This window comes from Molothrus ater, chromosome 7 (genome assembly GCF_012460135.2).
Source record: "Molothrus ater isolate BHLD 08-10-18 breed brown headed cowbird chromosome 7, BPBGC_Mater_1.1, whole genome shotgun sequence".
Taxonomy (NCBI): domain Eukaryota; kingdom Metazoa; phylum Chordata; class Aves; order Passeriformes; family Icteridae; genus Molothrus; species Molothrus ater.
The window spans coordinates 184,267-318,843 of NC_050484.2; the positions used below are offsets into that span (position 1 = coordinate 184,267).

At 48.6% G+C, this 134,577-nt stretch overlaps 7 protein-coding genes and 19 non-coding genes across 33 annotated transcripts; 16 read left to right on the forward strand and 10 right to left on the reverse strand.

Annotated features, from left to right (window-relative positions):
* The first annotated feature begins 15,806 nt into the window (after positions 1–15,806).
* Positions 15,807–41,079, forward strand: COL6A2 (collagen type VI alpha 2 chain). 3 transcript variants are annotated; one of them, XM_036387076.1, is made up of 28 exons: positions 15,807–15,973; positions 20,020–20,157; positions 20,836–21,434; positions 21,909–21,929; positions 22,571–22,636; positions 23,057–23,110; positions 23,192–23,236; positions 23,411–23,437; positions 23,759–23,785; positions 23,898–23,942; positions 25,260–25,313; positions 25,719–25,781; positions 26,037–26,099; positions 26,543–26,632; positions 27,449–27,511; positions 27,890–27,952; positions 28,077–28,139; positions 28,626–28,688; positions 29,099–29,149; positions 30,103–30,138; positions 30,547–30,609; positions 30,850–30,912; positions 31,115–31,150; positions 31,372–31,417; positions 31,543–31,695; positions 31,865–32,317; positions 32,595–32,633; positions 39,673–41,079. In XM_036387076.1, the coding sequence occupies exons 2-28, from the start codon at positions 20,049–20,051 to the stop codon at positions 40,278–40,280; spliced, it is 3,063 nt and encodes a 1,020-aa protein (XP_036242969.1). In that variant the 5' UTR covers positions 15,807–15,973; positions 20,020–20,048; the 3' UTR covers positions 40,281–41,079. The 3 variants fall into 3 exon arrangements, with proteins under 3 accessions (XP_036242969.1, XP_054371457.1, XP_054371456.1); XM_054515482.1 differs by lacking the exon at positions 39,673–41,079 and adding an exon at positions 35,338–35,931; XM_054515481.1 differs by lacking the exon at positions 27,449–27,511.
* Positions 41,080–41,863: 784 nt separating this feature from the next.
* LOC118688868 (nematocyst expressed protein 4-like) lies at positions 41,864–45,271 on the reverse strand. The gene is made up of 4 exons (XM_036386796.1): positions 45,220–45,271; positions 43,551–43,586; positions 43,004–43,317; positions 41,864–42,160 (listed from the first exon to the last, which is right to left on the reverse strand). Exons 1-4 carry the CDS (start codon positions 45,233–45,235, stop codon positions 42,101–42,103), a joined length of 426 nt encoding a protein of 141 aa, XP_036242689.1. The 5' UTR covers positions 45,236–45,271; the 3' UTR covers positions 41,864–42,100.
* Positions 45,272–45,386: 115 nt separating this feature from the next.
* FTCD (formimidoyltransferase cyclodeaminase) lies at positions 45,387–51,518 on the reverse strand. Of its 2 annotated transcripts, none has more exons than XM_036386794.1 (14): positions 51,371–51,518; positions 50,432–50,615; positions 49,951–50,079; positions 49,751–49,839; positions 49,355–49,534; positions 49,129–49,266; positions 48,705–48,836; positions 47,999–48,060; positions 47,210–47,339; positions 46,938–47,099; positions 46,513–46,556; positions 46,294–46,432; positions 45,919–46,014; positions 45,387–45,759 (listed from the first exon to the last, which is right to left on the reverse strand). In XM_036386794.1, exons 1-14 carry the CDS (start codon positions 51,422–51,424, stop codon positions 45,673–45,675), a joined length of 1,626 nt encoding a protein of 541 aa, XP_036242687.1. In that variant the 5' UTR covers positions 51,425–51,518; the 3' UTR covers positions 45,387–45,672. The 2 variants fall into 2 exon arrangements, with proteins under 2 accessions (XP_036242687.1, XP_036242688.1); XM_036386795.1 differs by having other exon boundaries at positions 45,387–45,750; positions 45,910–46,014.
* A 336-nt stretch (positions 51,519–51,854) lies between these two features.
* Positions 51,855–51,936, reverse strand: TRNAS-CGA (transfer RNA serine (anticodon CGA)). The gene has a single exon. It is a non-coding gene; the product is annotated as a tRNA-Ser (tRNA).
* A 126-nt stretch (positions 51,937–52,062) lies between these two features.
* Positions 52,063–52,134, forward strand: TRNAP-AGG (transfer RNA proline (anticodon AGG)). Its single transcript has one exon. It is a non-coding gene; the product is annotated as a tRNA-Pro (tRNA).
* Positions 52,135–52,469: 335 nt separating this feature from the next.
* TRNAA-UGC (transfer RNA alanine (anticodon UGC)) lies at positions 52,470–52,541 on the forward strand. The gene has a single exon. It is a non-coding gene; the product is annotated as a tRNA-Ala (tRNA).
* A 1,247-nt stretch (positions 52,542–53,788) lies between these two features.
* On the forward strand, positions 53,789–53,870 carry TRNAS-GCU (transfer RNA serine (anticodon GCU)). Its single transcript has one exon. It is a non-coding gene; the product is annotated as a tRNA-Ser (tRNA).
* A 4,924-nt stretch (positions 53,871–58,794) lies between these two features.
* Positions 58,795–59,082, forward strand: LOC118689172 (beta-keratin-related protein-like). The gene has a single exon (XM_036387291.1). It carries the CDS (start codon positions 58,795–58,797, stop codon positions 59,080–59,082), a length of 288 nt encoding a protein of 95 aa, XP_036243184.1.
* Positions 59,083–64,016: 4,934 nt separating this feature from the next.
* TRNAA-CGC (transfer RNA alanine (anticodon CGC)) lies at positions 64,017–64,088 on the forward strand. Its single transcript has one exon. It is a non-coding gene; the product is annotated as a tRNA-Ala (tRNA).
* A 303-nt stretch (positions 64,089–64,391) lies between these two features.
* On the reverse strand, positions 64,392–64,463 carry TRNAP-AGG (transfer RNA proline (anticodon AGG)). The gene has a single exon. It is a non-coding gene; the product is annotated as a tRNA-Pro (tRNA).
* A 1,690-nt stretch (positions 64,464–66,153) lies between these two features.
* TRNAP-AGG (transfer RNA proline (anticodon AGG)) lies at positions 66,154–66,225 on the forward strand. Its single transcript has one exon. It is a non-coding gene; the product is annotated as a tRNA-Pro (tRNA).
* A 294-nt stretch (positions 66,226–66,519) lies between these two features.
* On the reverse strand, positions 66,520–66,591 carry TRNAA-UGC (transfer RNA alanine (anticodon UGC)). Its single transcript has one exon. It is a non-coding gene; the product is annotated as a tRNA-Ala (tRNA).
* Positions 66,592–66,926: 335 nt separating this feature from the next.
* Positions 66,927–66,998, reverse strand: TRNAP-AGG (transfer RNA proline (anticodon AGG)). Its single transcript has one exon. It is a non-coding gene; the product is annotated as a tRNA-Pro (tRNA).
* Positions 66,999–68,229: 1,231 nt separating this feature from the next.
* On the forward strand, positions 68,230–68,301 carry TRNAA-UGC (transfer RNA alanine (anticodon UGC)). Its single transcript has one exon. It is a non-coding gene; the product is annotated as a tRNA-Ala (tRNA).
* A 254-nt stretch (positions 68,302–68,555) lies between these two features.
* TRNAS-UGA (transfer RNA serine (anticodon UGA)) lies at positions 68,556–68,637 on the forward strand. The gene has a single exon. It is a non-coding gene; the product is annotated as a tRNA-Ser (tRNA).
* A 525-nt stretch (positions 68,638–69,162) lies between these two features.
* TRNAA-CGC (transfer RNA alanine (anticodon CGC)) lies at positions 69,163–69,234 on the reverse strand. The gene has a single exon. It is a non-coding gene; the product is annotated as a tRNA-Ala (tRNA).
* Positions 69,235–70,371: 1,137 nt separating this feature from the next.
* TRNAP-CGG (transfer RNA proline (anticodon CGG)) lies at positions 70,372–70,443 on the forward strand. Its single transcript has one exon. It is a non-coding gene; the product is annotated as a tRNA-Pro (tRNA).
* Positions 70,444–70,676: 233 nt separating this feature from the next.
* Positions 70,677–70,748, forward strand: TRNAA-UGC (transfer RNA alanine (anticodon UGC)). The gene has a single exon. It is a non-coding gene; the product is annotated as a tRNA-Ala (tRNA).
* Positions 70,749–71,042: 294 nt separating this feature from the next.
* On the reverse strand, positions 71,043–71,114 carry TRNAP-AGG (transfer RNA proline (anticodon AGG)). Its single transcript has one exon. It is a non-coding gene; the product is annotated as a tRNA-Pro (tRNA).
* Positions 71,115–72,840: 1,726 nt separating this feature from the next.
* Positions 72,841–72,913, forward strand: TRNAP-AGG (transfer RNA proline (anticodon AGG)). The gene has a single exon. It is a non-coding gene; the product is annotated as a tRNA-Pro (tRNA).
* Positions 72,914–74,915: 2,002 nt separating this feature from the next.
* TRNAS-GCU (transfer RNA serine (anticodon GCU)) lies at positions 74,916–74,997 on the reverse strand. The gene has a single exon. It is a non-coding gene; the product is annotated as a tRNA-Ser (tRNA).
* Positions 74,998–75,131: 134 nt separating this feature from the next.
* TRNAM-CAU (transfer RNA methionine (anticodon CAU)) lies at positions 75,132–75,204 on the forward strand. The gene has a single exon. It is a non-coding gene; the product is annotated as a tRNA-Met (tRNA).
* A 219-nt stretch (positions 75,205–75,423) lies between these two features.
* TRNAS-GCU (transfer RNA serine (anticodon GCU)) lies at positions 75,424–75,505 on the forward strand. The gene has a single exon. It is a non-coding gene; the product is annotated as a tRNA-Ser (tRNA).
* A 202-nt stretch (positions 75,506–75,707) lies between these two features.
* Positions 75,708–97,476, reverse strand: MCM3AP (minichromosome maintenance complex component 3 associated protein). The gene is made up of 28 exons (XM_036386667.1): positions 96,621–97,476; positions 96,312–96,535; positions 95,601–95,679; positions 94,192–94,339; positions 92,983–93,179; positions 91,866–92,005; positions 91,273–91,470; positions 90,790–91,058; positions 90,456–90,618; positions 89,733–89,893; positions 89,024–89,268; positions 88,056–88,246; positions 87,305–87,405; positions 86,361–86,492; positions 85,637–85,750; positions 85,336–85,488; positions 84,722–84,919; positions 84,335–84,403; positions 83,461–83,595; positions 82,901–83,054; positions 81,520–81,778; positions 81,098–81,195; positions 79,926–80,316; positions 79,545–79,802; positions 78,930–79,059; positions 78,090–78,284; positions 77,303–77,453; positions 75,708–77,184 (listed from the first exon to the last, which is right to left on the reverse strand). Exons 1-28 carry the CDS (start codon positions 97,459–97,461, stop codon positions 77,026–77,028), a joined length of 5,553 nt encoding a protein of 1,850 aa, XP_036242560.1. The 5' UTR covers positions 97,462–97,476; the 3' UTR covers positions 75,708–77,025.
* Positions 97,477–97,689: 213 nt separating this feature from the next.
* Positions 97,690–98,427, forward strand: YBEY (ybeY metalloendoribonuclease). Its single transcript, XM_036386649.2, has 3 exons — positions 97,690–98,062; positions 98,148–98,216; positions 98,331–98,427. The coding sequence occupies exons 1-3, from the start codon at positions 97,724–97,726 to the stop codon at positions 98,415–98,417; spliced, it is 495 nt and encodes a 164-aa protein (XP_036242542.1). The 5' UTR covers positions 97,690–97,723; the 3' UTR covers positions 98,418–98,427.
* A 43-nt stretch (positions 98,428–98,470) lies between these two features.
* On the forward strand, positions 98,471–114,940 carry POFUT2 (protein O-fucosyltransferase 2). Of its 5 annotated transcripts, XM_036386645.2 has the most exons (12): positions 98,471–98,646; positions 99,274–99,524; positions 100,570–100,714; positions 101,010–101,120; positions 103,284–103,350; positions 104,784–104,909; positions 105,466–105,646; positions 105,898–106,021; positions 106,301–106,419; positions 111,666–111,752; positions 111,930–112,074; positions 113,745–114,940. In XM_036386645.2, the coding sequence occupies exons 1-11, from the start codon at positions 98,471–98,473 to the stop codon at positions 111,938–111,940; spliced, it is 1,398 nt and encodes a 465-aa protein (XP_036242538.1). In that variant the 3' UTR covers positions 111,941–112,074; positions 113,745–114,940. The 5 variants fall into 5 exon arrangements, with proteins under 5 accessions (XP_036242538.1, XP_036242539.1, XP_036242540.1 ...); XM_036386646.2 differs by lacking the exon at positions 111,666–111,752 and having other exon boundaries at positions 106,301–109,643; XM_036386647.2 differs by lacking the exon at positions 111,666–111,752 and having other exon boundaries at positions 106,301–106,587.
* Positions 114,941–134,577: the final 19,637 nt, after the last annotated feature.

Genomic DNA, 134,577 nt, shown 5'->3' on the forward strand with positions numbered 1-134,577 from the left:
TGGTCATCAAGCTCTATCTGGGAATAGTGGAGGAGTAGCAGGGAACATCTGCATGGTTTTTGTCTGTGTGAAAGAGCAGCAGTTACAGAAAGTGCAGGATCTTGTGCCGGCTTTGCTGCTTAGTCATCCTGCAGTAACTGGCAGCTGGTCTGACCCCGTCCCTTACAAACGTTTCCATTTATGGTTGGGATTTTTTATTCCCCTTTGCCTCTAATGGCTACACAACTGGAAAGCCTCCAAAGGGAGAAGCTGTGGGTTTACATCAGGAGAAACCAGCTGTGTATATTCATACCTTAAATTTGAAGCCTCTCTCACAGAAACACACCACCTAGGATGCTCCAGGCATTCCTTAAGGCATCGTTTTGGCCAGAAGCGGGTGCTGTGCCTGTCTGGTGGCAAGAGTAGAGATGTCATTGTGATTGTCAATATTTTCCTTGCCCAGGGCTCAGATGAGCTGGGAAGGAAAAGCTGCAACCATGTGACCTGGTTGTCCCTGTGAACATCTGGGTGTTGTGCCTGGTCCTGCCCGGGGCCCAGGAGAAGGGGTGGCTGTGAGAGCAGATGCTGGAGACCCTCGGGGCTGTGCCCATCCTGAATAGCTCCTGAGTGCTCCTTGCTGGCTTCTGGGAAGGGAGGATGTGGTCACAGAGACTCAACATGTGGGATCCAGGTTCCCCCCAGGCGTTACAGATGTGCAGGTTTATGCTGCACTCTGCTCCAGTAAGCCTATGGAAAAAAGCATTCCTGGCTTATGAAGAGCTTTAGGGCAGACGAAGCAGAGTCATGACCTGAGCTGGAAAAGGGATGTGCCTGCTGTGATCTTATTGCCATGTCTAGAGCTGAAGTCTCTGGGGGAACAGCGCTGGGATGCTGCACCTCATCTTGTGACTTGTTTTGGTGCCAATTCCCCACTTTGGCCCACATGGAGAACATGGATGCCTCATAACAACTGAGAAAAAAAACCCAAATAATTTTCCTCACCCATGGCACCAGATTGGAAAAATAACTTATTTTTCATTTAAGGCCAGATTCCACCTAGACACTGAAAATCCTGTACTTTTTGCTCCTGCTCCATGTATTTTTGTGGAAATTTAGTGTGTGAAAGAGATGGCTGCAGGTGCGGGGGATTCCCCTCCCAGCCCTTCTTTCTTAACAGAAAGAGTGCTAAGATGGGAGAACTGACCTGACAGCCTCCTCAGGTTACAGTTAACATCACCATGTCTGAATTGGTTCCTTTCAAACCTTTGGCTGGGTTTGGGATATTCTGCAGAAACACGGGAATTCTGGAGAAATCTGCAGAGCATCAATTTTTGCAGCCAAAAAGGCCTAATCTCCGCCAGAGCTGATTCCTCCACAATCAAAGCATTCAGCTCTTCTGAACAGGGAGTTGTGAGAAATAGTAACGGTAAGATGATTTTCAGAAAGCTGGAAATGTAGGCCTTAGAAACAGAAAGAGCAGAAAAAAATAGAACTAGCTGCAGCTGCAAAGTCTGAAGGTAGAAAAAGTAACAATATTATAGTAAGCAAGGACATGAAACAATAGCGAGGGAGAGGAAGGGTAAGCTTTCCAAAGGAGAGAAGCTCATTGTTGTTCGTCCAGAAAACCTTTTCTTCCTTGCAGTTTTAGGAAAAAGAAATTACAACTTTATGGTTTCATTTTTCAATGAGACCCTTCTAAAAGAGATCCTTTGTTAATAATGGAATAGGTTTTTCTTTCTTACAAGTCTCCAAAGACAATTTTTACAACTATGGAGATGACAACACAAATCGTAATTAAGCCCAGAACAAGACTGCTAACTTTAACAGGTCAAGACTTTACAGTTATCTATTTACCCCTGAAAAAAGACTATCTTGGTTGGGCATTACAAAATTCAGATGATTTACAAAATACATGGTTACATTTTTCAGGTGTTCTATTCATTATCCAGCCCACAAATTGCTACAAGTAAAATTGAGTTTAAAAAAAAAAAACATGCTAAGTGAAGAACCTTTGCATGCTATAACTCTCTTCACTAATGGGTCAGGGAAGACACATAAATCAGTAATAAAATGGTTAAATCAAACAACTAAAACATGGGAATCAGACATTCAAACAATAGAAGGCTCTCCTCAGATTGGCAAGTTAGCTACTGTGGTTAGGGCTTTTCAACTCTTTCCACAACCTTTTAATTTGATTACAGATTCTGCTTATGTTACTAATATAGTTAAAAGAATAGAGGGATCAGTTTTAAAGATGATAGTGATAATACCGTATATCATTGGCCTTCATGTTTTTATACAATTTTACAACACCAAACTCACCGATATATTGTTTCTTACATTAAGGCTCGTTCCTCGCTTCCAGGATTTATAGCAGAAGGAAATACAAGAACAGATAAACTGACAATAGTTGTTTCAAACACTTTACCATACATTTTTAAACAAACAAAACTGAGTTATATCTTTTTTCACCAAAATGCACAAGCACTTGTAGAGATGTTTCACATTTCCCAAAGTCAAACTAAAACTATCATTAGTACTTACCCTAATTGTCAACTTGCACAACTCCCTGTTTCTACAGGAGTGGTCAACCCACAAGGTTTACAAAACCTACAATTATACCAAACAGAAATCACTAAGTACCCTTCCTTTAAGAATTAAAAACATCCATATGTCAGTGGACACATTCTCAGATACAGTCTTTGCTTCTGTCCACACAAGAGAAATGAGTCGTCATACTTATCAACATTTTTTACAAACATTTGCTTCACTGGGTATGCCCCAAGAAGTAAAAACAGACAATAGCCCCCCATATATATATCCCAAAAAGTGGCCACATTTTTAATAGATTGGAGTGTTCGTCACACCTTTGGTATTCCTCACTCCCCCACAAGTCAAACAATTATTGAAAAGACACATCACATGATAAAGCACATTCTAAATCAACAGAAGGGGGGAGTAGAGGTGACACCACAGATGAGATTGAGCAAAGCTTTATATGTTTTTAGCTTTTTGAACAGCTCTTTTACAGAACCCCATCCACCAATTTTTAGGCATTTTTCAAGTAACACACAGGCAAAACTGAAAGAAAATCCCCCTGTTTTAATTAGAAACATTGAGACAGGGCAAATTGAAGGTCTTTTCCAACTACTAAGATGGGGCAAAGGGTATGCTTGTGTCTCTAAAGGTGCAGGACCTAAGTGGGTTCCAGTGAAGAATGTCAAACCATATCAGACACGAGAACACGCTGATGAGTCCGAAAGCAGAGAAACAATACAGAGACGTGAGCTGAACAGAGGGACTATGGGTCATGCCTGATGTACCTGTGGAACCTGCAAACCCTGATTTTATGTCAATGATAAAAGTGTGAATTGTTGGTTTCGTAAAGCACTTTCGGCAAAAATGTAGTTTCCATTGTGTTATGTTATAAAATCAGAGAAAGTGAATCCCCTCATTGGGTTTTTAAAGGTGAAATTACCCCATTTTTAACACAGTCATTTGCTCCATAGGCAACTTTGGGAAGGAACAAAAGTAGAATTTGTAAGTTGAAATATATGGGGAAGTCTTTTGTCAAAAAATAGCTCACGAAATATATGGAGCGAAATTGAGTGGTGGCTAGCTTTGCTTGCTTCTTGCAGTGCAGATTTGCCTGTGGAACAGCCAAAAACAAATGTTTGTGGGACCTTAGCCAAGGCAGCAGGCTCAGACACCATAAGTCTGTCCAATTCAAACACAGAAAAGCATTTTTCAACCTGTCTCATCAGAGTGCCAGTGAGATTGGCCAATACCTATATATTATGATCCCTTGACCAAAAAGCAACTTAATAGTAAATCAGGTGAGGTTGCAACAGGAGCAATCCTGTGGCTGACTGATACATTTGGACCAAGGAACTTCCTAAAGCATCTTCTGAGCCCCAAGAATTGGGAGATTCTTGGCTCCTTAACAATGGATTTCAGTCTTATGTTTTCAGATAGCAATTGGTAGAAATTAGAAAGAAATAGAAAGAAAATGATCCTCCAAAATACAATGTCACTCCCAATTACCCTGCTTACAGAAACTCAAGTGTTTGGTGTAATTACTCAGATAGCTGGAGTGGGCTTTCTGAGGTTGATCAATATCCACGACAATTACCAAAAGGATATTGGTTCATTTGTGGAGATAGAGCTTGGCAAGGCATTCCATCAAGCCTTGAAGGTGGTCCATGCAGTATTGGACAGCTTACTGTGCTAGCACCTAGTGCTAAGACAGTCATTAAGAAAAAACATAGAGGAAAAAGATTTGCCCGTCAATATGAAGAAATTTGTAACAGTGATTTTAGGCCCTGGAAAGCCGCAAAAAGAGTTTCAGCAGGTTTACTTCTTCCCCAACTTGCTTCTGCCATGATGACATTGAAACCGTTAGATCGAGTTAGATGTTGGCTAAGTAAACAAACCAATGCCCTATCCATTGCAATCAGTGATATGGTGACAGATATCAGCATATCACTGATATGAAGGGTAGTTAGACATGCTACCCTTCAAAATAGAGCAGCAATTGATTTTCTTTTACTGGCACATGGACATAGTTGTGAGAAATTTGAAGGATTGTGTTGCATGAATTTGTCTGACCATTCTGAATCCATCCACAGAAGTATACAGAAGCTGAAAGACTTAACAGCTCAAATCAAAGAAGACGGTTGATCATGGTTAGATGATTTGTTCAAAGGATGGTGCTTTACAACCTTGGTTGAGAGGACTTTGCAAAATAGGTTTATATGTGTTGGTTGTTTTAGTAGTGATACTAGTAGTACCTTGTATACTTCGATGTGTGTAACAAATGATGGACAAAACTACCCAAAGAAGTCTTTATCATACAAGAGAGAGATGTTGGAAATGGAATCACAGAAAGTTCTCAAGATCTTATTGAGATAGTGGATGCAAGTATAGACATAGATGAAGGCTTTGAATTAAGACCTTGGAACGGACGAGACTTATTAGAACAGTAAATAGTAACTACTACTGGATTTGACTTATATCCTTTGAACAGACCAGATATTTTACAGCATTAAAATTGCTGTGGTGAAAAAAAAAGCAACGCTTAAAGCAAGCAAGAGACATGATTCAAACAAGCAAAAAGAAATTATAATAGAGCTATGTAATGCAAGGTAGTTAATAAGCAACAAAGGTAAGAGGGTTTCTTTTTGGTTGTACCGAGAGGGGGAAATGTGAGAAATAGTAAAGGTAGGATGATTTTCAGAAAGCTGGAAATGCAGGCCTCAAAAACAGAAAGAGCAGAGAAAATTAGAACTAGCTGCGGTTGCAAAGTCTGAAGGTAGAAAAAGCTACAATAGTATAGCAAGCAAGGAAATGAAACAGCAGCTTCAGTTTTAGGCTTGGCCAAGATAGACCTTAAGACTGCAGGAAAATATACTTAGCAAAAATAGTAGAAGGTTTTAAGCTTAATAATGGTGCATTGTGTATCGTTAATAGAAAGCACACAAGCAAGCATTTTGTGAAACAGGTATATGTATACTTTTAGTGATTGGCAAGAACAATGGTCTGTAAGCCTTAGCAATATGCTATTGGCTAGAAAGTTTTTGAAATGTCCTGTTACAAAGAAACCTTTGGCTGCTGCTGGCTGTATGCAAGCTTTTGCCATCTATCTATTGTTTCAACCATGTAATGAGGCTGATGCTACAATAAGAGCTCAAGAAATGTACCCCAGCAGTCCTGTCCATGAAAAAACCTCCCCAACACAGGAGTCACCGTGGGAAGAACAAACACAGTGTTATTGCTGGAACCTGCTGAGGGAAGTCTTGTCTACAGCTCTTGTTATGACAAGGATTCAATAAAAGAAAATCAGAGCTACTTAAAACCATCTCGTCACAGTGTAGAATCCCTCACTCTCATCCCTAGTCACCAAGTTATCCCTTTTCCATGATCTTGAGTCTGACCCAGTCCTTTCTCCATCCAAACAGGGAGAAGAACAGGAGAGAATCACAGAAAGGAGTGAGACCCCAGAGCACTCCCCGCAGATCAGAAGCTGATCTGGCATGGGTCCTGTGCCAAGTGCTTTCCTGATGGCCTGGATCTAGGACCTTCACCTGACAGGGATGGAAAGTCCAACTGGAGATTTAGGGGGCCCAAGGAGCTGCTGATGGGGTAATAGTGAGGTTGGAAGGCAGCACTGAAACTGCCCCCAGAGAGAGAAGACTGACCACACCACCATCCAGAGGGGAACCCCAACACTTGGCACAGGGAAATGGGGAGCTACAATGGAGCTGAGACAAAGGAGTGGGTGGGATGCAGCCGATGGCTTGTGAAAACAAGCTGCTAGAATACAGAGTGTCCTGTGCAGGGCAAAAAATCCTTTTTAGGGACAAGTAGAGGGATATGTGGAGCAGTGGGTCAATTCTGCTGTTCTAATGGGCAGGCCCATGGAGTGACAGGGCATGGAGACTGCAGTAGGTGAATATTCAGGTGGTGGGTGTGTTTTGGGATGTCTGTTCTGCATGGGGAAAGCATGGAGGTAATTATAGGACCTCCACAGGCACACAGAATGGAGATTATCTCCTATGTGTATTTAAACTTGTAACGCCCTCTTAATTTTTGGTGTTTTGAAGGGTGAGGGTGTTACCATGCAGGTAGAGGGAGTTTGAGTCCCACTCAAACTGTCCATGAGGAAAGGTAACACCTGTGGCCTGTATCTGTTAGGGGTTTGATGATGATAAATGACTTTGTCATGTAGGAATGAAACAAACACATACCCAAATGGCAGCTCTTAAATACATATTCTCCTGAAAGCCGGACTCTGAGCTGCATGAAAGCAGCTTCCAGTTCTAGCAAAGGACCCTTAAGTCACACAGTGCTGTTGAAACTGTGGCTGGGGCTGCTCATGGGTGTCAGCAGCTCCAAGGCAGCAAACCCAGGCTGTAATCTTTGCTGAAACTTCTGGTGTGCTTCAGCCATGGATTTTCTTGGTGGCTGCAGCATCTACTCCCAAAGCTGCTGAGGGACAAAGATCACTTTGCATGTCCTGTGCTCCCACACCTCTTCCCAAAGATTTCAAGAGCAAAACCCTGGACTGAAGGCAAGCTTGCTGTTTGTTCCCAGAGGCAAATCAGGACAGAGGCTTTGCCAAACCCAGCTGCTGTGTCTTGCTGCCAGCCCTCGATCCTCCTCCAAGGAGGTGTCTGTCCACTGTGGTCTCTCAATGGGATCCATATGTTCTTGATGAGAGGCCTGGAGAGCCTAATCATCCCTGGTCTGGGGTTTTCTATCAAGCACTCCTACAGCCTTCAATTATCTGGATTCCCCAGAAGGGATGTGAGAGACTGATTTCCCCACAGGGCTTCCAATGGCTCCTGCAAGTCCATCCTTCCCACATACCTGCTCCAGCATCCTGCCTCACTGTGCTTGTCCTCGTGCCTTCCCGAGGGCGGGGTCTACTGGATATTATCTCAGTCACAGACTCACCTTTTCCCTCTTAGTATCTGACAGAGATGTGCTGAGCAGACATGTCACAGGCTTTGCCTTGGAGGCAGTGAGGTGTGCAAAGGCAAATGTGGGCTGCTCTTGGGGATACTCACATTGGCCTGAGCTCACACAAGTTCAGCTGTTAAACCTTGAAGCTTCTCCTGTGAGAAGGTGAACCTGCCACAACCACTACCACAGGTCTAGGAGAGGCACAAATTATTTACTTCATTACTTCATGGCAGAGCACATTTTTAATTCATTGACAGTAGTTTTGCTGCTGTCTGAAGAGGCACTCAGGCGGGTAATGCCAACCCTTTTGGGACTCCTTAGAGTGATGCAATGAAAATCTCAATGTAAAATGAAACACTGGCTTCTATGCCCAAGAAGGCAATTATTTTAAAAATGAGTAATGCATTATTTCTTCCTCATTTCTGTGTGTCTCTTTGCATTTTCATATTTGTAGACAGAGGCTGCCAGAGCCTGGATAGAGAAGGGACAGAAGGGAGGGTGAAGAATTGTAGGTAGAAGAACTCTAGGTAAAAAGAAGAACTGCAGATAAAAGAACAGTAGGTAAAAGAAGGACTGTTTGTAAAAAAAATGTGTGCAAAGGAAGTGTATGTAGAAGCCAGTGAGTACATGCCTGCACTTTCCCCTCCTCGCTCTTCATTCTGTTTATCACACACTGAAGCTGGAAAATCTCAAGCCTCTCTGGACTGCAGATAAGCATTCCAGTTCCACTGGCAGCCTTAAGTAAAACAAGTATAAACATAAGATGTTATTTATGGTGTGCGTGATCAAAATTATTTCATTTGATGTTGGAGATTGAGCTCACATTAATGCTCCAATTAAGTGCACAGAATTTCAGTTATCCTGGTAAGAGACAATGTTGCATTTCCAGCAAAAATATTTTAACTTCCTTGTGACCCTGATCTCTTGGCTTGATTTAAGGTACCATCAGAAAGGAATCCTAGGAAGGATGCAATATAGCTCTCCTAACTCACTCTGCAGAGTACTTGCTTTGTCTCAGGGGAATACCTATTTAATAATGAACCTTTTTTGTTTGTTTTGCTTTGGGGTTTTTGTTGGTGGATTTGTTTGTTTGTTTGTTGGTTTTATGCTGTTACTTTGAAATAACACCTTTGAAACGAGCTCAGATAGGAATCTTTGTCTTAACACTCATTATGTATCTAATTATATTACGTTTCTTACATGCCTGAAACTCCTGCTCAAACTTTTAAGACATTTGGTGCAAATACTGTTTTCCTTCCCAGTTCACGTGATAGTAGAGGGGAATTTTTTATTGCCATGTTGTATTTGGCCAGAGGAAAATTCATTACAGAATTCTAAATTTCTTTAGCATAAAGAAAGCCATAAATGGGAAGAGAGCCTTGTTTTGTGTAAGAGCAAGAATTCCAGCTTGTGTGTAAGGGAAGGGGAGGTGTTAAACGTTGTGCCAAAGGCACAAGCAACACCCTGCTGTACGTGACCCAGGAGCTGAGCAGAAGAGCTGCACAGGGTTCCCTGGATCAACATCAAATATGTGAGGAGCAGCAGCCATGGAGCAGTGGAAAAGCTCAGCAACCCCAGGAACAGCAGTTGGGAGGCTGCCCACCACCCTCCCCAAACAGGGATGTCTGCAGAGTGGGGCAGCTTCCCACAGCCTCCACCTTGGTGGAGAGAAGCAAGTCCTAAAGGGCTCAGCACATAAAGCCAGGCCAAGGAGGGCTTGAGACAAGTTAACATTTTGCTTCCTGAGTGGATGGTTGAGGTGGACACAGATTTCAGGGGTCTCACTACAGTTCTGTGGCACGTCTGTATGTGTGCCTGTGACATACACTGTTAGCAAGACTTGAATCAGCTGCAAAATTTTGGAGTTTCAAGTTATTTTGCAAATTATTATGATTGCAAATTTAACCTTGAAAACTTAGGTCCCATACTGAGGTCGTGAAAGGGGTAACAATGGAATCTGTTATTCCAGGATTGCACTGGTCTTCCAGAGAGTTTGGGGGAATGGAAGTGAGTAGCCAGGCACAGCTCCCTTCCACTGCAGGAGCTCATTCCTCAGCCTCGCAGAGGATTCTGGGTTTTCAAAACCCTCAGTTTAGTGCTTTCTCTTGATGAACACCTTTAGTAGCAAGTTGCAAGCTTGAAGTCACAGATTTTCTTTTAGGACCTAAATAACAGGTCCCTAAAGCCAACAAAACCTCTCTCATTGGTTTAAGTGATAGATTTTTTTTTTCACATTTCCTTTCTAATTCCTCTTTACAAGTCCCATTGAAATGGGAATTAGACATAATCTGCCTCAAGGATTCAGCTCATACAAAGGCTAATGTTGGAAACATTTTTTTGTTTAAGACCCGAGGGCAGAATATCCAGAATGTCGTGGTCGAAGAGACAAAGCTGAGATTAAAGACACGATTAGCATTTCAAATAAATCAGTTCAATTACCCCCCCTCTTGGATCCCCCCAAGAGGCCTTGCCAGGCCACTCGGCCTCCTGAGGGAAATCACTGAAACCAGGGCCAGCCCCCTTCCAGCCCAGCAGCCCACACTGATATAACCTCCAGATCCAGAAAAAAAAAAGCCTTTTTACCCCTATCTGCTCCATTTCAGCCCCCTCTTTTCCCAGGATAAGGCAATAATTAATTCCTTTCCTTTCTATTTATACCCATTAGTCATTGCAAAAGTGTCCCCCATAGATTTCTGGTTCAATATAATGAGTATGTCTTGGGGAATATTATTCATGCAATGAGCTGAAATCTAAAAGAGAAAATCTCTATTTTAGTTGTAACCTTAGCCGAGCAGTCATTTCATGGCAAAAGTGGGGGATGGGGGGTGGGGGGGGAGTGGGGGGGAGGGCTGTAGTCTGCACCTCCAGGCTCCAGCAAATGTTTAGATAGGAAGAAAAATGAAATTTCTTTCCTAGGTCTGTACATGGCATTAAGGACCGTGGGTGGAGTGACTAAGTTTTAAAAATGTACTTTTTTTGAAACATCACCAGTAAAAAGCTAGGGAGGGGGATGAGGTTTCCTCTATAAACTATGTGGGATTTTTTTCCCTTAATTTCATGGAAACACCACTGCAATTTTTCCTTCTCGTTTCTCTGGTGACAAGAAAACAAAACAAATGCAGCTGGATCCTTCTGCTCTTGCTGTATTGCACCATGAAGCCCCAAAGACACACACTGTGTGTTTTAACTCTTTTCCCTTCCTCATCCAGGGCTGCAAAACTACAGATGGCCTAAAATCTCCACAGAGCTATCTTGGGATTATCCAGCATGTGCTCCAGGCCACGGAGGCATCAGACATCACTCTAAGGTCCTGCCCTGCCAAGGAGCAGGAATGCAGTTGCTTCATTATGCAAAGGTTGTTCTCAGTGAGTCAACAAGTTTTGGGACTCAACCATCCAGACTGGCTGCCTGGAAAAAATGTGCTGCAAGAGGGGAAAGCATCAAAATGCACAGATTGGGAAACTGGTAAAAGGGGAAGTATTCTGGGAGAAAGGGTTTCAGTTTGTCCTTTTCCCCACTCTCTCTGTTCTCTGTCCATCCATTTTTCATAGAGTTGAAGAATCCCCTGAGCAGGAAGGGCCCCACCCAGTTCAGCTCCTGGCCCTGCCCAGACACCCCAACAGTCCCATCTTGTGCATCGCTGAGAGCGTTGTCTAAACACTCCTGGAGCTCTGGCACCCTTGGCACCACTTCCCTGGGGAGCCTAGGCAGTGCCCCATCACCCTCTGAGGGTGCTTTTCCTGATATCCAACCTAAACCTAAATAATTTGCTTGTTGTGTTCACATAATGATCTTGTGTTGCTGCTGCCTGGCACTTCTGGGAGAACCGTGGGCACCCTCTCGTTCCCTGGCATTGAAATGCCTGAAATGGCACTGCCACCCCCTCCATGATAGTGACTAGACACAGAAATGCTCTGGGACTTTGCCCTTCCAGAAGGGATCAGCTCCAGAAGATGCTGAGCCACCATGAAAAAGCTGGCTCTGGACAATAAGCTTGGACTGAGGAATTGAAGGTACAATATTTTATAAGTTCATAATTATGGCCTTAATTACTCCAAAGAGCAAAAGAAATTGTGCACCGTGGCAAAGGAGCATCCCTGCTGCTTCTTCAAGCTGGTGTCCTCCAATGCATTCTGAGAAGGGAAATCTTAAGCAGACAGGAGATAAATATTGGAGCAAGGGCCTCCACACTAGTGGCATGTAAACAACCATTTCAGGAAGATTATTAGAACTCATAGAGAATCAGGCTTTCTCACCACTATATCTACACAGTGCAGAGAGCCTGAGATATCTTCATCCCCCTAAGGATCTTGAGCTCTAGCTTAGTCTAGTCTAGAAAAAACACACATCTACAGATATCAACCTGTGCCTGGCAGAGCTTCAAAATTGCTGTAGGTTGGGAAAACCTTGGGGTTGTTTAAATAAAATTCTAGAAACTCCAAACAGTCCTTCCTTATGTCAAGCAACAATTTGCAAGCACACAAAGCTGTATATAAAAACTGGGTGCAAAGTAAATAAGAGCTGCAAGAGCACAGGGGACTGAAAAGTTAACACTGGGATATTAAAATAGGAAAAATTTTGCAAAGCCTCAGATTGTACTGGTGTGTTCATGAGCACTCTCTAAACATCCTGGGGCAGTTGGCTTTAATGGCCTAAATCCCAGGAAATGCTGCTAAAATATGGTTTAAAATGAATATTGGCTTTTTTCTTCAGAAATATTCTCCTTTGTGCCTTGTTTTACCACAGTTTGAGAATGTCAGGCTGAGTGGGAGCTGTTGCTCAAATGCATGAACTGGGTTAATCCATAAAAATAAGTTTCTTTTCTTTTCTTTTCTTTTCTTTTCTTTTCTTTTCTTTTCTTTTCTTTTCTTTTCTTTTCTTTTCTTTTCTTTTCTTTTCTTTTCTTTTCTTTTCTTTTCTTTTCTTTTCTTTTCTTTTCTTTTCTTTTCTTTATATATATATATAATATATATATATAAAATATATATTTTTAATAGATGTCTTCTCCTGGGCAAGATCTGCCAGAGATGCCTTGGAGTCAGCCAAGTCTGTTTTGGAAAGATGGTCCAGCAGGGATGTTGTAGTAGGATTCTGCTGGAGACCACCTGATGAAGAAGAGGAGGTGGATGAAGTGTACTTCAGGCTTTTGGAGAAATCCTTAGAGCCACAGGATGGGCATAAACACCACAAGAGGTTTCTGGAATGGTTTGAAGACAGGTTCCTGATGGAGCTGATGAATGAACCAACCAGGAGAGACGATCTTTTGGACCCACTACACAGACACAGGGAAGAACTGGCTAAAATTGACAGGGCTGGAGGTAGCCCTGTCTGAAGGGACTGGGGAACTTCAGGGGCTGAGAGAGGTCAGCAAGGCAAAGAGCAGAATTACAGCCCTGAACCTCAGAGGGGCAGGGATTTGCCTGTTGGGGTGAAGGAATACTAACACATTGCATGAATTGAGCTCAAAAGTCACAACCCTGGAAGCGTCCAAGGCCAGGCTGGACAAGACTTGGAGTGACCTTGTCTGATGGAAGGTGTTCCTGGCCAAGGCTGGGGGTGGAACTGGATGAGCTTTAAGATCCTTTCCAACCCAAAGCATTCCTTGGTTCTGTGAATAGGAAGCAAGAATTTCAGAAAGTGGCAACTACAAAAGAGCAAAAAGTCCATCCTTCTGTTTGTCATCAATGAAACTGCTGAGACTATCAGCTGCATACTTATGAAGAGTTGAAAACCAGCATGCATTGTTCTCAGTAAGCACTTAACAATTTTGGCCTAGTTTTCTGTTCTCTGCTCACAGTTAGAAAACAAGACCCTTGGAGACCACTGCATAACATCAGAATGGTGTGAGGAATGGTTGTAATTGCAGACAGACACAAAGGCACTACAGTAGCTGCTTTCCAGAGAACCACGTGTACACACATTTTTGAAATGGGGTGTTCACATGTTATTGGGGGCTAAAAGTCAGATAAAAAAGGGGAAAAAAAAGGAGCAGATACACAGTTTATAAAGGAACAACTAAACAAACCATAAAACACATTTCAGTCTGCAAGGGGATGTAAATTAAATAGTAGCCATCTGTGCCTTATTTCCAATTCTATAGAGTCAGTTGTAGACGAGAGTAGATAAGCAAGTTTTGTCTTTCTTTCTACCCTTCATCTTCCTCAATTTCCTCTCTCTCCATTTTAAATATAGTGGAATACTCAGTATCTGTTCAGTTCAGTGTGTTCTGTGAGGTGCAATAATAATTTGCAAGTCAGATAGAATCATAGAATCATTAAGACTGGAAAAGAATTCCAAGGTCACCAAGTCCAACATAGAAGGTAACTGATCCATATCCATGCACATTCTCTGCAAAATATCTTTCCATGAAATCTGCAGTTCCAGTAAAAGGAGGAAAAAAGAAGGGAAATTTATTTGAAGATTAGGAAAAGGAGCTAAAGAGACCACAACCATTTTCCTTCAGAGCTTCCTATGTCCTCAGCCCATTCTTAAGGAAAAAACCCTCAATTACAGAAAACTAGCTCAGGCCTTTAACATCAGTTCTAAAAGAACTAATGTTCTCTAAACTCTAAAAAAAACCCAAAAACCAACCAAACAAACAAAAAAAAACCACCCGACAAACAAAAAACCAAACCAACAAACAAACAAAAAAATCCCACAAAACCCACACACAAACCCCCCCCTCCCACGCACCAAAAAAGTCAGCAGGATGTTTTGAGGTTATTTTGTCCCATTTTCCACCACTTTAATGTGCCTGTGTGTCAGACTGCCCCAACTTAAGACAAGAACTTGACAGGTGTGCCCATCTATGACAGAGCTGTGAAGAAGACAATATTCCTACAAATGTCATGCAAATGAATATATAGGCAGGTGAAACATACCAAGATTGCCTTTTTATTGAGGGAAGGCGTACAGCAGGGAGCTGTTCTGTAAAATATACAGGAATCCTCTCAAGGACAAGGCATTTGGTCATATCAAGTTGCAAGGACAGGTATTGATTTGACATGAGAAAGTTCAAGACGCACACATAGAAAATTAAAGGTAGGTCCTTTGGTCAAGAAATTTCAGTAAAAAGACAACACTTGCCAGTCTGGGAGGAGGAAGAGAAGATGTGGAGGTGTGGGTCTGTGGTCTGCTCCTCTCCAAGCACTCACCAGCACTGCAAGGGACAGATGTGCTGTCCAGCTGTTTGTGATAAGGCTTCTTGCTGGAGAAACAGTTTCTGCAGGGGCAGGTTCACTTAGAAACAGCTGCATTGAATGGATTAGAAGCAGCATTGACAGGTACCCATGGACATAACAGAGCTTGGACACAGCAGCAAAGCAGGAAAAACAAATGGCCTGGAATGTGACATATGCACTGGATCACTGGCAGGTGGATGGTTTGCTCAGATATCTCAGGTGCTGTCTGGTAGATCACGGTCAGCAAAAGCTGGACCCCTCCTCTCCACTAAAGAAGCTCTATAAGAAAAGGGACCAACCCATTCAGAGCTTCAGGAAAGCCAAAGCCTCACAAAATCCTTCCTTTGCTCTTCAAAACAAAATTATAGGTCAAGGAACAACAGGCTGTGTTCCTGAAAGTCATTGCTGTTCTCCATATTTTTTGTTCAGACATTTGCCCTTATTTTTCATTTAGCAGAGCTAAAAATACATTGTGAATTTAAAAGTAATTTAAAAAATACTACAGCAACAAAGTCCTTGAGCTCAAGGAGTGTTTGGACAATGCTTTCAGGCACATGGTATGATTTTTGGTGCTGTTCTTGTGTAGGGCCAGGTTCTGGACTCAATGATCCTTGTGAGCCCCTTCCAACTCAGGGTACTCTCTGATTCCATGATTCTATGAACCCAAATCCAGAAATTAATTAATAGAAACTGGTAATACTCAGTCTTGGCTGGTTCTGAGGAAGACTTGCATATTTGCAAGGGCAATGATTCCACGATTCTGGGCAAGCTGCTCTTTTTTGAAATGTTCTTGTTTTCATTTGTTCCACTCAGGACACGTTACAAGGATGGAAAGAGGAGCATGACAGCAGGGGGGAAGAAAGAGAAAGGCTATTTGATGGTATAAATAAAGATGTGGGGCAGCAATGCCAACCCCGAAAAGGGGCCTCTCATCATGGAAAAATGAGACTTCCAGTTCGCGTCAAACAAAGATGCCTTCAGCTCCAGAAGGGACAACCAGCCCACCCCGAGCCGCGTGGGAGCGGAGGGGAGGGGACCCTGCCAGGTCTCGGTAGACCCACAGTGACTCTCCGTGGATGTCCGGAGCTACTGCAAACGAGAGTGCCGATTCTGGAGGAGGAGGAACTCAGAGGGCAGTTCCAGGCGGCGGGGAAATAGCGGGACTGGGCTGGAGACGCCTCCGCTGCTCCTCCCGGTCACTCATCCCGCACATCCCAGCGCCCAGAGCCCGGAGCCACCCTCCAGCCGGGGATGCGGGAGCCGTCCTGACACCGGCCACTCCACAGAGCCCTTTTTCCTTACGTTGCAGAGGGATTTGGGGGCGAAGTTTTGATGACCTAATTTTCCAGGTAGGCAGACTTTTTCACTCCGAGTACAGGGGTTCTGTGGCTACTTACTGGTGGAGCTCCAGCCGGGAATAACATAAATCCGTCTGAAATTTCAGCCTGTGCCTGCTGCTGCTTACTGGCTTTCCAGCAAGGTGCCTATTTCACATTTAGACAGTAACTGCTATAAGAAATATAATTTTTTCCTTTACTTTCAGGTATTGGCTAGTTTGGGTGTTTTCCCAAGGTTTTGGGGTTTTTTTCCAGGTGTAAGTAGTGTGGGCCACAAACTGCCAGGGCCACAGATCTAGAAAATCCCTCAGCTGAAGGGGGTGGATTAGTTCAGCAGTAACAGTGAAGTGATAGGAGCAGGGCAGAGAACTGCTCTGCTGGGTGATTTCCGCTTCAGTTTTGGGATTTCGGAAGATATATTTAGACTCACCTGTGGTCCCTGTCTCCTATTTTTGCTGAATTACATCAGCACAAGCTCGTCTGTTTTGGGAGGTGGCAGCACATTTAGGAATGCCTGGGAATTCATTGCACTTGGTGGCAGGGGTTTGCTCCCCTCAGCCTTCCTGTAGACCAGGCTTTCCCTGGCTGATATCCCTGGATAATTGTATGAAATACCTGAGAAGATCTGAAGTCTGTAGCTGAAACCTCTCCCATGGGTGCTCTGCCCAGGGATGAAAATTACAAGGCAAGTTTGTGTAGTGGCTGCGACCAGCACTGAAATTCCCTCCTTGTGCAGCATGTAAACCACAGGCACACAAACGGGAAGGAAGAAGAGATACATTTAAAAGAGTTTTGTTCCAAATGGGGCATATTTTTCTTTTCTAGTTTCATTTATCAAACATCTGAGTGGAGAAAATGCTGCATGCACAAGTGAGTGACACCACAGGCATTGCATGCTGGACATGGCCATGGAAAATGCTGGGACTGAGCAGCAGGGAGGCTTCAAACTTTATTCTGAATATTTTAGCACAGCCAGCATAACTCTCCTTTCTTGAGAGGAATGCAATTTGTGTGGCTTTAAATTTATGTGGCTTTAGATAAGTTCCTTGAAGGCAGTGTTAATTTAGACAGCAGAGCATCTTGATTTTTGGGAATTTGGGGAACAGTTTGGTCAGTTACAATGGGTGTTCTGGTGTTGGAGGAGACATACACAGTGCACCAGAGGGACCTTCTGGAATATCAATGTATAGGATAAAGCAGACCATGGGTCTGCCTGGCCAGGTGCATGAGGTGACATTTCCACTGCACTGGGATCTGCTCAAAGTATTACTTGGGATTTGCACTAAGATATGAGAGCAAAAATAACCAGATATAATTTGCACATTTGAGCCACTGCAAGTGATTTGTTTGCCGTAATATCACTTTTGGTTCAGTTGCTCATGTTGGAAGAGAAGCAAGCAGAGAACTTGGGTCCTCCTGCTAGGCCACTCTTTTGCAGGGCTCTGTCTAGATAAATCCATATATTTTCAGTTATGTGCGTAACAGCCAGGTCACCTGGGATCTCCATGTGGGACCAGCAAAGACTATACATTTCTCTGCACCTGAGGTAGGAGCACAGACCCTCATTCAGGGAGAATGGTGCAAGACAGTGCCCTCAAAAATTTTTCAGAGGATCCACTGCTTGAGATTCCCTATTGTTTTTCCCTAGTGTGCAGGGCGAAGGAGGTGATACACTCAAAAATACAAATACTGAGAGAAGGCCTCATAGGAACAAAGGTCCCGCTATGGCAGAGAGAAAAGTCAACGAAGAACAGGATGGGCAGACCCAAGTATTCAGGCATTTTGAGTCAGCTCCCAATTTGCTCTTTGCATTAGTTTTTTGAACTGTGTTCAAAAATTGCATTCAACATACAGAAAACAGTCTGAAATACTGGTGAAATCTGAGGTTTCCATCTCAGCATCTTTCAGTGGCAGGTGGGACTTTCAGTCAAATATCAAATGTTACGGGGTTTGCAAGAGCGTCACAACAGCTATTGGTGCTCTGAGGATGACAAAATGGGCAGCATTGCCCACCCCAGCCTTGGATGCCCCTGAGGTGGGTACTGGAGCTCCCAACAACCCCCCACTGTGTATCCAGGGGGGTTAATACCAGGTGGGAAGCTGGGAGAGCAGGAGACTAACAGAGCTCAAGCTGCAGAGTGGGACAGAGGAGACGGTGCAAGAGGACTCCAGGGAAGTGAGTTGAGTCTTGTGTTTTCAGGAGTCTCTTTCCTGCCTCGTTGTTCTGCCCATGGAGAGTCCAAGGCTGTGGTTCTTCACTGACCCAGTCCCAGGCCCCAGGGGCTCTGGGCAGGAGCTGTCCTGTGCCAGAGCTGGCCCTGGTTGCCTGTGCAGGCCAACTGCTCTGCTCTACAGTGCCTTCCCACCCACACACACAGAGGGAAAGAAGGAGGGAGAGAGGGAGGTGGTTAAACTCAGCATGCAGTGATGAGTCAGACGCTTAGCCAAAGCCCTCAGTGCTCCCAGCCTCTCCAAAAGCTGTCTCCATCTTCCTCAGCTAAAGGCTGGGTTTAAAATGGTGCTGTCTGAAGGCTCAAAGCTGTTGTGTCCTACAAAAGATCAGGATCTCCTGCAGCTCTGCTTTATGAAGGGCAAACAAAACAAGGAAAGCCTGCAGTAGGCTTAGAGAGGTGAAATCTTGATCTTAACTAAAACACCCGTTTAGCATGAAAGTGTTTTATCCCTGCCATACCACTTTTATTCTCTGCAGCACAATGGAAGTTTAGCCACACTGACTTATGTGGGACGTCATAGAATCATAGAATGGTTTGGGTTGGAAGGGACCTGAAATACCATCCCATCCCGTCCCATTCCCTGCCATGGGCAGGGGCACCTTCCACTAAACCAGGTTTCCCCAAGCCCCATCCAATCTGGCCTTGGACACTGTCAGGGATGGGACAGCCACAGCTTCTCTTGGCAACCTGTGCCAGGGCCTCCCCACCCTCACAGGGAACAATTTCTTCCCAATACACCACATAACCCTGCCCTCTGGCAATGGGAAGCCATTCCCCCTTGTCCCATCACTCCAGGCTCTTTTCCAAAGTCCCTCTCCAGCTCTCTTGTTGACCCTTTTGGTACCAGCCAGTGCTGTAAGGTCACCCCAGAGCCTTTCCTTTTCTAGACAGAAGAATCCAAATTCTTTCATAAGCACAGGCCCTAGTGTGGAGGAGGGCTGTCACTGTTGCAGGGTCTCAGCAGCACTGACACCTACCTTTCCAGCATAAACCAGTTTGCAGAAGCCTGTGGTGCACTGCAGCTGGCACTATAAACTGGAAGGGGACATGTCCCACCAGGCAAGAGCTAGGGCACCATGTGGAAAGAGGTCTCAAGGGAAGCCAGGGAGGGCTGAGTTGCCTGTATTCTTCAGTAATGCTGTTCCTCAGTCAGCTGTGGCAGAACTCAGCTGCATTGCTCACTTGCCCTCCCCCTGCAATTGCCATTGTCACGAAATGCATGCTCAGTGTCCCTTCAAGGCTTGGACTCTTCCAAAAGTTACCAAAAAAAACCCCAAAGCATTCAAGAAAGAAACCGTCTTTTTGGACTGGATTCAGGCCTTTTTTTCATAACAGACATCCCACATGCCCCTTACTGGTTAGTGTTGAGTTGGCTACCATGCAGAGAAGCATCTCTGGGCCACCACAGGGCCATGTTAGTTGGTTCTGGGGTCCTCTAGATGCAAAGGTGAGCATCTCCCCTTCCTCCATATTCCACGAATTGCTTGAATGTTGCCTGAGAATATCCTTTTGAATCCCATGTACCTTTCAACACTTCCATACATTCCTAAGAACTTTTCAGACCAGATCTCTAACTCTTCTGCTGCTTTAAGTTGTCATAACCCTACATGAAATAAACTCCCATATGCAGCTGGGCCTTGGAGGCATGGTGATGGGTTGAGCACTAAAGATGTGCATTTCTTCAAGAGATTTTTTTATTTGTCCTTTCACTCCGTGGGAAGTGAAAGGGAGCATTTACAGGGAGCATAGGCTGGCTTTGTGTCATGCCAGCAGAGTCAGGAGATTGTGCATCATGTTTAACATGTTACCTGTGTTTTTCCACAGGCATCTGAATATCCTGAAGGGCTGCTGAGATGTTTAGACAAGCCTTGTTTCCCACTATCCTTTGTGTGGCTCTAGTTCCTCTCCATGCCGCTCAGCTTGATGTGGATGGTGGAGATGTCAGTCCTACCTCCTGTGCAGGTATTAACCAAATAATTTGGGTCACCTTAGTGGGCAGCATTTTTAACAAAAACAATGCTCAGTTGTAGAACCTGCTTGCCAGGAACTGATACTGGGACATTCCACCTCCCCTGGCCCTTTGCACTCCTCTGGTAACAATCCATCTGTGGGGAACACTGTCCTTCACCCAAAATCACGTTTCCATGTTTGCTTTGGTGTGCAGAGAGCTAGAGATGGAAAGAGCTGGGGTCTGCCAGTGGTGTCTCTCCCAGCAGATGCAGTAACAATCACCAGTCCCCAGAAGTCAGCTCTCTATCTGATGCCAGAAAACTGTTCACTTTAAATCTGGTGATTTCCTCATTTTTCAGTTACACTGCAGAGGTGATTTACGGGTCCAGCAGGACTCTTACCAATAAAAGCAGGATTTTCAAGATTGATTTAGTACTGAACAGTGCTGGATTAATGATTGGACTTGATAATCTTAGATGTCTTTTCCAACCTTAATTATTCTGTGATTCTATAGCAGATCTTAGAAGTCCTGGTCAATGGGGAACCATCTGACCCAAACACAAGTGTCACTTCTAGAGCTAGGTGGGACTTGTGCATTTCCCGGCATCACACTTGGTCCAAGTGTCTGGGGCACAGCAAAGGGGGTGCATGAAGAGCTCTGACATGGTCTGAATAAATGTTCCCATGCAGAAAAGAGGAACTGCCCCATCAATGTCTACTTCATCATTGACACCTCGGAGAGCGTAGCTCTGCAGACTGTGCCCATCCAGAGCCTCGTGGACCAAATAAAGCGCTTCATCCCCATGTTCATTGATAAACTGGAGAGCGAGCTCTACCAGAATCAAGTCTACATCACCTGGCAGTTTGGTGGGCTCCATTACTCAGACATAGTAGAAATTTACAGCCCTTTGACAAGCAGCAAAGACATTTACCTGCCCAGGCTGTCTGCCATTAATTACCTGGGCCGGGGCACCTTCACGGACTGTGCAATCTCCAACATGACCCAGCAAATCCAGACCCAGATGGCCAATGGCGTGAACTTCGCGGTGGTCATCACCGATGGCCATGTAACGGGCAGCCCCTGTGGGGGGATGAAGATGCAGGCTGAGAGGGCACGAGACATGGGCATCAAACTGTTCGCGGTGGCCCCCAGCGAGAAGGTGTACGAGCAGGGTCTGCGGGAGATCGCAAACCTGCCACACGAGCTGTACCGCAACAACTACGCCATCACCCAGAGGGACACCCTGGAGATAGATGTCAACACCATCGACAGGATCATCCAGGCTATGGTAGGTGCAAGGAGGGGAACAGGGGGCACAAGAGGAGCAGTTCACAGATGAGGGATGCTTTCCCTTCTGTAGGCTTTTGGAGATAACCTTTTGTAGGGAAAGTGCAGCTTTTTTTCTGGTAGTTAGCCAGGATGCCTTGGTTTGTGTCTCCGTTTCCCAGCATGTCTGGGCAGGCTGCCACCCTAGTCCTGGCTCTTACTGAAGACCAGGCCATACCCCAGCCTGCTCCCCATCCAGAGGCATGTGGAAGAGTGTGCCACACTGAGACACGTGCTTACCATCAGCATGGTCCTCGAGACTCCAGCTGTGAGGCACTATTAATCAGGGGCTCTCCAGAGGGCATCTTTACAGCCAGGGGATCTTTACCACCTCCTCTCCCTTACTACCACACTCCCCTCCAAGGGTGAGCTGCTGTCTCCCCCGTGGGACTGAGCACCTTAACTGATCTTCTTCCTCCTGTTCTCTCTTTTGCAGAAACATGAAGCCTACGGCGAGGTGAGTGAGCAGCCTCTCTGTGTCTTTGCCACATGACAGGTTTAATTTGCCCCAGTTAGAGCAGACCAGCTCACACCCCAGAACAGCATGGACCTGCATGGGATGGGTCCCTGCCCACCTGCAAAGTCTAGAGACACATTCCCTTATCCAGGTGTTGTAATGGCACACTGGACTCACTCCCTGCCTCCCCCTCACCTGCAGTGGGTTCTGGTCTATGGAATAGACTAATTTCTTCACTTTGGAGACACATTACATAAATGGTGCCCCTGCTGAAGCTCCTGCCCTGCTGGTACCACAGGGGCAGGGTTTGGCTCACAGAGGTTGTGCAGGGGATGGTCCAAAGAACATGCCAGTCCCATGATGACTGCAGATGAGCAAGCCCCCACCACCTCTAACACTTGGCAGTCTTGTTCTTCCAGTCTGGGCCCAGAGCCAAGCTATAATGAACATGCTCATGGTAACTTTCCACTCTTAATTTACACGCAGCTCTTCTTTGTGTGCTTGTTGCTGCTTCAGCCCTGATCCAATAGATTTTACCCCTGAGTTGATGGGGAGAGGAATGTGGAGAGCTGTGGGTGCAGAGTTGAGCTGAGTTTGGGATGCACATTATCAGTACCTCAGTTTAATTTCTTGTATTTCAGTGCTACAAGATGAGCTGCCTGGAGATTGCAGGGCCACCTGGTCCCAAGGGATACCGAGGGCAGAAGGTAAGTGGGAAAGGCACCTAGCTGTGGGAAAGGTAATAATGCCCCTGCCTGCTGCAACCACTGCAGGATGCCCTAGACCTCACCTCACATGACCTCAGCTGCCTTCTCAGGTAGCACCCAGCTGGGAAATATCCCCCAGCATCTATCTTGGCCCTTGGAGACACAGCCAACACTGGTGTGACCATGTCTGTGCCAAGGCTGATGCACTGCCAGCCTTGCAGAGAGACACTGGAGCACCTGAGGACACCAGGACTGAGGCAGCAGTTGTCACTGAGTTCCCCACTCTCAGAGCAGAGCTCTCACATGCACAAGGGTGTCCCGCTCTCCTGCTCCAGCTTTATATGCTCTGATCTCCTAGAAACTGCCATTTTCTCAGTCAGCACCAAGCCTGGACTTACACTGGGTTTTTCCTTTCCTTAGGGTGCAAAGGGGAACATGGGTGAGCCAGGTTCCCCGGGTCTGAAGGGACGACAGGTGAGTTGTGGAAAATCCTCCCCTCAGTTTGCTACATCTCTGATGATCTCAAACTAACTCTCTGCGCCTTCCTCCCCGAAGGGCGACCCAGGTATTGAAGGTCCAATCGGATACCCTGGTCCCAAGGTAAGAATCACATAGCTGATGGCTGAGCTCTTTGCATTCCCTGATTTTTAGTAAAGCAAGGGAAACTTTGCTTCTCCCTCACACCTGCCCATTTCCCACCCCAGACCTCTGTGCTCAGCTCTGCTGACTGCCCAGGCACTAACACAGGGTTTTGGTGTTTTTTCCTTTGTCCAGGGTGTCCCAGGGCTGAAAGGAGAGAAGGTGAGAAAGACGAGATGGAATGGCTGTCTGGCATTTGGTGGGGACCATGCTCCTTTCTGATGCACAGAGGAGAGATTAGCTGTGAAGGGGGAAGGATAGCAACTCTATTAACGTGTAATTGTGGGCCTGGGGAGGAATTTCCAAGGGCATCAAAAAGCCTGTCTCCTCCTTCAGGCTTTGATCACAGTCTGGTGGAGTGGGAATGGGTTTAGGATGTAAATGGAGGGCGAGAGGCAGGTGGTAGAGATGGGGACTGAAGGGGGAGTCAGGGTGGTGGGGGATGCAGGCAGTATCTGACTTCCTGTCGTCTTCTTCTCCCAGGGAGAAATTGGATCTGACGGACGGAGGGTAAGAAAGAACATTTTCTAACTTGCACTTATTTCCAGCTCCCAAACCCTTGGACTGTGTGTTAACAGATCCCTCTTCTTCTTTTTTTTTTTTTTTTTTTCCATGATCCAAGGGTGCCCCTGGCTTGGCAGGAAGGAATGGCACAGATGGACAGAAGGTAACTGGGAGCACTGGGAGCACCCTGTAATGTTGCTGCCACTGTTCCATTTCTTTACCCTCTCTCATCCCCACAGGCTGTTTAGTTTCTTCTCTCCTACATGCTGGCATTCTGTTCCAGCTGAGGTTCCTGTGAACTTATCTGTACATTATTCTGCATGTCCTGTAGAAATGCATGAAGTAATTCAGGTCACAGGAATGAATGTCAGAATAGGCTGAGTTGGAAGGGACCCACAAAGATCATGTCCAATTGAACAGGACACCCCAACAATCCCACCCTGTGCCTGAGAGGGTTGTCCAAACTCTCCTTGAGCTGTGGCAGGACTGGGGATGTGATCACTTCCCTGGGGAGCCTGTCCAGTGCCCCTTCACCCTCTGGGGGAAGAACCTTTTCCTAATATCCAGCTAAATCCCCCCCTACATCTCGATGCCATTAAGTGTTGTCCCTTGGTCAGCAAGCTCTCTGCAGGACATGGATGTGGGACCCAGTCTGTGCTCCTGCTGAGAAGGTGATAAGGCCAGATAATTTGGGTATAGATACCTTATCCCGATTGTTAGTGAGCCCTACAGGACACGGACACAGAAAACTTCAAAGAAATTTGGTTTTCAGGGCAGTTTGTCACTTCATCTCTAAACCACAGCTTGTATTTAGTATTAAAGCCCTAAAGACAAATTCAAAGGTCTCACAGCAAAGTCTCTGGCTTTGTCCACTGGCCAGCGCACCCTGGCTTTGCACAGTTTCCTATACCCAGCCCCCAGTGCATCTGTGGGTAATAACAGTTCTTCCCACTCCTCAAGCACTGCTGAAGCTCTAAAACATCCTTCACTCTTCCCCACTCTAAAACATTAAAGCCCTTCAGCTACCCCCAGTCTCTGTCCCAGCGCTGTCTCAGCACTGCACTGTCTCAGTGACAGAGCTGTTTTGGGACACAGGGCAAGGCAGTGCTTTCTCTCCGGGTGTCTGTCAGGCAGAGTGGTTGCTACACACCTAAGCTGCTCTGACGGGAGAGGTATGAGAGAGGAGCAGCACAATCCTGAACATGAGTGACCGCCAAATCCAGCCTCAAGGGACATTCTCATCTCTCAGGGTACACTCATGGGATGAGCCTGCCTGATTTCCTTTAGTCTGCTTTCTTCTTCTCCACTTTTCTCTGTGTTCAAGGAATACACTTGCTATTTATTCTATAACTGTTGACAGATAAGGTCAGTGGATGATGCTAATATTATTAACATTATTAATGTCAGCAAGAAAAGCTGTGTTTTCCCTTCAGCCACCTATAACTTCTCAGTCTTTTCCTTTTGAATGTAATCTCTCCAGGGCAGGCTGGGGAGAATTGGACCACCAGGATGCAAGGGTGACCCTGGTGACAAGGTAGGAATGCTTTACTCTTTCACCAGCACATCAGTTATGTAGCTGCTGAGTGGTACATAGGTAGAAGGGTGGCCAACAAGAGGTTACTGGCCCATTTTCCTACTGGCTGTATAATCTGATACCAGACCTGGGATCCCTGAATGGGGACCATGGTTTGATTTTTCTGTGCCTCTTTTCCGTGGACAAGCAAGCTGGGAGCCCCCAGTGTCCCTTCCCTCCACATCGGGAGGAGGAATTGCCCTTTTCATGAACATTAGCAACAAGCAAAAATGACTTTAGCCTCTAGAGCAACTTTCTAAGCACTGGCTTAGAAATGTTATTTGATTAGAAAGTTTTATTTGGTTTATTCTGCATGGAAGTGTTCCCAATGTGAAGTGCGTGGTTCTTTGTCATTTCCCTCCCCAGGGCCCTGATGGCTACCCAGGAGATGCAGGAGACCAAGGAGAAAGAGGAGATGCAGGCATAAAGGTACAAGTGCTCTGCACAGACAGCAGGGTGTGGGCAGAGGCAGCCAGTGGGGACAGCTAAACACCATTCCCCGTATTTTTATATATATATCCTAAATCCTTTACTGCTTATGGAGTTCATAGGCTTTGGGGTCTGGATTTCATCACCAGGCACAGGCACTGAGGGAAGGGCCTTGCTGGCCTTGCTCCTTGGGCTACTTGTGGTACAGTGTGCTGGTGAGGCAGGCAATGACCACTGGCTCTCTGGCTCTTTCAGGGGGATCCTGGCCGGCCTGGTCGCAGTGGACCCCTGGGGCCCCCAGGAGAAAAAGGAAGCCCGGTAGGTTCATGCTGCATTCAAATGTCTCCAGGGTTTTACTGTGGTCTGTTCATAAAATCACAGAATGATTTGGGCTGCAAGGGACATTAAAGCTCATCCAGTCCCACCCCCTGCCATGGGCAGGGACACCTTCCACTAGCCCAGGTTGCTCCAAGACCTGTCCAGCCTGGCGTTGGACACTTCCATGGATGGGGCAGCCACAGCCCCTCTGGCTTTGGGCAGGACTGGATAGATGCTGTAAGGAACAGTTGACAAGCCTGACTCTGCTCCAAGGCTGGACCCCCTGCTCACGTCATGTGGGTATGCTGGGTGTGTGGATGCAGAACCGGGTGCTCATACACATTTCTGCTTGAGGAGGACTGCTTGACACGGGATAAAAATGGGAGGTGTGTGCACACCTTGACCTCTCTTCCAACAAACTGTATTTCTTTTTCTTCTGCAAGGGACTTCCAGGCAACCCTGGAGCTCAAGGGCCTGCTGGAATCAAGGGAAGGAAAGGTGAAGTGGGACCTCCTGGACCCAAAGGAGAGGCTGTAAGTAGCTGAATAGATCCCTGGACATTGGGCACACTGCAGGAACCTGAGGCAGTTTAATGGATGAGTGCTGAGAAACTCCCCTGTCCTACTTTGTGCATCCCAAAAGATGTGCAGATGCTGATCTCCTTGTCTCTCCCATCCTCACAGAGCAGAACTCCCATAATCCCAATCCTCCCATAATCCTAAATTTGATGTCAACCATTCACCTCAACAGAGAAGCATCCTGTGTTCCCACATAACCACACAGCCCTGGCCTCTGTGGATGCTCAGGGACACTTTGGTTGTACTTTGGCAAGTTCCCCAAACCTCTGGCTCCTTGAAGGATCTCAAAGAGTCAGGATCTGGTGGTCATTATGGCAGAGCTCTGTGAAAAGGGCAATGTCACATATCAGTGGTGTCACACAGACCCAAGTTAATATGATGGGGCACAGCAAATTTTGGGGAGTGGGTTGGAGAGGATGATCCCTGGCACAGCTCCACCAGCACCAAGGGGCCAGAACCCAGCCAGCCTGTCCCCTTGTGCAAGATTCAGTGGGGAAAGCAACACTGGATGAGCTGGAAATAAATAATTGTCTTTAACCCTGAGGGAATGAACCAGGTATGTTTGTGGTCACTGTGGTGAAACACACCTGGGTGTTGCTTTCCAAAAGGAAGCATGGACATCCCTGCTCCCCTGCTGCTGGGAGCCCACTTGCTTAGCAGGCAGGTGTAAATCTCAGAGGGAGGAGGAGGGCAGCCAGGGGTCACTGCCCAGGTGACATCCATCCTTTCACCCCATTTCACCCCATTCATGTGACTTCTGTGTCTGCCAAGGGGCGACGTGGAGATCCAGGGACAAAAGGCAGCAAAGGCACTCCCGGAGGCATAGGAGAAAGGGTGAGTGAAGCAACTGCCCAATTATTGCAAATAAGCCCCAAATGTATAGGACTGGGGAGTGTGTGATGTGCTACGGCCCAGCCATGCAGTGTCCATTCAGCATCCGTGCAGCACCAGAGCTGGGAATGCAGATCCCACTGTGCTGTGCTCCCACTGTGCTACTGGCACCAGGTACAGCCTCCTCCTCCAGGGTTTGGTCCAGAGAGGGGATGAGGGGCAGCAAACCTCAAGGTTGAGAGACACATTCAGAGGTCATACTGCCCTGACATTGTTTCAAACCAAGAAACACCGGGTTTGAGAAGGGCATCATGAAGCACTGGCATGCACACAGATAGCATTGGAGACATCCCTGACCAGGAATATCTTTCCCTTGCACAGGGAGATCCTGGTCCAGAGGGTAATCGTGGTCTGCCTGGTGAGGTTGGAAACAAAGGAGCCAGGGTAAGCATGGAGCAAGACTTGGTGACAGCCAGGAGGAAGGGGGAGCAGTGGTGCCATCCAGGGCAGCTTGCCTGGCTTTCCTCCTCATGCACTGTGTGTTCTTCTGTCTTTCTTTGCTGTTCAGGGAGAACAAGGACTACCAGGACCTCGAGGCCCTTCAGGTGCTGTGGGAGAGCCAGGCAGGATAGTAAGTTGCACTTGGGCATGTGTGTGACCATGCCCTCCTTCTGTGGTGAGAATTTGCCCTGCTGACACAAGCTGCCTGCACTGTCCCTCCCAAGGAGAACCTGCACGACCTTCTCTCAGGGAGGCTCCAAAATCGAGTGTTCCCATGACAATGTGGAAGGGATCTCTGGAACGGGTGGGTCACTGGGGAGAAAGAGGATGGGACTCCACAAGCACCTATTTGTCCCAGGTCTGTGCTTAGTCCATCATGCCACTGTGGCAGTAGTGCTGTGACATCCAGGTGGCTCTATAGGACATGGGACCCCATGACAGAGACATGACTGTCTCTGCTGAGACAGTCACTGCCACAGTAAACTCACCAGCAAGAGAGATGGTCCTGCAGCATCATCTTGAGAGCTGGTTTCTCCAGTACGGTCCCTTGTGTGCTGGGGGGGCAGCAGGGAACATCCTCACTCACTTCCTGCCTTCTCCTAAATCTGTCCTGCAGGGATCACGTGGGGACCCTGGTGACTTGGGCCCAAGAGGTGATGCTGGACCACCAGGACCAAAGGTAAAGCTCATGAATAAACCTCTACATTTGGAAAGGCTCATTTACTTATTTATTATTAAAAAAAAAAGAGAAGTAGGCAGTTTTCACAGCAGAAACTTGTGTGCCTCATAAACAGAATCAGACCTGAGCCTCCCTATGGGGCAGAGATGTAGGTCTTTCTCTGACCAAGGAGCTCTGATTACTCCTCACTCAGAGCAAACTCAGGGGCATCCCTGGCATGTGACATCCCCAAGACCCTCCAAATCCTTGTTCTGCAAAGCTATTCCAAAGCTATTCCCAGCTGCAGAAGCCTTGGCTCCTGATGGTATCTCACACCCAGAGAAGATGAAAATGGCTGTAACTGTCACAGACAGAAGCAGGTCAGAAGGGCCAGGTTTGGTACCTCACAAGTCTTTTTTTTTTTACCAAAGGGTGACAGAGGCAGGCCTGGCTTTAGCTACCCTGGACCCAGAGGACCTCAGGTACATATTCTTCATCCAGCATGTGAGGATATCTGTTTGAGTGGACGTTGCTGTTGGATCTGAACCGACTGAGAAAACAGGGAAGGAGGAAGAGAAATGCTCAGGGTCACAGATGTGTGGAGCCTGTAAAGGAGAAAGGGGGTTCAATACCCGGACTGAACCTGGTCACAGTGCATCAGGTGCTGGGGACCCCAGTTCCAATCATGGTGATGGCGTCTCAAGCGTCAGCCTGAAGCTACAACTGCTCTTCAGCTTTTTGCCCCTCACTGCAATCTTTGGGTGTACTGGTGTATTGGAATTAAATACCAATATAGCTGGATGGAATGTGCCTTGGCTCGTCTGGCCCTTGCTGCTTGACCAAGGGCGGCAGCTGTGGTGGTTTCACCTCAGAGACACCTTTGGCTAGCTGGATGTTGCAGCTGACACTTGGGACAAGTCCAGGCAAGCAGGAACTCAGGTTTACCTCTGGTGGAGAGGCTTTAGGCGAGGTGAAGGAAAAGGAGTTGGGTTCTGCTGGAGGCTTTCGATCCAGAGCTTTATTCCTAGCACACAGACCTCTGAATACAGCAACAGCTCCAACAGAACAGAAGAACCGCGTGGTTGCAGTGTCTTTTAACCCCAGGGAGAGGGGGAGGGAAGGGGTAGGGGTCCCACCAACCAGGTAAGGGGGGGGAAGTCTCAGGGTACAAATGACACTTGGATGACCCAATGTCCCCAGGGCTGAGAGGCATCTTTTGAACTTCGCCAATCATATGACACCCTTTCTGGAATGCCAAGATTGACGGACAGCACTCAGCAGGGTGCAAGGGAGGGGAAAAGGGAGACGTTATTGGCATACCTGGGGCAAGAACAGGGATGACTGAGACAGGCTATTTCATCTCACCGCAACACTGGTGCACGGTGTGGGGCCAGTCCTGGACAGCTGCTAACCTCTTCCTCCTCTCCTTTTGCAGGGTGACAAGGGTGAGAAGGGGCAGCCAGGACCCAAGGTGAGTGTGCTTGTCTCCATCATCTGTTTTTTTTTTTACTGACTGGAATGCCACAGAGTTGTCTCCCAGCACCCTGGGTTAATGGCTAAGGAGCCAGACCTGCCAGCAGCTGCCCTGGATGTTCTCTGCAGCTGGAGCCTGATTATATCTCCCAAGTCCATCTCCTTTTGAAATCATATGAAAAATGTGTTGCAGAGCTTCTATTTTTGGGAGGTTTTTTGGTGTTTTGTTTTGTTGGGGTTTTTTTGGTTAATGCCTGTATAAACACTGTTTGCTGTGCTCTGAGCTGCTATTTTAGAGGATGCTCTCCCAGGCCAGGCAGGCATGTGTTTGTGATGCAGCAAAACCTCTGCCTGAGCACATCCAGATGTGCTCCATGCCGGATCTGGTTCTTCTTCCATCGAGCAGGGAGGACGAGGTGAGCTTGGACCAAAAGGAGTACAAGGGACCAAAGGAGAGAAGGGGGAGCCGGTAAGCAGATTCCCTGTGCTGCCCCAGGGTCAGTGTCTCCCTCCCACATTGCTGCCCTGTATGCTGGGGGTGACACTGCCGCTGTCTTCCTGGTCCCTGTCCCCAAGCTCAGGTGTAGAAGGCTGATGGCTGTGCTCAGCAGAGCTGGGGCTCACCAGGGGGTCAGAAGGGGCCCTGAACACCAGGGGCTGCATTACTAACATTGCCCAGGAAATATTTGACTCTTTACTTCTTCCCCAGGGTGATCCTGGCCCAGGAGGAGAGCCTGGACAGCGTGGTCCACCTGGTGAAGCAGGCCCTGAGGTACAGTCCCATGGCATTGTGTCTGAGCAGATGCTGTTGGAGGGGACACAGTTGCCAGATGTGTCCACTGGCTCACAGTGGGCCTTCTCCCTTCTCCTTCCCCTTCTGCAAAAAGCGACATTTTTGATGGCTCTGACATCTAGTTCCCAGAAAAAGAACTCTTGGGAAAACTGTGCCTGAAATCCCTGTGCTCTTCTTACAGGGAACCCCTGGCCCACCAGGAGATCCTGGTCTGACTGTAAGTAACCCCTGCTACTCTTCCTCCTGGGGCAATAATGGCTTTTCCATGCACAGCCCAAGAACAAAATAGGACATCAGGTCCTTCTGCTGCCTGGCAGAGGTGGCCTGTGGCTTCCCATGGAAGCCTGGGAAAGAGGGCAGAGGGCTGGCTGGATGGGAAGGGAAAGGAGAGCCTTTGCTTTAGATGGAAGCATTCACCCTGCACCCCTTTCTTGGCAGGACTGTGATGTGATGACCTACGTGCGAGAGACGTGCGGATGCTGTGGTGAGCTGACATCACCTCTCCCCAGGGAAGGGGAACAACCACATGAGGGATTGGAACAGGGGGTCACCAGAAGGTTTCCAGCATCACTGACCCCTGTGTTTCCCTTCCTCTGCCCCTCTCCCCAGACTGTGAGAAGCGCTGTGGTGCCCTGGACATCATGTTTGTTATAGACAGCTCCGAGAGTATCGGCTACACCAATTTCACCCTGGAGAAGAATTTTGTCATCAACGTGGTCAGCAGGCTGGGCTCTATTGCCAAGGACCCCAAGTCACAGACAGGTCTGGACTCTGTGGGGACACAGTGGGGCATGGGGAAAAGAAAAGGGTCTTGGATCCTTTCAACCTCAATGGTTATTTTCCATGTCTTTTCAGACCAATTGGGCAGCTCTTTGGCTCTCCACTTTTTCCCAAGGATGCAAAGCCAAGTAATGTGACACTTTTTTGGCAGGTGCCCGTGTTGGAGTGGTGCAGTACAGTCACGAGGGCACTTTTGAAGCCATCAAGCTTGATGATGAGCGCATTGATTCTCTGTCAAGCTTCAAGGAAGCAGTGAAGCGCCTGGAGTGGATCGCTGGAGGCACCTGGACACCATCTGCCCTTCAGTTTGCCTACAACAAGCTCATCAAGGAAAGCAGGAGAAAGAAAGCCCAAGTGTTCGCTGTGGTGATCACAGACGGGCGCTATGACCCCCGGGATGATGACAAGAACCTCGGGGCTCTTTGTGGCAGAGATGTGGTGGTCAACACCATTGGCATAGGCGACATGTTTGACCAGCCGGAGCAGAGTGAGACCCTGGTCTCTATTGCCTGCAACGAACCCCAGCGAGTCCAGAAGATGAGGCTCTTCTCAGACCTAGTGGCAGAGGAGTTCATTGACAAGATGGAGGATGTGCTCTGCCCAGGTCTGTCCTTGTCTTTGCATGGAGCTGGAGTTTTGAGCTCCAGGGTTTGGGGAAGGGGGCAGAGATGTGTGCCAGTAAGTTGGCCAGCAGCTGGGTCATCCATAGTGGGATCTGACCTTAGCCCTGAACTAAGAGTCCTTCCTCAGATACAGACCAACCTTTTGGGGCAGTCCTTTGGTGTTCCTGTAAGAGACATTGTCCTGCCACTCCTACTGTGCAAACTGTGAAAGGGGATGGCAACACATGGCTCATTTTTCCTTGTTTCTTTTGCTTCCAGATCCACAGGTTGTCTGCCCTGAGCTGCCCTGTCAGACAGGTAAACATTACAAGTAGCTTCATGCCATTTGTACAGACTCTGGGGGGAGACTGCATGACTCTCAGGAGTAGGAGAGGGGGGGCAACCCTGTTCAATCCCTTTGGAAGGCAGGAGTTTGGGAAATAGTGTTACTTTACGTGAGGAGAGGCCCCAGGGTTTTCATCCCCTGGTCTTTTCCTGTCTCCGAGTTCTCTGCACAGGTAGGTATGAGTGCACTGTGTGAGTGCACCAGCATGGCTCATCCCTGATATTTCTCCCCATCCAAATTCCTGATTCCTGAGAGCCTGACTTGAGTTTAGTTTTGACCTCCAAACTCAAGTCAAAATCTCCTTGCTAAACACCCACTCACATAACCTTTTTAGCAGAATGCTCCTTGGGAGTGACAGGCAGAGCAGATATTAGGGATCAGTTGGAAAACGGCAATGTAATGGACCTAAAGCTTTGGCTTCTCTAATGCTGGCTGTATTTAATTAACAATTAACTCAGGGTGTTGTATTAAAGGAAAAGACAGTAAGGATCCTCTGGTGCTCTGTGTGCTTGAAGGTAGCTTTACTGGCTCACATTTTGCTTGTTAAGGGGCAGATGTGCATCCCAAATTCCTAGAGATCCTGTCCGTCTGAATCTCGGTGTCTGTTTAAATACTATAGATGAACTCTGTGCTGATGCACAAAGTTTATAGAGGACCACGGTTTTGCCTGTTCTGCAATTTTTGTCTCTTCTCTTGCCATGAATGTTTTTGTGGCAGTCCCCAGCTTCAACTGAGCCTTATACAGAATATCAAATTTCATTTTTAAGTAAGTCCCTTTGTTTCCATGCAAAGGAAAGGAAAACTGCTCCCAGGATGCACATAATTCCAGAGAAAATCTATAATTATTCCTGTCTAAAATCTCTTGCTGGTATTTTGAGTATTTGTACCTGGTCATGACGGGGACATAGTGTGCAACTGTGATGCTGAGCTTCTCTGCTGTGTCCTTGGAAGAGCTTTGCCTGCAAATCTGTGCACAAGGAGGTGAAATCCCCAGGCCACACTGGTGATTGCTCAGGTGTCTTCAAAGGTTTTGGTCTTTGCAGCCTTCCCATTTCCGAGGAACACAAGCAGTGGCACACTTGTTTCTCCCAGGCTTAGGCCATCAAAGCCGTGCAAAGCAGGGAAAAGTTGTCAGTCCTTTCCTTGTAGAGCAGTTGGGTGTTCCTGTTCCTGATGCAAGGTGAGAACATCAGACAGAGGCAGTGGAATGGCTTGGTTGCTGGTGCCTGGCAGCCCTGGGGACCAGAACAGAAATGGCTTGAGGAGGCATCTGAGGGGGTTCCTTCTTCAGTGAATCCCTTAAGCCATGCCATACACAAACTGGGCTAAGTGTGGGCAAGACCTGCGCCCCAGAGAACTTGGCAGGTAGAGTGATGAGGCTGGGTAAGGTTGGCCTCCTGTCAAAGTGCCCTTTCAGCATGGGCAAAAGTTGTTCTAGATCTGGTAAATGAAATTTTAAGTAATAAGTTCAGAAGTGTTTGGGCAAGGAGCCTCCCACCCACCACGCTGGCCGGTCCATGCTGCGCTGCTGTCATCATTTAGAAGGATGTGCAGTGGTCACACTCCCGTAGTGGCAAGGGAACATGTTGGATGGGATTGGACATAAGGCACATGTCAAGGCCTGGGGCTTCTCTGGTTTTCTCAGAACATCCCATGAGCTTATGCCAATTCCCATGCAGTTCCTCTGGGTGGAGATGGTGCCCTTCGGAGGGAATGTGAGTGGGCCAGTGCACATCCATCCCCAGTGCGTATGTTTCGGACTGGCCAGACAGACGGGTCAGGGAGGCAGCTCAACCAGCCCAGTTCTTGGCCCCATGGCTCAGTGTGGTGGTTCTGACACTTGGAGGGACAAATCAACTGCCCCAGCTTCAGCCTGTGTAATGCCAGCAGAGCACAGGCAGGGACAGGTACCACATAGAGCCTGTCTTCCCCCCATGCTGCCTCAGGGCTTTACCTGATATCTTCCCATTTTCAGCACAGCCCCTTGTGTCTCATCAGTTACTGCTGTGCTAACAGGATGCTGGAGGGTCGAATGCTGAGCAAATCTGAACTAATCACTTGCTTCATAGAGACCGCATGACATCCTGAGAGGCTCTTGCTAACCAATGCAAAAGGCTTTGCTTTGAGCTTTGGGGTTTTATTCAAAGTTAAATTCAGCACAGGCAGGTGCAGACAGAGGCTCTCAGGGTTCTGACAAGCCCAGACACCACACGGCTTTGACTGCAGTCACTGCCCTGAGGCTGAGGGCCAGGCAAAGAGGTCACATAATGCTGTCCCTTAGATGTCTGCCTTACAGCGTCACTTGGGCAGTTTGCACATAGCACAGTCCTGAGCTACATGATAGGTGAATCCCATCTGCAGAAGGAAGTGGCCTTTTTCCTCAGCACTGTTTCTTCTCCATCGTGCCTGTGCTGGATCAGTAGGAACTGGGGAGGTCAGGTTCTGTGTAATTTGCTGGAGTCAGTCAGTTGATGTGTGAAAGATTTCAGGGCAAATCTCATGGTTCCTTAGACACAAATGGCAAAAAGATTTAAAATCTGGCTTTGGTCTTTACTTTCCTGTCCTTGTTAGCTCTGATCTTCTCTGATGCAGTGCAAGTAGGAAAGCCGGGTAGCTTTCAGAGACGCAGCCATTGCTAGCAAGCCCTGAAAATATTCTTTTGACGCTCACTTGCAGATGACAGGAACCCTGGGAGTGTAAACCCACTTATTTTCCACCCCATGGAAGAGGGAGTCAACATAGATTTCCCCAGCACTATACACTCGATCGCCCAGTTCCTAAACTCCACGCGGGAATCCCGGGACCCCAGCATGTACACCCAGCTGGTGGCCACTTTGGCCTTTACTGCCGAAAAAGCCAAGTTTGCCACTGGAAATGAGCGGCAAGAGTGGATGGACTTGTTCATTGACACCTTCAAAATGGTGCACAGTGAGATTGTGGGGGACCCAGAGACTGTGCTAGGGCTGTGCTGAGACCTCTCTTGGGGGTCACGCGGAGGTGGAGGCTGAGTGGAGGTGGAACTCATCGCTCCTGTGTGGCAGAGGGGACAGCACAGGGGAAGATGCTTTTAGTTCAGGAGAGACAGAGGCAGTGGAATGGCTTGGTTGCACTTAGATGGGGACAGGACACAAGGAGCAGTTCCCTCCAGCTTGGCCACCATGGTGGCTTTCCTTAGCAGTGTCAAGGAATGCTCGTGCTCTGCCTGCTGCTTTTTTGCCAAGAGCTTAATGATGCATTTTCCCCATGCCTTCCTGCATATGTCCTTTTGGACCCCTTTCAAAGCATCTTCTGCATCCTCTCTCTCAGTTACCACAGGCTCTCTCTGGGTCCTGCAAGGCTGACTAAGCAAGGTGCATCCCTGCTTACCACAATGTCTCTGTGGACCCCCTTGTGGGCAGCTGGGGGTGTGGAGGGAAGGAGCAAGCAGGATGGGAGAGGGAGCAAGCCTCCCTTTCTATAGGGAGCACTGTCACCTGGGCAGTGCTTCTCTCAGAAGCTTTGTGGTCTCCCCTGGCCTTTTTCTCTGCTTGTACATTTGTGTTTCCTCTGTCACAATCCACAACATGTACCTGTCCATATACAAAAGGCAGATATTCTGTCACGTGGGGCTGGGTGGTCCAAAAAAAAACTCCTTGACTGATGTGAGTTGTTAAAAAGCAAGCATGATGTAGTAGAGCCTACTCAATCCACACCCAGTGCTGCTTTGGCTGAGAGACTGCAGAGCCCCCACCTGCACTGCAGGTATGCGTGTTTAGACAAGGTCTGGTATCTCCATCCGCTCAGCTGCCCCTGGTTGCACAGAGTCAGGTAGGCCAGTGCCCTTCCCACCTCCAGTTTTGCCGCTCTCAAGCTCTATTTAGAGGTAGTGGAATTTTGTGTGCAGACACAGGAGTAGAAGCGCTTACTCTGACTGACATGGTATTATTGCAATAAAGTTTACTGAGCAAATGTCATATTTAATGGGCAGAAGGGAGATGTGCCATCTTCAGGAATGTGGCTGTAATATTTCCAGGTGCAAAAAGTGGAGCCAATTGCCAAGCTCAGCCATTGGAATTGCCTGCTCTGCACTTACTGCAGTGCTCCCATAAGGTTTCAGCACTTTTTCCTCCCAGGGACAAGTTGCTGAGAGAACTCTACTGCTATCAGTGCAGAATAGAGGGAAAAGAGTTCTGAGGGCTTTCCATGACATGCTGTGTGTTTTAGGTGAAAGCAAAAAGATCAGCCTCTGCCTGACTCTGATCATAATTCACATAGTCTAGATAGTCTGTGCAAAGCCAAACTCCCTATTCTCTCTTGATTTTTTACTGCAAAATTAGTGTGAATTAGCCTGCTGGGATGCAGGCCTGAACTCAGAGTAGTTAAGCTGTTCCAGCCATGATGCCAGAGGAAAAGGTCCCAAACCCCACTGATTGGAAAAGGTCTCAGGGCTGGAATATTTTGCTGAACAAAGAGAGAATTGGGGAATATTTCAGCTAAGGAGATGTTGATTTTATTTAATTTCATCACACAGTAGCCATTTATTCCTAGCAAAACACTAGAAACAAAGTTTTTTACCTCTCAAAAACCTTCAGCTCTTTAGAGGTGGGGAGAGGGAGAAAATGTCTCTTTGCATGAGGGGTATTTTTGCTTGTTCTTGTTAGAGGCAAATGGGTGAAGGAGTGGTTTTTTGATCATAATCCTAGCTAATCCCTCTGATAAAACCAGATGGATTTCATCACAATAGCAGTTCCTTCAGTGAAGCTCTTGGGCAAAGTAAGGACATGATAAAGATAAGGAGCTGTGTAAAGGATGGTCCACGCCTCCCCAAAGACAGGAGGAGCTAGGAAAGGGGGAAACCCCAAAAAGGTCTAGGATGTCAGTCCCCACTTCACTTTCATCTCCACTGTCAACACTGGGAAAGAATAGAGGAAATACAAGTTCCTCAGGTTTTAGAAGAAGCAGGAAGGTGATGTGAATGGGTAGGATTGCTCTGCACACACTAATGGCAGAAAAATCAATGAAAAAGAAAAATCAATTTCGGATTATTTGTGTTGCCTTCATTAGACATCCTCAGCTGTGAGCCACAGACATTCATAATCCACATGAAAAGGACCAATGCACCAGTTAAAAGCACGACAACATTGGTTGGCCTAACTCATGTTGATGCCTTTTGAGAGCTTCTCTTCCAGTTAGGATGAGAATCTTGCTGTAGAAAAGGGTGCTTAGGTCCTCAGCCTCTCAGAAATGGGAACAAGCTGCAACCAGAGCCTGACACTGAACAGGACAAACACAAGGCTTTGCTGCCTCACATTCCCTTGGGATAACTCATATGTAAAGGCACTTTATCAAACACTGGAAAGCAGCCTTCTCCAGCTGTGAAGGCTGAGCAGCGAGCCTGGAGAATGTTCCTATCAGATGTGCACTACGCTCTCACTGAAGCTCCATGGATGCTTCCCTCTGCTTAGCCAGGAGTTCTTTAGGCTTTCTTGTCATCTTAAAAAACATGTGGGCAGCTTTGGGGAAGGCTGTTAACACTGCCCCAACACGATGCACAGCCCCTGCTCCCACCTGCTTTCACAGACCCTCACATAGGTGTTGCGCTGTGTGGTTGCAAGGGGGATTCCTTCCTGCCTTTCCCCCTCCACAGCTGCTCAGAGCAGGTGAGGACCAGGAGTGCAGGTGCTGCCAAGGTGAGGTTTCCTTGTGGCAGCAGTGCCTGCGTACCAGGAACTGCAGCATCAACGTGCTTTTACACAAGACTTCTCACAGAAGTTTGGGCAGAGGTGAGTACGCGCCTTTATTGCTTCAAAGGAGAGGAGGTAACAAGTGAGAGGACAAAAGGAAATGGCCTCAGGTTGTACCAGGGGAGATTTTGATTGGATATTAGGGGAAATTTCTTCACTGAAAGGGTGGTCAGGCACTGAAACGGGCTGCCCAGGGAAACAGTGGAGTCATCATCCATGAAAGTGTTGAAAAAACATGATGTGGTGCTTAGGGATATGGTTTAGAGGTTAACACAATAGTGCTGAGTTAATGGTCAGACTTGAGGATCTCAGAGGGCTTTTCTAACCATTCAGATTCTGTGATTCCCTGACCCAGGCATAAGCACTGTTCAGCACTAGGGAATCTCTGTCAGGCTGGATTCACTCATAGTGTGGAAATTCAATCTAACATTACACTCCTATCCCCAAGGTTACCCCTTGTTGCCAGAAATGGATGCTCAAGGTGTGGCTGATCCAGAAGCTCCTATTCTTTGCCAGGGATGCAACACAACATGGCAGCATCTTTGGGACTTCACCCTTTCAAGATTCAGTCTCAGACCCACTCCCACTGCTTGAGAGTGCTATGGGCATTGCCCTGCTGCCAGCTCAGGAGGAACTCAGAGGAACACTGAATGCAATGCACATAACTACAGAAAAGGGAGGAAATAATGGTCCCTACCAGCTGACTCAAAAGATAGCTACTTTCTTCTACTTTTTGTTTTTTCCTGAGTTTATTCACTGCATATACTCATATTTTCTATATGGTTAGAGTAGGCTTGGAGCAAACACTGGAAGGTGTCCCTGCTCATAGCAGGGGGTTGGAACAAGATGAACCTTAAGGTTCCCTGCAACCCAAACCATTCTGAGATTCTCTGATTCTATGATTTTATGATAAGAGTAACTCTGATAGTAAACTGCTCTCCTGAAGTGACTGAGAGGTTTACAGGTGCTGCTTGCCATTAATCTCTGGATATTCCTCTCACAAATAAGAGCTGGAAATTGATGTAGGGCAGTGGGCATAATTCTGGGACTTAAATGCACAGACATGTCTAACTTCACGAGGGTCAGTCCCAGAATTAACATTCATTAAATGCCCAGTAGCTGAGGGCATCAAAAGCAAAGCTCCTACATTTCAAGTTGTAAAGACAGGCTTTGGTAGTGGGGTTGGGCTGGTCCTTCTTTGGACAAGGATGTATAGAGGCAGCTCCAACCCAAATTATCCTATAGTCTTCTCATTCTCCCAGCTCCTGTCTTCTTCTTCCCCCTGCAGAGCTTGCTGTAGCCCAGTGCACCCAGCGCCCTGTTGATGTCGTCTTCTTGCTGGATGGCTCAGAAAGGATCGGGGAGCAGAACTTCCAGAGTGCCCACCGCTTCGTGGAGGATGTGGCCCGGCAGCTGACGCTGGCCCGGAGCAACAGTGACCACATGAACGCCCGGATCGCACTGCTGCAATACGGCAGTGAGCGGGACCAGAACGTGGTCTTCCCGCTGACCCACAACCTCACCGAGATCTCCGACGCGCTGGCACAGATCAAGTACCTGGACTCGTCCTCCAACATTGGGTCAGCCATCATCCACGCCATCAACAACATCGTGCTCAGCCCAGGCAATGGGCAGCGACTTGCCCGGCGCAATGCCGAGCTCTCCTTCGTCTTCATCACCGACGGCATCACGGGAAGCAAGAACCTGGAGGAGGCCATCAACTCGATGAAGAAGCAAGATGTCATGCCCACGGTGGTGGCTCTGGGGAGCGATGTGGACATGGATGTCCTGCTGAAGCTTGGCCTTGGAGACCGGGCAGCCATCTTCCGGGAGAAAGACTATGACAGCCTCTCCCAGCCCAGCTTCTTCGACAGGTTCATTCGGTGGATTTGTTAAAAGAAGGGCACATACACAATCCTTCTCTCACTGATATACACACCCCTGATATTACCTGTTGTATTTTCTTCCCCCTGTATGGTTGCTAGCCCTGAAGACTTGCCCTCTGGGTCCTCCTTTCTAACCAAAATCCAGAGCTCTTTATTGATTTTCATGATTTTCATGATGAAGAGTCATCATGATGAATCTTACATTTATGGTGCTAATTAAAACCCAGATCAAAGCAGGATACAGAGCCAAATGAAGTACTTCTGTAAAGCTTTGTACACACCAAGCCTTGCACACACCAAGCCATGACTTGTGTATGTACTGTAATCCTAGGAGGGCTTATCAGAGATGCAAGAAACCTTTCCAGTGTAGCAGGACCAATGAATAACTCAAACTCTCAATATCTCTCAGTGCCTCTTCCCCATCCTTTCTGGGAACAGCAGAATGGTGTGAGAGGTACTGCTGCCTTCCACAGATGCTTCTTTTGGGGGGGTTTATCTATGTTAAATTTCAAAAATCATCTCTGAGATCTTTATTTTCCTGTGGGCCACACCTGCCTTGATTCCTTCTGTTATTCTGCCCTTCATCAGAACCTGCTCATCTATTACTGCACTCAGAATTTCAGCTGAGAGGGGCAGCATGACTCCCAGCATCAACAAAATACTGGACAGCCACCAGAGCTGCCTCCCAGTCATCCCAGTATGCTCAAAGCATCCATGGTACCTTCCTCCCACCAGTATCTGCTGAGCAACACCCAGATATGAATTCAAATTGTGCTGTCTGCAAAAATAAACGAACCTTTTCCAACCTATCCTGAAAAAGCCTCTTTCTTCTGTAGTTGTAGGGTGTGGAGACCCTGGGGAGCATCCCCTGGGTTGAGGAAACACCAGAAGCTTCCCCCAAAAAGCTGATAAAACCCCATTGGCTCCTTCCCCCATTCCTATGTCTGTTCCTGCATCGCTGAGCCACTCCCTCCCTATTCCCTGATTGGCCCTTCTCTTTGTACTGCCCAAGACCAGGGTGACCCCCGGCCCCTGGGGAGAGAGAAACCTGGACCCTCCATGTGTGTGTGCCTGGGACCCGAACATGTTACCACGCAGCTGAATTAAACATCTGTGGATACCATGCACAGGCCCTTTTTGCTTCGTTATCCTGGACTTTATTAGCAGCAATTTGGGCTGCAACAGTGTGGATTTTTTAAATTATTTTTAATGAGCAGCTGGTTCTCCTGGTTTCAAGCTGGTAAATCCAAATAATCATGGAATCACAGAACGGTTTGGGTTGGGAGGGAGCTGAAAGATTATCTCATGGGCAGGAACACAGATTGCTCCAAGCACTGGTATTGAACACTTCCAGCTGTTCATGCTCATCTGTTCGTGGAAGAATCCCTCTGCCATGGTGAGCTTTTTCCTATAAATTATTACCCTGGCATGGAGGATGGCAGCCCACATAATTACAGCATCCCCCAGCCACTCCCTCTGCTACACCTAGGAAAGCTCACACGAAATGTAAGGAGGTTTACGGGATCAATGTGAGCAGCCAGCATCATTGCCCAGGAAAAAACACACAGACACCAGCAGATTGGAAAACCGCATGTGATGACTTTCAGCAGGCTCTCCCGGAAGACAAAGGGTGGAAATATTGTCCATTAACTTGGAGATTCCAGGTCAAAGGATTTACAAGCTCTTGCACACAAGAAAAATCACTCAGCAGGCAAAACACTGCTCCAGGGGAAAGGGGGAGGGAGATGAGTGACATGCAGGGGGGTCCCACGAGGAGTTTGGCCTCATCTTTTGCTGATCACCACGGAGCAGGTGGAACATGTCAGACCCTTAGTCAGAGTCAGAGCTGCTGCTTGAGCTGCTGCTTGAGCTGCATGAGCCACCAGAGGGCTGGGGAAGAGAGAACAACTTTAGGACAGCAGGGAAAGGAACCTCTGTCACAGCATTCCTGAGATGGGTTAGTGACCCTGTGGTGGCTGCCCCATATTGTGGGAAGGCTGAAGGGTTTTTATTTTTTTTTTACAAGACTCTTAAGGTCAATAAAGGAAATTCCAGAAAGGTCTTTCTTTCTGCCAGCAAAGACCAACATCACAGTAGATCACTTTCCAGAGCTGTTTCCCTGTGAGAGGAGCTGCTGGTAGGATTTGTTTGAGAAATGCTCCCACCCCCAATGTTGGAAATGGGGCCTTGTTTAGAAGTTCCTCATTCAGACCTGCTCAGGATGGTGCCCATCCCTGGAATGGTATTTTCTGCAGAATTTAAGCACAAGGAATTGCTTCTCCTTTCTGTTTTTTTTTTTTTTTTTTGTGGGTTTTTTGTTGGGTTTTTTTTGTGAGTTTTTTTGTTTTTAAGGGGGAGTCAAACAGTTCCTCTGCTGCAAGACACTGAGTGAATGTCCATTATGGAGGCACAACTTGCACTCAAGTGAGCAGGACAAAGTCCTGGGATTTAATACACTGCACAGTGTGCCCCGAGCCATGCTATCACTTTAAATGGCTTCCAGGAATTTCATGGATTGCTTTTCAAATTACTCACTTAATATGACTCATTCTTGCCTATTTATTATTCCAACAAATTTCCACATCTAAAAAAAGCCACTGATGTTTGGGCAGTTTGTTCCAGCCACTACAGGGTAGGAGAGGAGAGTCCCAGCTGCTTAGGCCAGTTGCTGTGGTATGCTGGAGGAGGTCTGCAGCAGAATTAGGGACGGGTTCACTGCTGTTCCACTCTTACCTTGCCTTCATGGTGCTTGCAATGCTTCTTCTTATGGTGCTTCTTATGGTGCTTCTTATGGTGCTTCTCATGGTGCTCCTGATGTCCGTGAGGATGATGCCCCAACGGGGGATGCCCGTGGGGGTGCTGGACAGGCGGAGCAGGGCGTGGGGGGCAGACTGCCACGCCGCCAGGGTAGGGACCTGTGCCAGGACCAGGGTGTCCTGGAGGGGCAGCAGGGCAAACTGCAATGCCACCAGAGTAGGGACCTGTGCCAGGACCAGGGTATCCTGGAGGGGCGGGAGGGCACACTGCAAGGTGTGGTTGTGGTGGGCCTAGGAAGAAGAGGAACCTGTAAGTGGGCAGAGACAAGCTCTCCCCAGACAGACAGTGCAGGAAGCTGGTGCACCCTTCCACCCAACAGGCCCACTCTGGTCTTCCTCACAAAGGACATCCCACACCCCTTTGGGATGCAGGTAAACCCCCCAGGTGTCTGAGGCCAAAGCATAGAGCTCCCCTCTAAGCCCTGATGGTACCTGCAGCCCTGCCTGGCCCCACAGCCCCTCACCTTGGTTGGGGTCACACATCCTCAGTGGTCTCCAAGCTGAAAGGGAAGGACAGGCACCATTAGTCACCTCCTGCCATGAGACATCACCCAGCCAGCAGCTGGGACCTGTCTCCGCTGTCCCACATCTGCCCCCAGCACAGGGACCATGCTCTCTTCCCCCAGAGTGCCATTCCCCCACAGACCCCAACCGCTGTCCTGTCCCTTTGGTGACAGCACCAACTCCCAGAGCAACTGTCCCCCGCTCCATGCACCCCCAAAGCCTAGGCATGTAGTTTCCATTTTTAATAGAAATAAATCCACACTGGCCCAGCTCGGGTGCCGAGTTCATGTCCTCGTGGGCCACAAAAGACTGGGGACACGTGCCTGGGTACAGTGCCCACACTGGGGACAGTGCACCCTGACCCACGGGTGCCCATGCTTCCACTGCCCCCATGCTGCCCTGCATTCACCAAACCTGTGGAAGAGCTCCCAGAAGAAGCAACGTCGGCAGCACTCGGGATCCCTGTCCTTGGCACGGCTCTCCCGGCTGTAGGGCGCCCTTAAATAGCGGGGCCCTGCCCCTTTGAGCAGGGGTGCGGCGGGCAGGGGTGACACCGGAGAGGTGACACCGCGCCTCTCCATGGGCATGCGAGAAACGTCAACACGCCGCTCCCAGCCGGCACAAAGGTCCCACGGGGATAATAAACACAGGCTATGGAGGGCGGTGATTCCAGCTCCCGGCGTCAAGGGAGGGATGGAGTGAGTCAGCTGACCCCACCATGAACCCTGACTGTGCTCCCTGCTCAGGCACAGTGTCTAGGAACAGGGCTGACCTTCCCACAGAGGGGGCTGCGGGACAGCGGGTGTGGGGGCCTGACACTGCTCAGGGTGCTGCCAGGGTGTGCAGGTGGAGGACACAGTATCTGCTGACACACCCAGTCAACAGGGACAGGAGGCAGCGCTGGATGCCCTGATTTTCAGGTCTTCCTCTTGGAGGATCTATGAGGAGGGTGTAGGATTTCTCCCATCTCAACCCACCCCATCTCCCTGCTAATACCCCTGATGGTGCTTCATGTTTGGCAGTTCTCCCTTCCTAGGCAATTCAACGGGTTGGAATTGTCACACACTGCCTGAAAGACACCTGGCAGAAAGGGACTGTGCCAGGTCTTGCCCCAAATCTCGGGTAGGAGGGTGTTTCATGGGAGTTTCTGAACAAAGGAACTGTACAGGGTCAGGAGGTATTCATGACAGGGATCTCCCTACAGGCAGTGCTACAGGGATCCTGCCATCCCTTCTGTTAGGATCACTGTGGTCCCAGACACTGCCAGCCCAATCGTCTACTTCTGCCCCAGGAATCGGAGGATGGAGCCTGGGGTCTAAGTACCAGACAGCAAAAATTCCCCTTGTCCAGGGAATGGCCAGGGAATATGATGCTGGATGTGCCTGAGCAGACCAGCTGTTACAGATACATATTATAATATTGGCTTTTCACAAATATTTAAATGGATTTGATATGTGTGATGTTAAAGTAACTTTGTTATATAATTTCTATTTCTACTGTCAATTAAGCTTAGACATAGTGAAATAGATGATATAAGTATGCTTGTGTTAAAATGTCTGCTTGAATGGGATAACACCAATAAACACAGGATGAGGAAACCTTCTAGATATGCCAACTATCAGCACTCACCATCTGAAGAAAGCATGGACCAAGGCCCAAACTGGAAGTGATTAGAAGGAGTCAAAACCACAGCCAAGAAACACGCATGCTCTAAAAAGGTGGACCAAAGGAGGGGCCATGTAAAATAGTTCCTGGAAAATGTAAATTAGTTTATGGATATGCATAAGGGTCTATGAATATGCAATGGACTGATGTAAGGGAAAAGGTATTTAAGGGGGATCCCCGAAGGTGACAGTGTGGTTGGTCTTGGCTGAGTGCCAAGATGCACCCATAAAAACCTTTGCTTTATGGTTCTTGTCTCCTATTGTCCTTTATTAAACTTTTTAAGTTTTCACAGGAGAGAGAACGTGTTTTTCACACAGCTCTCCAGAGGCGAATACCTTGCCAAGCCTAGGCAAGGCCAAGAGTATTTCCCAGCTGTATTTGCCACTGCAGAACCCCCAGAGTGCTCCCAAGCTTTTCTCAGGCCACCCGCTTTTCCAGCAGTGCCAACACGACCGCCGAGCCTTGCTTTGCCTCTTCCAGCAGCCCGGACACCTTCTGTGACATCTGTGTGGGGACAAGATGAGTCATTTGCCACTCGACAGGCCAGAAGAGCCATCCCCTGGGCACTGCATGTGTTCTGCCAGTGGCAGGCGGGCACAAGGGGCTCCAGGCCACCACCACCCCCTCCACCACCACTCAGCCGCACCACCAGGCGTGGCTCACCACAAGCTTGAACTTGTCATCCGTGATGTCCTTGAGGTTGATAATGACATTGAAGTAAGCTCCGAACACTGCTGCTTCCAGCATTTTGGCTCCCACCTGGGAAAAGTCAGGTTTGCGAGAAGCTCTCCTGGTGAACCAGCTCCACCATACGGCGCTGAAGCAGGTCAGACCCTTATGCTGCAGGACTCCCACCCTGCACCACCCAGCAGCATGCAGTGCTTTCCAATCTGTTGGTATTCTCAGGAAATGGCTGCCAAAGAATACTGGGTGGAAACCACTGGCCAGTTTGGGAAGCACAGCTGGAGAGACGTATCCTGGAGGTCAGGACATGAGGGAACACCTTGCAGAGCAAATGTGTGTGATCTGGGGCCATACCTGGATGTCAGATTTGCAGGCCAGATTGCAGTGTTGTGCCAGCTCCTTCAGAGCAGGCCAGAGCCCATTCACCTTCTCTGCCAGGCCATAGGGCACCCCCATGGCTGTCTTCAGCCCCTGCTGCATGGCAGCTGTGCGTCTGAGAGGAGGGACAGCCCTGGGTTGAGCACTGGGTGGCTGTGCCCACACAGTCAGCCAGTCCCCACCAGCCCAGCTCACCTCTCCCGCTCCTCAGGGGTGTTCTTGGGCAGCTTCATGGCTTCCTGCAGGCAAAGAAAAGCAGGTTTGCTGCCATCACCCATATCGTGCCTTACATCGGGCGTCAGAGCAGAACCCATAGCTCCTGTGCTCTTGCAAACCTCCCTTATGTGACAATGTCCCTTCCCCAAGCCCTGCTTTAGCATCCCTGGAAGTGTTCAAAAAGCAAGCAGAAGTGGCACTTTACCGTATGGTTTAGTGGGCATGGGTGTACTCAGTGGAAGGTTGGACTTGATAATCTTGGAGGTCTTTTCCAACCTTAATGACCCTGTGATTCTAAGGTCAGAGCCCTGCTCCTAAGGAATCCAGAGAACAGCAATCCCAGCCCTCCTCCCAGCTGGAAAGCCCTCCTGTTTCCCTGCAGGATGCCTCTGCTGGAACCTCACCATGTAGCTGTTGAAGGCACAGGAGTCGGCATCCACCATTGCCACCAGCTCCTCCATGGCCTGGTGGAAAGGGAGGACCAGCTTCCTCATGATGGGGTCCAGGTCCTCAAACTGCCGCTTCCCGTAGCTCATCAGCCCCACCATGCTTCCCAGTGCTGCTCCCTGCCAGGGTAAATCCTCCAGTAGGACACAGTGGGCACTGCTACCACCATGCCAGCTCCGCTTGGCACACCAAGGCCCCTCAGGCCTCTGTCTTGGTGTGGGGCACATACCAGGGCTCCCACAGCTGCAGACACAGAGCCTCCTCCTGGCGCTGCTGACCTTGCTCCGACTGCTCGCACAAAGGCACTCAGTGGCTTGGCCACCAGCCCCCTGTCCACCTCTCCTGCCTCCACCAAGTACCTGCAGCACAGGTGTTTTAGAGCCCTCCAGGTGCAGGGACACCACCACCACCCAGACCCAGCGCTGCCCTCTCCAGCATCGACCCTGTGAATTAGTAGGGGACTAAAACCCAGCCTGAGGGTCAGGGTAAGGAGTGGGAACCCCATGGGGACATCTGGGGAACACAGGTGGTGTGGGGGTTGCTCTGCATTAGCCAGGTTGGGCTGATGCAAGCAGCATTGGTGGGACAGAAATGCCTCTGCAGCCACGGCCCAGGAAGGGTGACAAGGACTTCCACCTTGTGGATGGATTTCCCTTCCTGTCCCCTCACAGACTCATGTTTCACACCAGGTGCTGCAGCATGTGAACCAGAGGCAGTGAAATTTTGCATGGGGATAGAGTAAGGAATTTAGCATTCAAATCTGGCCACAAAACCTGCTCCCACTGCCTGCTGAAGCAACCTGGAGTTCCCCCACTCCACATTCACAACAATCAGCATTTGGGAGCAGAGACCACCCCGATCTTGCACAACCACCCAGCAGAGATGTCCCCCAGGCTGTGAAGAGGAGCTGGGAGCAGCACCACTCCCAAAACAAGCTGAGTGCAGGATGCAGGCATCAGGATCCCCCCATCCGGGGAGGAATGGGCACCATGACAAGAAGTAGGATGTGGGTCCCTACTCAATGATGCGCTCCCGAGGGTGAAATGGAGACAGGGAGTCCAGGCCCAGACGACTGACCACCTGCAAGGAGCAGCACCACTGCGTCAACCCTGTCACGTAAGTCCTGTTGCATCCTCATTCCCCACTGCTAATTAACCAGGGGTGAGTCAGCACTGGGACTGGGCCACCACCCAGGGAGAGGACAGCTGGCACCACCAGCCCATCCCATTGCAGACTCGGGGGTGGTGTGGGGTCACTTCTGAATGACTGGGAGCTGTACTGATAAATCATTAGCTTGCTCTTATCTAGCACGTTCCTCACAGGCTAGAAAAGTCCCTCCCTCCTGCAGTGGAACAGCAGAGCCTGTCTCCTCCTTTCCAGCTAACTCCCAGTCCTGGGACAGCCTCCCATAATGCCACCCACTGTCCTTGAGCCCTGGGTACACTTTCTTTCCCTCCTGGCCTCCACGCAGGCAAGACAAGCAGCTGCCACCCACACTCAATTCTCACACATTGTGGTTCCTGCTCCCTATGCATCTCAGCATCCTCAGCACAATAAAGCAGCTTGTCCTACCCCACAAAATCCACACTGGAGACAAATGTCCTGCCTGAGGCCTGAGCAGTCCCAAATTTCTGCTCAGTGCCACTTTGGGAGGCTGGTTTGGGGTGGGATGTGTCTCTGCCATGATCCCACCCTTGTGCTGGTATCAGGAGAAGCCACATTACCAGCCTGATCTTCTGTTCCTCCTCCAGGATGAAGAGTTTTTCCTTCTTGATGTAAAAGTCAGCTGCATCCAGAATGGCCTTCTTGGGAACGAGCCCTACCAGCTGAGACCCCACCACAGGGAGATTCAATTCCTGCAAAGGGCATCAGAAATGTGATTTTCCCCAGAGCCCTGCTGCCACTACTAACTCAGCCTGGTCGTCCTCATCCCTTCCCAGGACATGGGAAGCTCACAGAAAATCTTTCAACAGAGGAGCTAGGGGCTCGCAGCAAGTTGCTGAGTTTCTGGGAGTTTTGTGCCATTCAGCACTTTGGCTGAGCTAAGCATGAGAGAAACCAGAGCCTGACCTGACAGTGAGGAAGAAAACTTGTTGGGAGATGTCCTCTGGGAAGCCCCCTTGGGAACAAGCATACCAAGCCACCCACCTGTGCATCTCGGCAGATCTCCTCGTAGACGGTGTGGAGTGGCGTGGTCTCAAAGTCCAGCAGGTTCGTCGAAACCTGGGCCATGTTCTCCTCCTCCAAATACCAGCCAATGCCTTGCACCTTCTTCAAGCGCCCGGGCTGCCAACAACTGCCACATTCAGGGCACAGCCCAGGAGGTGTGGGGACAGGCAGGTGTGCTCCTGGTGTGCCCGTGCTCTTGATGTACCTGGCTGGGGCCGCGGCCCTGCTCACGGATGTTGAGGGCAATGCGGTGAGCCTGCTCCTTGGTGCACAGCAGGTTGATGTTGTACGCAATAAGGAAGGTCCGGGCACCTGTCACTGTGGCTCCCCACCGGGGGACAAAAGTTGGGGGCCCAAAATCAGGAGCCCACTCTGGTTTTGCAAGCTGGGGAGGAGGGAAGAGAGTGTGTGGGCTGGCACTGCCAGGAGCACATGCCACCCTCCCAAGGAGGGCATCTCCCTCCTCAGCTGGAATTTGCCATGACCACCTGTGACACCAGCTCCTCTTGGTGCAAAGGGACTACACCAGCCCCTAGCATGCTCCCTGAAGCCAGGGAAGTACAGGTCAGGTCTGCCCAGCCGGTGCCACCACCAGGCTCACCTTCTCAGGGAGTGCCTCATACTCCCCGGCACGGATGGAGGGCAGGGCTTTCCTGCTCTCGTGCTGTGCTGCCGCTCCATACAGGTAAACTGCAAGACACAGCTGGGGGTGAGCACCACCAGGCAAGGCTGGCACTTTCTCCAACAGTTAGAATCATGTAGGATGGGATGGAATGTGGAGAGGTTCCTGAACCCGCTCACCAGGTACACCCAGCTCTGCTGCCAAGCGCTGCCCGAAGTTGTGGGCACAAGTGACACACTCCTCCATGCTGACATTCCTCACTGGCACAAAGGGACAGACGTCCAAGGCCCCCATCCGAGGGTGCTCACCTGGTGGTGGGGCAGATACAGGAGCGGGAGGTGGGAAGAACAAGCAGACAAGGAGGGAGAACACACTTTTGCACACTCTTACAGACTGGACACCATTGCTGTGAGAAAATCACAGAATCACAGACTAACCCAAGTTGGAAGAGACTCACCAGGATCCTTGAGTCCAACCCCTGGGCCTGCACAGGGCAGCCATAACAATCCTACCATGTGCCTGGGAGCATTGCAAATGCTTCTTAAACTCTTTCAGGCCTGGGCCTGTGACCACAGTCCCTGTTCCAGTGCCATGCTTGGTCCCAGCAGTATGGCAGTCCCCTCTGTGCCAGCCCAGCCCCTGGGCCTCTCCCAAGCTCACCCGAGTGTTGACTCATGTCAATGAGCTGCCCAGCCACACGGGCTGCGCTCAATGCCCCTTCCACCACAGCTTCAGGGGTCCCCACAAAGGTGTAGACGGTGCGGTTGGTGGAGGCGCCGGCATCCACATCCAGCAGCACACATCCCAGTGTCCGGGAGATGGCCTGTGCCACTGCATCGATCACCTGCCGGGCAGCAGATGGGAGCAAGGGGGCTGAGACGGCTGGGACTATACAGTAGCCATGGCTTTTCAAGAGAGGGGGCATCTCAGATCTTCCCCTTCCCACTGGGGATGGGGTTGAGAATGACCCCGTGATCAGTGGGGATGCAGCCCTGCACAAGCATCCCACTCCCATCCAGGGGGTTTGGGGCACCCTGGCTCCCCAAACTCCCTGTGGTGGGGGAGAGACACCTGGCTGCTGCTGCATGTCACAGAGCACCACCATAAATTGCTGTTCCTGAGGATACATCCACCTGCCAGCTTCCCAACGCATTTGGCTCTGCTAAGCCTCTTCCCTGGAGGAGGCTGTGTTTTTACAGCCATGCTGGGTTTGCTAAATTCTCCTGCCACTGGCAGAGCCAAAGTTCACTTGAAGGCTGATGCCCAGGACAGGCTCCATTAACCCTGACAGTGTGCTTTGGCACAAGTGCAAGCAATATTTCTCTGCAGAGAAATATTCCAGACCAAGCCCAGAGCTGGTGCTACAGCAACCCGCTGGCAATGGTGGAAGAAGTCTCAGTCCCTGCTTCACACTGAGGTGCCATAAGGGACTTCAAGCTACCTTTAGGTATTTTTGGCACTAGCCAAGTGGTGAAAGGTGCATGGCACTGCAAAGGAGGCATAGCAGAGTCTAGCAGTGCATACTGCTCTGCAGGGGAAAACCTGGCTGTCAGCAGCCCGGTGTCACCCACCCTTCAGCCCTTCCACATAGTCCCTCACCTCTTTGTTATTCCCCTCTGAGAAGTTGGGGACGCATTCCACCAGCTTGGCCATGGTCCCACGGTCTGCTTGCAGCCCTCAGCCCCTGGCTTGGCTCTTCACACCCTGGGGGTTTCCTGCCCTTTCCTGTCCTCCTGCAGAGTGAAAGCCTCTCAGCAGTCAGCACGTTGCCTCTTTCCCAAGCCAGAGTTTCTCATTAACTGAATTGATCTGTGGCCAGGGGACAGAAAGGGGCTTGGATAAACACCATCATACTGGCCCTACCGTGCTTGGAACAGCTCCGGGCACAAGGGCTCTGTGGGGCCAGATGGCAGCACTCACCAGCACCGATTAACATATAAAGAAAAAAAACCCGCTTCAATCAGCAAGATTGCTGTGGTTACCACGAGCTCCAGCCAAGTCACTGCACCATTACCACTATTCACCGTAGGGGGGGGGGCCACTTCATGCAGGACCTCCACCCTGGATACTGGCCAAAATCCATCGCTGTGAGCAGGATTCGAACCTGCGCAGGGAATCCCTATTGGATTTCGAGTCCAACGCCTTCACCTCTCGGCCATCACAGCGGCACTACTTTGCGGGGCGGGGGTCGGGCTGGCCGCGGGCTGCACCACGCTCCGTTCTGCCGAGAAGTGCGGAAATGTATGGGTGTCCCGTGCCACATGGGCGAAGTAGAATTAAGAGTGCACCTCGGCTCGTTGGTCTAGGGGTATGATTCTCGCTTAGGGTGCGAGAGGTCCCGGGTTCAAATCCCGGACGAGCCCTTTTTCTTACACGCCCGCTGCTCACCTTCACCACACCTCAACACACTGCAAGGCCTGGCATTCGCACTCCCCCTCGCCACCTCCGCCCCGCCCGACAGTGCAGCCACCCGACACAGTCCTGCCACGCGTCCACTCTGCCCCTTACCTGCCCTCCCTGCTCTGCCCCGCACTTATTCCCCCTGCTCCAACCCCCTCACCAGCCCAATGACACCTAAGGCACCCGCACTGCCTGCAAACACCTGAACCCCCTTTCCACAGCCTGGGCGGCAGGGCAAGGCAGCAGACACAGGCACTTGCTCGGACGCAGGAGAACGCCAGCCCAGGCGCAGTGGCAGGGGGATGTAGCTCAGCGGGAGAGCGCTTGCTTTGCATGCAAGAGGCCCTGGGATCAACCCCCAGCATCTCCACGTCCTTTTGCCGCTCCAGAGCCCTCCGCATACAGGGCCCCCAGAGACGCCCAGATGGCCCACAAGAAATCCCTGCGGCTGCCCGTGGGCACGTGGGAGCTGGGATTGCCTGCTGGCAGCCCAAGGCAGGCAGCAAGGAAATGCCTGGCGAGATGTCCCTCCTTCCCCAGGTGCTGTAGAGAGCGGAGGCAGCCAGAGTCCCTTCCCCACAGGGGCTCACGCTGTCTCTTGGGGTGACCATTGTCTTTATGTGACGCTTGGTGCTGGGGGGGAGCAGCCAGAAAGGGACATGAGACAGGCTGTCACCTCAGGGCAGTGGAGGGTGGCAGCTGGAACAGCTCTGCCAGGGCAAGGGGAGGGGGCAGCATGTCCCTGTAGGGTCTGGGGGCTGCTGGTGGTGCTTATGGGATGTGTTGGTCTCCCTGTGCCAGGGCCTTGGGTCAACACCGGGAGTGTTCCCAGCAGCAAAATGAGATGGGGTTTGCAGCTGGGAAACACCAAACCTGGGGCAGCATGTGGGCAGAGAAGTGGGCAGAGCATCAGGTGTTTTAAGGAGCAACCAGTGTCAGGAGTGCCAGTGGGTGCCATGGCTCATCTGGTCAATGTGCCTGCCTCATAAACAGGAGATCTTGGGTTCAGCTCCCACCAGCTCAGTGGTGCTTCAGCCTGGGGGACTATTCTTCCTCCCTGTCCAGAACTGGGGGCATTGCTGGGGGTCCTTGTCCGTCAGCTCCCAGTTCTCTGTCCCACCTGACTCTAGGAATAAAATGTTTCCTTCTGCTTCCTCTCCCTTCTCACCTCACATTGGAGAGTTGGGCTAAACTATTTCCAGAAACCGGGCAATTTGGGAAATAAGAGATACATTAGATGCTGTCTGGACCCCTCCCATCTTCCCTATTACTTTGCACAGCTGGTGTGGAATCATGTGGGAAAACCCTCTGGACACAGGTTGGGTGTGGGTGTGTAGTGGAGATGCCTGGTGCACGCGTTTTTGTGGCTACAATAAATGCCATGTTACTCTTTGCCACCCCATGGACACAGAAGAGAACAGGGAGAGAAGCAAATGAATCACAAACTCTTGCTTGTCTCCCTGCCCTGCTGTGACAGGAGCTGCCAGGGCTCTGCCTGCACAGCCTTGCTCACCAAAGGACACCCTGAAGAACCAGCTCCAGTATTGCTGTCTATGGGCAAACAAGAAGACCAAAAAAATCTGCAAAAGGAAATTTTGCTGAAAAGCTACAGCAGGAGACGAGGTGGCCGAGTGGTTAAGGCGATGGACTGCTAATCCATTGTGCTCTGCACGCGTGGGTTCGAATCCCATCCTCGTCGGGTTACCTGTGAGTGCTTATGAGGAGCTAGTCTTTTGGTGCAGCCCCGTACCCTCCTGCTCTCCGTGTTTTGCTCTGCTCTGTCAAATGCACACTACATCTGACCCTGGACTGCTGCTCCCAGTTACTGAGCCTGTTCCTTGTGGCTCAGGGTCTGGGGTGGCCCTTCTGTGCAATGTGCCATGGCAGCAGGGTGCCAGAGCCCACTTACCAGCCTCTCTCCTGCCATCCCATTGCCTCCTCTCCAGGGGCACTGAACTGTAGGCAAGGAAGGTCAGGACTGGCCATCCCTGGGCATCCTCAAGGATGCCAATGGGAGTCAAAAGCTGCCTCTGGTGTGTCTTAGAGGTGCTTGTTCTGGAAAAGGCAGAGCTACTGTGCACTGGCAGCTCCCTCCTGTGCCTGGAGCAGTGCTCACAGTGGAGATTCCCGGAGACAGGAGAGAGTGACCAATGGCAAGATGAAGAGGAAAGAGGTAAAACTGCTTCTGGAATCTCAGTGGTCTTTCAGAGAGGAAAGCCCTGCATCTGGGAATCTGTGCTTTGAGGCACCTTTGGAAAGGTATTGTGCCAGTCTTTCTAGTGCCTTCCCCTTCTCCCCTCTACTCCTCTCCACTGATGAGGATGTGGCCAAGCAATTCCATGGCTTCAAGACAAGGTGAGGATGCTCAGGCTTAGCTGCCCACACCTTTTTGACCGTCACTGTGGCTACATTTCCTTCCCATGCCTTGGGGAGATGTCTCTGGGGACCAGTGTGAAGCTGCTTCCCTCCATCAGTGTCTCCTGAGCCAGAAACCATGACCAGGCTGGGGGGAAACACCGGCCCCACCCCTTTCCACTGCCATGAGATGCTGTGGTGCTTGGCCAGGTCTGCCACCCTAGGAAGGAGGGATGTTGCTGCCTGGACAGCCAGGTGCCCTGCAAGGGATCTGTGCGAGATTTCCTGGGAAAAATGCATGAGTTTGGGTCCAGCCCTGCAGAGAGACCAACCTGCGGTTGGAGATGATGAAATGGGCTGGGGTGGTGGGTGCAGAAGTACAGCAGTGCATGGCAGGGGGATTGCTGTCACAGGATAGGACCTAGGACTTGCAGGGCACAGGCAGCCAGGAGAGGATCCCCACTGATTCCCTTGGGACACCCTTCAACCCTGCCCTGGCACACACGTGTCCCTGTCCTGGTGAGCGGTGACGAGTCCTCCTGAAGGGAATGTGCCACTGTCGGTGGTGCTGTGGGGCATCAGCCCACCCAGGGACCTGGAAATTACAGGGATCCTTTGGCAGCATGGAACTGGATCATCTGCAGCCTCGGGACAGTGCCTGGCAGCTGGAGCCTGGCTCTCCCCAGTGGCACCCGCTGGGCTCCCTGGGCTGCACAGAGTGGCCCTGGAGCACCCCGAGTCTGCTTTGGCAAGGACACAGGCAGCCAGGATGCTCTGTGCCTGGGTCTGGCTGCATCAAGATTCTACCTTCTGGCCCTGGGGTGTCCCACTCATCCATCAGCCATCTGGGAGTGGTCCCTGACTGTCCTGTCCTTGCCAGGAGGCAAGCCCTGGGTGAGCACCCTGTATGCAGACATTCCTTGGAGAAGGGATGCTGTAGGTCTGTTGCTGCTCCAAGATGTGGCCCTGCCTTTGGCTTTCAGGAGAAATTTTAGGACAGGGGCAAGCTCCCACCCTCCAGCCAGTCTCAGACACATCCAGCCCTTGGGTAATGACCCAAGGAAATCAAAATGCAAAGTGCAACTGGGACTGGTGATAGGAAGGCAAACACATGGATTATTGATCCTGGGCCATGTTTTTTGTGTCCTTACTTGCAGGAAGGGGCAGGGCTGAGGTGGCCACATATCCTGGATCCATGCAGAAGTTAAGAAAATGGATCCGACATGTTTTGTTTGGTGAAATTTTCTCAGGTTTGAGGTTCATCCAGAGAAAGTCATATCTCAAGCAGTAAGTGCCCATTCCCTTAAATGAATACAGATTGGAAATTCAGTCTTTATTTTTCTCCCATATATCTGCCCTTTCCCCATCTGTTTTCCTTTTTAAAAATTCAGTCACTACACAGATCATATTATTTTAACTTCCTAACATGTGCCTTTTGTTTTCCCTGCTCTCTTTTCTGGAAAAAGGACTGTTTCAGTCCACAGATGTGCTCACATTCGACAACATTTCCCCTCTGAGTGCCACACTGCATTTATCCCAAGCATCACTGCATCTATGGATATTATTCTCAGGCATGATAGTCCAGTGTGAGCAGAATTTCAAGTGCTTAAACTGTATTTCAAAACTGAAACACACAGTGAGGCTGCAGTTCTGAATATCCCACCCTGTGCCTGGAAGCCTGGAAGGGAGTCACTCAGGAAGGGCTGTTTTCCTGAGAAAATGGGAGTGCACAGAGATACAGAACAAAAAAAAAAAAAAAAAAACAAAAAAAAAAAAAAAAAACCCAAAAAACAAACAAACAACAAAAAAAAAAACAAACAACCAAACAAACCAAGAGAAGAGGGGTTTAATTCTCAAGCTGTGGGTCCAAGATCCACTTGTGGCATCAATTTATTATTCAAGAGTGGAGCAAAAAGCAACACAGTAAAGCTTAAACTGTAACCTCATCTTTTCCTGCTTCCCAAGTTGCCATTTAGGAGATTATGAATGATGAACCCACAGTGTCCTGCCTTACTCCAGGAGCCACCAGGTTGCTTCTCCCTGAAGCCCATGTCCTCTGCTGAACTTCAGAAGACCTGTTTCCCTTTTTCCCCTTCCAGAATGATGTTAAAATTAGTTGAGTTTGGCCTCAGAACCTTGGAAAGGCTTTGTTGCCCTGACAGGCAGGCAGAGAATAGTCACTAGGGACCATTCAGTGAGATCCACTGTGGCCAAGTCATCTCAAGAACTCAAATGACCCCCCAAACCCCACAAGGCACATCTTTAACAAGATGCTCACAGCCCCACACACACATAGTACACATCTCCCAGTTCTGCCAGGGTTTATTCCAGGGCAGGAGATGTTTGTGCTGTCAGTTGGGCTCTGCTGGTGTGAAATGAAAAGCCTGTTTCAGACTTTCCTTGCCTCTAGAGCTCATGATGGCTCATCATGGTCCTGCTTGGGTCCACATCAGCAATTCTCTCTCCCCACTGTGAGGCTGATTCACGTTTAAGTGCAGGTTGACATGTTTGGGATATTTAGTAGCTAACAGGCTTCCAGCAGATCCCAGATTCCCAGTGTCACACCAGAGCCTGTAATTACTGTAATTAACCCTGTCTTGACTATGTCACCCCATCACAAGGAAGGACACCTGTAACCTTCTGACTCACTGCTACCACCCTATCCAAAGAGTGGGATGGAAGGGCTCTTGGAAGTCAGTTCCCTGCACAAAATCAGCCAGTTTAGGTATGTGTCATCTGTGGGGCTGGACTTCAGAGCCCCACTTTGCTTTTAAAATCTGATGTGTCTTCCAAGCACAACTTATACCCCAGGTGTGAGGAATAATAACAAAAAAACTCAAAAAAACCTCCAAAAAACCAAAACAAAAGAACCCCCAAAAACCACAAAAAACCCCAAACCAACCCCCACCCTCAAAAAAACAAACAAACAAAAAAAAAAAAAAAAACCAAAAAAACCCCCAAAAACCAAAACCAACCAAACAAAAAAACCAACCAAAAAAAAAAAAAAAAAAAAGAAAAATCCTCTAAGTGCATCCAGACCCATAACAAATTGCTCACGCTGGGCTAGGTCAGGTCCCTGTGTCCACATCACTCATATCCTCACTCCTTCAGTCCTGCAGCCCCTCAGCTTTCCTGGCCTCCATGAGACTCCTGGCACAGGATTTCACTCCAAATGGATGTTCCTTACATTCAGTTTGCATCCTTGATCTCACCTCAGGTGCATCAAGGAGCTGAATTGGTTGTGCTGAGAGGAAGGTAGGGATATGTCTGCTCTAAATTCTGCTGAAAACACCCTCCTGCCTGGTGGCATAAAGACCTAAATTGTCCCTTGGCCTTAGGAAGGAAGGAAGGTAATTAATGCCTGTAGCCCGAATCATTTTAATCTTACTCAGTATTACATGGAAGCAAAACATGACAGATGAAAGAGGGAACTGTTTGATCAGTCAGGGGAGCTTTCCAGGAGAAAACTGCTGGTTGCTGGGGAGTTTCAGGCTGAAGGCACACACCCACTCCCCTAGGGGTCTGGGCCACCCTATAAAACTGTGGGGACAGTGCTTGGCCCCACCACCTGCTCCAGCTGCCACCACTGCCACGTCTATCTGGGTAAGTCGAGACAGGCTCCATCCCCTTCCCCACCCCACCCTCTGCCCTTCCAGCTGCACAGGAAATCAGGGAAGGGTGTATTTCTCCCCTAAAATGAAGAGTGCAAGGGGTTGCAGGATGCAGAGCTTAGAGGGTCTGCAACCACATAATCAGTTGCATCCTGCATGATTTTCCTTGCTGAAGCAGAGAAACAAATTAGAACAGGACATGCCTGAGTTGCAGGGATCAATGTGTCCCTGTTTATGGACGGGCATCAAATGTCCCTTATATTTTGGGATGGAATGGTTCAGTTCATGTTGTGTTGATTTAAGTGGGTTTTGCTTCAACCACGTGCATCTTGTGACCACCTTGCTTGCCAAAGGCTCCTCGTCAGCTCGGAGCAGGAGTAGGTCTGCTCTGTGGTCCCAGAACTTGGTGCCTCCAACTTTCCCAGACCAACCTGCAGCTCAAACAAAATTCCCCTCATTCTCCTGAGTGGTTTTTGGGGCAAGGTGGGGAGAAGTTTTCTTTTGATGTTTCTAAACCATCCAAACTCACCCTCTAGCTTGCTCTCCCGTGCCTCTTATTATGGGAGGCATTGAGTGAGGGCTCAGCAAGGACAGACCGGCCTCTACCTTTTTTTTACATCCCAGCTCTGGTTTTCAGGTGCACATCCTTGCCGAGCCATGTCCTGCTACGACCTGTGCCTGCCCTCCTCCTGCAGTCCCCGGCCCCTGGCCACCAGCTGCAACCAGCCCTGCTTCCGCCGCTGCAGGGACTCTACTGCCTTCATCCAACCGCCCACAGTCGTGGTCACACTGCCCGGGCCCATCCTCAGCTCCTTCCCGCAGAACACCACGGTGGGGTCCACAGCGTCGGCGGCGGTCGGGAGCTACCTGCGCTGCTGCGGCATCCCTGTGGGCTCCCGGGGGCTGGGCAAGGCAGGACTGCTGTGCCTGGGCACCGGGCTGTAGGGTGTCCCCAGCGGGCTCCTCCTCCTGCCCGTGCCAGCAGTGCGGTCAGGAAAGGAAAGCGAAGCACTCAACCAAGACTGGGGGAGAGGACTAAGGAGATGCCCCTGGGTTTCCCAGCAGTTGCCCCAGGAGGACGGTAGCCATGCGAGCTCATCACTCCAGACCAAACCTCTGTACACCTTTATCTCACTAAGTCTTTATATTTCCATGTTCTACACGGCATTTACTGCTGGCTGTTCAATAAATGCTTCTAGCAGGTTGTAGATGGCAGATGATAATCATGGGGTGGTGGGGCGAGGAGACACCCCTTGTAGAGATCAGCTTGTCCCAAAGTGGAGTTTATCCATTTCTTTACTAGGCACTGGAAACTCACTTTGTACTCTGAACTGGTTCACTCTCCTTCTCATTAAAGACTTGCTACATCATAGCCTGAGTCTTCTGCTGTTCCTTGTTCGGGAGCCTGGAGGGGTGACCTCCTCTGGAGGCAGCTTGTTGCTGCTGGGGAGGTTTGGTTTTTACATGAAATGAGGGTTTCTGCTACCCAGCTCTTCCCTGTGCTGACAGACGTGTGTGGTTTGCTGGAACCAGTCCCAAGGCAACTTTCTTATCCTGGAAACCTCTCCTCCTGCCCCATGGCAAGCACCTGCTCAGGGAGGAATTCCTGCAGGAGCACATTTTATTGCCTGTTCCCTCAAGGAGCTGAGAATGTGAAGGTTTGACATTTCAAAATGGCATTTACGCTGCATTTTGCAGTGATATTTTGTGGGGCTGAGCTAAGGAGGCGGGCATGGAGTCAGGGAAAAAAAGGTAGAAGTGGGATTTTTGGAAGATGGGCTTCTTTGGATGAGCATTCTATGCCAAGCTCACATAGTGTTTAATGGGTGACAGTGAAGAGTGAAAAAGAAGAGACAATAATTACTTGATGGAGGGGGACACTGAAGTACCTGGAAGATGTCAGGAATTGAGTAAAGCCTCTTTTTAAGATGCCATGGATCATGAGGCAGAACCTTTTCAGCTGATGGAAGGAGGAATAGGACTATTTGCATAAAGTTTGTGAGCGTTTATACTGAGGGATTATGCTGAGCTTGAAAGCCTATTGGTAATCAAAAGCCTTTGACCAAGCTCAACTGGTTTTATTGCCCAGGAGACCTTTGCAGAAGTGCTTCTAATTTGGAGAAAATTTGCATGGCAATTTCTCAGCAGCGCATGCACCAGGAGAAGGGAGATGTCCTTCTTCCAAGGGCTGTTCAGATATTTTTATCCCAGCCTGGCAATTGTCAGCAGAGATAGGATGCAAAATTTTGAAATAAAAAATTACAAAAAGCTTTGAAATTCCAGCAGAAGTTTTGTTGGGAAGCTGTGGGTCTCTGGGCCTTGTGCAGCTGCCTTCCTCAAGCCTGCTGGACTGAACAGTCCAGGAAGGAGTAGGTGGACAGAAAAATGGCATTTTTTATGTAGCTTTTCACTGAATGACTCCACTGGTGAGGTTATACAGATTTTAATTTGGTTGGTTTTTTTTTTTTTTTTCCCTGAAAATCCAATGTCTACAAAAATCTAAACAGCTCCTTGATTTGACTTGAAAATTGTGGCGTCTTAGTGCAGACAGGTGGGGAAATGAGGACCTCGGTGCCTTTCAGAGCTGCCTATCCTGAGGGTCAGGGGACTCTGTCTCCCATGGGAGCTGTGACTCCAGCTGGGAGCTGTGCCTCTTTGGCTTCCAGCTCAAGAGCAATCCTGAATTCACCATATTCCCCCCCACCCCCCAGGCCAGCCCTTGCCCCAGGCAGGACCCCCCAGACCTGCTGATCAGGCCCCAAATACAGGTTTCTCTAGAGGCAGTGCAGCCAAAGGCTCCAGTGAGAAACACAGAGCCACATAACAAGATGGGGATGAAAAATATTGCTCAGTAGGTGGAGGCACATGGAGGGAAATAGCTGGGTCCTGGGATTTGGTCCCAGCATTGCCTACCTAAAGCATTCAAAAGCAGCAGAAGCATTTTTGAGAAGCGCCTGGAGTATGGCCCAGGTGCCACTCTCTGGCCATGCCTGTTGAGGTTTATGTCTCCCACTTCTCATCTTCTCTTGCTGCTGTCTGCAAATCGTCTCTTTGCCCACTTCCCATCTTCTCTCAGCTACTTCATGATCTTGGAAGAAACCTTCTCCCTGTGGTGATTCAGTATCCTCAGGTTCCTGAAGAGCAGGTACCTTCTCACCCTGGGGGTGGATGAGGTAGGAAGGAGAGGATAAGTGTGGTTTAGAGGACAAGTCATGGTTTGAGGAGGAACAAGCACAGAGAGCTGTTGTGGAAAAGGGGAGATTGCTGTGAACAGCAAGTGAGTGGGACCATTCGTAATGGAGACTTTGATGGTGGAGGGTTAGGCTGGATTAGGAAAAGATTCTTCCCCTAGAGGGTGGTGGGGCACTGAACAGGCTCCCCAGGGAAGGGGCACAGCCCCAAGGCTGCCAGAGCTCCAGGAGCATTTGGACAACCCTTTCAGGCACAGGGTGGGACGGTTGGGGTGTCTATGCAGAGCCAGGCATTGGACTTTGATGACCTTTATGGATTCCTTCCAATTCAGGATATTCTATGATACTATGAAAGTCCCAGGCAGGATGCTGCTGCTGGTAGGGCTGGGACTGGTGGTGGCTGGATTATTGGTGGGTCAACACAGCACATCAATCTGCAGCTTCTCTGCACATCCAGGTGAGAAGACAAAAATTGTGGTGCGTCACAGCAGTGGGAGAGGATGAAAAGACAGATCCACCACCTGTGCCTTTACTGGGTTGCCAAAGGTGTATTCCAGACAGGCACTGGGGCACTGGGCTGAGGGCAATGCTGGAGGGTGAGCTGCATCAATAGGCAGCATCCTTCATCCTCCTCACTGGGGCAAGGACTGCTGGCCAGAGCACTTTGGGATACACCTGGAGCCAGCCAGGTGAGAGAGAACCCCTAGAGCTGGGAACTTGCAGGCACGGCAAGCAGAGAGATAGGACTTGTCCCATCCAGTCCCTGGATGTGTCAAAGGCCAGGCTGGATGGAGTTTGGAGCAACCTTCCAGATTGAGGAAGGGGAAAGAAAGTGGCTGCATGGCCAGGATAAGAGGGAGGAGAGGGCACCACTCAGGATATCCCACCCCAGACATCCATGGATCAAGCACAAGGCAGGGACTCAGGGTGCCCTTCCCTGCCACATCTGGGGAGCCAGACAGGCAGTGGCTCTGCCAAGGGCTCCAGTTCTTCCCCAGGGCTGGAGATCCCATAAAATAGGAAAATAATAGCCTGCCCACACATGTGAGTCAAGGGGGAAGAAGCAGACAAATTAAAAGGCACAGGCATGCAGGTCTGGTCCTCCTGGTGCTCCCTGTGGTAATGGGGCTCACAAGACTTGAGTCCTGCAGCCCTGTTGGCTCCACCAGCAGTGTAACCCTGAGCCCACATCACCAGCAGACATCGCTCCTGGCTATCCTACAGCCTCCTCTACTCTGAGTTTTTGCTGTGGAGAGCAGCCCTCAGGGAAAGACTGGGTTGAGCACAATGAAAGTGGAGCCCAGATCCCAACAGTTTGCAGGGTCCTGGGAGGGAATCTAAGTTTTAAACTCAATAATTGTTTGATAAATTAAATTTAATTAATTCACGTTTGCTGAGAGGTGTCTGCATACCTCCCAAAGAGGAGAAGCGTGATGTAGTTATTGCTGTGTGGGATAGCTCCTGTCAGCATTGGTTATGTGGGGTTGAAGGAGCTGTGTCTGTGGGGGGGTTACGAGGCCTGGAAATCATGGGGTGCAGTGTTTCCCTTTCCTGCTCTCCTCCACCCCTCTGTGATATGAAAGGCTGTGGCTGAACCAACTTCCCAGTTCCCCTCAGTCAGCTCAGGAGGTTTGGATGGGGAGAATCTCTGCTCTAGCACAGCCACGTGTTACAATTGGCACTGGAGGCTTGCTGCAGTCTGCAAATCATCTCTTTGCACTGTTCTTCCTGTGTGAAGGGGGGTCCGCAGCAGCTGGGGCTCCTGCAGCAGCTCATCTTCCCACCCCAGCACAGCTACAGGCAACTCAGCCCTCAGGAGCTGTGTCCTGGAAAATTCCCCATGTCCTGCCCTGGAACTGTGCCCCCAGGGCACCCATAGGAGCACCAGCACCCTGCTGACCCCCATGGGAGCTGGGAAAAAAGAGCAGTTACCCAACAGTCACAGCTCTTGTCCCTCAGGAGCACACCAAAGCCACTCTGGGTCTCTGGGGCTGTGATATAGATTGGAACAGGGCTAGTCCCACATCCTGGCTTGGCAAATTCCCACAGGCAGTATGAAGCTTCAAGGTTCAGCAGGTAGGGGATCCCAGAGCAGGGGATGTAGCTGAGCAGGAGAGTGTTTGCTTTGCATGCAAGAGTTCCTGGGATCAATTCCCTGCATCTCCATGTCCTTTTTGCCTCCCCGGACTCCTCCCTGTTGGATGCAGGGCTGTCAGAGTCCCCTCAAATGGCCCTGGGGTTTCCTCCTGGCATGGCTGCCCTGGAAATTCCTCCTCAAGGCCGTGCCTGTGCTGGGAAAAAGCACAGCCTCAGCTGTACCCTGAAATACAAACTGTAGGGCTGGGGAGGCAAAAGGGGTGCAGTACTCCAGATTGTTGGTGTAGGGATAGGTGTCTTGCACTTTTGCAAGAATTCCTTAGTTCAACTCCTGGATAAACCCTCTTTTGGATACAACCCCTCCTTTGGATAAAGCCCTGGCTTTGGAAACAACCATTTGTTAGGACAGCTCTTCCTGTGGGACTGCATGACCAGGCGTAGGATGATCAGTCCTTGCATTCCCCAGCTCCCGGCAGACAACATCCCGCGGGGTGGCTGTAGCGCCTCCTCTTCAGCTAATAGTACTTTTGGCAAGTAAAACCCAGTCCTTGCAGTGCCAGGAGAATGTGCCCTTGCAAAGTTTCAAAGGAAGGGGATGTAGCTCAGTGGGAGAGCGCTTGCTTCGCATGTAAGAGGCCCTGGGTTCAATCCCCAGCATCTCCAACTGCTCTGCATTTTTTTTTTCCTCCTCACTTCCTCCACGAGGCGGCGATGACAAACTCCTTTTCCATCAGGTTTCCCCGAAGGCCATTCCCTGTACTATAGCTGTGCCGCCCGCCCACGGCCGAAATGGCAGCACGGACCCCACGCTCTACTGTCCCACTCTGCCCCGATAGCCCCTTCCCCACTCAGGAGACGACCAATCCTGACGACAGCTGAGCTGTGTCAGGCCCCCCGTGTCCCCTGTGCAAGGCAGAGTCGCCCCACGGGTGCCCAGAATCCAGGGACGAGTGCCCAAAAAACTAAGGGCTCGTCCGGGATTTGAACCCGGGACCTCTCGCACCCTAAGCGAGAATCATACCCCTAGACCAACGAGCCGACAACGTCTGTGCCTCCCCTACTCCCACTGGGGCCGGGATACCCCAGACGTTTTCCCGCTGTCTGGCAGAAGGGAGTGCAGAGCAGTCCGCGGGCAGCGCGCCTCCGCGCCACGGGCCGAGGGCCTCTGATGGCCGAGGGCTGAACGCGCTGCATTCGAAATCCAGGAAGGATTCCCTGCACAGACTCCAAGCCTGCTCACTGCCATGGGTTTTACCCAACGCCCAGATACGCTGAGAGTGTTGGGGTGCCCTCCCTGGGGTTCCCGGTAGAAGCTGCTATGAGAAGGTCATTGGCATCCAGCGCAGCCCCGCTCCTCTCTCGGAAGCAGCCAAATGCCCCAGGCAGGGGTTGTGATGCCCGGGGGCGGTGACACACCCGGGATTCTCCAGGTTTTGCAGACCCGGGAAAGGTGAGTAAAAAGATACTCTGGGGAGTGGTGTGGGGAGGTGGAACAGGAGTGGTGTGGGGAGGTGGAACAGTTTCCCATCTTGCTGAGTGCATGTCCGCTCACCACCCTGTCCCACATCTCTGGGAGAGCAGTGCACCCCCATCTCGTTGGTCCAGCTCCCAGAAGAGGTTTTTGGCACCACTAGCCCTCCTTCCCAGCTGCTTCTCCCAGCACCGATGTACACCTCTAGAGGCATCCTGAGACTCGTGGGGAAGGAAAACAAAGTGCTCCAGTGCCCTGCAGCCTCTGGGCAGGGTAGGGAAAGAGCCTTGGGCATTTCTACACAGGCTGGAGGTGCCAGGAGGCAGTGCCAGGCCTTTCCTAGGGAACTCTGGCAGCCCGTCATCCAGCAGAGAAGGGTCTGGGGAGGCAAAAGGACATGAAGATGCTGGGGGTGGATTTTAGGGCCTCTTGCAGGCAAAGCAAGTGCTCTCCCACTGAGCTATACCCTCTGGGCAAAAGCAGGGAGGGGGCCCCGGGATGCCCCATGCTGTAGTGGGGAAACATTGGTTTGGGGTCCCTTCCTGGACTCATCATCTTGAGCTGCTTTAGGGATCCAGACATCAGAGACTTTGCAAGGGGAAACCTGCAGTTGTGCCACAGGGGAAACCATGTGGTGACTGGACAGGAGTGGAGTGTGCAAGGAGACATGTGGGGCCCTCATTGGATCACCCAGAGCTGCCCAAGCAAGCAGCCAGGGCTCTGTGTGGCCTCACACCCTCTGGGAGCAGGGAGGTGCCTCTTGCTGTAGCCACGAGATGCCAGATCCAGCACATGTGACTGCCCGCCTCTGTTTCCTCCGTAAATGGCCCTCCCCGGCCCTTGCAGGAGTTGGAATGGCCGGTGCTTTTTGTGGCACCTTTTGCTGTGGGGCATGGTGCAAAGGGGATGTCCTGTGAGCGGTGTTTGTCCTCAGTGTCAGCAATGGCCGTGTGTGTGTGCCAGGGCTGTCGGTGCGTGGGGCGCCCTTGGTGTGGGTGCGTGGGGGGCGCTGCGGTGGCGGGGGCAGGGGGTAAGGGGGGAGTGGAGCGAGCAGTGTGGGCCGTGTGAGGCGGTGGCGTGTGTGAGGTGTGGAAGGGCTGTGCGGGTGCGGGTGCGGGTGCGTGGTGTCCCTGTGCGGGCAGGGCCGCGAGGTGTGGCAGCGTTTGGCAGCGTGGAGCGCTGCGCTTTGCCTGCCAGCAGGGAAGCATGTGAGGTGTCCTGGGCCACAGTGGGGGTGCGGGGCACTCCATGCGCCCCGGCTCGTTGGTCTAGGGGTATGATTCTCGCTTAGGGTGCGAGAGGTCCCGGGTTCAAATCCCGGACGAGCCCTTCTTTTTACACACCCAGCGCCCCCCTGACACCCGGCTGGACCCCCGGCACCCGTCGTCACCCCAAGAGACAGCGTGAGCCCCTGTGGGGAAGGGACTCTGGCTGCCTCCGCTCTCTACAGCACCTGGGGAAGGAGGGACATCTCGCCAGGCATTTCCTTGCTGCCTGCCTTGGGCTGCCAGCAGGCAATCCCAGCTCCCACGTGCCCACGGGCAGCCGCAGGGATTTCTTGTGGGCCATCTGGGCGTCTCTGGGGGCCCTGTATGCGGAGGGCTCTGGAGCGGCAAAAGGACGTGGAGATGCTGGGGGTTGATCCCAGGGCCTCTTGCATGCAAAGCAAGCGCTCTCCCGCTGAGCTACATCCCCCTGCCACTGCGCCTGGGCTGGCGTTCTCCTGCGTCCGAGCAAGTGCCTGTGTCTGCTACCTTGCCCTGCCGCCCAGGCTGTGGAAAGGGGGTTCAGGTGTTTGCAGGCAGTGCGGGTGCCTTAGGTGTCATTGGGCTGGTGAGGGGGTTGGAGCAGGGGGAATAAGTGCGGGGCAGAGCAGGGAGGGCAGGTAAGGGGCAGAGTGGACGCGTGGCAGGACTGTGTCGGGTGGCTGCACTGTCGGGCGGGGCGGAGGTGGCGAGGGGGAGTGCGAATGCCAGGCCTTGCAGTGTGTTGAGGTGTGGTGAGGGTGAGCAGCGGGCGTGTAAGAAAAAGGGCTCGTCCGGGATTTGAACCCGGGACCTCTCGCACCCTAAGCGAGAATCATACCCCTAGACCAACGAGCCGAGGCGCACTCTTCCTTCCGCAAGGCCCCGCCCTCCCGCGCCCCGCCCGCACACGGACCCCGCCCCGCGCCCGCTCCCCCTCCCGCAAGGCCCCGACACCGCAGCCCCGACACAGCCCTGCCCCCGCCCGGCCAAGCGCCAAGCACTCCCACGCAGCCCGCACACCCGCGCCCCGAACCTCCGCGCCTCGAACCGCTGCCCGCCACAGCGCCCCACCGCCCCCGCCGCCCCCACCACCCTCCTGTGCGCTGCTCCTCCCCCGGCGCTGCGATGGCCGAGGGCTGAACGCCTTGCACTCGAAATCCAGCAGGGGCCCCCTGCGCAGGTTCCAATCCTGCTCACTGACATGAGTGCGTAGATGGCAGTCGACCCTCCCGGTATACATGGCGTCTTAACTTTCTTCTCCTGCTATCAAGGAATATGTAGCATCGTAGGGCAGGGAGTCATGGTCCACTCACTCTGGGGTCAGGGGAAATCCTCCCGGTGGTGGTGTTACCTCTTTTTACCGATGGGCCAGCTGGGACCCATGCAAGCCCAGGGCAGTGGTGCCAAGGTGCCCAACAATGCAGGTTTAGGGTGTGTTTCCACTTTAAGGTATGAGGAGATGTGGGTCTCACTCCCCGAGGAATTGTCGTTTTGGTCAGAACCTGTCCTGTTTTTCCCTGGAGGTGCAGAGCCCTCTGGGGTCTTCCCGTTGTTTCCCCCCAGTCACTGCAGCTTTGGGCTGGGCAGGATGAGTGGTGCAGCTCGAGGGGCTAGCATGGGGTGTGGCACCCACTGTGTACCACCGCTGTCCCCCGCACTCCGGAGCCTGCCATGCTCCCAGGCAGCACCAGTGTTTTTTGGCAGGGGTCTATAGAGGGGTCCAAATGCCAGCCCCACCTCCTGGCCACTGTAAGATGATTTCCTTATTCCAGGCTGTGCCAAGGGGCAAAAGGCAACATTAGGCACCCTCCTCAACTCCCAGAATTGGGGGGCACATATCTGGGGCATGATTCTCACTTAAGGTGTGAGAGGTCCTGAGTTCACCTCCTCGATGAGCCCATGTTTTGGGCACTTAACTTCTTTGGCTGGCACATGGGACTGCGGCATAACCAGGGCTCTGGCACAGAGGGCTGGGTGCTCCTTCCTGGCTGGGTGGGCAGGATTGACGCCCCAAGGCTGGCAGTGTATGCCCCAGGGATGAGGGGGCTCAGCCAGGCCATCTCCCTGCCCTCCCTGCCTTGCACAGGGGGATGTAGCTCAGTGGGAGAGCACTTGCTTTGCATTCAAGAGGCCCTGGGATCAACCCCCAGCATCTCCATGTCTTTTCCCCTACAAGACCTGCTGTATCCCTGGGCATCCTTGGAGGGTGCTTCCCTATGCTGCCTGTCTCGTGGCCAAGACAGCTGTTTTTTTTCCAGCCATCAGTAAATATTCCTGCATGTTCCCTTTTCCCAACCCTTCAGGTGTGGGTACTGGGGCTGAGCAGAGCCCCACACCAAGCTGGGGGATGGCATGACCTGAGGCAAAGTGGGGTGTCCCCAGCTGTCATCAGCTGAAGTCAGGGCAGCAGTGGCTGTGATGGCCGAGGGGTGAAGGCGTTGGACTTGAAATCCAATAGGGATTCCCTGCGCAGGTTCGAATCCTGCTCACAGCGACAGGTTTTACCTATGGCTGGATGAGGTGGGGCCCCAGGGGAACTGACCCCTTCCCTCTGGATTTTGATCCCTGGAGAGCAGTGGACAGGAAAGGGGCAGTACTCTTGCATTGGATGGGCTTGTGGACTCTAGGCTCAGCTCCTGCATGACCCCTCCTTTTGGGCACCTGTGGCCAGGCATGGCCTCTGCAGTGTCAGGGCAAGGGTGGGGAGGCACTGCCCAGCACAGAGGGCATAGGCAGCCTCCCAAGCTGGGTGACCCCTGGGATGGAATGGCGCCATCACTGCCAGGAGCACAGTGTTGCCCAGTGCCAATGGGCACAGGCACGGCTCAGCCATGGCTAGGGCTAGTTCCCTCCTGGGTTGGGAAGGAGCTGTCAGGGCAGCAGGGGTCATGCTGCCACTGCAGCCTCAGGGGGAAGCTCTGCCATGGTCACTCACAGTTGGGGGAGCCCTTCCTGAGGTGGATGCGAGTTTATCATCACTGGCCCGTGAAGGAGATGTGTTTGAGGAGGGAAAAAAAGCTGGAGATGCTGGGGGTTGATCCCAGGGCCTCTTACATGCGAAGCAAGTGCTCTTCCACTGAGCTACATCCCCTGCCTGGGTTCCTCACTTCTGGGGGTTCTGCTGACCCCCCTGCTCCTTGTGGCTCCCATTTTAAAACCAGGCAGGTACAGCCCATAGCCATGCTGTGCTGGGCAGAGTGGGAGCTTCAGACGAAGTTTAGAAACTCCCATTGAATCTTGAAATGCAGAGAGGAACCCCTGGCTTTCTAAACTTTTCAGAGAGGAGCCTGGGTGTAGCTGGACCCAACCTTAGTCCCAGATTTTGCAGTGATTTATCTCTAAAATATTGTATAGGTGTAGTAGAAATTTTGTACAGCTTTATCCTGCAGGATTAAAAATAAATATTAAAATTAATACTTACACAAATACATATTCTTTATTATGATGATTAGACAAAAAATCTTAATCAGAATTCTTTACTACACAATATAGGTGCTATAACAACTATTACAATATAGTGCACTGTGAAGGAATATTGAAACATTTATATTAAAGCTAATATATTAAAGCTGCCAAAACCAATTATTAAGTAAAGTTTGATGTTTCTCACCCAGACCAGCCAATGACTGGGGGCAAATCTCTTGGGTTCAGCCTTAAGGAGTGACCTTGAGGAGTGTCTCTCAGGGGGGAATCTCCACACATAGCCTTCAAGAAAGGATCTGTCAGAAAATCCTGCCATTTAAATCTGGGACTTTTATACTATAAAAGTATGGAGTATGAGCCAGATATGTCCAGGCCAGCTGTGCCAGCTCAACAGCTTTAGTAAAGTTCTCAGTACTATTACTTGTTTGTTCCTTTATCCAGATATTTTACCAGAGCTACTGTATCTTCATCTCACTATCAGGATTTTTAAATTTGAGGTTGATGAGTCAGGCTGGTTTCAGCTTTATTCAACAGCAAAAGTAGCGTGACCTATTTTCTTTGTTTAACACTGATTGTTTGGGAAATAGAGCATTGTTTGTTTCCTCCATTCCAGTCTCTGGCATTCCAGAGCAACCTGCTACATATGTCCAGGTGACATCTCCACAGCCAGGGAAGAACAAGGGTGACCTCTTCATGGTGACCATCCATCAGGAACAAACAGAGCTGCCACAGGTCCCATCTCACACCAGGTAGATCTATGAGTACTCGAAGTAAAAAAAAGGTTTTCTCCTTCCATTTTCTATCGGGCTCGTTGGTCTAGGGGTATGATTCTCGCTTCGGGTGCGAGAGGTCCCGGGTTCAAATCCCGGACGAGCCCTTCTTTTGGGCACCTACGCGCCTTGGGATGTGGTGGAGCCAGGGTGGGGGTGGAAGTAGGGAAGCAGTGCCTGCAGAGCAGCGATGGGCACAGTGTTTTGTGTGGGCACATTCTTAAACCAGGAGGAGCGCAGGAATGGACAAGGTGGAGTGTAGCCTGTGACAGTCGGGTTTGGAGCCATGGGGGCAGAGTAGGGTGAGGGGACTTGGCCAACTCCCCTTGCTATTGCACAGGGGGATGTAGCTCAGCGGGAGAGCGCTTGCTTTGCATGCAAGAGGCCCTGGGATCAACCCCCAGCATCTCCACGTCCTTTTGCCGCTCCAGAGCCCTCCGCATACAGGGCCCCCAGAGACGCCCAGATGGCCCACAAGAAATCCCTGCGGCTGCCCGTGGGCACGTGGGAGCTGGGATTGCCTGCTGGCAGCCCAAGGCAGGCAGCAAGGAAATGCCTGGCGAGATGTCCCTCCTTCCCCAGGTGCTGTAGAGAGCGGAGGCAGCCAGAGTCCCTTCCCCACAGGGGCTCACGCTGTCTCTTGGGGTGACGACGGGTGCCGGGGGTCCAGCCGGGTGTCAGGGGGGCGCTGGGTGTGTAAAAAGAAGGGCTCGTCCGGGATTTGAACCCGGGACCTCTCGCACCCTAAGCGAGAATCATACCCCTAGACCAACGAGCCGGGGCGCATGGAGTGCCCCGCACCCCCACTGTGGCCCAGGACACCTCACATGCTTCCCTGCTGGCAGGCAAAGCGCAGCGCTCCACGCTGCCAAACGCTGCCACACCTCGCGGCCCTGCCCGCACAGGGACACCACGCACCCGCACCCGCACCCGCACAGCCCTTCCACACCTCACACACGCCACCGCCTCACACGGCCCACACTGCTCGCTCCACTCCCCCCTTACCCCCTGCCCCCGCCACCGCAGCGCCCCCCACGCACCCACACCAAGGGCGCCCCACGCACCGACAGCCCTGGCACACACACACGGCCATTGCTGACACTGAGGACAAACACCGCTCACAGGACATCCCCTTTGCACCATGCCCCACAGCAAAAGGTGCCACAAAAAGCACCGGCCATTCCAACTCCTGCAAGGGCCGGGGAGGGCCATTTACGGAGGAAACAGAGGCGGGCAGTCACATGTGCTGGATCTGGCATCTCGTGGCTACAGCAAGAGGCACCTCCCTGCTCCCAGAGGGTGTGAGCCACACAGAGCCCTGGCTACCCCTCAACCCCCAACAGGGTCTGGGAGATGTAGAGTGGAGGACAAAATAGGCACATCCTGGCTCATTGGTCTAGGGGTGTGATTCTTGCTTTGGGTGCAGAAGGTCCTAGATTCAGCTCCCAGGTATCTCTTACTTTTGGCTACCCACCATGTCCAGCGCTGAAGGTGACCCTTTTTGGCCGGGTACATACCTGTGGGAAATATGGACTCCAAAGGACTGGTGGCAAAATGCTGCTGAGCGAGAGAGATGTAGTTCAGATCAACTCCTAAGAATTCTCCACATCCTTGTGCCTTCTCAACCACCTCTCTACTGGTTGTGAGGCTGCCAGAGCTCTCCACGAAAGGCCTGGTGCTATGTCCTGGGATCCCAAGGTTGTATAATAATCTTGTGGCTGTTTCCCTACCGTGCCTGGAGGCTGCAGAGCATAGAAGGCATTTTTTAACTTCCCCACAGGGCTCAGGATGTCTCTTGGGGTGAAAATTGATGCTGGGGGGACCAGCTCAGAAGGAGGAGGGTAGTGCATGCCAAGTAGGCAGATTCATGCAACAGTTGAATTCGGGACCACTTCCACTCTAAAACACATACCCAGAGCAATGAGGCGGGGTACACGGTCCTTCCAAGGATGTGGGAGAGGGTTATGAGGTATACACTCAGGATCTTCAGGATGCTCCACCTCCAGTATCCAAATCGTAAATCCCGCCTGAGGGAGAAGAGAAGGTAGGGCTTAGGGCGGTGTGACTCTTCCCGCTATCAACTCCTCCCGGGACTCCCAAAAGAGAGAGATATCAGGGCTTTGGGTAAAACCCATGTCAGTGAGCAGGATTGGAACCTGCGCAGGGGGCCCCTGCTGGATTTCGAGTGCAAGGCGTTCAGCCCTCGGCCATCGCAGCGCCGGCGTCGCGGCGGGGGAGGAGCAGCACACAGGAGGGCGGTGGGGGCGGCGGGGGCGGTGGGGCGCTGTGGCGGGCAGCGGTTCGGGCAGCGGTTCGAGGCGCGGAGGTTCGGGGCGCGGGTGTGCGGGCTGCATGGGAGTGCTTGGCGCTTGGCGGGGCGGGGGCAGGGCTGTGTCGGGGCTGCGGTGTCGGGGCCTTGCGGGAGGGGGAGCGGGCGCGGGGCGGGGTCCGTGTGCGGGCGGGGTGCGGGAGGGCGGGGCCTTGCGGAAGGAAGAGTGCGCCTCGGCTCGTTGGTCTAGGGGTATGATTCTCGCTTAGGGTGCAGAGAGGTCCCGGGTTCAAATCCCGGACGAGCCCTTTTTCTTTTCGGGCATCATCACTCTCCTCCCGCCTAGCCGGTGCAGAGCCCGACGGGACCCGGCCATCGCCTTTTATCCCTCAGGGACACGCGTAGGGCTTTGAGCTTAGCGTGGCATACAGAGCGTCACATGGGGCTGTGCCCTGTCCCTGGAGTCCCAACCCATTAGTCCTGCTGAGTGACCCTATTTTTGAGTTGGCAGCGGGATGGGGATGGCATGGGAAGGGCTGTGTCTGTGGCCATGGGGCACTCCGGCAGTGGGGCAGGTTGGGGCTCTGGCTCAGCTGGTTAACATATCTGTCATGTAAACAGGAGATCCGGGATTCGACTTCCAATGGCGCCTGGGAGTCTGGTTTTCCTCTCTGGTGCAAGTTGGGGACACTGCCGGGGCTTCCCCACTGCCTACTTGCCCCTCACAATGATGACACTGACTCAGAGCAGTTTGGGTTCACGTTTTTACTGAAAGCTTATTTCAGGGTCCCTCACTGGACGTAAAAATTCACCAAGGTGTCCCTCTCACCGAGGACCCGCCCCTGCCCTGTGGTGCCTGCAAGCCCCACAAGCAGCAAGCAGGATCTGTCTCCCTTGGCATGGCTGCCCAGCCCACAGCCCACTCTCCAGGTTCCTACACTTGGCTGGAGGGACCTGGCAGCATCTCAGGTACCTTCCCAGGGTGCCCAGACATGTCCAATGGCCGGAATGAGCCATAGGAGAGGGCTAATACCTGCTGGGTGGGGAGAAGGGAGCTGTTTGGATCCCTCTCCAGGTAAGTCACCTACAGCCACACCCAGCATCCCGGTGCCAGTGTGACGCCGGCAAGGAGGCTATTTACAGACGCGAACGAGACGGGGCTGCTATGGAAAGTGTCTTGAGCTGTTTCTTTTTCAGCATCAGTCTCATTACATGATTATGATAATGGCAAGATGCCAGCAGCTCACAATCCAGGCAGCAGACCAGAAAAAATGTTACAACTTCCTTTATAAGCTTCTTGACCAATCACACAAAGCAAAAGCATACTGACAGTAGTTCTATCCAATCACCATAAGCACATGTACCTTTGGTTAAAACAATGCTTGCTTATTTTGAATACAATACCTACTTGTAAGCCTTAAAACATAATGCACAGAGCTCCATTCTTAAGCTTTAACCTTCCTAATATCTTGCTAGATAAACTTTCTGCAGCTTAGAAAGCTATTCAGACAAGCATTAATACACAGGCTATTGTTCTATTTGCCCTTGCTTTTTCTACAGTTTAAATAATTTTTCTGCTGACCTATCTCATGACTGTTGCTTGAGCTCTAATCACAGTTCTTGCTGTATCTGAGGCCTGCCTTTTGCAGCTTTCCCAAAACCCTCTAATTTTATAGATTCCCACACCAGTGGGGGCTAGGGGTGGTGTGGGGCCAGGGCACCTTCCTCTGCCCCTCTGGGCTCCCACCACGTGCAGGATCAGATTTGCACTTTGTCTTTTGCCATCTTTGCTGCTTTTTTTTTCCAAGTTACAATGAACGGGCATAATTAACAACAACTGTGATGGGAAAAACCCTCCTATACCTTCTTTGCCTGCTCTCCCCACAGTATCCAGGGTATCCATCCACGGTTTCACACTTCCTATGTCCCAGTTTACTTCCCTATTACACTCTACGTTTCAGAAGGTTATCACCTGACTGCTCAACAGCCACTTTCGGCAGTAATCGCTCTTGTAACAATTTCTAAGCGCTTTCTTCTCCATGCGTCTTGGATAGGAGACTATCCGCCCCTCTACATGAGGACCTTGGCTGGCCCTTTAGACAATTACATCAATGTCTTCGGACATCCCCTTCCCAAATTCTCCAGGGCACGGGTGACTTTTGAACCTCGAAAGGGTGCAGATGCCAGCGTAGCCCAGGCACTAGCTGGTACCATTTCCCCTCCCGCCTCTGCCGAGTCCCCATGTGCCGCAAGAAACCGAGCCCACCCCGAAGTTCGCTGCCCAGTTCCCCCCGCGCGGCAGCAAAATCTCGACGAGGATGGGATTCGAACCCACGCGTGCAGAGCACAATGGATTAGCAGTCCATCGCCTTAACCACTCGGCCACCTCGTCCCACAGTGGAAGCCTGTCGCCCCCTGCCGGCCTGACGCGGCCGCCGCAGCCCCTTCCCGCCCCGCCCCGGAGCCCGTCCTGGTCTCGTCGCCTGCTCACCCGCCGGAGGCCCAACGCCAGAGCCTCGTTCCAACGCCCTCTTAGCGCAGTAGGCAGCGCGTCAGTCTCATAATCTGAAGGTCCTGAGTTCGAGCCTCAGAGAGGGCAGCGTTTTGCAGTTTACTGGGGTCTTTTTTTGTTTCCCCGTGACCACCCGAAGTGGCTCCGCAGTGCGCCCGGCCCAGACACTACCGACGCCTTTGTCCGGCCCCCGCGGTGGGCGGCTCCCACAGGCTCGGGTCTTCAAGGGCACGGGGAGACCGAGGGCGTAGGACGAGTGGTTTCCATGCGTGGGCGGCAGGTGGAGAGGCAAAGAGGGCACGCTCAGATGAGGTGGCCGAGTGGTTAAGGTGATGGACTGCTAATCCATTGTGCTCTGCACGCGTGGGTTCGAGTCCCACCCTCATCGGGGTTTTACTGCTGCCCGGGGTTCTCCATCAACAATCTCCATCAACAGATATACCATGGGGGGGGGGAGGCTGGAACAAGACCCGCCCCCCACACTGGTACCCCAGGCACCCCCCGGGTAACAGACAGCAGCCACCCTCCCCACTCCCTTCCCCCTCGAAAGCATCACTCACCACGAGCTTTTACAGAGGAATGAGGCCACCTTTCAAGCCGCTAAAAATTTTATTAGGTACAAAACACAGTTTACAGCAAATAGTATAAGCCACGCTCCCAAAGCTTCGTGGGGTTTTGACAGCTGAATTTCACGTAAACTGAGAACATCAAAAGCAGGGCACAGGCTTCCCTTCACACAGAACCAGTTAAACAACAAAACTAAGTCCAACTAAAGCACATGGAGCAGGAACAGCCTTAAAGCACACCCTTTCCAATTTAAATTTATTTCAACTTAGCATTAAGCTACTATTGCTATTTTGGGTTTAAGATAAATACTACAGATGAAATGCTATTAAAAAAAAAAAACAACTGTAAAATTACTTTTCTGGAAGGCAAAGACAGTTTCAGACTACTGAGGATTTCAACTTGGGTTGGGCAGGCAAGATAATCAGTTTAGTGCAGTAATTTATATTCAACCCGGCAGAAGGCTCTGTTTGAGAAAAACTGGCTGATTTTGTAAGAAAAAGAAAAAGATTAACTGTACTGGAGTACTGCAGACATGAAGTACATCCTCAAATTATTTACTGGGAATTAAACCAAAACCAAGGGCCTTCAATTTCCTAAGGTTTTTAAATGCTGGAAAATGCAGGCTATTTGCTCTTCCAAAAAAAAAAAAAAGAGGAAAACTGTTTCTCCATAGCTGTTTACTGAAGACTGAAGGAAGCATCCTGTTTTCCAGCATGACATGGAATCTGTGGAATAAGCACCTCACGTATTTTTAATGCTGAAAACCTTAAATAAAATGGAACTTGGGCCCAGAACAACAAAAATTCTTCTGAATTTGCACTGAGCAACAAGAGGTACAAAAATCATGGCCAAGTGCTGCTCCAACTTGAGAATGACTGTTTTGACATTCCTGGAAAGAGAACAGGAATTCCAAACCACAGTGCTGCTGCAAGGCAGTTCCTGCATGAAGGAAGCACAGACTGACATAACATTTCAGGGACTGTGGCTATGGACAGCAATTGCTCCAATGTTCCCAGGGGCCCGTGCTACCCTACAGATGAACCTGATGAAGCTGTGTTTACCCACAATGAGAGCTGGGAGAAAGAAAAAACACCACTGTCATTTAAGGCATTCTAGAAAAAGCATTTGACTTGTCTCTGTGCCTGTGGAGCAGAAAAGGAGGGAGTCCCAGACCAACCATGACACGCTCACCCTGTGTCCCGCATGTGAGAAGGGCCCAGGCCCCATAGGTGCTCCATGGTCTCATCCCAGGAGAACACCTGCTTTTTCTGGAACATGCCCAGGAGTCCATCTGTTCAATCACCTGGACTTCTTTCCTGAGTCTCCATGTCTCAGCTTGGCTCAAATGTCCACCATATCCACCAGAGCAGAGAGGTGGAGCTCAGAGGCAGCCTCGGCCTCCTTGGTGGCTCTGAGGAGCTGCTGCAGGTGTTTGAGTCTATCTGACAGCGCAGAGCTTTGCTCCAGCTCCGGAACCTTGTGTCCCTCCTGACTCCCAGCCTGGGCAGAAGGAAATGAGATAAGACTGAGTCTTTCTCCCGAGGTAATAACCACTACAGGTTTTGCAGCTCCTGCACTCCTCAGAGCTTTAGTTTAACTCAGAACTGCCTTCTCTTACCTCTTGAGCAGCTGACATGGGACTCTTCACCAAGGGGCAGGTGGCAGCTGGGGTGGAGAGCAGAGACTGAGGGAGATAGAGAGGAAGACCCAGGAGATCCCCAAGGGGCTCCATATCCTCAGCTAGATATTGGTGCAGCTGCTCTTCAAACCTGGACAGGAAGGGCAAGAGCACCAGTCAGATGGCAGCCTGGCTTCGGCCGTGTAACCAGTGCGTTACACTAAGAGGTTTTTTGGATTCAGAAGTATCTGATCTCCACAGCCATATTCATAATAACAGTCTGATGTACCACACTGCAGCTATCAAAATCCATCACAGAGGACTGTGGTACAGAGAGGAGCCACACAGACTGAAGAGACTCAACTTATGGGAAGGCAGAAGAGACAAAAACCTCTTGGACCAACCTCAACAGCTTTAGTTCTTCATCTTTGTGATCTGCAATGCTACAAACTGACACCCCAGAGAGAACTTCATAGACATTCATGACACTGGGGGACACACAGACCACTGTACACACTGTACTGCTTCAGTTCTGGTGGTGTGACTGACCATGGAGTTTCCAACCATTCCTGAGAACTCCAAGAATTTCTACCATCCTGGACTGTTCCCCTGTTGCACAAAGGAAATAGTAGGGAACTGCCCTGATGTGCTTGATGAAATCAGATGGAACTCAAGACAGTCAGGGCTCTTTTCTAGCAGAGTTTAACTTCCTATTCCATACAAGGTACAAATGGTTTACAGCCCTGGGCTGAAGCTGCAAGGAAAAGATGCTGCTCTGGGAACTTACCTCTTGTTTTCTACTTTTTCCAGTTGCAACTGTGCTAACAAACGCTCCTGGGCCAAGGATGTGTCTCCGAATTCATCTGTGCTTGGAATGCTCACTTCCTGAACTGGCAGGATGCTCATGCCAGAGCCATACTGACCTGGGACCAGGGAGATACTGTGTGGTTTCTTAGAAGACTTGGGAGATTTTATCTTTGATCTGAAGAGGGGAGGAAAAAACCAATAAACAAAACCACATTAATTGATATGAGTGTGTTGATTTTTTCCCTCTTATCTTGAAGCTTGGAAATAGCAGGGAGTGAGAAGCGATCATTTTGAGAAATAATGCCCTTGTGCCAGGGTCCAACACAGCATCACCTGTGCATGGGATTAGAGAGGAACTAATCTGACAGGAGCATAGGATTCACCCCAAACATCACCCACTACACAGCAGAGCTGCAGCTAAGCTGCCAAGACGGAAGAGAGTGGCTTCCATCTGAACATGCCTAGGGAAGTGAGCTAGACTTGACATCTCGAACACTTTAATGCCACACAGCTCTAAGGCATCCTTCCCCCTCAACCTATCCCTTCCCCCTCAACCTATCATTTTCTCAGACTCACATTGTTTTCCCGCTATGCTTTGCACAACTCCAAAGCCTCAGCGGCAGGTTTTTTTTTGACAGAAGTTAATTTCTACACTTTCAGCACTCCCCAAGCAATCCACTTCTCTGAGAGCTGTGTAACTCTGCACAAATAAAATCTACTTCCTACTCTGTTTCAGCACAGCCTTTACATCATTTTAGGGAGATGTACACAAGCAGATGTACACAAGGAGGATTCCAAATGCTACTTTTCAGCACCCCACCTCTCATGGCCTTGCCGGATCTCCTCCTGTGTCCGCAGCCTGGCTTGGTCCCATGAGAAAGGCACAGTGTAGTTATTTAAATGCTCCTTGAAGAAGTACACGCGAATCTGACCATCTTTGCTTACAGCTTCTGTGAATAAACCCAAACCCAACATTTATCATTTGCACAGGTTTTCTCCTTCAGAAGAACAGCTCATTATTGAAGAGGCAATTTGGGACAAGAGTAATTGTTTACTTTCAAATAGATTTCAAACAGAGTCTGGGACAAGCGTCATTAATCAACAGAACTGATAATTAACTGTGGCAGCCTGCCCTCCCTGCTGACACAGCTTCTGAAGGGTAACTCTTAGGCCTTTGCTTGATTCAAATCCTCTCCCATTGGGAGGGCAGGGCTGAAAGACTCTAACCAGAGCCACATTTGTAGTCACAGGATCAAGTTAAGCCATAACCAATACTAAATACATGCTCCAAAGGGAAGACACATGCAGAATACAGCAGGACCACAGCTGCCTCCCTGCTACACATCACTTGCTGCCATATGGAAAGGCACCACTGGCAATGTATTAAATACCATCACGAAAGAAGCATCATCCATGCCACAGGAGGATACAATACCTGGAGCAACAGGCAGTTTGGGAGGTTTCCAGTCTCTCAGTTTATGATCAATACAGACTGCCAAGATACAATCCCAAGGGATCTCATCAACAGAAGGTCCATCTTCATCAGAGTTCCCAGTTGCTCTGGTTTTCCAGTTTTGGTAAGTTTTGCTCAGCATATTCTCCACCTGAGACTGGATCAGTGGTTGAGTGTGGGAAGAACTTGCAATCTGAGAGACATACTGAAAAATCATGTGGCAAACAGGACGCCAAGGAGCTGTGGAACAAAAAAAAAAAAAAAGAAGTAAATTTCAAGAATTTGTAACAGAACCAACACTGCACAGGCACATCTTGGAGAACAACGTGCCACCAAGAAGACATTGGAGTGTGAAGTACTTACCGCCTAAAGGAGGCAGATCTAAGTATGGGATCTGGAAGGACAGCACAGCCTTCTTCAGCCAAGCCAGGTGATCTGGCATGTTCCACTGCAGGTGAGGCAACACCTTATTACCCCCTGCTTCTGAAAACTCTGTGACAGGCCAAGACAAGTCACAAAAGTGCTCTGAGGATGCCACATCTGACAGGAACTGCAGCACACTGTTGTAGAGCTCTATGATGGCCCCAGGCTCCTGAGATGGCAGCCCAGCTAAACGCCTTTCCTTCCAGTCATGGTAGAAACGCTTGCCAAATTCTCTATCAATCCCATCCTCAATGTACTCCTGAAGGGTCTGGCTGCAGAGCTCAAGGGAGGCAGGACACTGGGACACCAACCAGCCCACAGCCGCAGAGATCTACAACACACAAAGAGGGAGGGTTGGAAACTGCTCTGCAGTGATTGGGACACAAAGGATTCAACCCTAAGTTTGAATAACATTCTCCAAGAGAATATGAAGCAAAAGGCAGATAAATCAGGCATCATCATACTTATATTTACAACAATAATTCTCTAGCTAGGTAGCCACAAACTGAATTTCCACACAGCAAGCTCAGGAACAGACAAAGAAGAGGCTGTTCACATGAGGTAGAGGTACGCAGTGGAATTCCCTGCTGCCGGATGCTGGGGTTGTTGAAAACTTATCCAGGAAAAATTGGACAGATTCACAGAAATTAGCCCAGGGTGATGATATCATGTCGGACTGTGGCAGTCCTCAAAGTGCAGACCTAACTTGTGAGGGTTTGTGGGGGAGCATCACTCCAGGCTTGTCAGGGAGAGATCTGTATGATTGTATTCCTGTACAGAACATGAGAGGTAGAGGCATCTCAGTCCCATCCACCAAGATGGGATAACTCTGGATGATCTCACAGCAGCCAGAACAGCTACATAGGGTCCTCAGCATTTTAGGACTAAGAGCTTAAGGATAAAATGGTTTATCCACCACCAGCACTCCTCTGTTGGACAGCGACACAGGCAGGGCAGACAAGAGTGGGTTTAGGTAATCCATGAATTTTGGTCTCAGTGCAGTTTTCAGTATTTAATTTTTTACCTTGTAAGAAATGCCACTGATCTCTGGTCAGTGAAAATAGAGCAGTCACAAATAAGGGAAATTAATTCCTGCATCTTGCTGTTCTTACCCTTCTGGTGCCTTCTAAGTCATTGACAGAGCCTGGGAGCTCTACAACAGTGTAGTCTGAAATAAGATGGGCTGAAATCAAGTCCTGGAGCATCAAACCTTAAAAAATAAGAAAATTCATCATGTACATAGAGTAAGAACACATGTCCTTGGGCCACATGCTCTGCATTACATTCACTGCATTGCTGCTTCCCTCCATCTCTGCCCACAGACTCTCAGGATCAAATACTGTGTGTGAAAGAAAACTGGAAGCCAAAACTGGCGAGCTCTTAAGGCCTCAAGATATTAAGGAAAGCCCTGGGGTGTGCTGTACTTCACAGCCTCTTGCTTTAACTGTAACTAGGAGGCTGCACTAGTCACAAGACTTATACTTCGGGCAGCCCAAAACATTCATTGTTTCGAGACACAAAAACAATTACATACCATCTTCTACTTCTTTCTCCGCAGCCTCCTCTTTCTGACTGGGGACTAGAACCACCAAGGGAACTATGGGGTGGAAAGGTTTCACCTGAAGCAGCTGTTTCAGCTGCAGCAAAGCTGAAAGCCAGTAAACATCATCTTCTGCAACATCTTCACTGGTAACTCGGGGGGGCAGGAGAAGAACGAGGCCACTGGTCCCAAGCAAGTCCTTTTGTGTCTCAGCCAAATCAAGTTCTGAGTCAGAGAGCGCACCATGTGCCACCTAGATAGGCAACAAAGATGACAACAATAATGTACCTAAACAAAGCTATTTCCACAGTAAAATCTGCAGTTTATTGTCACTGCCACTCAGCTTTGACATCCTTTTCCTGGAGCTCTACACAACCTAAGACAACAAGCTGTTTTCAGGCCAACATGGATGCAGCGTCTAATAGGTGAGCTAAGCACAGAAGTGCCCTTCACCACCTGCTTTGGGACCAGGAATTGATGATTCAGGTTCTACTACTACAGGTATTTCTCAGCTGATTGAAAACAAAGAAAGAACTCCATCTTTTTCACACCTTTTCAATAACCCTATCCCTCTCTCTTAAATTGGAAATGCAAGATGTGGCTGGGCGTGTTTATTCTATGCCATCTGTTAATAGTGGGGTGTTATTTTCTGTTAATTGGGCCACCTGTTAAATCTAGGCAGGGCAGTTTTCTTCATCTCTTCCACAAACCAATCCTCTCTCTGGGAAATATCTTCTGTAAATGGACCATTAAGTGTCACTGCATGGCTGATAAAATTACGTCATCCCCTTGTGAGATGCTCTGCCCAGGGGGAGGAGCCAAACATTCCTTCCTGGATATAATGTGAGATTTGGAACACAACAGTCAGGCTTTCCCACTGGATTCCCAGAGGAAGACCAGGCCCATCTACACCACTACTGAACCTTCAGATGAAAACTCCACCCTTCTAACAGGATCACTGTTTCAACAGAACCACACCTGCCACTGCAGGAGGACTGCTACCAACACCGTGACACACAGAGAGTCAGGTCATATTCTGACTGTCAGTGCTGTTTTGTATTACTGCATTTTTATTTTTATATTTATAGTTAATTTTATTTTCTTTTATTTTTTCCTAATAAAGAACTGTTATTCCTACTCCCATATCTTTGCCTGAGAGCTTCTTAATTCGAAAATTATATTAATTCGGAGAGAGGGGGTTTGCATTTTCTGTTTCAAGGGAGCCTCCTGCTTTCCTTAGCAGACACCTGCATTTTCAAACCAAGACACCCTCCCACTATCATCTCCCTCCATCTGACAGGACGCAATACCCACTAGAAAAGAGCCCAGCCTGCTTTTATGGCCTTTTAGATATCATGAAATTGTTCTCACCTACCTTTATACACACACTGACTTTAATGCTTCTGGTCCCCTGCACGCCAGGAGAACTAAATAACGTCAGCGTTTGAATTTTGCCTTCTGTATGTGAAGCATTTTTCTCACAGTTTCTGCGTCCCATAAACTTGGCTTTCAGCCAATCCATCAGTATCCTAGCAAACAAAAAATAGGGCTCTGAGGGGTTTTGTTGTTGAAACCGGCATTTTAGGGTTTTAGTATCAGCATCTCTAAGATACCACAATCTATCATAACCCTATAAATTTAGGTTATGATAAATAGACCTAATAAATAGCTATAAATTTTAATGAAATTATCTATCACGGTTTTGTTTTCAGTATGAGCAAAAGGAATTAAACAATGTTAAAGAATTCAGATCATTGTAATAAATTACAGCTATATCGTTTAGAGTACTCTGGAGGGAAAAAAAAAAAGCTGGAAATCTGAAATGGTACAGGCAAAATTACATCAAGGACTGTGTACTACTAATCTTCTTCTACCTAAATAAAAGAAGTCTGCCCTATTTGAGAAAGGGACCCAGCAACCAACTCTTCAACATACCTATTGGGATCATCCTTGGAATATTCATCATCACTGGGCAAAACCAAGAGTGCCTTCCAAAAAACTTGTTCTTGTTTAACTGGAATATGTGCCGTGATTAATGAGACAAGATCCAGGGGAGTCCAAGCTAAATCACTTAGAGAGAGACAAAAGAACTGGTGAAAAGATCCACCTATTTCACAGCTGAGGAATGTCTCTCTTGCACTGAACAAGTTACAATACTATAGTGTATTGACCAGTTAATTCTTTGGATCTGTTCCTCATCCTTCAAGAACTGCTTCAAGAACATCCTTCAAGAAAAGCTGCTAAACCTGACACACGAGCCTTACTCTGGGAATTTCAGGAGCACATGCGTACTGCTTCACTTCCACACTGATCCAACATACACCCAGGCCACTGGAGAGCATGAGGAGCCATGGGAAGCCAGATCTTCTGCTGCAGTTCAAATATCTCAATCAATATTTTCCGACCACAATCCAGGTCACTGATAGCTCATTTACTCCTCTACCCTCATAGCCCATCCCAGGCCCCATCCCATCTAGGTACAAAGTCACACCCCATAATACCCATCAGATCCTTAAAATTACACCCAGGAGGATCATCTGACCCAACACCTTCATTAATCTAATGGAAGGTGTCCCTGCCCATGGCAGGGGGATGGAATGGACAAAATTATCTTTAAGGTGCTTTCCAACCCCAGCCATCCTATGATTCTATGACCTTCCTGTTCTCCTTATTCCAAAATACCCCCAGAAGCAAGGCTGCAAGCAGACATTCAGGCATGGTTGGCCATACCTTCTGGCCACTTCTGGTATCTCTGGCACATCTGCTACAGCATGCTTCTAAAGAAAACAAGAACCAAACCCCAGCCTACCTTACCAACTGCTGGTAGAAGTGCTGAACTTTGATTTCATGCACTGTCTTGTTTCTCAGCAAGTTCAATCTAGAAATGAAATATTCTTAGCTGTATATTTTATGTGTATGTATATAAATATGTGTATAAACACATACTTCAAACAAATCTAAGAACACTGAGGCCTGGGAAATATTACAGAGGCCTCAGAATGTTGCTGTTAACAGAAAAATTTATTTGGATTTTCAGTCTTGGTGATGACATTTATGGAGAAAGTATTTTGGAAGTTATTTAAGAATAAACAGTTCTGCAAACCCACTGTAACATTCACAATGAAAGAATTTTTGGTAACTTATCTTCCAAAAATCAACCAGATTTCCTACTGATGCCACTGGAAGTATCCCTCACCTCGTGCAAGAGATTCCTAGCTTTCCTCCATTCCCCAGGTTAACAAATCTCTTGCACAAGTTCTCCATGGCAATAGGCCACTCTGCACTGGGGGACAGTGCTTTCAGTTGATGTTTGGAATCCAAGCCACAGGGAGCAGCTGGAAATGCCCTCATCTGACGTTTCAACTTTGTCCGAGCTACCACTGCTTCCCTCCACCTTTGGAAAAGAACAGATAAATAGGTCACATTCATGAACTCTTCTGCAGACCTCCACACCAGATATTTGTAAAATGAACACCACAACAACCACAACACACTGAGCATATGGGCAGGAAAACGAGTGATCAGCAGAAACAATACAAGGATAAACTATTACAAGTTTCTAGACAGAATGAAGCTGGAATCTCCTACTAAGCTCCTTACCTGACTACAACAAGATGTAATCCTCTCCCCACATACAGTAATTTAGCAGAGGCTGGTACTAAGACTGTAAGGTCTACCCTTATCAAGGAGATAAGACAGATAAAACTGTCTCAGAAAGAACACAACCAGACAGTGGTAGTTTCATCTCTGTTAACTGCTCCATGCCAATGCTCCCAAGTGAAGCAGCCGTGTCCCAGGGTGGTAACTCACCGTTGTAAGTATTTGCAGAAACACTGGAGCTCCTGAAGAGTTTCCTTGGCAATCTGGAAAATCTCATCCTCCAGAAAGAGCTCCATGAAGTGGCCACACACTTCTTCTGAACACCGGGCAATCCGGGCTTGCCTGTCTCTTTCTAAGGCGCATCTGGTTCCAAATAAAACAAACCAAGACTGCTAAGGTGAAGACCTCCAGCGGATGCCAATTCAGTGGGCTGAGATGCAAACAGGGAAGTCCATGACATTTAGGAAACTCTTGGGAAGGCAAACTACTGCATGCAGCACATTGTACATACCTTAACTCATTGACTGAAGCTTCTTTAACACTCTCCTTTATTACTTCTTCCATTAATTCCATACCCAGCAACTGGCTCAACTGCTTTATTAACTCTTCTCTTTCCTGCTTTTGCCTGGAAGGACAAAGAAAAACTTTACATTGGCAGACTTGCTGCTTAGTTACACAAGCACTACATGCAGTTTGCCTAAAATTATTTCTCACTATCTGGTTTCTAAATAAACAGCTTTGCATGGAGCCAGGTTTCCCTTAAAAACACCTTAAGCAACCTGATCTAGTGAGTGGCATCCCTGCCCATGGCTGGGGCTTGGAACTAGATGATCTTTATGGTCCTTTCCAAACCAAACTATTCTAGGATTCTATTTAGTCTTACCCCAATAAGCTACAAACAAGTAGCTCACTCAGAAGGAAAAGTTCCTGCATACAGAGGATGCATGTCCCTCTCTGGAAGCTCTGGAAAAATAAAAGTTCCTAAATTTCCCACTCACCATTTTCACCATGGCTCTGAGGCAACCAAAATGCTAACCAGCAGATCACACAAGAATGCAGAGGGGAGCCCTGCCTGTACAATCCCAGGGAAATTCAAGGTGAGACTGTTCTGCCACCATGGCAGAAAGACAAAGGCCTTGAGCAGAGGCACAAGGACTCAGGTTGGCACCAGCTGTCCTTACATTGTCTGGGGTCTACCCAGCCCACTGTGCCCCACAGCCAAAGTAGTGCCTCACCTCTCCTCCTCCACTCTGCGTCGTTCCTCCTGAACACGCTGCCTTTCCACACTGAGCATGTTTCCAGCCACTTCTCTGAGGATCTCCCCCATCACTTCAGTCACAAGTTCCTCAATGGTGGCCTCTGAGGCACTGTGCAGAAACAGCAAATCTCTTCTCAAAGCCAGAATTGTTTCATTCAAAGCCCCAGGTCTATATTTTCTCAGCCACACCTTGCTCTCTATGGTGGGCTGACTCCAGCCATTAGCCAAGCACACACACACTGATACTGGCTCACTCCCCTCCCCACATTGGGACAGGGAAGAAAGTAGGAAGAAAAAAAGGAAAACTCGTGGATGGAAATAAATACACACTGTAATACAGAAAGGCAAACCCCCCACTCCCCCATCAAGCAAAGTAAATGCAGCCAGTCATCACTTCCCATGGGAAGGGCAATACCCAGACAGTACCCAATCAATGTCCACCCTGAAAGCCACAAATCTCCAACTTCTTCCTCTAACCCAGTTTTATTGCTGACCATGACATCACAGGGAATGGACTTTAGTCAGCCTGGGTCAGCTATCCCACTCAAACAGCACTGGAACAACAACTGTTTGGGTCACATCCCACATCTATGACTCGACCAACTGCCCTGGAGAGAAAATTTATCAGAAGCAGAGAAGCAGACAGATCTGGACTTGCTCCTCTTGTCCCCTTTTGGGCACCTTCCCTTCCATAACCAGGCAAAGCTTCCAGAGGTTTGGGTCAGCCTTCCCTTAAGGCTAGAGCTGGGATGTGACAGACATCTGAAGAAAGGTCTGCTTTCCCTTCCGCTGCATCAGTAACATAGTCTCCATCACAGACCTGGCAGTGCTTAGTTTTACCATCTTCACACATGGTGCTGCTATGGCAAGGGGCAACTGTGGTGACAGACCCCAGGAGAACCTGCAAGAAATGCTCTTTACCAGATAGCAGCAGCCACGTAAGCTGCTCCTGCTCTGCCCACTTCTCTGCACTCTCCTTTGAGGACATCATGCACAAGCCCATCCACCACTTCAGCAATGTCCTGCAACACAGCAGAAGAAGCAGCTGAAACAAGGTGTAGTCCTTCTCAGGAGTAAACTGGGAGTAAGGTTCTCCAGCCTTCCTTAACTGACCGTAATTCACAGCAGCATCTGTGTTTCTGCTTACAAACAGAGCCAACTTAACCAAACACAACAGCCTGCAAACTTCAGACTATTTAGACTATCTAAAAGGTTACTAACAGCACAGAAACAAAAGCAGATTTTTGTACTAAATATGGGCAAATCAATTCAGGAAACCATAACTGAGGAGAGACTCTTATTTTCTTACCTTAGACTTCCATTCTAGCTGATTTAATTCCAAATTATCAGGTCTACCTTTCACTGAAATTTGCCATTCTCTATGTAGAATATGACAACTGTACTGTACAAAGCAATGAGACTCTCTGAGACTGGTTCAGCATCAGCATACAAAAACTTGTGTGGGAGGGAGAAAAACAGCACAGGTAGATGGGGTACACATTCAAGACCCAGCATTAATGGTCATGTACCTACAGCAAGAAACTTTTGTCATGTCTCATTTGACATACATGCATGTTACAAAAAAAATTAAATACCCTAAGAACTTGGTTACCTTTTGTTATATTTCACAGATCTTTCCCAAATATTTCCTGATGGGTTTAGATTTCCCTACCTCATCTGAGTAACCAGGCTGAGGCTTTGAAGGGGGAGGCTCAGGCTGTGCAGCAGGCTGGGAGATGGGCTGTGCAGAAGGCAAGACTGGCACCAGCTGACAAGGCAACAGCGAGGGCAGAAGATGAGATGGGGACTGGACTCTCACTACTGTGGCCTCTAGATCCACACCTCTGCTTTCCACTCTTCCTTCTTGGGAGGGAAAAGGAGAAAAATTAAGGAAACCACATCAGTCACAAACAGAAGCAAATTTTTTCTTCAAAAAACCGGCTTGTCTGATAAAACTCAGCAGGTCATAATATAAACCTATAAGAGCAGTTTGTTGCCTTAAAGTTATATTATAGAAATTAATTTACATTTATGAATATTTTATACAAAACATTTAAACATTTAATTGCACATTACCCTCATTACCAAGCACATGTATTTCCAACAAAGCAACTGTTTTATGTCAGGCCCACCTGGCACCTACACACACTATCTGTACTTCCAGCAAGGACAGAAAAGCACACATTCAGCTAACCTGAAAAATGACATGTTTATACACACAGAGGCAACAAACACCTGCAAATAAAAAATATGCAAACTACAAACGGAAGTTGGTTTTCCAAAGTAGTCACACATTTGTTATTTCACTTATGTTGGCAAAATTTGGCTCAATAGAGAATTTTCTGAATTGGGAAATAGATTTTATTAATCAGGTTGTTCTTGGCTTTTACAGATACATAAATACACCTCAGCAACCTGGTCTAGTTGAAGGTGGTGGAACTTGATGCCATGTCAGGTGTTGGAACTTGATGAGCTTCAAGGTCCCTTCCAACTCAAACCATTCTGTAATTCTCTTGCAATTTAAATTCTAGTCCTTTCACTACATCTAAATTATCATGCAGTTTCAATCTCTGAGCCACAAACAGCTTCTGCCTTGACAGTGTAATCTGAGCAGTAACTAAAATGCAGGTTTGCTCTCACCTGTTGCTTCCACACTGGGTTTTTGGCTACTGCCGGCCTGATCCACAGTGGTGCTTCCACCAATGTATTTGTTCTGCCCATTGAAGCTGGACACAGGCACATGGTGGGGCACTGGGGGCAAGGGCCCCCCGTTCACAACCTCGCCAACAGAGACAGTGAGCTTCTGGCTGACAAACAGGGATTTCCGTGGCTTGGGTAATCCATCTGGCTCCAGGAAAGCCGAGCGATTCAGCTCCACATAACCACTGGGGAAAAACAAAAAATTAACAACCAGGCATATGTCCACAAAGCTCCGGTAACCTACAGGCTTTCAATTCTGAAACTTATTGGTTCAAAACAGAATGTTGACAGGAATACATGACTAACTGGCATCCTCAAGGTTTTTTTTTCCTTTCCCAGTCTCTCAAAATTCCGAGTTTGGATGAACACACCTTACAATGCATGGATTTTCATGGCAGACACTTATCTGTGAACTGCTGTCCTCCAATATCCTCTGACAGCTGGTTTGCACTGTTCAACTTCAAACTACTCTACAGGCATCACTATAATGCCAGTTTCCCATGAAACAGAACTGTGTCCTTATCTCCTATGGAGACCCATCCCCTGTTCTTGGCCCATTCTTTCCAACCTTCAGGAGCAGCTCCCCCACATTACCCCCTTTGCCTGACATCAGGCTCACCCCCCCAGGCATCACTTTCCTCACACTCACCCATCTGATACACTCAGGCCGTAATAACTTATAAAATCAGTTGCCTCCTCACAGTCTTTGAATAGCAGCATGCGGACAAGGTGGTCCAAGGGGAACGCTGTACTTCTCTGGGTGCTCACAGTGTAGGCAATATTGAGGGATTTGAGACCATCCTTACGAATCTGGGGGAAAAGAAAAAGCCACATAGCTACTAGGGAAGAACCCAAAATAAACCATAAAGCGTACAATAAACGTGATAATCATGTTTAAATGCACCAATACTTTGTCATCAAGTATCGACACAAACAATTATTTAGAATTGCAACTAACTTTTTAAATGCTACACACTTGCTTTCTAGTTTCTGTTCCTCTTTCATGATACTTGTTTTGAACATATCCCTTTGTGATTCTTCTGCAGAAAAAACCTTGCAAGGTCTTCTGAAAGTACGGACTCATATTTCTTTGCAGGACTCTCAGGCCTGCTTCTCTGCTTCCCAATTTCCCAATATTTCAGGGAAGTATTTATTTGCACACAATTACAAGAAAAAAAAAGAGCATTTCAGTATTTGCCTTTCATATCACAGCAAAAAGGTCCTGATAAATTTTTTAACACTTCTAAAAAAGTAGTAACAATGTTATCTTTATGGCTCAATTTCTACTAAATTTTCTGCTGATTTCCCCTCAAATCCCAGACTGTCTTACTCATTAAATAATTTAAAAAACATCCATCTGTTTTTTCCTCACCTGGTTGAAATAACAGTGTAAGAGGCAGGCATTCAGATAGGAAGCTGCTTGCACAAGCTTGAAAAACCTCACAAAATTGTTGCTGTTTAATGCAGCAAAAGCTTGAACTGCAAATCTAACTTCCGGTGAGTTTCTAACCTCTGGATGAAATTGTTGAACTTCTCTGTGGAGACAAAAGACAGGGACAAAACTTTTGCTTCAATACTGAACAATCAACAGCAACTTGCAACAGCAAAGAATTAAAATCAAGAGCATTACAATTTGTCTGGATTTTATTCTAAACTCAATTCTTCCCAGAGGTAAAGAGAGAAAACAAATGATGTCTTGTTCTCACCTGAGAATATCACCCTTGTTCAGATTCAGCAAGACATTATAACCTCGGAACTCTGCTTCACTCTTGCAGAAAATCCCCTTGTTAGCTAAGTCCTGATACATCTCCTTCAAGCTCTGCAGGCATTTAGTCATGTTCTCATTGTTAATTTTAGCATCAAAGGAGGACATGGGCTCTTCACACAAATGGTGAGCACAGTGGATGTGAAAGCGAGTGCACTTCTCAATCAGAGACACCATCAGCGGGTTGCAGAGGTGTTGCTGGGTTATATCCTAACAGAATGAAAAAGAACACATTACATGTATTTTTAAACTAGTTGAACAGTGCAGTCATCTGGCACTACCACTGGAAAACCCATTTCACTGTGCTTTGAGTCACTCTGCAATTCAAAACATTTCAACAACTATCGCTTTTTGCTTCCTTTTTTTACAGCATGATGGGATCTTTTGTTTTTTATCACCAAACACCTCCATCCACAGTGCTTACCTTTCTTATTCCACGAGTTCTGTTCCAGACAAAATCATACCATTCTCGGTAGTTTCCTTCTCCTTGATCCATAATATTTGTCACTAAATAGTCCATGGTCATGCTCAGTACCTCAGAGGGTCTCAGTTCATGGGGCAAAGGTTCCTCCTGATCTGCTGAAGACCTGCTATATTCCTTGATTGCTGCTGCATGATCCACCTGCAAGAGGTGAGGAAAAGAATAAAAACCTAAGTATGTACAACTTCCCAGCAGTAAAGAGGATTTCATCCCACCTATGCCTTTAACTTCAGTAAGGAGTTGACTGAAGTGTTGACTTAGTCTCAAACTCATAACCTTTAAGACAATATATAGCTATAGATAATTACATATAATACGTAATTACAGCTTTATACAGAACTATACAGAAGTATAGCTCTAAATAACTGAATAAAAGACATGACAGAATGAAAAAGCAAATCTTGTTTTCCAGAATTCAAAGGCAATAATTAAACAGCTTACAGAATTTTTGTACCAGAATTACCTCTGTAATCAGTTAAACAATACTGACAGCTCCAATGAGCATGAGACATACTGATATCCTGGGAATCTCATACCTTATCAGTGCCTAGAAGCAATTCAAAGATGCTGAGCTGGTTTCTTGTCTCCCTCATGTAACGCTCCTTTTCAGGACACATATCTGGGCAAGTACCAACAACAGTTTTTGCTTTGCCAAGATCAGTCCTTTTTATTCGAGCTAAAAAAAAAAAACCACAGAAAAAATTGAACAAACACTAAGCATCCCTTGGGTCTTGGGTTTTTTGTCTTCACAATAAGCTATTACCCTGATGTGCCAAAACAGCCCTGAGCATGCAAGACTGTACCCAAACTTTGGTATAGTCACAAATGGACAAGGATGGGGGTTCTCCCCACTCTGAGGCCTGTCCAAGTATTGCACATATTGCGAGCTTTGCTGAAAAGACTGAAGCTTTTAAAAAACACCCACTGTTTTTTGTCCTAAGGAACAGCAAATTCAAAATTCTGCATTGAGTGGACAAGAAGTCCATCAATATTAAAAATAAGATCTTAAATTAGAAATAGGATCAGTTTCGAAATGGCAAGAAAAGCATGGAAGCTGTTACAATCACCACTGTGAAACTAAAGGACATTTCTTGAAATAATTCTCAGTTATGTAATAGTTTGAATTTGGAGAAATACTAGAGATACTGGCACAAGTTGCTCAGAGAAGCTGTAACAGCCCCACGCCTGGAAGTGTTCAAGGCCAGACTGGATGGGGCTTGGAGCAACCTGGGATAGTGGAAGGTGTCCCTGCCTATGCCAAAGGGGTGGGACTGGATGAGCTTTAGGGCCCCTCCCAACTCAAATAATTCTGTTATCTGTGGTCCTACAAAACACAGTTAAGGCTTTGGGCAACCTTCTTTAAAAAGTCTCTAGAGAAGCACATCTCTCTATATGCCCTCCTTCACAGAAGATGGACATTCCACCCTTCCCTTTACACAAGACATTGCATGTACAATAAGTAGAACAGATTTGTGCGTTTTACAAGAAAAAAAATACAGAAAATAATACTCTAGGAGAGTATTTTATAGACTGTTCCACATTAAACACTCTTTTAAGCCATTTCCATAATATCCCAACAGCTTTGCCACAAAACCCAAACACTTCTTCCATCCAGAGAAGCAGATGACACACTCATTAACTTATGTTAATTACCTTGTCGCATGATTTTGTCCCTCTGGTCCAAGAGCCTATATCTCTCTTCAGATGTCTCAGCCACCAATCCCACCAGGTTACTGAGAGATGACAGCGAAGCTCCCAAGCCCTCTGAGCTCTGCCCTTCAGAACTGGAATCAAACAGCTCTGCTTCAAACTGCAGTGCCTTTCGAAGGCCAGGGTTCTTTGCTGGAGAACTAAAGCAGAAGACTTTTCTATTAATAATAATATGTTAGCACATGCCCTGGTCTTAATCAGTTCACTGCTATTTAGAATGCCAGCATCTCTTCAGAAGAGTCTTTTGTTCACAGGGAAACATGAACAATGTATGGACGTGCTGTGCTAACACCAGCCCCGGGAGTTAATCTGGTTAAATCCTCAGCACTGCCCTGACAATGCTGCTAAGAGCTCTGGCATTGTGGAGAAAGTCCTAACAGAAAAGACTTACTGAAAGTGTCATAGAGGAGACAGAAATGGATGGGTTTTGTAGCATTTTGCAACACTATGGCACAGCAGTTTGTATTTTAAGTTAGGAACTGGCTTGCTGGAGACAAACCCAATTTTCTTTCTACAGCAACAGAGATTATTAAAAGATTTTACACGGCCAAGTACAAACATGCTTTTTAAATCAAGGAATACTAATTCCTTCATAATATATTACTAATTTTATAGTTATATGATTGCACATATCAAATTACTTTTGTCAGACTAGACAAACCATTGAGGTGTGACAAAGATGACAATCTTGCCACTTCTGTGACTGCCATGAACCAGGAAGACTGTTCACTTGAAGTGAGACAATGATCCAAACTACTCCAAAAATGAGACCCTCATTCCACAGAGCTCTAATTGCCTACAAAGGAAACTGCTTGCTTGAGAAGCTCATTGAATCACAACCACAAACAGTGTCATTACTGCTCAGTCCTGGTTGGGCTCAGCACTGTTTGTTCCCTTCCCTCATGCCTCACACTACAGGTGCTTTTATGAACAAAGTTTTTTACTTTCACCAAAATAAAAGACCCTAATAAGCCATTAGGAATATCCTTCTGACAAAGTGTGAGAGCTGAGTGCTTCTAATTCAGACAAATCAGAAAAGAAGGGAAGCAGCCTCCCTGAAGAGAATGGGACTATATTTGGCACACAGTGATCACTATTTTTCTCCAAGCTCCCCATTTCCTGACAGGTGGATTCCCAGAGGAGAGGACATACCTTCTCCCAGGCATGACACTGCTAGCAGAAGATCTTATTAAAGGTTTTCTAAGAGGGGAATGCTGATAGCTTTGCTCTTCACTGCTTTGTCTTCCTTCATCTTCACCTGCTTTCTTCTCCTTGGATGAAAATTCCCTTTTTGCTGGACCTGAAATCACACATAAATATGAAACCAGGTACCTGCCAAGTAGTTTAAGCAACAGCTTTTTCTTGACCCCACGGAGGTGGTGATGAATACTAAGACTCCCAGTTTTGTACATGCATGCAAAACTTCCACAACAATTTGTACTAGGAGCTATACCAAGTTTCCAACAATTGCTATCAAGGCCATTGTTCTATAAAGAATAAGTATTTTTCAAGACAATATCACTTAGCAATAATGATAATTAGCAATAAATGAAGTCTAATCCTGAACTGAATCACAATTCTCTCAAATTTGCAATATAATCCACAAGCCATAACTCCCTATGGGATACAAAATCCATTCTACCTGTGTAAATCACAATTCCAAGTGCTCCTACTGAAAGTATTTCTTTCACATATCCAAGCTTAGACTCAGGTTGGCATGAATTAACACTTGCAGGAAGGGAGAATTTCTTCTTCCAGAGACAATTTTTCCACCTGGATTTTTCCAGCCGGATTTCTTGAACCCTCAAAGAATAGTTATTTTAGAATGCTGCCACAGACATAACACCATGATAAAATTACACTGGCAAAGAGGCAGCCCTAGAGCTGCTGCTTCAGGATGTTAATTTCGGGGAGACAACTCAGCAGCTATTTGTTTCCTGGAAGGCAAGGCTGTGGTTGGTCAAAGCTGAGGTGAACCATCCATGTGCTGGCAGCTGAAGTGCACCCACAGGCTAGGATCTCACAGGCACACACACTGCATTCATGGAGCTAAAGAAAGGGAAGCACTTGACATTATAAGTATTCCCTTGGGGACTGAACAATCTCCTCTTGCCCTAATACCAAGCAGGGTCTGAAATCCAGGTTTCCCACATCTAAACTCTGTAGGTTGTTCTCTTTTTTTGGTTCAAACAGTGTCTAACTATTGATGCACAGAACAGCAACCTCAGCAGACACTGCAGAGATTCTCAGGACACCTTCCTTGGGTTGGTTCTCAGAACCTTTTCCTGAAAGCTAGAAGTTCACATTCCAGTCCATGATCTGAGGCAGGCAGCAAGGCATTTCAGACTGGGTTTTCTTATACCCCTAAAGAATATCCTACTTCTGGACAGAAGCACAAAGATGAATATCACCATATTGCTACTGTATATTACATTAAGGATTCAACCATGATATCGCCTACTAAGAGATAATTTAGGTATCATCCTCAGTACATCAAGGAAAAAAAGAGCAGCTGGCACGCTATTTATACATCATTCAGTAGTCTGGAAACACAGACTTACTTGTTTTCTTCTTTTGCCAAAATGTTACTATGTCTTTGTGCAACTCTTTTGCTTTTTTTCTGGCCAGAACTGCAGAGGCCTGAAAGGAAACAAAAGAACACGGAAACCTACTGGCATCGCAATACCGAGACACACAGTGCAGTTTTTCCCAGAGAAACATTTACTAATCCCCAAAAAATTATGATTGCTGCATTTTAATTTCACTTAAGACCTATATGCAATCAGCTGAATTGGTCTCCACGAGAAAGTGTTGCTTTTCTACAAACAAGAGTGTAGTTTTCATTACTGCTGGACCCACCCCAAGCACTCAGATTTAAGTCTTTCTTCATAGAATCAGAAACTGGATTGGGTTGGAAGGGACCATTCAGCTACACCCCCCTGTCCCCTGCCTTGAGCAGAGACACCTTCCACTAGACCAGGCTGCTCCAAGCCTCATCCAGCCTGACCTCGGACATTTCCAAGGATGGGGCAGCCACACCTCTGAGCAACCTGTGCCAGGGCCTCATCAACTTCAAGTAATTTCTTCCTGACATCTAACTCCTCTTTTAGTTTACACTGTTTCCCTTTGTCCTCTTCCAGTCTGTCCCTGTAAAAAGTTGCTTTCCCTCTTCATTGTAAGCCCCCTTTAGACACTGGAAGGGGCTCTAAGGTATCCCTGGACACCTCTCCAGGCCGAAAACTTCCAAGAGTTATGCCACTTCTGATACTCACATGATCAAAAAAGTGGAGAACAGCCATTTTTTTATTGCGCCTGGTCATGATCCGGCGAACTTTTGCGAACTGGCCGAAGTGCTTTTCCAGCACAGTCCTGTCGTTCAGGTAGTCAGGGATGTTCTTGCATTGGACAGCCGTCAGCTCGGCGGCTGGCAGGCCCCCCAGCCCCTCCGTGCTCTCGCTGCCGCGGCTCCGGCGAGCAGGGGCAGTGGGGGCCGCATCTGTAACGAAGAGGAACACGACAGCAGTCAGCAAGCGGGGAGACACCCGGGCGGCAGGCCTACCCCCCACCAGACTCCCGCCCACCTTCTCGGGCGGGCTCCCGGGCCTCGGCCGGCGGCGGCTCCTCGGCGGGTCCCCGCTCGGACTCAGGGCCGTCCCCACGCTCCCGCTGCTCGCGGGCCTGGCTGCGCAGCAGATCCTCCAGCGTGCGGCCGAACAGGATCCCGCCGCGGGGCCGGCTCAGCAACACCGCCCGCTTCTCCGGCGGCGCCGCCACCCGCCCGCCCGCCGCCGCCCGCCGCGGCGAGCGCTCCCTCTCCTCCTTCCGCTTCAGCCCCTTGGACGGCGGTTCCCCCAGATCCTCCGGCAGCACCCTCAGACTTCTCTCTTCCGGCCGCCCCAAAGCGGCGGTGGGACGTGAGAACGAGAAAGGCTCCCGCGCCACCGCCGCCTCGGGGCCCATCTCAGACGTGAAGGCGAAGGACGACGAGAAAGTAAAGGCGGCGGGGGCAGCCGAGCCCTTCTCTGCCTCGCCGCCTGACAGAGGCTTGAAGGCGGCGGCGCTCTCGGGCGCCTTGAAGCGGAACTCAGGAGCGGCGAAGACACCGCCGCCGCCACCTGACGCTTCGCTGGAGGTCGGGAAGCCGCCCAGGTTGGTGGGCGGCCTGAAGCTGAATCCCGCGTTCCCCGCCGGGGCCGGAGCCTGGCCCAGCGCGTAGGGCGGCGCGAAGGTGGCGGCGGGCGCAAAGGGAAGGCCGGCGGGGCCGCCGCCCTGGCCGAACACGGCGGGCTGCCCGAAGCGCAGCGGCGGCGGGAAGGAGGGCGGGCTGCGGAACGGGCCCCGCGCCGACATCGCTGCGGAGGCGGCCTCGGACCGCTGAACGAAACGCGACCCGCATGCGCAGTGGGGAGAGGCCCTAGCCATGGGGCGGAGGACGGCGTGCGCGAGAAAAGTGGGCGGGACTACGCGGCAGCAGGCCGCTAGGGGCAGGCAGACGGGTGGGAGGACCGTTGTGGCGTGCCTGTGGGCGTGGTCTAAGTGGGCGGGCATATTAACGGCTGGACAGAAGGGTGGGTGGGGTTCTTGTGCAGGGTGTGGTTTCGATTGTGGGTGGGACCTTAGGACGGAGTCGCACTATCGTGGGCGGGAGTTCTGCGGGCGGTCGGGTAGCGGCAGAGGCGCTGCCATGAGCGTGGCGTTGCGAAACGCGCAGCGCGCCGTGCCCGTGCGCCGGGCCCCACTCCGCCGCGCCGTGTGTGCCTTGCGCGCCGCCCTGGGAGCTTCCCGCTTCGACGTAGGGCTAGTCTGCGCCAGCAACGCGTTGATGCAGCGACTGAACGGCGTCTACCGACACTGCCCGGAGCCCACCGACGTCCTCTCTTTCCCATTCCACCAAGTGGAGGCGGGGGAGCTGCCGCGGCCCTGTTGCCGCGGCGAGTACAACCTGGGGGACATCTTCCTGGGAGTGGAATACATCCACCAGCAGTGCTGCGAAACCGGGGAGGATTTTGACGATGTCCTGACGGTGAGCCCTGCTCGGGCCTGGCGGGCGGTGGGGAGGACATGGGGCTCGGTCAGTAACATATGTTGTACTCCCGCCCCCCGCGCAGGTGACGGCGGCCCACGGATTGTGCCACCTGCTCGGCTACCGGCACGACACGAAACCCGAGTGGCAGCAGGTGCGGGATGCGCTGGGGCCGGGGAGGGTGTGTGGCGTCCGGCATGGGGTGAACCGGAGGCCCCGGTGACGGGAACCGGGGTTCGCCCGATGCTGACCGCTGCTGCTCCCGCAGATGTACCAGAAGGAAGTGCAAATCCTGGAGGAGCTGAACCGCCTCACAGGCTCCCGCTTGCGGCCCCTCACCGCTGGCCTCTTCTGAGAGATTGAGAGGGGCAGAGGCTCCGTCGGCGCCGCCCCGGACGTGGCGTGGGGATGGCGGCGCAGGGGCCTGGCGGCCGCTGTGCCCCGTCGCTGCCGCTGCTGCTTGGCCTGGCCGCGCTCGCCCTCCCGCCGTCGCTCGCCGCCGCCTCCGAGCCGCCGCCCGCCGCCCTCCGCGCTGGCCACACTGCCTCCTCGCTTCCCGCCGCCGCTGCCGCCTTGCGCACCAGGTGAGCAGCGGCGGCCCCGCCGCGTCCGATCCCGGGCCGGTCCTGCCCCCCCGAGATCTCCCCCGCCGTGCGGTGTCCCTGCCGTCTCGGTCATTAGCTCGTAAAGGGCCTCCTTTGCCTACTGGTGCTTTTTTGGGTCGTTTTTGTAAGGTGTCATCTCAGCTGTCCGAGAGCTTTTGTCTGTAGAATATCCTGTGTTGTAACGAACCCCACAGGGATTATCTAGCTCCCAGATAAATTCTTTTCCACTCCTTCTCCGGAGCGTGCCCTCCTGCCTTTGTGTCCAGCTTACAAGAGTTAGCCTGGGTTATATGCCCGTGGTTTCACCATTTTCACCACGCACTCCATGTTACCCTCAGGATGAGCAATGTTCTTCACTCCCTGACCCACTGCAAGAAAGGCTCCTTTCATGTGCCATCTTGCCAGGAGACCCTAGTGGCCCCTCCAGCCCCTGCAGCACATACTGCTCTGGCTTCCTATACTTCTTCCCCTTCCGAGTACCACAAATTCAAAAAGAGGAACAACTTTCTTCCGAAGTTTCATCACAGGATTGTAGGATAAAAAAGAAAAACGTGTAATAGCCTCAACGTGGTCCCAGAAAAAATGGTATTCCTTTGTTCTCCCCAGATACCTTTTATATGATGTAAATCCCCCTGAAGGGTTCAACCTTCGCAGAGATGTCTACGTTCGCATTGCTTCCCTTCTAAAGACCCTGCGGAAAAGTGAAAACTGGGTGTTGGTTCTGCCTCCCTGGGGACGTCTTTATCACTGGCAGAGCCCTGATATCCTCCAGGTCCGGATCGCTTGGTCTGAGTTCTTTGATATCCCAAGCCTCAACAAGAACATCCCTGTCATCGAATATGAGCAGTTCCTTGCAGGTGAGGTATAGGATTATGCAATCTACAATTAATTAAATATTTGACATGGTTTCTTAAGAGGTTTGTCCTTATAGGGGCTTTTATCCTTTTATGTAAAAAAAAACCATAGAGGTGGCAAGAGGAGGGATGGGAAGGAGGTTTGCTGAGCTACACAGCCACTACGATGGAATAACCCAATTACTTGGCAGCTTGTTTGATGTAGCACTGCTGCCCCCTTGAGTTTTGGGACCCTCGAAGATAAGCAATTAATACCCATGGTTAAAATCGCCTGTGGTATTTCTGTGTAGTTTTGACCATAATGACAAGACCATAAGGAGAGAGGCAGCTTGTTGAAATACAGACAAGCCACCTTTTTCCTGGATATGGTGGTTGGACAGTAAAAGTTGTAAAGCCTTCCCTTAACTTACTTTTTCATCGTTGATATTGCGCATACTTGAAATATCCCTTGCTCTTTGTGCCTAAGAGAAAGGCTTTCCATAAGAAAGTGAAGTTGGTTCCTTTAGGATTTAATGCCATGTTGAGCTAATCACCAAATGTTTGATTGGTGAACACTGCACACTGACATGTTCAGCAAAGGAAATAAAGGCCACCAAATGTCACACTGCTGCAAAGAGCTCTGAAGGGAAAGCTGTTCCCTGCCTGCCAAGAAAATGCTTGTAGAGACCCCGAACTTTAGGAGAAGAAGGGCTTGTACTTGGCATTTTCTTGGAGGCACTCCTTCTGTGGCAGCTGCTTACAGCACTGAAAACCTGTGTGCTTTACCCAGTACAGTGGTGTGTTTTACCCAGGTGACAGTGATTCTGTTGCATTTGGCACATTAAATCACACAGACCTGGGTGGGATAGCAGGTGATCACATTGCCTGACCCTTTTAGCTTTTCTGGCTCTCACAGAACTTCCTTTCCTTCTTTATAGGGAAAACAGAGAAGAGAGAGTAGTGTAATATTAGCATTTCTAGCAGATTTTTAACTGCAACTGATGCTTGTTCATACCTTTATGGTGTGGGTTTTAATGCTTACAAATCCTTTGCTTTGCCTTCTGTTCAGAGTCAGGTGGGCCCTTTATTGAACAGGTTTATGTGCTACAAGGCTATGCAGAAGGATGGAAAGAAGGAACATGGGAAGAAAAAATAGATGAAAAACCATGCATTGATCAGCTGATGTACTCCAAAGACAAACATGGCTACTACAGGTAACATCAAGCATTCCTTCTGGTCTTTTCAGTTGTATTCAGAGAGATATTTGCCTACTGTAGATATCTGGGTGCTCAGAGTTCACTTTGTTTTTAAAAAGCCCGTGAATAGTAAAACATTGTATTGATATGAGAAGATCTAATTCTATAAAGTTGTTGCTACACTGAAAAGCAGCATAAAGGAGGTGGCTGGTTTATTTGTATCATATGTAGCTTTTTAAGATTTTTTTGTTCTGTATATGGCATTAATTTAAAATGCAAGCCTGTGAACCAATCCTTTGTGTTCCCATTTTAGGGGCTGGTTCTGGGGTTATGAGGAAACACGAGGCCTAAATGCCTCTTGCTTGTCTGTCCAAGGATCTGCCTCTATTCTGGCTCCCATGCTTCTGAAGAACACTTCAGCACAGTGAGTTGCCTTGTATAACTACATATTGTTGTATAATTGTTGTACAACCCCATTGCTAGGTGGGAAGAGCAGGGGGAATTTAAAGGGTTGTCCACTGTTGAGATACTTCACCACTGAATTATTGTACCCTGTTAAAATAATAAAAAAGAAATTTACAGTGCAAGAAACACTTAACTGTAAGTTTAGTTAAAGATTGCAGTGCTCAAACCTAAGACCAAGTAGCCTTGAGCTCCTTTTTATTCCTTCTCAGGCAGCTTTTGTGACTCATACCTCCAAGGTATCATCAAATAATCCCCTAGATCATGCAGTGTAAGAGATGCTAAACCATCAGCTGTTCCATATTCTACTCCGCCGCACATGTAACTTTACATCTGTGGCATATTCCCCCTCAGCAGTCTCCTCTGCAGTCCTGGAAGAGTCCTGGCTCCATTAGTTGCTCTCCATGTGAAAGCCATTCCATGCCTTTGGTTGTCACCACTGCTAATCTCCAAACCTTATGGAACCAGTTCAGCAGGATCCTGCACACTGTGTGTGGGTAAACCTGTTACATTGCAGTACAAATGGCATGTTCTGTAAAGTGCTCTCTTCTTTTCCTGCTAATTCTTGAGACACAGGTTCCTTATTTTGACCTCTGAGTGTTACCTTGATGTTGGCATCAAACTGTCCTCATTCCGGACCATCAAGACCTTTAATTATTAGATGAAGCCAGGTTTTGTTGGGTTTTTTTACTACACTCACTCCTATGTTAGATTTCATCTGCCACTTCATTGGCCAGTGATCAGACTTCTCTTAATTCTTCACAGTTGGCCTTAGCTGCTCTGAGGAATTTAAAATAATTAAGCTGTGTCACCTACTTCCATGCCCTTCTGTAGGTTGTTTAGGAATATGGTGAAGAGACCATCCACTTGTCACCTCCATCTGCAATGAGAACCATGCATTTATCCCTGTCTCTAAACTTTTTTTTTTTTTTTAAATCCATGCAAGAACCTTTCTGTGCCAAGTTTTACGAAAACTTTTAATGAAGGCTGTCAGGAAATCTTGTTAGGCAACGTTCAGTGAGATGTCCCTTATCTTCATGTGTGCCAGTGTCTTCAAACTACTATGATTGTTCAGAGCTCTGATCTCCCATATTGCCCTTCTGGGTGGGCAACCAGTTGCGTGGCCCTAGGACTGGATTTTTACCCCTCAAGTGTGGTCACTTCAAGGAAACTTTTCAATGCATTTCAATTAGTAACCTCAATCACCTCCAATCATTCTGTTAGATGTAGTGCTGCTTCCTCACCAGCACAATCTAGTCTGTTTTCAGGTGATTTAGGGCCTTCCGTGCAGGTGTCCAGCTGATGATCAGCAGTGGTAATCCAAAGTTCATTGGTTATTTGCTTCCTCTCTTTTTAGTAGAAGGAGATGCAGATAATGATCTTGATCCCTTTTAGCAGAAGCATTTCTCTGTGTGTTTTCTTATCAGTGTGCTCACAAACTAAATCTACATCTCTTATGCTCTGGAATACTTGAAGCTCTCAAAATCTCTTCTCTTAGAACTTTGATAGTGCAGTTATGTTTCCAGTACACAATCCTGAACTGTGTTTATTTGTGAGAAGGGCAAGCTGCTGTCTACTACCACACATTTTGGTAATGTCTCTGTGTTCTTTGATCTGTTGTTTTACTGTAGGACGTTTTATTCTACATGTGGAAAACACCTTCTCTGGGTTTGTTTTCATGATCTTCTGCTTGCTCCCAGAGGCTGTCGTGTGCTCTGAGGCTGAGCATTATCACCACACAGGTCACTTGTCCCCTTTGGATCACTCTCCCTGTTAGAAATCTAATTTCTCCTATAGCAACTATTACAAAGACTGTGAGGGGTGGTTAATGCTTGTTAGTGTTTAACTTTCAGAGTCAGGATACCATTTATTAGGGAAGAGAGCAGGCACAGGGAGTGACATGGTTCCCTTCTCTCCCTAGCAGACTGTGGGTCACAATTTGCCTTGTAGAGAACTAGTATTTGCCTCCTAGGAGCCTCATTCCCAGGAGCCTGTCCCTCATTCCCCGTGTTCCTTTAGCAAACAGACTATAGTCTGTGCTTTATCTTAGCAAATGTGTAAAGAAACGTCATAATGTAAATTCTATTCCTAAGGGAACTGCACTCAGTTTTACAATTTTCAATAGGTCAGTGATGTTAGACAGAGCCGAAAACCTTCTTCATGACCACTACGGAGGGAAAGATTATTGGAATGTGAGTATTTTACAGATAGCTTCTCTAGACTTTTTCCCTGGCTCTGCTAAAAATTCAGTAACCAATGTGTGCTTCAGTTTTGCCTTGGGTTTCTTGTCTTGAAAGTCACTTGTGCTTTCTGTTTCGGCAATGTGTGTTAACATAGTTTTCAGGCTGCTGTGGATTAATGTGACACAGGAATTTGCCCTTCTGTCTTGTGCCTAAAGGCCTAGTGCTGCAGGTCATGGTGATTAAAAGGACCTCCCCTATATAGCACATTTACAATCAGAAGGGAGCAGTTTCTTATCTAGTCAACGTCAAGATCAGTCTTTTCAAAAGAATTCCGTAAAGTGATCATTATTGTCCCAAATCCCTCCCCACCTGCTTCAAAGGCAAAATTCCCATGGGTTTCAAGGCAAAGGTCTATGGTAAATAATTCCTTTCATAAAAGTTTTAAGAAAATGTTGAAGTTCAGACACAGGAAAATGGAGCATGCTATGGAGTGCTTGATATAGTTGAAATTCCTAAGAAAAACCGACTGACTGTCATGATACTACAAAACAAATTACAAAGACCTCAGTCTTGTAAATATTGGGCTATTCACTTGAGATGTGGCATGTTTCCAGAAGTGGACCAAACACTAGTTTGCTAGCCAAGAATTACTCCTTGAGAGTGACCTCTCAAAGAAAGAAATGCAACCATATTTGAGTACAACTTGTCCTGTAAAAGGAGACATGAAATCCACATGGCTCTATAGCACACATTTCTTAGCAGTGGCACTTCAAACATTGCCCCAGTGGTTTTGCCTGATGTCCAAACAAAAATTTTCTCACTGCAGCATGGGCCCAGGGCCTTTTCTCTTTTTTCCATGTTCCTCTGAGAAGCATCCCTCCCTTCTCTGTTTCTTCGCCGACAAAAAGGGAAAACTTGGGATTTCCATAATTCTTTTGCCTGTTAATAAAAAGGCCGCTTGTGGCTGTGTGCAGTGGTAACTCCATCACAGAATCTTAGAAATTATTACTCACAGGTTAAGGAAATAATTCCTTTTTCGTCATTTTTCCACTGAATTTCCTAGGCGTGTCTGTGGCTAGATACGTAATATTTTTAAAGCGGGTTTTATTCTTAAAGGTGTTTAGCACACTAAAGTGTTTGCCCAGCTTTTGTTTCCAGAAGTGAGGTATATTGCTAGGGTGTTTAATTTGGTGTATCATGTGTTCTGTTGTGTAAATAACTGCAGTGTCCTCCCTATACCTGTGTATTGCAGGGGCAGATGAGTATGCTGGTTATAAATATGGTGATAATTAGAAATAAGGTATTAAAGCTTGGATAAAATCGTTGCTTAGAGTACTGCAGAAGTAACTGTATCCTGGAAGTGCTGTGTGTGTGAAACTGTCTCCACCTACTCATTTTTAGCTCTCCTTTTTCTGACTCAGTGTCTGCTCTTATTCCAACAGACCCGTCGGAGCATGGTGTTTGCTAAACACCTCCGTGTGGTGGGAGACAAGTTTAGGAAGAAATACCTTCAATCCACTGACGAGGCAGACAGGACTCAGTACAAGGAGGACTGGACACAGATGAAGGTAAAATCCTTAGCAGTCTGTTTCCCATAACAAATATTTTATTGGCTGTGTGCTGTAGGACATATTGGAAGGTACACGTGAGCAACGCCCTTCTGTTCACATCGAGGTGGACACACATGTTCCTCACATGTTCCTCATGCACCTTCTTCTCCCCATGTGACACAAGCTAACAGAGTCTGTCGAGGTGTGCCTGACTGGTTCTGAAGGCCAGATCTTTGTTTTCCTCATTTCAGTAAAGGAAACTTGAATTTCTTCCTGTTTTCAGCACTACGTGTGGGTGTAAAGTTCAGCTGCACCCTGCCAGTTGAGGATTTATTTGGTGAAGGAGAGGAATTTTTGCTTACAAAGATTTGGCACTCCAGTTTCTCTTGCATGATGGTGGCCACCCAAGATCTAAATGTCACAACAAGTGTCCCAAGCTACTTCCAGTCCATACTTGAAAATTTCTGTCTGCAACTAGAAGGATTCTGTGCCTTATACAGAGATGATTGCATTCTGGTTTTTCAGTGTGAACAGTGATGCTCTGAAGTTTAAAGTTTCAATCTTTCTCTCTTAGGTTAAGACAGGCACAGCTCTAGGTGGCCCATACCTTGGGGTTCATCTCAGAAGGAGAGACTTTGTTTGGGGTCACAGAGAAGACGTGCCTTCCCTGCAAGGAGCAGTAAAGAAAATCCATAGCCTCTTGGAGACGCTTAAACTTGAGAAAGTTTTTGTAGCCACTGATGCTGTTGAGGAAGGTAGGCAGATCACAGTCACTTCAGGATTGGTAACTTCTGAGGAGTGCAGCAATTACCACTGGCTCCCCTCCCTCCCTACAATGCTGTGAATTTCGGCAACTGAATTTGTAAAACTGGTTGATAGATTTTGGTGTCACTTGCTCTGTAACTGTTCACCTGGGATTTCCTTAAACAAACACATTTGACAGCAGTGACAGCAGTGAGTTGCTGTTCATAATGTAGAGATAAATTCATATCCTTCCTTTTTTAAGAGATTGAACTGCTCAAGAAACTGCTGCCTGAGATGGTGAGGTTTGAACCCTCTCGGGAGGAGCTGAAACTCTATAAGGATGGGGGCTTAGCTGTGATTGACCAGTGGATTTGCGCACATGCAAGGTAGCAAACCTGACTTTTATTCAGCACTGTCACAAAACTGAATATGATTTTTGTCCCAAGGTTGTTTACAAATAGTGTAAGACATTATATAATCAATTATATAACTGAGATGTGTATAGTAGATGTATAATGGTTATATTGTGTGTGTATATATACAATAATTTTATTATCATATCATTTCACTGAACAGTGAAGTTCATTGAACTGAAATCTAATTACTTGCATTTTAAAAACTTGCCCTCCCCTCACAAATCCTTTTTTGATTTTTTTTTTCCACAGATATTTTATAGGCACCTCAGTTTCAACATTTTCCTTCCGAATCCACGAGGAAAGGGAGATCTTGGGATTTGATCCAAAAACAACTTACAACCGATTTTGTGGTGAAACAGAGAAAAACTGTGAGCAGCCAGCTCACTGGAAAATTGTATATTAAACACAGAGAAACACAAAGGTTTTGATACTGTTAGAGTTCAAAATTGTGAGGAAAAATCATGGGGAATTACCTGCTTTGGATCGATGTATGACCCAGTCCTGTATTCTCAGTTCCCGCTCCACTTCTAGCATGGGTATGACATGGGGTAGCTGTACTGCTCAGTGTCTCTAGACCTCACAGCATTTCTATGTGGCTGCTGCACCTGGGTCCCCAGTATGTTCTGCGCTTGCTGCCATGTGGTCCCACATGCACCAAATGGGTTGCTACAGACCACAGGGGCCTTTTGGCTGCACAGCTGTGATGGGAAGCAGCAAAACAATGCCCAGGATGCGGCAGTTCAACCCAGCCTTACCTGCTGGAGCATTTCTTACCTGTCCAAGTTCTCTCTGTGGGTCTGTGGTCATTTTTTAACTGCAGGGCTGGGGTCCTGGCCATGTCACCAGGAGTGCTCACCCTAGGAGCACTAGTCTCAACCCAGGGAGGAACTAAGCTGCCACGGGAATAAAAGTGGAGGGAGCTGCTCCCACTCTAAGGGCCTGCAAGGCCAATCTCTTGGGGATTCATCTTTCATGTGAAGGCACATTGCCTAGCAAAGAAAGAGACTGGTACCTGGTGGAGCAGGGCCAAGATTCCATTTTCCAGAGGCAGCTCTCTCCTCTGCCTTCTGCAGCACTGGCCAGGGGAGGGTGGGTATGTTCAGCACTGCTGCTGGAAGGGGAGCAGTGCTCGTGGCCCTCTCAGGAGGGTCCTGATTGCTTCAGGGCCTTTGCTTTTCCACTGTCCACAAAGGAAAGACATGCAGAAGGCAGAACCATCACCACAGCGCTGTACTCAGGAGTCCATCAGCCTTCCCCACAGTGAAGGTGGTTAAACCCTTCAACTACTCTACAAAACTCAGCACCACTGCAAAGAAGAGCAGCAGTTTATCCACAGGGGGCTTCTGACACATGTTGCCCATTATGTATCTGGAGGAATCCAAGTGTTTATTTTGTGTCTCTACGAGTGTGGCCAAAGCCACACACACAGAGCCATAACAAATTTTTGCATTGTACCAATAAAAACTAATAACATTATTTTTTAGACAATTGTTGGCGATAAAATGCAAAGAAAAAAATCTAAATATAAAAAAATCAAGATGCTGGTGCACACTGATACAGTGTTTCTGCTTTTGAGCTCAGTAGGTGTTTTTTTTATTTCCTCCTTCCCTTCTTATGTGAGCTCCCTTTAATTTTGTTACGTTTGCATTTTTGTCATCTATTTTTAGCTAAATAATACTGATAGTGTCAGTCATACAGTGCCCAGGATTCATCTTGTAAGTCAGCCCTGCTGCTCAGGTCTCAGAATATCAGGGTGCAGCCCCTGGTGCTGGTGTTCCCAATTGCTGCAAAGTTTCGGGCAAGTGTTTAAAGTGTCCCCTTGCTGTTGGCTGGTGTCCAGCAGTGCCCCTTCATCACTATTGAGTCCCTTTCTGGTGGCCCAGGTTAGCCTGAACTTCTAACACTCTCTGGATTTATGGGACTGGGGATTCCAGCATGCACCACAGAGGATTTTTCAGGGAAATCCCTTGAGCCTCAAATCCACGTGAGTCCAAAGCAAATATCCCTGGGGGCTGAAGGCAACAGGATGCTTCATGAGAATTTTGAAGTATTCGATGTGTCTTAAATGTTAGGTTTGAATGAATACCAGTTGTCCAGGATTGTGTGTTTGGAGTTGCTGGTTTAGGGATGGCCGGGTCTGGATTTGGATTTATAGGCACCAAGAGCTCCTTGCGTCAGGTTTCGGTTTGGATTTGTGGGACTTGTTGGAGAAAAGAAGGAAATGGAAATGCACAGCTCATTCTTGGAGAAATTATCAGGATGGGAGAAAAGAGGGTGTGGAACTGCTGGGAGCTCCTGGAGTGAGGGAGAGGATCCAAAGATGGGAAGCAAAAGCTGTGAAACAAAGCCCAAAAAGTGGCAGGGCAGTGAGGGGACCATGGGGGAAAGAGAGAAAGAATCCCTGCTCCAGGAATCCAGCAGGGGCCAGGGAAGGATCATTTTCCATCCACTGGCTCTTGGTGGAATCCTAATAATGAAGGTTAAAGAAAATGGTTCATTTGTTATTAGGTTTGGAATGAAAGGTGCCGTTCCAGAGGGGAATATTCACTTGTTAAAATTCTGTTGGATAAAGGAAGAGAGGGAGGAAGTAGATGGGGGGTGAACAGGTGGCTTTCTGGTGGATACAGGGAAAGACATAGGAAGGCGCTTTTATGTAAAATGCACCTCACGGGTACCATCAGGAAAAGCCAAAACTGCCCTTTTTTCCAAGCTCTGATATTCCAGAGGAGTAAACAGTGGTTAGCACATCTATTCCTATGTTCCTTGTATGCCCAGTGCTTTGTTGGGAAGAGATGATATTAGGAAATTAACAAATCCAGAGATGTAATTCCTGATAGTAAAGCCCTGCAAGCCCAGGTTTTCATATTCTTCCAGCACCCAAAGGCAACAGAGGGAATCCTGGAGGAAGTGGAAAATGCTATCACTTCATTGATGGAACTCCAGGACATTGACAGCAGCAGAAGCTGTAAGAACAAAGTTGGAACCAGACTCCAGCTGGATAAGGCAGACACCAAATCCTTTGGAATTAGAACTGGGCAGGGGTGAGAAGAATTAATAGCTAAATTTGTACCCCCATGGATTCCTGAGCAGGGTCTCGGCAGGGAAGACTGGAGGGATGCTCCACAAGAAAGTCCAAACTGGGGACTGTTCCCAGATGGGAGCAGCGAGCCTTGGAATTGCCTGAAGGGAAGAAAGAAGCATCCTTTCAGCACAAGGATCAGCTGTCGAACGTGGTGATGTTATCAGACAATTCCCCAGGAGTGTTTAGTTCCCAAGCCAAGTCAATCTCCTGCCTTGTGAAGCTCAGAAATCTTGGAAGAACCCAACTAATGTAGGGAATGGACTGGCAGATAAAACTGCTGGGGAATGGTAGGGAAAATCATCCTAACAGAGGGCCTCCTTTTATACAGGAATGGTGCAAAAATTATCCAAAAGAACAGGAGTCAAATGGGATTTACAGATTCCTTGGAGACCACAATCCAGTGGGAAGGCTGAGAGAAGGGAACAAAGCCTGCAAATGAGCCATATCTGCCAAACACCTCAAATGGCCACATCCTGGCATTGAGGAATTCAGCCAAGCTCCAAGCAAAAGGTGAGCCCCTATGGAATCCTTAATGGAAGACTATATCCAACTGTGACTCTTCCATGGAGAATGCCATGGGATAAGTTATCCCAGTTTCAGAGAATATGTAATTTCCTTGGGAAAACCGCTTTGATCATTGCCTAACTTTATTGTTTGAGCCTCAGCAGTCACCTGGGATATCCAAGTCCAATTCTCCCCAGCAGGGAGATTGTCCAGACATGGAGAATTTCTGAGAGAGCCCCGGAGAAGAAAGAGGGCTCCAGCTTTGTTGGTGTGTCATAACCCATCCTGTCTGCCACTCCTGTTTGATCCCAGTGGATTTGTCCTCTTGGCTTCAACCTCAGCAGCACTAACTGCTTGGAACTAAGCACCCTTTGGGACTTCTTTTCCATCTGTCTTGGTTTGGAAAGACAGGTGTCTGCTAAGGAAGGCAGGAGACTCCCCTGAAATGGAAAATATAAACCCCCTCCCTCCAAACTGTTATAAATTTAAAATTAAGGGGCTCTCAGGCAAAGATATGGGAGTAGGAATAATAATTCTTTATTAGGGAAGAAAATAAAAATGAAATAAAAAATGCAATAATACAGAACAACACTGACCAACAGGGTGTCAGAATATGACCTGACACCCTGTTGGTCAGGGTGTTGGTAGCAGTGCAATTGAAATGGTGGCTGCAGTTCTCCTGGAGTGTCAGGTGGGATTCTTGTTGAAGCAGTGATCCTGTAAGACGGGTGTAGTCTTCCTCTGAAGATCCAGTGGTGGTGTAGATGGGCCTGGTCTTCCTCTGAGAATCCAGCGGGAAAAGCCCAACTGTGGTGTTCCGAATCTCAGATTATATCCAGGAAGGAATGTTTGGCTCCTCCCTCTGTGCGGAGCTTCTCACAATGGAATTATGTAATTTTATCAGCCATGCAGTGACACTCACTGGCCCATTAACAGAAGATACCTCCTGGAGGTTGTGGAAGAGATAAAGAAAACTGCCCAATTAACAGAAGATAACTGCCCCACCTCTAACAGGTGGTGATAGAATACACACCCCCAGCTACATCTTCCAATCTAAAACACCATGGAACCTCTTTATCCTGCCCTTCAATTCTGTTGCACACAGAGGGAAAGCCCAAGACTCCATTATTTCCCCTCTCCCCTTCACTTTGCCTCCCCTTTTCCTGCGAGCTTTCAGCTATCCAGGCTTGGATGTGAATTAGGCAGAGCCCCCTGGAAGCTCAGTTCGAGGTGGGATTAGAGCAGTGCTGGAACCACCATGTATTCTCCCAAGGTTTAGTGTGAGGAGCTCCATCTTGGGATGGGTTGGGATTTTGTGCTGTTACGGGGTTTTTTTCTGTTTGCTTTTTGGGGCACCTCAGAGAAAGAGCTGAAAATCAAACCAACTGAAGGGGATCCCCAAATTCCTTTCCAGACCTTCAGAGGAAGCACAAATCCACGTGGAGCTGAGGAAAGTGGGAATAATTGAGACTCAGGACTCTGCACTTGATTCTTTTAAGGTGTTTGGAGGTGCAGGAAATGTCAAATCCCAAAGGAATTCTGTGTCTGTAACATCAAGTGCAACCCCTTTAAAGCAAAGTCCTCTGAATGGGGTTTTCCCAAGGATAAATGCAGATAGGACATGGAAAAGCCTCAGTGAGGATTTCCAGCCTTGACTCCACAGCTTTTGGAAAAGCTTAGTAGCCAAACAATATCAAATTTCTATCAGATTTGTATCAAATATGGTGTTTAAATCTCGGACTGCTCAATTCCCTGGGTGGGAAAGTCCTTGAAGTAGCCAAGCTGATGCATTCTTGAGAATTCCAAGAGTTGTGATTCTTATGCAATATTATGATTCTTAATGCAATATTTAAATAGTTTATGATTCTTAATACAATATTTAAATAGTTACTATTGAGTTGAGACAGTATCAAGTGTATTTGTTAGAGTGGCAGAAATGTTTTTTCACCTGGACGTGTGTTGGGATAACCAACACTCCTTATATCAGAATGAACTAGTCTTCCTTCTTTTCCCTTTTTTTCTTTCTAGATTGTGGATCATTGTGGGGGGAGAATATTTGGGATGAAGAATTGAAAGGCACAAGGGAAGCTTCATGTTCCCAAGGGAATGCTTTAGGTACCACATGCAGCTTCTGAACCTCATGGATAATCCCAGCTCCCACAGAAACCTTCCAAAGCTGGAAGGGACAAGGAAGAAAATTCCAGGAGCAATGGGAAGTGCTTTCTCCTGGGTCTGGATAGCACTGAGGTCAGAAAGAGTTCTAAATATTCTTTGTGCCTCTCCTATTGCCAGCCCAAGACTAAGTCAGTGTTCCCAGAGTGGCTGCAGTTCCCTGTGTGTGGAGGGAGGAGGTCCATGCTGGAGAGTGGAAGAAAGGTCCCTGCTGGTTGCTGTGTCCTTGGTGGGCAGAGAGCTCTGGCCTTGGCCAGATGGGCTGGTGAGTATTGAATCAATCCTGCCTCCTTTTGAACGAGTTGTAATGAGTCATCTGCAAGGACCACTTTCAGCCAGCTTTATTTCAGTTTCTTTTTCACAGGTTTCTGATTGTTTTGACCTGACATTGCGAAACCCTTAAGTTTGCTAAATTAACCCCAAAAAGGTTCAACAAATCAGTGCTGAGGGAATTGGCGACTGGATAGCTGGGATCTTATGGCCCTTTGAGGCCACATTGGGTTCACCCCGATTTTGGTGCTGAGGGAAAATCCAAGTTAAGACTGATCAAAATAGGAAGCAGTTCTTTCATCAAAGTCAGCTTTACAAACTTTTGTTCAGGATCTAAAAATGATGGGAATACCCTTGGCAGAAAAGTGCCTGTAAGGCAAAGCAGGCTTAAAATGCCTGTGAGAAGGAAATCCAAGAGAAATGGCTGCTGGCTCCTTGACATCCTGGCTTGCCAGGCAGGTTTTGTACTGGATTGCAAGGCAGTTTTCCTGCCTCTTCCAGGGGTGGCATCCCACTGGAAAGGGGAGAGGAAGAAATTCCCCTTCCTCTTCAGCACAGCCCTGGACCAGGAGTAGCTTGCCCTTATCCCAGTTGAACAACTGACTTGTGGGACCTAGGATGAGAATGGTTCTGCTAAAATTGGGGAAACAACACTAGAAGAAAAATGAGCTTCCTTTGAATGCCTGGAATAAAAACACTGGGAAAGAGCACTTTTCTATTTGATTTGGTGTCACCTCTCCTTTTCTATGACTAAAACTCCATGGTGAGCAATCTGAGCCAAAAGATGAAGTGCAGGAGTCTTTGATGCCACAGTGGGCTTAACTTCCCTTTTCTCCTCTCTTTGAGGACAGGAAGAACCACTGAACTTGTCCTATCCTTGCCAAGAGCTTTGGTGTTTGAGCAGCCCAAACCCAACCTGGTCCTGCCCATGGTGTGGTTAAGTTACAGGTTCCTCTTCTCCTCTCTGCAGTGATGACCTGTGTAAGAAATGTCATTTCCAGCAGCCTGGTAAAAGGCTGTAAAAGGGGAGAAGGGAAGAGGAAATGTGGTGCCAGAGCTGTGTCCCACCAGGTTGTGTTTCCTTCCCTCGGAGGACAGAGAGTCACTGGGCCGAGATGAGATTGCTGTGAGTGCTTAGGTGAGCAATCCAGGGAACAGAAAGCTTGGAATTGCAACTGCTGCTGGAATCAGTGCCTTCGGTCTGCTTTAGGTTGCAAAGATCAGGTCCTACAGTCCCAGAGTGATTGAGGGAGAAAAAGGAACTTGTGTAATTCATGTCAAAGCTTCTGTTCTTCCTCATGCAGTCTTTAAATGCTGCACTCTGAATGACTGTCCAATATCTTTCTGACAAGACTTGTCAGAGATTTAGATGGAGGAGTTGAATTTGGGTCCATTCACTACCAAATCTTGCCAAGCCTGAAGGCCTGAGGTGATGACTGCTCTCAACAAAGGTTCTTTATTAATCCTCTGTCAGATTTCCCTCAGCGCTGGGTGGGAAAGGTGAGGGTTTGGATCAGGAATTCTGCAAGCAGGGCTTGTGTGACCCTTGGCTTCCTGTGTGTGTGTCAGTGAGCCAAAATCAGGAGCAAAGGTTTGTTTGGTTTTAAGAACTTCAAGTAACTTCAAAACAAAATAAATCAAAATTTTCTTTTTTTTTAATTTTAGATGCTGGAACTGCCTTTCTGGATGTGTGCTGAGCTCTCGCTGCTGTGAACTGTGTGGCCTTAATTGCTGCAGGGTTCTATTCTTCTCACAGAGAAATTGGAAATATTTATTAATTAGAGTGCAGAGATGTTTTCTGAAACCTTTCCCTTTTTTCTGCCTTTTAATGTTAGATCTTCTCTTTCTGCCTCTGAATTTATGGTGATTCTCAGATTTCATTTACTGGCCCAAATTCCTTGCAGCTCCTGGGGCAGAGAGAAGCTTTTCCTGTTGCCGAGGTTCAGTGGGAAAATGATACTGTGTGTCGCACCTCCTTCATACATTGAACTGCTCTTTTTATCTTAGAGCATAGATTTAGTTGATTATTTTCAACAGAATGTGGCAGGCTGAATTCACCTGAATTACTAAACCATGCTTTAGATAGCTGAGGTTTTTAAAGAAAAAAAAAAAAAAGGTAACAACAGGCTTTTCATGTGGGCTTTATTGGTATTGCTCCTTAACCGAGCCATACCTTTAAGGAATGACATGGGCGCATTCTAGAGACAGTGTTTCTAGTCACGCTATTGTTATAGATGGATAATAAGATAATTGGCTCTCGTGATTAAAAGATAACTATTGTGTGAATATTAAGAAAAGCTTTAAGTGATGTATGTATAGTTATGTTGTTGTAGTTTAGATGTCCTCTGTTCTCCCCATAATTCCCTTTTCCCCCCTGTATTGTTGCCATAAGACAGCTGGGGTTGTCTAGGACAGGTACAAAGAAGGCTGCACATGTGTCCCTTGCATGGGGCAGTTGGGAATGGAAAAGCTTGGTGCTTAGGGGGTGAGGCATGGCAATACCTGACCTCCAATCCAGTTACAAAGGAGTCTCCACCAATAAATGGCAAAGAAGAGCTGACTGACAGACTTTGGGAGGGGCCAGGGCTGGCTGATGCAACCCCCAGGGGTATAAAAGACTGAGCATCCATCCTGAAGACAAACCAGCCAAGCGGTATCCATGAGGGCAGTTCCCAGCACTGCGAATTTTTCCTTATGTAGTCCTTTGTTATATTTTTGTTAAGGTTTAATAAACCTTTTTAAATTTTCAAATTGAGCAGTTGTTTCTCACACTATTAAACAATGCGTGACTGTGTAGACCAAGATGAGAAGTAAATATAAACAATGTTTAGAAGCACAATAAACAGCTTTTGCTTGATTCATATGGAATCATGCAGAGTCCTTTGTCTTCCCTCCTCAGTGTAACATACCCTACAGCTGTTGTGTTTAGTGAGGTATACAATCTCTTTTAAAGTACTATTTTCTAAACCAATTTAAGGTTATTAAAGGAAACATTCCATGTCTTGGTTAGGTTTCACAGCTTACATTTAGAAAATGACACATCTCTGTGTTTGTAATGTCTTTTCTTGAGGTATTTGAGTAAAGTCATAAGTGAATTTCCACTCTAAGGCTCTCATAGGTGGTTTACTGTGTACATCTGGAGCTTTTGGATCTCTTTTGTGAAGGTTTCCCCCTTGGTCATGATGGATATATACAATATTAACACTATTCAGCTGCATTTGTAGAATCCTTTTGTAAAGTTAAAATATTGAAAATATAGTGTAAAATCAGTGTAAGAGATGACACACTGTAGGTTTCATAGAAGTCAAAGGAATCGATGTTACTTTTAATATAATTCTTATCATTTGCAGAGATGATGAGGACAATACTGGCTTAATTAAACATGGACAACAATATCTGGTAGAAAGGGTCTCAGATCTCAGTTTCAGTCTGCCTCACTTGATGGTACCTCATTAGACAAGAGAATATGAAGTGTCCATTTTGGTTTGGGTGTCTGTTTTCCTCTTGAATGCTGTGGTACTTAAGTTTGGCAAATTAGCACTTCCATAAGCATTCATTTTGCAAAAGTCAGTTTTGGATAATAGTTATGGACTAAAACAATAACATTCCTTTGTATAAATTAAATAATACTTTAAAGAAATGAATAGGCTAGGAGTTACGTACAAAAGAAACCAACAAGCATAGTTGAAAGAAAATCTGAAATGTTACTGAAATGCAAAACACTTTTGCTAATAACTGAAACTGTAAGGTTTTTGGAAGAGGAAAACAACACTTTACTGAAAATAAATGCATATTTGAGAAGAGAGGGATGTAGCATTGCCAATTATAACTAAAACTGTGAAGGCATACACAGAAATTAATATTGGGATGGTACTTGCTTTTATGATAACTCTCTGTCAAGTCTGACGTTTCATGACTTTATCAAAGGAGGTTTTTTAATTAGTCACTAGAAATGGGTCCCGCGGACAGAAACTTCAGCCGCGATTGCTAGGCACTGCAATTGGAAAGCGTCAGCGGCGGGTTTGAGGTGCGGTAGGGAGCGGGGCTCCGCTCTGTTCGAAGGGGTTTGGCCGTTGGAGGGCCCCCCAACCCCGGGGAGCCGCAGCCCCGGCCGGGACGGAGACCGTGGCTGTGGATCTCGCTTGCCGGCAGTGGCTGGCTGGAGGATACCCCGGTCCCGGGGACTGCAGCTGTGGCACCGGCCCGTCAGCAGCAGCGGGCAGTAAACCAGAACCTCGGCTACAGTGGGAGGTTCCCTGATCTCGGCGCCCTCCCCTGGGCGGCGGCGGCGCGGCAGCCCCGCCACCGCCAAGCTGTGTTGCGACCGGGTTTTCTCGGTCCCAGTGCGGCAGCTGCTGTCTGGGGCTTTCTAAGGTGGTGGCTCAGCAGAGGTGGACCTTCCGGGGTCGAACACAAAGCTACAGCGCCGTGCTGTCTCAGCAGTGGCAGCGGCGATGGCGTCATGTCCCGTGTCCTTTGAGTCTGTAACCGGTGTGGCAGGGCCTGGCAGAGTGACGCCTAACTCCGCTCCGCGGCCGGGCACTGTCCCGCAGGGGGCAAGGCATCTCGTAGCGGAGCCGTCTGGGTGCCTCGCAGCAGCTGCAGCAGCAAAGCGCCTCCACGCCGCTACCAAGCGCCGCCTCTGGGGTCCCAGCCGGGGCAGCAGGGCACGGCGGAACGGCAGTGGCCGCTCAATGAGGCGCTGCAGCACGGCGTCTCTGCGCCCTCTGGATTGGTGGCAGCGCGCTCCCTTGACAACGCGCGCTGGCAGGGGCCGTCTCCGCAGTTCCACACAGCAGCAGGGCGCCCCGCCGGCACACCGTCCCCACCAGGGCAGCGGCACGGCTCAGGACGACCAGGGGACATTCTGCTGAGGAGACGTCCCTGCAGGGGGCGGCGGCGCGGTCCCGGACGGCACCAGCAGCAGGCTCCGTGGGCAGGTCGCCCCTGGTCTGGGGGAGACTTCGCAGCTCCGTGCGGTGGTTCCGCAGCGTGCTGTGGCTGCTCCGCCCGTCTTCCTTCCCCGTGCACCTGGCGCGCTGTCCCTGCACTTCCCGTCGCCTCGGTGGGCGGTACCTGCTGTGTCCCCTCCGCTGTCCTCGCGTCCCACTCTAATTGATTTAACAAGTCGATAACAAACTTCCAGGGCTTTATAACATTAAGGATGCTCTCGTCGCCCATGGAGGCAGCTTCAAATATAAATTGGCCAGCCCGTTTCTAAGTTATTAAGTCTAGGGAGGCTTCTTTCGTCTTATCTAGGCTGTGGCTCTTACACCATGCCAGCAGGGCTAGTAGAGCCAGCTCATCATATTTTGTCCCTCTTTTGTTAAAAATAAAAATCCATGTCTTTAGGACGGGGTCTTCCTACACTGACCCCACGCACCTATGTTCCCTGCGGTGTCTCTAATCCAGAAAAGGGGGAAGGGTCTGGACCTATCACAGCTCTCTATGCCTTTCTTCGCAGCTCAAAGGCTGCAAGCAATTCTTCCTGCTTGCCCCGTGGCACTGGACACCGCTCTTCTCAGCTCGAAGGCCGCGGGCAACTCCTCCTGGTTGCCCCAGGGCTCTGTGGACGCCGCTCCTCACAGCTCAAAGGCTGTGGGCAGCCCCTCTCGGTTACCCCGTCTGTTTCCCTGCTCTATTGGCAGCAGCTATTGTGATTACATTGGGGTCACCAATTGTGGAAGTTTTGGAGACAGACAAGCAACATGACACCCCGTGTTCATGCAGCAACAGTCAGCGTTTATTGAAGGGCAGCCCCTTTTATAGGACCTTCAAATTTCCCAGTTATACAGAGTTGATTGGACCAAGCTTTCAACTCTGCCCAGCTCCCTGGCCAATGATATAGGTGCATTCCTGGTTCATAGGGATTGACTGGGGTTCCCTTATTTGAGCTTGAACTCAGCCTATCAGTAACACAGCTGGGGACTTGTTTACTCCTTGTTCTCTTCTGAACTAGGCTGGTCAAGTTGGTGTCTGTTATGCCAAATTATTTGTGCAGCTATAGACCAGCTATAGCTGTCACATACTCAGAGTACATTCAAGCTTTCTTCACTGAAGCAATTCAGCAATGCCTCTTTTCTTATAAAATGTGATGTGCATCACAAAGATGGATCCCCACTAAAGGTTGTACACATATAAAGGTTAATTACAAGAATGGTGTCTCGCCCCTGCAGTTACGTTTTTAAATTAGTTGATTTTCCAAAGTTAAATAATCCAGGACATTGAATACAAAAGAAAATCTTTGTTTTTGCAAGAGTTACCCCTAGGAAGATTTGTGTTGAGACCATCTTAATTCCCCAAGATTCCACGGTGTCACTTTGCTCTCCTGTTGTTCATGAGCCTGTGCTATGCCACAATGGACACTGAGTTCTGTTTGCCAGGGCAAAATCCAAATAGCTTCAAGGAGGCCCTGTTGTGTTAGCAGTTGGCATTTGGCTCCTGGAGATTGCATTGCATCACAGAGGTCTCCTGGGTTCCCACGAGGCCCTGCTATGTCACAATGGACACTTGCTTCCATCAGATTCCATTGAGACAATGGACACTGAGTTCCACTTGCCCAGGCAACATCCAAGTGGCACCTGTGTCCCATGAGGCCCCGTTTTGTTTGCAGTTAAGACTTGGTTCCCTAAGATTGCATAGCATCATGGTGGTCTCCTGGGTGCCATGAGGCCCTGCTGTGTCACAATGGACATTTGCTTGCACAAGCCTTGGCAACGTCCCATTGGCACCTAGGATCCATGAGGCCCTGCTGTGTTGACAACTTACTCTTTTTTCCATGGGATTCCATTTCCTCCCAATGGTTATCTTGGTTCCATGATGGCCCTCTGTGTCACAGGAGAGCCTTTGTTTCTTGGGATTCCCTTGTGTCACAATGGTCTCCTGTGTTCCATTAGGCCTGGCTGTGTCATAATGGACATTTGCTTCCATGCACAGCGGCAGTGTCCCAGGGGCACCTGTGTTCCACAACGCCCTGCTGTCTTATAAGAGACAATTTTTTCCATTAGAATCCATGAAATCACAATGGTCACTTGGGTTTTATGAGGCTCTGCTGTTTTTACAAATGACACTTGGTTCCACGGGATTCCATTGCCCCATAATACTCTCCTGGGTTCCAAGAAGCCCTGCTGGGTCACAATGGCCCCTTGCTTCCACAAGCCATGGCTCGGTCCCAGTTGCCCCTGGGTTCCATGAGGCCACATGTTCACAATTGGTTCCATGAGATTCCATAGCATCACAATGGTCCCCAGATTTCCATGAGGCTGCACTGTGTCACAATGGACACTGGATTCACAATGGACACTAAGTTCCACCTCTCCCTGCAACATCCCACTATCACCTGATTTCAAGGAGGCCCCATTGTGTTTGCAGTTGACTCTTGATTCCCAGAGCTTGCATTGTGTCATAGTGGTCTCCTGGGTTACATGAGGCCCTCCTGTGTCACAATGGACACTTGCTTCCATCTGATTCCATTACGACACAATGGCCCCCCAGGTGCCATTAGGCCTTGCTGTGCAATAATGGAGCCTGGTTTGTACTAGTCCTGGCAATGCTCCAGTGGCACCTGTGTGCTGTGAGGCCCGACTTTGTCAAAGTAGAGCCTTGGATCCATGAGATTCCAGGTTGTCGCAATGGTCTGCTGAGTTCCATCAGGCTGTGTTTTGTCATTGATGCCAAGATGATTTTTTGCCTTTTCTATACCTTTTCTATAACTTTGATGTATCTTCAGTATTCTAAGCAGGCATACATGTTCCTTTTTATTCCTTTTTATTTGTATGTATGCGTGCTAAGAATCCTGAGAATAGATAACAGTTATAATAACGGTACAGAAAAGAATAAGCAAAAAATCATCTTGGCATCAATGAAAAACTTTATCCTCATGGAACTCAGCAGACCACTGTCATGCAATGCAAGCTCTGGGAATAAAAAAAAAATGGAATTTCAGTGTTTCGGGGGAAAAATAGGGAATAATGAGGTTTAACTGTGAATAAAAAATAGGAGGGCTATGTGAATAAAAAAACTGTGAATAAAAAAAGGGGGCTTTCTGAAATAATACATGAAAAAGAGTTGTTTTTTTTAAAAAGGGGGGATTTTGAAGAAACATCAAGAGGAAAATGAGCAACTGGAATTTTAATAATTATAACAGAGTGAAAAAGGTTTTTTTTTTAAAAGTACCTGAAACCTAAAACAGAGTTCAAGAAGGCTTTTTTTTCCTTAATAAATAAACTTTAAAATAATTTTTTTTAAAAAAAGAATAAACAAGAAAATATTAAGGGAATAAAAAAGTATTTTTCTTTAAAACACTACTTTAAAATTGGGTTGATAAAAGATTTTAATGAAAATTAGAAAAAAGCCAGGAAAATAAGGAATAAAAGGTATGGGTTTTTTTTTCCTTAAGAAAGAACTTCTTTTATTCAAAAAGAGCAAATAAAAGGACTTTTTTTTTAATTTAAAAAACATTTTTTAAATAGATCTTTTTTCCCTGGAAGAAAAAACAGTTCCAGCATATAGATCTTGGGATTTTCTTGGGACACTAACACTGATCATTAGGATTTTAGCTAAAAAAACCCCAAACCACACCAAAACAAAACAAACATACAAAAATCAAAACAAACAAACAAACAAAAAAAATAACCAGGACAAAGTGCACTTTTTTTTTTCTGTAGAAAGTGAGGAAAAAGGGGATTTTTTTTCCATGAAAATTATTGAGGCATCCATGAAAAAAGAAGATTCTAAAGGCTTTTGGATTAAAAAAATATTCCAAAAGGGGGTTTTTGGTTAAAAATAACAAATCTGCACATAAGAGGTTGTTGGAGAAAATGTAAAATGAGGGAGGAGAGGAATTTTCGGGCAAACACAAGCCCAGGGACTCAGGATTTCATTTTCTGTGCTAAAAAGACTAGAAATAAGTACAAAATCTGGGAAATTTGGTGATTTTGCGTGAAAAACAGGGGTTTTTCTTACCACAGAAGGGAAGGAGGAACCACCAGATCCTATCTTGTGCCATTCCTGTGAAAAACACCAAAAATCACTAAAAACTGGTTTTCATGGGAAAAATCCATGTGAGCCCTGAGGTGTCTCTAGAAGCCTCAAATAACCCCCAAATTACTAAAAAATGTCTTTTAATACCCCAAAATTACTTTTTTCACCCTATGGAAACCTCTTGGGGCTTATTTTGGCCCCCACTTCCCCCAAATCCACCCCAAACATTCAAAACTCTAAAAATATTGTCCTAAATTCCCCAAGCTTGGATCAAAATGGTTTTTCTTCCCAAATTCTTCCATTTTGGGTCAAAAATATATTTTTCCCCCAATCCTCCCCCCTTTGGTCAAAATGGAATTAAACAGAGATTAATCATCCCTCCCCCCCATCCTCCCCCCCACCTTGAGGCCACATCATAGTCTCCATATCAGATTGTTGTAGTGTGTTTTTATATTTTGTAATACTTTGAAGTAGTTTTGTTTTGTATTCCTATATTTTTCCCAAATGGTTTATCCCAAACTGTACCCCCCTCCCTTTACCTGTGTTATCCCTCTCCCAGGATGAAATCATCCCCAAATCTCCACCCTGGCTCTCTGTCAATCACTCAGCATCCCATCCCCTCCATCCAGAAGTTTCGGTCCAAGTCGTCGAGTGATTAGCCAGAGGCTAGGAGTCAGCCCCCCAAGCCCTGCCCCATACACTGTCCTGTATGTCTATCCCCCAGCATCCATCCCTTAGGGTCACTTATTGGTTGGTAAAATGTTATCTACTTTGGGTTTCCACCTCCCTTTAAATGTAACCTTGGCACATCTACTGGGGCTCTCGGCAGGAGGCCCCTGAGGTGCAGGAGCTCCTTTGGGACTCCTAGAATAAAACCTTGGATTAACCCCTGCTAAGAGTCGGCCCTTTATCTTCTACCGATGTCTCTGGTGTCTCTGATGTTCTGCTGCAAAGGCAACCAGCCCAGGTGCCTTCAGTACCCTCGGGGCACAGAGAGTGTCTCCCCGCTGTCGGCCATGTCGGGGCTGCCCCCGGTGTCTGCCAACTCGGGACTGGCCCAGGGTTCCTGAGAGGCTCCAGAGAGACCAAGACATCAGATTCACTCCAAAACCAGATGAATTTTAACTAAAATCACCTAGATTCACGTCAAAATGGGGTTAAAATGCTGACACAGTGTTACTGTTAGGTTGGACGTGATATACACACGTGATTTGTGGGATCTCAGCACATCGTTCCCGATGTCCAGAGATGCCAGGAGAACCCTTGGGGGGTCTCGAAAATCCTGGAATGTTGCCAAGAGTGTTTGGTGGCTTGATTTTGATCCATCCACAGAAGTGACAAGAATTTGAGGACATGAGAATCACTTTAGAGTGAAGGGTGTAAAAGGGACACATTTAGAGGGTGAAATATAGACTTTAAGGTTTTTGGTACAGGGGGGTTATGGAGACAAGATGGAGGGATCAGGGCGTGTCTCGTCCTTCTTCTTTCTTCTTCTTGTCCTCCATCTCCTGTGGTGATGTTGGCACTTGGGGATTGGTTTATGGTGAAGGTGCACTTGCCAACATGGGTGAAAAGCATTGGAAAGTAAAGGTAAATATTATGTACGTAGATATTAGTATAAAAAGACATGACCGCCCCGTGGGTGGTCAGAGAGTGCCTTTGGCTGCCTTGCAGATCAGACCTCTGTTGGGCAGACAGAAAATTTTGTAGATAAGAAATAATAAACAATCTGAAGACTGAAAAGCTGAAGAGTCCAGACTCGTCCTTTCAAACGCGTGCCACCCAAGAACCACACTACCCGTGTCGGGGCAGAGACAGACAGCCAAACCCGACAGTGATTAGGGTTTAAGAAGAAAAAAGTTTTTTATTCTGCGTGTTCTCTAGCTTACATACTCTTAACAAAGCATGATTTTAAGTCATTAACTACATCACAATAACTTCTTATATTCATTGGTGCAAAGCAATTAGTGTCAATATAATTGGAAAAGTTTTACAGAAATTTTATAAGGCATGTATACACATCTACTTATGCACATAGTCTAGCTTACAAAACTTTTCATGTATCTTTTCTAATCTGTTTCCATGCTGACAGCCTTGTCTTCTTCTTTGCTATGGATACACTCAAAAATCATCAATTGTTATTTCTTCTATTAACTCAGCTTTGCTTGCAGGCCAGCTGTCAAGCCTTTCCATAACACAGCCCTCCCACCAACCTCTGCTCTTGATGTCACCTCAATACCCCATTTTCACCAAATCCACATTAAAACTTCATGGAAAGGATGAATTTTTCCCCAAATCCCCCCAGTTTCAGTCAAAATGGGTATTTTTTTGCCCAACAACCCCCAATTTTGGATCCAAATGGGGCTCAAGATTCAGGAAAACCCTTCACTTACCCTGTCCCACACAAACCCTCCCAAATTCTCAACTTGGCCTCAAAAAGGGGAAGGAAAAACTCACCAAATTTTGAGCATGATGAGGACAAAAAAATCTGAAATTTGAGACAAAAGTGCACAAATAGGGCAAACCCCTGAGATTTGCGGGGAAATGGGCAAAAAAGAAAAAAAATTGGGAAAAGAAGCTTAAAACCCAAACTTTTGAAAGAAAAAGGGTTAAAATTATGAAACTTGTGGGGAAAAGGGAGCAGAAGTCATAAAATTGGGGAAGGGAAAGGTAAAAAAATCTGAAATCTGAGGAGAAAAAATCCTCAATTTCTGCCCATCACCAAACAATAAGGAAAACCAGGAATAAACTGGGAATGAAGCCTCCCCACTCTTCCCCACTCACTGGCCCCTTGGCTCTTGAATTTCCAGGCCCCTTCAGACACGGAGTGTTTGTCCCAAAGTCACTCTTTTTATACCCAAATAAAAAATACCCATGCCAAAGCCAAACGATGAAGATTTGGGCAGATTCAGCAGAATTTTAGGATGGGGGCAGGGGGAGGGGGGCAGGGGGACATGACCCACAGCTCCAGAGAATTTGGAAATGGGCAGCATGATCCTGTCAATTTGGGATGGGAAATGATGAGAGTGGAACCCACAGGACATCTTGATGGATATGAGTGACAGGGATTTCATGACAGGTGTGGGACCCACAACAATCATCCCAAATTCCCTGAACTCCCAGAATCACTGCCCCATGGTACCCTCTGGCCCCATGACATCTGGGAAAGGACAAACCAATTGCAGATGTTTTTTATCCAAAATTAATGACCCAAGTCCCAGCAAGGAATTCCAGGGAATGGGAAATTCTGGGCTTTTTTCATAAAAAACCTTCTAAAAATAGACTTTTTTTTTCTCCCCCAAAAATACAGTCAGCATATCAACGGTGGGTTTTGTTCCTGAAAAAACACCAAAATAGCTAATTAGAATTTTACATCAAAAAAAAACCTCCTCAAAACTAAAATGTAAACTCAAGTAATGAGGACAAAGCGCACTTTCATTTTTTCTTTAGAAAGTGAGAAAAAGGGGATGTTTTCATGAAAGAAAAGAAGATTCTAAAGGCTATTGGATTAAAACAAATTATTTTAAAAGGACACTTTTAAAAACAATAAATATGAAGCTGAGATGTTGTTGGGGAAGACACAAAATTAGGGGAAAGGGAATTTTCAGGAAAAAGACACTCCAGGCTTTCAGGATTTCCTTTTCTGTACAAAGGAAGCATGCAAATAAATCCAAAATTGACAAATTTGGCGATTTTCTCTGCAAAATGGGGTTGTTGTTTACCACAGAAGGGAAGGAGGAGCCATCAGGACCAGCCTGTGCTACTGTGGTGAAAAACAGCCAAAATTACTAAAAATTGCTATTTTATGGGAAAAATCCCTGTGAGCCCAGAGATGTCTCCAGAACCCTCAAATAATCCCCAAAATGCCTGTTTTCACCCCATGGAATCCTCTGGGGCTTATTCTGGCCCCTGTTGCCACCAGATCCAGCCCAAAACCTTCCAAACACTATGAATTTTGCCTCAAATCCCAGAAATTTGGATCAAAATGCTTGTTTTTCCCTCTAAAATCCCTGCAGTTTGGGTCAAAATGGAATTCAACAAATGAGCCAACCCTCCCTCCCCCTGATATCCCCCCTCCAAGGCCACTTCAAATTCCCCATTCCTATCAGATTTGGCCAAAATATTCCAAAAAAGAAAATTTTTAACCAAAATCACGTATATTTATCTCAAAATCAAGTTAAAATGCTGGTGCAGCCCTCCCCCACCAATCACTTACCTTGATGCCACCTCAATACCCTATTTCCACCAAATTCACACTAAAACTTTATGGAAAGGATGAGTTTTCCCCAGATTCTCCCAGTTTGGGTCAAAATGGTGTTCAAAATCCAGGACAAACTTATCCCACTCAAGTTCCCCCAAATCCTCAGTTCTGCCTGAAAAACAGGGAAAAAAATTCCAAATTTTGAGCATGAAGAAGGCAAAAAATCTGAAATTTGTGGGGAAAGTGCACAAAAAGGACAAAGCCCTGAGATTTGGGGGAATATGGGCAAAAAATAAATAATCTGGGCACAAAAAGTGTTTCAATCCAACATTTGTAAAGAAAAAGGACTAAAATTATGAAACTTGTGGGGATAAAGAGGGCAAAAGCTATAAAATTGGGAAGGGTAAAGGGTAAAAAAATCTGAAATTTGGGCAAAAAAAAACCCCCTCAATTTCTGTCCATCCCCAAAGAATAAGGAAAATGAGGAAAAAACAGTGAATTAAGTCTCCCCACTCACCAGCCTGTCATCTCCAGAATTCCAGGGACTCTGCAGACACAGACAGAGCACTTGTCCCCAGATTGCCCTTTTTATCCCCAAATGGGGCTCAACCACAGCCAAACCATGCAGATTTGGGCAGATTCAGCAAAATTTCAGGATGGGATGTGAGGAGGAGGGGCCGGGGAGGCATGACCCACAGTTCCAGAGAATTTGGGAACTGGCAGCTGGATCCTGTCACTGATAGGATGTGACAGAGTGGAACTCAAAAGTATTGCCATCCCCATGGTGCTGACTCCATGAAAAAGAATGAGGGATTTGTCTTTACAAACAAACTGTGGGTCTGCTGATGAACAAAAATGGATACTAAGAGATAAAAGAAACAATGGGAAGAACCATAAATTCCATAGGAATTCCACTGATTGACACAAGGAAAAGAAATAGGGGGGGGATTACATTAGAAGAGGGTCTGTATTAGGTGATTCAGGAAGACTGTGCCTCTCAAGCACCCCAGCCAATGGGGAAAGAAAGAGGGAAATGCAGCAGGGAAATCAGGATAAAAAGGAGGCTGCATCCTCCAAAAATTTGGCAGACCCCAGAGGAAATGCCCATGACCTCTTGCATTATCTGAATAAAGTTACAGGACTCCTCTGTCTCCTTTTTGGAAAGAAACCTCTGGTGTTTGTGGGTTCATTCTCCTGACACTATGACCCTGGGGAAAGGACAAACCAAGTCCAGCTGTTTTTTATCCAAAATTAATGACCCAAGTCCCAGTGGGGAATTCCAGGTAATGGGAAATTCTGTCCCAAATGACTGAAAAAGCTGAAGAAAACCAGCTGGAGCAAGGAGAGATGATGGCAAACAGGGAATTAAAGGGTTTTGCCTTAAAATAAAGACATAAAAATGGGGAAACCCTGAACCCCACAGAGATCCTCAAAACTGTCCAGAGACAGAGACCCTGTTGGATCGGCGGGAGAAATGCAGTACTCAATACAAGTGATCAGCAAGTCTCCAACATTATTGATAGTCACACATATTTATATTGGTGTTAATGAAGTTCATACATATTGCAAAGAAGAGCTCATTATTGGTTGGTTACTTATTGGACAACTACGCCTACTTCTGTATTCTTAGGATTATTCTGTTGCTACTTCTACATTCTTGTGATTATTCTGCTGAAACTATCCTCATATTTTTGGCAAAAGATCCTCTCCTCTATCCTGTTGTTGCACCAAGGGCACAATGTCCTTGCTCATCATTGGACACTGACTGCTGACTCCTAGACCTGTCTCCTAGCTTAACCAGCGGTATCACGTCTACGTGACGTTTCTCAGCTAGCCAACTGTCCACAAAGCTCTCCACATTTTCCCCATTTTTCTGTTGAACAAGCATGGTCTGATTAAATGCAGCAGATATCATTTTTTGCACCATGTCCTGTAGGCACATGCAAAAACACGGCAAAATTAATACTACTAACAAAGCTATAGTGCCCACTATAATGCTGGCCTTAACAATAGAGCATAACCATGATCCCAGGCCTAAAGATTTGAGCCATTCATCAATATTGAAGCCCGATTCTACCTGTAAGTTTCCAGTTAACCTCCACAACTCAGAGAGTTGGGAGTGGATGGATTGTGAATGGTCAGAAAGGTTCATGCAACATATGCCTTCAAATTCTTCACAACCATGGCCTTGTGCAAGTAAAAGAAAATCAATTGCAGCTCTATTTTGAAGCGTTGCATGGCAAATAGAATAAACATCAAGCAAAAGGCTAGAAAGTGCCAAAGAGGTGGCATTGGTCTGCTTAGCAAGCCAACATCCCAACTTACTTAAAATTGCATGAGCACCTGCTGCCGATACCCCTGGAGCCAAGAAAGATGCTGCAACTATGGCCTCTGGGGACCAGAATTTTACATTGTCCTTGCAGTCTGCAGCAAATGCATGACCCATTTGTTTATTTCGATGATGGCGGCGGCTCATATTTAATATCATGGACGTGTTGGGTGTAAGAAGAGACAGCCGTCCAATTGTACATGGCCCTGCTTATATTGGTCATGTACTAGTATATGAGCTTGTTCCAGACTTTCCCTTTTTAATGGCCATTGCTTAACCCACACTGGAATGTCCGTGGTCCAAGTTAACGGGATTGGGAAAGTCCACACAATGGCCATTAGCCCAAATGGTGCTCATTCGTCAGCACCACTCCCATTTGAGCCAAAATATCCTGACCAATGAGGCACTGAACAGTAGGGGGCAAAGGTAGAATTGAGAAAACATTCCCTAAACTTTTTCCATCAATAGTTACAGATAACATGGGTGATTTTCTTGCAAGCGTTAGGCCTCCAACCCTGGTAACTGTCACTGTGGTTGGCTGTAATGGCCAGTTGTGGGGCCAGAAATCTGGAATAATAATGCTGGAGTCTGCGCCAGTATCTAATAAACCTTCCAAGATTTGCCTCCCACCCTGATACTCTATTATTACAGTGCACTTTGGTCAATCATTCAGGTTCATTGTTAATAGAGTGAGTCCTCCAGTGGAACCAAAGCCTCGTTCCCCTCTCGACTGTGACTGACGAGGGGGTAATGTTTTAGTCATCTGCTCCAATGGAACCAATTGAGCTATCCTCTGTCCTTTCTAGATTCTATTGGCGGAAAAGGAGTATGCACCATGACACAAATTTCCCCCATATAATCAGCGTCTATTACCCCGGCTAAAACAAACAATCCCATCATGGTGGCCGATGATCATCTCAGGAGCAAAGCTCCCATGGGTTGTCCATTAATGATGATTGGTCCCTTTATTCCAGTCGGAACCATTTCTGGTTGGGTGGTCATCAATGTTACTGCTGCTGAGGCTGCCACGTCCAGCCCGAGGCTCCCGGCGGTGGCTGGTTGAAGAGAAGCTGAGCTGAGGTGTTGACAGCAGCTACTTGTGTCTGTATGCGGTGGCCGGTGGACGCGCTGGCCTTCCCGTTACCCGAGCAGCGTTGGCAGGCTCCGGTGTTGTGGGTATCCAAGCAACAATTTTGGCACCAGACGCTGGCTGCTTGACAAGCCCTTCGGGTATGTCCTATGCCTCCACACCAGTAACATTTGAATCGGCCAGTAGATGGAGACCGTGGAGTATTTATTGCCACTGCTTGTAGCGGGGCAAGAGCAGCTAACACCTGACTCTGAAAGGCTGCTGCTTGTTTTTGTAATCCTGCTCCTAACTCCTCAATAGTATCTACTAACATCGCTTGATTCTCTACAGGCACATTCGCCAATCGTTCTAAAGCTTCTTCTATAGACCAATTAGCTCCTAGGGTATTTAATACATTCCTCGTAGCCTGATTACTGTTCTGGAGTGCGCATTGTTTCAACAAAGTACCCTTAATGAAATCAGGGACTCCTGCCCGCTCAATAGCATTGGCTACCTTATCTATAAAAGATCCAAATGATTCATCTCTTCCTTGCTTTATTCCCATATAAGAGGGGACCCTGCCTGGCTCTTTTATCCTATCTATAGCCAATCACACCAGGCGCATGGCCTCTCTACATTTATCAGGACCGATTAACGCTTTGCTTCTGTCTGAAGAAAAGGCCCTTGACCCATTAGGTCCTCTAGGGTTATTCCATGTAACAGGTCGCCTGGCTGCTGTATTACTGCTACGCATTCCTGGCAGAGTGCCTGCCAGTGTGCATTAAACAAGAGCTGCTGATGCTGAGTGAAGATAAGCTTCACTATTCCTCTGCAATCAGCCCGCAGTAAAACCTGAGTCCCCCAGATACAATCAAGCATTTGTTTTGTGGGCTCACTGGTTAGCCCAAATTGACTAACTGTGGACCATAATTGTGACAACAGCTTCCAGTCTAGTGCAGTAATTGTTGCTTGAAACCCGCCCCCTGCCACAGGTGAATATATCACCAGACAAGCAACATCCATAGCTGCTTTTATAGCCTCCTCATACCCCGTATCCATGATCTCTTTTGCTACCGCTGCCCATGCCTCCCTTTGCTCCTGTGCAATGGCCCCTGCTAGGTCACTCTCTGACCCAGTGATCGGCTCATTACTAGGAGGAGGAGATGGAGGGTTTGACACAGGCGGTGCGGATGGTGCTGTTGTAGCACACGCCGGGGGTGAGTTGCTGCTTGAAGCAGGAGCTGATGTTAGTGGCAAGATAACTGTAGATGTGGCAGGGGGTAATGGACAATTAAACCAGTCCCCATAATCCTTATTCTTCTCATGCGCTACAATAGCTTGCTGCGCAGCCTTCTTTTCTGCCTGATATTGTAGTAACTCATCATGCAAAACTCGCCATATCTTTCCCAACTTTTTTGCAGTTTTATCTTCATCTATAGCTGCCTCCCACAGCTTGTCTCCAAATTTACACCACTCGGTTAATTCATGTACTGTATGAGGATTTTGAAAAACTCCCTGTGCATACCCGTAAGCTAACAACCCGTGAAGCTCTTTTTGCAAATCTACGCTGTTATCCTGAAGCTTTTCTAAAAAGCAAGTAAATAAATCATATGCTGCTTGCCTTTCTCTTTCCATTTTAAGAATGTCAGCACTGTTGCAGCCCCACAAGTTCTCGGCAGCACGTATTGGCCAGGCTCTCCGTTGAGGTCACCCAGGGCGCGGCACCTTCCCTTTTTCAGCGGTGCTTTTTTGCTGTCCTTGCTGCAACAGGACCCGAACTCCTACACCGATCCACCGTGGTTGCCATTACAGGAATCATGTCACCGGGGTCACCATTTTGTTGGATCGGCGGGAGAAATGCAGTACTCAATACAAGTGATCATCAAGTCTCCAACTTTATTGGTAGTCACACATATTTATATTGGTGTTAATGAAGTTCATACATATTGCAAAGAAGAGCTCATTATTGGTTGGTTACTTATTGGACAACTACGCCTACTTCTGTATTCATAGGATTATTCTGTTGCTACTTCTATTTCTTGTGATTATTCTGCTGAAACTATCCTCATATTTTTGGCAAAAGATCCTCTCCTCTATCCTGTTGTTGCACCAAGGGCACAATGTCCTTGCTCATCATTGGACACTGACTGCTGACTCCTAGACCTGTCTCCTTCTAGCTTAACCAGCGGTATCACGTCTACGTGACGTTTCTCAGCTAGCCAACTGTCCACAAAGCTCTCCACAAGACCCCACCCCCAAAGCCATCCAGGGACCCTCAAACCACATGGAGATCCCCCAAAACTACCCGGTGATCCCCTCAGCCCTCTGAACCTACCAAACCACAAGGTCTCTCTGGGGAGATGGTGGTCCCTGGAAGGGTTTTTGGGCTCCTGATAAATGACACAGAGAAGAGAAATTTTCAGTTGCCCTGAAGGTGCTGGATGGAGCTCAAAGACAACTGACAAAATAGCTGAAAAGATGTAAAGGTATGCCGAGAGGATCACAAGCACAGTTGTAGCCAGTGGAAAATAGGTAATGAGGAATGTAGTGGTGTTTTTGTCAAGTTATGTAATAAGTAACAGTGCACGCTCAACGAAAACGTTCAAAGAAAGGTCACGTGTAATATGGAAGCATTCAGTGAATATGACCACCAGAGACCCATTCGTGGTCCCTCCAGGACCATAGCCCGTGGCAAAGTTTCACCGCACACATCAGATTAAAGGAGAAATCCTTCAGTGTGTCCTGCGCAGATAAAGAACGCCTGCTTTCTAATGCTTCAAATTCTGTTAGAAAGTTTATTTGCCAGCCAATTTAGCTATCATTCCCTTGGATGGGCTAACGGATCTAAGGGGCGCTGAGAGAGTCCTGCCAGGATCTGGGGGTCCCTGGGAGGGTTTGGAGCTTCTAGGGAAGATTTGGGGGGGTCCATGGGGGATATTGGGGTTCTCTGTCAGTGGGATCCCAGCTCTCTCCCACTTTAACCCTCTCGAGGGCCTCCCAAAACATACAGGGATCCCCTCGACTCTCCTGCACTGCCAACTTCCTTCCAGGACGCCCAGAACCACACCAACCTCCCTCCACCCCAAACCTTTCCCTGAGAATCCCATACAACCTCTCTGAGACACTCAAAACCACCCCAGTGACCCCCAGAACTCCCTGGGCATCTCTCAGCGCCCCCAGACCCGCAAACCCCTCCAGGGACCCCCATTTATACTCCAGGGTGTCCCTCGGTGCCTCCAGAGCCCCCAGACCCCTCCAGGAATCCCCAAAGCCCTCTCACGGACCCCTCCCCTCCCCCGCCTTCCCCCTCCCCCACTTCCTATTGGCTGCAGCGTCTGCCCATCTCCGCCCTGAACCAATCATCGCCTGAGCTCAGAGCGCTGGGGCGAAACCAAACGAGAGCGCAGGAGATGGAGCGGGTGAGGCCTGAGGGCTCCAGAGGGGACTGAGGGAGGAATCTGGGGGCTCGGGACGGTCCCACATCACTTCCCACATACCTCCCACAGGGGCTCAGCCTGGAGCAGCAAACAGAGCATCTGGTGCAAAGGAGGTGGGAGAGCAGCCCGGCCTCAAGTGCCCTTCGGGATCCCAAGTGCCCCCTAGAGGACTCAGTCTGCTCCCCCGTTCCCTCAGTGTTGTCCCGGACTCCAAGTGCTCCCCAGACCCCCAAATGCCGCCCCAGACCCCTAAGTGCCTGCCAATTCCCTCCCTTGTGCCAGTGTTCCCCAAGAGCGCCTCGAGGACCCTCAACTACCACACCCGATGCCAGGAGATGCCCCGGACCCGTCATTCTGCCCGTAAGTGTATCCTGCAGCCCCTCAAACTACTCCCGAGACCACCAGCCCCGCGGGGTCAGTGTAGGCTCAGTATTTCGGGGGTCCTCGTCCCTCCCCAACCTTCTCTTTCCCCCCCACCCAGCCAAGCCCTATTCAGGCCCCACCCCCTCGGGAGGAAAGGGGCGGAATGAAGTGGAGGCCATGCCCCCTACAGCTCCACCCTCGATGAGCTCCCCGACCAATGGCGCTTGAGGCAGTGCCGAGGGGAGGAGCCAGGGTTGGACATGCCCTTGGTGGGCACAGCCCTGCTGGGCTCTGCTGCTCTCCAGGGTTCCCTGCAGGGAGTGCCAGGTGATACCCCCAGGGCCCTGCAGGGGGCAGTGCCCTGGCAATCACATGACCCACCTGAGCACCAGGGGGCATCTTCAATCCCAGGCCGTCTCCCAGGAACCCTTGTGGCAGGATCCATGTTGGAGGCCACATGACTCCCACAAGACCCTCTGGCCAATGAGAAGCAGCCCTCTGGATACCCCGCAGGGGGCACTGTACTCACATTCATGTGACTCCCACCATGCCCCGCGGCAAATCAGCAGCAGCTGCTGTGCAGCTCTGCACCAGGGGGTGCCACCCAATGGGAAGCAAAACTCCCATCAGCCTTTGCGGCAGGAGCCATTTGGGGGGGTCACATGACTGCCTTGGGACTCTGTGGTGTGCCCCATGTTGGAAGTCATGCAGCTCCCAGATGCCATGTGGCCTGCAAGGGAAGCGCTTCCTGAGCCTCTGCACCAGGCTTGAGGTCATGAGACCCCCATGAGGCCCCCCAAAGCCAATCAGGAACTGTGCACGGTGATGCCCTACAGGGGGCGCCATTGCAGCAGCCACTGGGTGAGGAACCAGAGGAGTCCTTGAGGGTCATGGGGGTTGCTTGAGGGCCATGGGGTCGCCTGTGGGTCATCAGGTCATCTGAGGGTGATGGGGGTCAATTGTCAGCCAGGGAGTCAGTCGAAGGCTGGGGGCTACTGAGGGTCATGAGGCACCTTTGTGGGGTAGGGGGCATTTGTGGGTCAGAGGGGTCACTGGTGGGCCTAGAGGTGCCCCTGTGGGCTAAGGCGGCCATTTTTGGCCAGGGGTGGTCACTTGTGGGGGGGGGGGGGGGGGCGTTTGTGGGTCAGTGGTCACTCAAGGGCCTGAGGGGGTTGGAGAGACACTTCTGGCTCAGGAAGTCCCTTGTGGGGATGGGAGAACAATTGTGGGACTGCCACCCCCCATGACACGCAGACCCCCCCAGGCCCTCTTGGGGACCTCCTCCTCCTCTGGATGCTGTGATGCCACCACCGGGCCATAAGGGGAAGCCTTTGGTAAGACATCCCCACCCCCAAATTTCATGGGTCTGCCCCTGCGCCTCCCCCAGGTCCCCCTAACTCCCAAATTTCCTCTCCCTTCCCTCCCCCCAGTGCCATCGAGACCCTCTTGGAATGCCCACCTGGGCACCCCCAGCCCATGGTGGGGCCAATAAAGCAATGACACTCCAAAATTGCACCAGGGAGGTGGGGAGACCCCCAAAACTCCCTCCCTTACCTCCCCCACTTTTGGGATTGCCCCCAATCCCCTCTCTCTCCAAATGTCCCCAAGAGCATTTGGGGGCTTCTAGAGGCTCAAAAGCTGCTGTTGGTGGGGCGCTGGGTGTCTCTAGGGGGTCCCTGAGGGTCTTTGGCATGTTTGGAGGGGCTCTGAGGCTGAGGAAGGGATTTAGGGGGTTTATAGGGAGTGATGGAAATCAGGAGTGGTTGGAAGCACTATGGGTGTCTCTCGGGCATCTAGAAGAGGTCTGTGGGATTTTTGGGGGAGACTCTAGGAGTGTTGAGGAAAATCTGTGAAAGGTATTGGGGGTCCAGGTAGGGCTTTGGGGGGGGGGGGTCTTTAACGGTCCGGGGGTCTGTGGGATGTTTTGGGGGGCCCACGCCAGCGTTGGGAGGTCTCTGGGGTCTAGGAGTTCTATAGGGGCGCCTGAGGGTTTATTGGGCATTTCGGGGCAGGGAACCCCCAACCCGTGGGAGTGGGGCTCACCTGTCTTCTTCACCTTCACACGGCCGACAGGGCGCCAGGGGATTCTGGTGTCCCTCCGCCCCTGAGGGTGTTGG

Bases quoted from the DNA above. Each gene is read 5' to 3' on its own strand.
- COL6A2 (XM_036387076.1), top strand. From the start codon at position 20,049: ATGTTTAGACAAGCCTTGTTTCCCACTATCCTTTGTGTGGCTCTAGTT. The intron at 21,435-21,908 runs GTAGGTGCAAGG...TCTCTTTTGCAG, and splicing joins ACAGGATCATCCAGGCTATG to AAACATGAAGCCTACGGCGA. The intron at 31,151-31,371 runs GTAAGTAACCCC...CTTTCTTGGCAG, and splicing joins CAGGAGATCCTGGTCTGACT to GACTGTGATGTGATGACCTA.
- LOC118688868 (XM_036386796.1), bottom strand. The intron at 43,318-43,550 runs GTGAGGGGCTGT...TCTTCTTCCTAG, and splicing joins GATGTGTGACCCCAACCAAG to GCCCACCACAACCACACCTT. The intron at 42,161-43,003 runs GTAAGAGTGGAA...TCTCTTCCCCAG, and splicing joins GCAAGCACCATGAAGGCAAG to CCCTCTGGTGGCTCATGCAG.
- FTCD (XM_036386794.1), bottom strand. From the start codon at position 51,424: ATGGCCAAGCTGGTGGAATGCGTCCCCAACTTCTCAGAGGGGAATAAC. The intron at 50,616-51,370 runs GTGAGGGACTAT...GCTGCCCGGCAG, and splicing joins CAGAGGGGAATAACAAAGAG to GTGATCGATGCAGTGGCACA. The intron at 49,267-49,354 runs GTACATCAAGAG...AGTTGTTGGCAG, and splicing joins AGGGCCGCGGCCCCAGCCAG to CCCGGGCGCTTGAAGAAGGT.
- LOC118689172 (XM_036387291.1), top strand. From the start codon at position 58,795: ATGTCCTGCTACGACCTGTGCCTGCCCTCCTCCTGCAGTCCCCGGCCC.
- MCM3AP (XM_036386667.1), bottom strand. From the start codon at position 97,461: ATGGCTAGGGCCTCTCCCCACTGCGCATGCGGGTCGCGTTTCGTTCAG. The intron at 91,059-91,272 runs GTAAGCACTGTG...TCATTCTGTTAG, and splicing joins GAACTCGTGGAATAAGAAAG to GATATAACCCAGCAACACCT. The intron at 86,493-87,304 runs GTAAAGAGCATT...GTTTCTGCACAG, and splicing joins TACGTGGCTGCTGCTATCTG to TGCCTCAGAGGCCACCATTG.
- YBEY (XM_036386649.2), top strand. From the start codon at position 97,724: ATGAGCGTGGCGTTGCGAAACGCGCAGCGCGCCGTGCCCGTGCGCCGG. The intron at 98,063-98,147 runs GTGAGCCCTGCT...CCCCCCGCGCAG, and splicing joins ATTTTGACGATGTCCTGACG to GTGACGGCGGCCCACGGATT. The intron at 98,217-98,330 runs GTGCGGGATGCG...CTGCTCCCGCAG, and splicing joins CGAAACCCGAGTGGCAGCAG to ATGTACCAGAAGGAAGTGCA.
- POFUT2 (XM_036386644.2), top strand. From the start codon at position 98,471: ATGGCGGCGCAGGGGCCTGGCGGCCGCTGTGCCCCGTCGCTGCCGCTG. The intron at 99,525-100,569 runs GTGAGGTATAGG...CCTTCTGTTCAG, and splicing joins ATATGAGCAGTTCCTTGCAG to AGTCAGGTGGGCCCTTTATT. The intron at 103,351-104,783 runs GTGAGTATTTTA...TTATTCCAACAG, and splicing joins GAGGGAAAGATTATTGGAAT to ACCCGTCGGAGCATGGTGTT.